General features: G+C 42.6%; 2 protein-coding genes across 5 annotated transcripts; one reads left to right on the forward strand and one right to left on the reverse strand.

Moving 5' to 3' along the window:
* The first annotated feature begins 3,913 nt into the window (after positions 1-3,913).
* IGFBPL1 (insulin like growth factor binding protein like 1) lies at positions 3,914-60,492 on the forward strand. The gene is made up of 5 exons (XM_040361025.1): positions 3,914-4,509; positions 48,082-48,191; positions 52,377-52,493; positions 55,396-55,553; positions 60,344-60,492. Exons 1-4 carry the CDS (start codon positions 4,065-4,067, stop codon positions 55,534-55,536), a joined length of 813 nt encoding a protein of 270 aa, XP_040216959.1. The 5' UTR covers positions 3,914-4,064; the 3' UTR covers positions 55,537-55,553; positions 60,344-60,492.
* Positions 60,493-62,664: 2,172 nt separating this feature from the next.
* On the reverse strand, positions 62,665-72,292 carry ALDH1B1 (aldehyde dehydrogenase 1 family member B1). Of its 4 annotated transcripts, none has more exons than XM_040361031.1 (4): positions 72,190-72,289; positions 66,593-66,793; positions 65,838-65,922; positions 62,665-65,654 (listed from the first exon to the last, which is right to left on the reverse strand). In XM_040361031.1, exon 4 carries the CDS (start codon positions 65,645-65,647, stop codon positions 64,100-64,102), a length of 1,548 nt encoding a protein of 515 aa, XP_040216965.1. In that variant the 5' UTR covers positions 65,648-65,654; positions 65,838-65,922; positions 66,593-66,793; positions 72,190-72,289; the 3' UTR covers positions 62,665-64,099. The 4 variants fall into 4 exon arrangements, 3 of the variants coding, with proteins under 3 accessions (XP_040216965.1, XP_040216961.1, XP_040216963.1); XM_040361027.1 differs by lacking the exon at positions 72,190-72,289 and adding an exon at positions 67,336-67,771; XM_040361029.1 differs by lacking the exon at positions 66,593-66,793 and having other exon boundaries at positions 72,190-72,292.
* Positions 72,293-144,179: the final 71,887 nt, after the last annotated feature.

Below are 144,179 nucleotides of genomic sequence, written 5' to 3' on the forward strand. Positions count from 1 at the left end.
GAGGAAGCAGCCTCCCCTGGTGTCTGTCCTCCTGCTGGCCTTCCCTCCAAGGCAACGGCTATCCTTGTCAGACAGGAAGTTATGTCAGCCGTATTGGCCTGCACAGCCCGGGTATTGGCCTGCACAGCCTGGGTGAGGGTAGTCACCTCCTGGGCCACACCTGTTGTGGCGTTCCTCAGGTCCCACAAACAGGTGATGACCCCCACGGAGTTGGTGGCCACGTCACCCAGTGACTCCCTCATTGCACCCAGGCTGCGCTCCACCTTGCTCATAGTTTTTTGTATTGCAGACAGACTGCGGGTCTGCCGGACATTGTCCCTCAACAGACTGACCGGCAGACGCACCAACCCCCCCCTGTTTTCAGGGGTCGGCATCCTACTTGCCCCTGAGGCTTGTGGCCTTGGAGGAGGAGTTGGAGTGAGCCATGGGTGCTGCTGCATGTTGGAGGAGGGTTGGAAGGGGCGACCCATGATGGTGGCCTGACTTCTGGGCGCCTGTGGGGTTCCCTCAGGGGATGATTCAAAGGTCATATCTTGGCCCATCATTATTTCCTGCCCAATCAGAATATTGTCATCTTCCTCCCCCTCATCCTCCTCCCACTCAACATCCAAATTAGGGGAGTTGTGGGCACTCCCCTCCCATGGCGAATCCTGCCCTTCTTGGGACTCTGCATGAGCCTGTCTTGGGGGTGGTGCAGCAGCCTGCCCTGATGGGCCTGCAACCTCCTGACCTGATGGGCCAGCAACCTCGTGACCTGATGGGGCTGCCACCTCCTGGGCTGATGGGGCTGCCACCTCCTGGGCTGATGGGGCTGCCACCTCCTGGGCTGATGGGGCTGCCACCTCCTGGGCTGATGGGGCTGCCACCTCCTGGCCATCTGGGGAGGACACAAAACAATCACAGGTTGTTGGATCCATACACTTGGCACATCTTCCCTTCCCCCACCCACACATGCTAATCACCAGATAGAAATTCCTAAAAATTACCTGTCCTCATAAGAGGATCATTGTCAAAGCCAGGCAGGCCCACCACCTGCTGTGGGTGGAAACACTGGGCCACTGCCCATTCCTCCTCACTCATCCTGACTGGGCAGGGTCCCCCTCCTCCAGTGCCCCTGGTATGGGCATGCAGCGTTGCCAGCTTGTTCCGGGACACGCTCCTCAAGTCATTTATTTTTTTTTGAACTCCAGCGATGGTCCTGGTCTCCCCCCTCCCCGCCGCATTGATCCGATCGGTGATCTTTTGAAGGATCTCCTTCCTCCTGGCCGGGGTGGTGGTGTGGCTCTCAGGGCCATGGAGAAATCGCCCAAATTTAATGACGCCCTGAGCAAGTATATGCTTCTCTGCCGGAGAAAAATTTAGCTTCCTGCGCTTGGGAGCCATGACAGACAACACCCAGCAACAGGGAACTCAGCCAACAAACAAACAACAATACACACACACACCAAAGAAAATACAAACAAGCCAAAATAAAAAATAGACAGACAGCTACTATTAATTCGAAAACAAACAGGCAAAAAAGGAAAACAAAAAATATAAACAAAACCCAAAAAAAACTATTAGGAAAAACAAACAGGCAAACAATCAAAACAAAAAACAAATTAGCAAAAACAAACACCAACTATACCCTCCAACTCCACAAACACTTTTCTCACAAAACAATCTTACCAACAAACACTGACAAACGTTCAAAGCAGAAGCAACTTGCTTTAGGAAGGGAACACAGGGAAATACTTTTGCAATTGAAGTGTGTTTGACTGGGGCTATTTAGACACAGGGCGATCTTCAAACTAAGTACGCTTGGCCTTTTACCTATCTCACTGATTGCGCTGACCAAAGTTCTGCACATGCGCATTGAGGTCCAGATTCGTGCGCGCATGCGCAGTACGGCCGGCACTTCATTTGCATGGGGTCACGGCTCATTACAATGAAGCACGCCCACTTCATTCCCACTTGCCATAACCACGCCTTAGGCATTGAAACTTAAGTTAAGGATGGCGCAGTTTTGTGCGCAAATGCACTGAGAATACGGTAGTTACGACACCAACTTAGGGCGCCGTAACTTAAATGACATAAGTTAGATAATCCTAAATTTACACATGGTTTTGAGAATTTGGCCCAGCCTTTTGAGAATCGTTTCCAAAGTTAGGCACAGGGATACGCAGGCTGAACAGCAGTTAAGTCTCTCAGGCCCTTAGTTTTTATAACACTTTAGTATCCCTGTTTAATGCAATATCTTAAACATTTTAAAAATCAATCCACTTTTAAATTTACTTTTTATTTTTAGAACTTTTTTTTATTTTAAGATTTTGTTGTTAAGCATTGTGGTTTATAATTAATTTAGTTTTTGCATATTAGAACAAGTCAACCATTAAATATGTATATGATTAAAAGATGAATGTGTAGAATAAAGTGACTTTTTAATAGTTTTTTTTACAACCCTAGATTCATAGGGACAGATTCACTAAAGAAATACGACGTCGTATCTCTGAGATACGATTGTCGTATCTATGCGGCTGATTCATAGAATCAGTTACGCATAGATAGCCCTAAGATCCGTCAGGTGTAATTGACTTACACCGTCGGATCTTAGGCTGCAATTCTAGGCCGGCCGCTAAGTGGCAATTCCATTGCGGTCGGCGTAGAATATGCAAATGACTAGTTGCAGTGATTCACGAACGTACGCTTTACACGTCGCTCTAAATTTACGTAGTTTCCGTCGAGATACGCCGCGTAAAACTAAGGCTGCCCTCTAGGTGGCCTAGCCAATGTTAAGTATGGTCGTCGTTCCCGCGTCAAAATTTGAAAATTCACGTCGTTTGCGTAAGTCGTCCGTGAATGGCGCTGGACGCCATTTACGTTAACGTTGAAACCAATGACGTCCTTGTGACGTCATTTAGCGCAATGCACGTCGGGTAATTTGACGGACGGAGCATGCGCAGTACGTTCGGCGCGAGAACGCGCCTAATTTAAATGGTGCCCGCCCCATTTGAATTAGGCGGACTTGCGCCGAGCGGATTTACGTTACACCGCCGCAAGTTTACAGGTAAGTGCTTTGTGAATCAGGCACTTACGCTGTAAACTTGCGGTGGTGTAACGTAAATGGGATACGTTACGCCGCCGCAGCGTAACATATTTGTCTGTGAATCTGGCCCATAGTTTATAATATAGTATATACAGTAGTTATACTGTGCAGTCTCTTTATGCTATAAATAGTGTTTGAGAAATAATTATAGAGCAGATTAGTTGGGCAACACTGATGATAAGGATTATGATATTTATTAAAATTGACTTTAAAAATATTCACTTTAAAGACCATTTAATTGTTGATTGGGATCTTGGAAGTTTACAGTATATGGTAAGGCTTAAAAAATTTAATTAGAGTGTAAAATATAATATTTATTGGCACCATAATGTCCATCTTTGTTTTATTTTGAAAATATTAATGTCCATCTTTGTTTTATAAATCGTATTTATAAAATATACAATATATATATATATATATATATATATATATATATATATATATATATATATATATATATATATATATATATATATAGTAATTTGTATTGTTTATGTGTACTTTGTATCTAACCGAATAGTGTTGTATAACTATGAATGGAAAGCGGGGTTGTGTTGTGCCTCTGCATCCTTTGTAAGCTCTATTGTTTTGTTTCTGCAGCTACTGAATGAAACCAGTCAGCCTGGAAGGATTCCTTTCTCACGAGACGCTTCTGTGGAAGTAGTATTATAGCCCCTTAGTTACAGGGCAGAGAAGATAACAGAATTCAGGGACAAGCCTTTTAGGCACATCACTTTATCTAATGCCCTTGTATTTAAAGCCATAGCTGATGAGAGCACCAGCTGAATGAATGATGCAAAGAGCTGTCCCTTTTCCAAACTTCTCTGGCACATATGTATGTGGAGGAGTGGCTTGTGGACTGCAGCTGTCCATGGCTTTACTGTCAGAGTGCATTAGCTCTAGCAGTTTGTTTGGGATGAGAGGCAGTCAGTCAGTGGTGATTAACTGAGCACAAAGTCAAAAGTAAGCATAGACAGAGATGCATCCCATTCTGCTTCTGCTGCCCTTGTTTGGATTCCTCCACTTGATACCTGGTGTAGGGGCAAACACTTCTCTATGCGGTCCATGCAACAGAGATGCCTGTAGGTCTATTACCTGTGCAGCACCTGAGCTGCTCACCAAAGATGACTGTGACTGCTGTGACCTCTGTCTCAGTATAGAAGGAGAGAATTGTGGTGGAAGAGATGAGACGAGAGCTCGCTGTGCTCCTGGGATGGTCTGTGTGAGCCATTCCAGTTTGGGAAGAGAGTCATCCTCTTATTCTGAAGGAACAGGATTCTGCCTTTGCGAAGAAGATGGTGCTGTATGTGGCTCTGATGGACGAACCCATTCCAGTGTCTGTGCCCTCCATCTGCAGAGCTGGAAGGCACAAAGCCAAGGCAAGGGTACCATCAACAAAGTCCATGATGGAGAGTGCACATTTGGTAAGTGTTTTATTTGTACAACTAGCTAATATAAAAAGTTTCCATAAACTTAATATCATTACATTTTTTTGAGCACAATATGTTTGGAGTTATCCTTTGTACATGGAAGTTTGTATTGTCTGCCATAATATACAAAAGTACTACATGGGAACTCTACTGTCATGTGTGTAAAATAAATTAAAATGGGGTTTATTTACTAAAACTGCAAAATCTGGTGAAGCTGTGCATGGTAGACAGTCCGCTTCTAACTTCAGCTTGTTCAATTAAACATTAATAAAAAAATAAAAAAAACTGGAAGCTGTGGCTGTGTATTAAAAAAAAGAAATATGTGATAAAAGCATTGCTTTCTTGACTCAGCCTCACATGTCAGGGACGTCTTTTGTACAGAAGTTGTAGACAGAATATATGCCTGACATTTCACCACGTGAGTGCTCATGGTACTGCCTTCATGATAGCCCCTAATTCTTTTATGTAATTGTTGTTTTAGTGCCTTCATGTGCTGTGTCAGCTACTTTGTCAAACAGGAACTTATAAACTTTGCACAGAATAATTATTCTACTGATCGCATGGCATCATTTCATCTTCGTGTTTATCCTTTGTGATTTGATCCCCTGTGCAGGACAAAACCAAGGTGTCATAAGCCTGTATCACAATTATTTTAATTGCACTCTACTATATTGTCTCTTCCAGCCCAGTCACTGTATATTCTAAAATCCAATCCTAAGCTTGATGGAATGTCAGATTGCCTAATGACCCCACTATTACATTTTTTAGGTTATCATTCACACCTTATATATTGAGTAGTCATTGTTTACTGCATATTGTCTGACTTTAATTACAATTCAGAAACGGAATAGTCTATTCTAAAAACAGGGATGCTGGAGTTTCTGTGCAGATTACTGTAGAAACTGAATGCAGTGCATGGCAAGCATTATGCCATATCATGCCAATATTTGGCCAACCAAATATTATCTTTGGTTGGCCAAAAATAATGCATTGTTTTCTAGCTATGCAATCAACTTGATATTCGCTAGAAGTAGTGTTATGCCTTGTACACACGATCGGAATTTCTGATGCAAAATGTCAGACGGAATTTTTTCATCGTATATTCCGACTGTGTGTGTGCCCCATTATGGTTTTTCCATCGGAAATTCCGACGGACTTAGACTTTCCGATGAAAAAAATTGCTATTGGAAATTCCATTAGTCTATATGGAACTCCGACGGAGAAAAAAAACATGCATCCTCAGAATCAAGTCAACGCATTTTCTCGGCTCATTGTAGTGTTGTACGTCACCGCATATTGGACGGTCGGAATTTGGTGTGACAGTGTGTATGCAAGACAGCTTGAATGGAATTCCGTCAGAAAAATCTGTCAGGGTTTATCCCGACGGAAATTTTGATCGTGTGTACGGGGCATAAGGTAATGTTTCTCTAGTATATTTAACTACAGTATGTAGCAATTTCATAAAAGCCAGTGTTTACCATGTTTCTCTTGATGAGGGTCACCTTATCACCATAGGTGTTCCCAGCCTATTGCATTAGGGTGTGCACCCCAAAGCTCAACCACACATGCGTGCAAGCATATGTGTGTATGTATTTATATGTACTTTATATAGATAGATATACTGTATGTATATATATACACACACACACATGTGTTAATAAATGTAAAAAAAGATTTTAAAATGTATTAAAACATGGACGGTGTCAGTAGGGCAGTGGATGGTGTCGGTAGTTTTTTATGTTTATTATTTTATTGTTGTATTCTTTTTTACAAATTAATTTTTTTATTATTTTTTTTAAAAGAAATTTAGGAGCCCCGTTATGGAGCTTTGGTGAAATATCAGCAGGGGGAATCAGTGCTGCATGGGGTGATTAGGGTGTGCCCGGGCACACCTGGCACACCCCCTGCACACACCTATGCTTATCACAAATACTACCTGATATGTGTACATATATTTTAAATTTCCATAGAACTGCATTCAAATACTTTTAAATAACTAAAAATATTCGCTAGTACCTACTTTACTTCTAAATTATTATTTTCCAAAACTCTACTCTGTTAGGATGAATTGCTTTAACCAGTCATGCCAGAATTACTATTTCTGAAGGTGCCAGAAGCACCCACTAGAGTACAATTACCACTGGTTGATAACCTGTGGTATGGAAAATACTATACTGTATGGCTCACAGAGAGCACAGAATTGGCTGCCAAAAATCACTTGATTGATTAATTCGCCTTTTTATACTGTGTGCTTGCCAAATGTCACATTGCATCAGTTTTTAAGATGAATCACATGGTATTTAGTACTGATTTTGAGAACAAGCAACCTGTATTCACTTGTAAGGTCAGCAAGTATATGGTTGGTCTTAGACTGCCTGATATTTACAGGTGACATTGAGCATAATGATAATCCATTGTTTTCACACTACAAGAGGGTTATACAATGTAACTCCAGGAAGCTTGAGATCATTACGTTACACCGCCGCAAGTTTACAACGTAAGTGCTTGATTCACAAAGCACTTTGCCTGTAAACTTGCGGCGGCGTAGCGTAAATCCGCCCGGCGCAAGCCCGCCTAATTCAAATGGGGCGGGGACCATTTAAATTAAGTGCGTTCCCGCACCGAACGTACTGCGCATGCTCCGTCCCTAAAATTACCCAACGTGCATTGCGCTACATGACGTCGCAAGGACGTCTTTGGTTTCGACGTTAACGTAAATGGCGTCCAGCGCCATTCACAGATGACTTACGCAAACGACGTGAAATTTCGAATTTCGACGCGAGAACGACGGCCATACTTAACATTAGCTAGGCCACCTAGAGGGCACCCTTAGTTTTACGCCGCGTATCTCTACGGAAACTACGTAAATTTAGAGCGACGGGCAAAGTGTACGTTCGTGAATCGGCGTAACTAGTCATTTGCATATTCTGCGCCGACCGCAATGGAATCGCCACCTAGCGGCCGGCCTAGAATTGCAGCCTAAGATCCGACAGTGTAAGTCAATTACACCTGTCGGATCTTTGTGAGATCTATGCGTAACCTGATTCTATGAATCAGGCGCATAGTTACGACGGGCGGATCTCAGAGATACGACAGCGTATCAGGAGATACGCCGTCGTATCTCTTTTGTGAATCTGGCCCAATGATCTTAAAGCGGTTATAAACCGCTAGTTGTTTTGTTTTTTAGGACCTGCAAGGTAAAGGCATAATGTGCTTAAATGCATTGCATACTATCACATTATGTGAAACTTACCTGAAAACAAAGCCCTCCAGTGATGCAATGTAATCACTGGAGGCAGCATCCATCTTCTCCCGGCCTTCCGTCCAGGTCCACGGCTCTGGCTCTGTGACAGGCCGGAGTTGTGATGGTGTCACTCCCGTGTATGTGCGGGGTAGCCATCATTCACGGTACGTGTATCTGAAGGAACGGCACGGGTAGCCGTTCCTTCAGAGCCCATGCACCGATGACGTGCTTGTTTTAGAGATACTTACAGTACCCATAGGAAAGCCTTATTATAGGCTTACCTATATGTAAAAATTATGCACAGGAGTTTACTTCCTCTTTAAATGAAAAAAAAAAAAAAAGACTAATCAAAAAAGTGTACTGTGGTGACTTCTGGAGTGTTTTAGCTTTGGCTTGACAGACTATGAAGATACTTTTCATTGAAGGCCAAATTATTAGATCACTGTGAGACAGTAATTCCTACAATAAGCGTATTAATGTGTGTTATCAAACTGCTGACACATTTGCAGTGTGTGGTCAGTGTTAGTTTTCTTGGGCGTCAATGGCAGAATAATTTTCTCATATTTGTTTGACCCGGGGAGAAAGCAGAACAGTTCTGTCACACATTATCAGCTCTTTTGTGCAAGAGACACTGTCCCTTAATTTGTAATACAATAAAATTCAGCTCATAAAGAACACAATACATTCCCCATTGGCATAAAGGAACTGCCTGCCCTACGGCAACAATTACAACACAATCAATCTTCACTACAATAGCAAGATACCTTTTACAATGCATCCATTGATGTTCTCTCATCTGTAAGTGTGTGCTAAGGATATATACTTCATTTTATGTTATCATACCAAATCCTCACTATTCTAAAGTAAGGTAAGTAATACGCTTTTTAAACATATTACTGATAATGAGGAAAAACAAAATTGCAGTTCTGTAGTTGTCAAACCCTGTTATGATCCACCATTTTTCTGTACACAATGAAATTATTTAGCTCTGTTTTTATCATACAGTATCATTTTGGAGAAGCAAACATTTTACAGCATATAGGATGATCTTGATACAAATTACACTGTACACATCGATAGCAACTGATGTCTAATCCTTCATTGTTCCGTGTTTATAAGCAAGCAAGCTTAGGTGGCACAGGATAAAAGAGAATCCTTCTACCATCCTTTTCTAGTGATTTATACATAAATATTCACCAACCTTAAAACTCATATCTCTGGCAAAGAGTAATGTCCTTTATCAAATATATTCAGTAATGTTTCAAAATACAATACAGGCTATTTGTCATTGTGCTGAGAAATAGTAGCATCAATCAAAAGCTAAAAAAGCGTTGATATATGCTAATTTGACGAGTGTACTAATTTTGAAAATATCCTCTGGGACGTGGTCAGAACACAGTGAACACAGGGTTATGTAACTTGCCATCTGCCAACTTATTAGTGCCCACAGACGCATAGGCCGTCTCGCCTGGCACTCCTGTTTGATTTATCTTTTATAAATAATCTTCAACAAGTACATCTTATACAGTTATTTTTTTGTGGCTAATCATAAACCTGAGTATTAATTTAAACGAAAATAAACAAATGGATGAGTGTAACTTATTGATCCTGCTATGGTGGTCTGTATATAATGCTCTTACCAATTGGCCTTTTTAGTGGCTGCAAGAGAAGTATACATCGTGCAATAGTGTTGAGTAAGAAAATACACATGGGTATAGTGTTGTTGAGTGAGGAAGTACTGTACATATTAGTAGAGTGGCACAACTCTTTTTTTCAGGACTTGAAATGCACATTAGAATAATACATTTACATATATACTGTATACCAGTGGCTGCTGGTCCTCCATTTTTTTGGGGGGGGCAAACAATCCATCCGCCACCACCCCCGGTTAGTCGGTCGCATCACCTGCACCCAACCCCCCCCCATAGTGCAGCATGTCCCTATTGCCCCCTGTATCTGATGTTTTGGCACCCTTCTGCTTTAAGGCCCCTACTTCCTTCTCCTTCTGTTTGTCTGCTTCTCGTGGCGTCCGCTGTGGAAGTGCCAGCGGCACCATGTTGGGAGTCCGGGGCCGCTCCCTCTTGGATTGGGTCATTGGCGTTGTATATCTGGGCAGGTGACCTGTTGGTAGATGTAGCGGGCTCCAAGGAGTGTGTAGAACAATCGGGGCACAGGAGAGGTGAGCCAGTGAGCAAGGGAGAGGATCAATGCACAGATCATCCCCAAGAGCTCAGAGAAGTCGGTCTTCTCACATGCCATGCTCAGCTCCGCCCCCTCTCAGCAGCAAGTACGATCGCTTCTCCTCCCGGCCAATCGGGTCTCAGGACTCGCTTCGTAATTGGCCAGGAGGAGAATCAGGAAGACAATAGTGAATATTAATTCGCTATTGTCACACAACTGGATGAACTCAGGCCTCGTACACACGACAGAGTTTCTCGGCAGAATTCACTGAGAAACTCGGTCAAAACCCGGATTCTGCCGAGAATCTCTGTCGTCTGTACAGTTTTGGCTCGATGGAGCCGCCGAGGAACTCGACGAGAAAATAGAGAACATGTTCTCTATTTTCTCGTTGTCCTCGTTCTTCTATGGGAGAAGCCGGCCCGCCGAGCTCCTCGGCGGCTTCATCCCAAAACTCGACGAGGAACTCGACGTGCCAAGCACGTCGAGTTCCTCTGTCGTGTGTACGGGGCCTCAGAGTGCAGTGCTCTGTGCCCCGAGCCCACCCTTTTTTGAAGCCAATTAGAGCCTCAGGCTTGTCGGGGACAGTAGGGAGGATGGAGGTAGTGGGGTGCAGAGGAGAGTAGTGGTTTGGATGAGGGGTAGTTGGTGGACTGAGGGGCAGTGGGGTGCACAGTTGGATTGTGAGGTGGGCTATGGGTAGTTGGGTGCAGAGTGTGTCAGTGGATTGCAGAGGGAGATAGGTGGGTGAACAGGGGGTTGTGGGGTAGACTGGGGAGAAGTGGAGTGCAAAAGGGGTTGTTGTGTGTAGTGGGGATAGTGGGGTGGATTGCCTTTGATTTACACTTGAATTGCCTCCAGGTGAAGTGAGAACTTTAAACTACTCTCCGGGCTGCCCGGCTGCCCTCTCCACACATACACCTCCACTTAGCCCCTCTAATTAATCACTGGCATAAAAGTAAAAACTTGCCCTTTACACTGCTAACTCCATGGTCATGTGACATTTAATTCCCCTCTTCTTGTGTGTGCAGGAGTAGGGTCCTTGTTCCAGCATTCAGGACACAAAGGCCCGGATTCACATACACATTCACATACACATACATCGGCGCATATTTATGCGGGCGTAGTGTAGGCAAGCACTGGATGCACTCGCTCCTAAAGATACGCTGGGTTTCCTCGGCGTAAGCCAGAGTAGGTGGAAGTGGGCATGAGCCATGCTAATGAGGCGTGACCCCATGCAAATGATGGGCCAAGCGCCATATAAGTACTTAAAATGAACGGCGCATGCGCCGTCCCGTGGACGCATCCCAGTGCGCATGCTCAGAATCACGTCGGAACTACTCCCTAAGATACGACGGATCACTGCCTACGACGTGAACGTAACCTACGCCTAGTCATATTCACGTACAACGTAAATGACAAAAGATACGACGGCTTGTGTTCCCTGGTCCATACCTTTGCATGAGTTGCGCCTCCTATATGGGGAATAACTTTACGCCGGACGTACGACCTACGCAAACTGCGTATATTATGCGCCGGGCGCAACTACGTTTGTGAATCGGCGTATCTCCCTCATTTGCATATGTGCATAGAAAATCAATAGGAGCGGCAAATGCGCCCGGCGTAAAAATGCGCCCACGATACGACAGCGTAGGCAAGATACGTCGGTCGTAGGAAGCCTATTTTCCGGCGTATCTCAGATTGTGTGCACTGCGCACAGATACGATGGCGCATAGTTACACTTACGCGGCGTATCTCGAGATACGTCGGCGTAAGTGCTTTGTGAATCCGGGCCAAACTCTCTTTTGCCTGAAGATGTACATATCAATTCCATTGTACTTTCTTTATTTCTCTTTTACAATAATTATAGGATAAAGTATATATTTTATACAGGGAAGCAAATTGCGATAACGGCCCAAATTTTTTACTGGAAAAAACTTTTGAAAATGTAAAAAAAAATTATTACAGTAGAAAAGTAAAGAAGCCCTGTATTACTCTTGGCTATTAGGAATATTTGTTATGTAATGGTGCCTATTGAGAAATTAAGTGCTATAGTGCTACTATGTGAATTGTAGTGGTTTCTCTAGCCTTCTTTACAGTTCTCAGTCTTTCCTACCCTTTTCCATTCCAGACAATATTTTCACCTCATTTATAGTCAGTAGTATAGTCAGAGCAAAATCAAAAAATATTTAGCACATTGCTGTAAAACATGTACCTTTCCCCACATTTTATCCATTTAAAATGCTGTGCAGAAAAATATTCATTGATCCTGACAGAAATTCAGTATGCCCCTAATTTCCTGATATTGTTTGTAAAGTGAAATTTCACTACTTTCACTAAGCTCTGGGGCAAATTCCCTTGCAAAATCTATCACCATGTGTGCAGAGAAAGGGCTTCTGGAAGGTTGCCTATATCAATAGGATTCCCCCAGCAGTATGCCTGCAATAATTTTACAAGCTTGGTGTGGGAGAGTGAGGCTTGGGGATACACTTAAAGCGGAGTTCCACCTAAAAATGGAACTTCCGCTTAACCCACTCCTCGCCCCCTTACATGCCACATTTGGCATGTCATTTTTTTGGGGGGGGGAGTGGGGGCTTCAGGAGAAGGAGACTTCCTGTCCCACTTCCTCCGAGGGTCTGGAAAGGCGATTAGCTTAATCGCCTTTTCACAGCCCCTCCCTGTAGGCGAGCGCCTGTCCAATCGAACGGCGCCGCTCGCGCATGCGCACTGCCGCTCGCACATGCGCAGTGGGTGCCCGGCCGTGAAGCCAGAAAGCTGTCACTGACGGGTGCCCACACTAAGAATGAAGGAGCCCCGGCCGGCGCGTCGCTGGAGCCGTGGAGCAGGTAAGTGTCTGTTTATTAGAAGCCAGCAGCTACACTTTTTGTAGCTGCTGACTTTTAATAAACTTAAAAAAAAGGTGGAAAACCCCTTTAAGTAATGCCTGGACATATCATTTAATAGGAACGCTTCTCTCCAAATTGAAAAAGAAAGCATTTTTTTCCCAAGGAATCTTATGGGCTCTCTGTAATTATTAATTTCATATACAGTACATGCAAATACTGTGAATTATCATCTACCACTAGCCATGCATTAAAAGGGTAACTCCACTTTTGTGGGGGAAAAAATTGCAAATAAAGAAAAAATAATATAGCGTATACATACAATTGCGACACAAACCATATTGCAAATGAATGATATTAAAAATGGCCTTTCCTTTTCAATCTGCAGTGCTATAATTTTTTTGTAAAATGCAATGCAATATGGCTACCTGGAGGTGTTCTGTACACAGAATGTCCCCCACAAAAAAAGAAACATAATTTCCTGCTTGTGTGATTGGCTTATACATTTTCCCAGAAGTCTGCACTAAAATACAAGTCAGATTTCAGGCATCCCAACAACAATAAATCTAAAGGGGAGCAGGCACAGCAGCTTTCCTCATTGGAGCCTTATGCCCAGCTAATTGAGAATTCTGAAATCACTCCCATTAGACTAACTTTCCACATGGACACAGACAAACACACAAGGTTGTCTTCAGAATAACAAAAGGTAGGAATCTGCAACAAAATTTGTTTAAATCCTTGCAATGTACATAGATCACCCAGAGGGGAATGTTTTTTTTTTAACAAAACTGGGGCTATTCTTTAGAGTGGACCTTCAGTAATTTTTTCATCTTTCCATCTATTAAATGTTTTGCCCTTGTTGTTTTAACTTTGAATAGTAAAATTTTTTTTTCCTGCCAGTAAATACCTTATACAGCCCACTTCCTGTTTCTTGTCTGGTAAAAAGCCTAGGCTTATGACATCGGGCACAGCTCTCTCTCTAACTCTCATGAGAGTTTGCCAGGACGGGAGGGCGTGGTGAGTCATAAGAGGGCCAATGAGAGCTGCAGAGCGGGAGGTGTGCCTCTATGTGTCTGTGTAAATCCACAAAGTGAACAGACAGAAGCTTCAGCTGCCCACAGTTAAAATGGATTCAGCCAGACATGGCGGAGGATGATTTCTGCAGCATATTTGGCAAGTACAGAATCACAGTATATATTAAATAATATGCAAAGTGGTTGGAGGGAAGCTTCAGAATGGCAAAGATGTTTTTATTAAACATTATGTGAGCAGACTGCAGTTCCTCTTTAAGTAGCATTTCCATGTGTGTGTTCCTCCTGTGAAGATACTAACAAACGATTAGCTGGAAATGTTTGACATGACTTTTAGAAACTTCCTGAGTCATTGTAAACAGCTGGTTTTAAAACAAAGTGAAATTACAGCTTGTAGTTTCCATTCAGAAGATAAACATATTGCACGTGTTTTTTTTCCCCCCACAGCATGTGTATACATTAATGCACGTATACAGAGATACATATGGTAGTTCTCTGTCAAGAGCTGTTATATTACATAAGAAACCTTGGTAACAGCAATAATGGACTTCACGAATAGAACAGAAGAGCAGTTTTGTAATTCATGCCAAGCTAGTTTAGAGCAATGTTGTGCCAAATTGCTAAAATATTGATTTTCCTTGAATGCTTGCTTCCCAGCTTTATTAGAAGGACTAGAGGTGTATATTTCCAAATTAAAGTGATTGTAAATGATCACCTTGTAAAACAACATATTCAGGTTAAAATAGAAATGGAAAGCAAAACATTTGTGTATAGATATAAAATAAAAACATTATAAATACTGTGATCACATTGTCTCTCTTCCCTCTGTTCTCAGCTGCATAAGAGCTGGGGGAGGAATAGCAGCACCACACTGATATTCCCACTGAAATGCTTTGCAGGGTGAGGGGGGTAATGACAAGTCTGGAGGAAAGCATATGGAGTTCCCAGCACAGCTAGAGAACTGACTACGGTGTTTTCTCCTGCTTAGTATGGTCAGTTTTGAATAGAAAAGCAGAAAGGACTGGAAGGAACAGCAGGAATTTCACACAAGGGAAGCAATACAAAGAGAACAGGATACTTTTTCATACAAGTACATGGTACAGCAGGCACATATCAGGAATATGAAGTGTTGGGGTAACAAATAGATAGATTCACAGTGGATTAACTTTAGGGCGGCCTAGCCTAGCCTGTTTAGGCTACACCGCCGTAAATTAGCTAGGCTAGTAATCTTCAATCTTCTTACCTGCTAATCTATGGCAGCGTAGCCTCAAACGAGCGGGCGTAAGGCCGCCTAATTCAAATGACTTGGAGGGGGGCGTGTTGTATGGAAATGAGGCTTGACCTCACGTTTTTTGACGTTTTTGTACACTGCGCATGCGCCGGGCGCCTACATTTCCCAGTGCGCATTACCTATTGATTTCGACGTGGACGTAAACGACGTAACTCCCGATTCCCGGACGACTTACGCAAACAACGTAAAAAATTCGAACCTCGCGGCGGGAACGGCGGCCATACTTTAACATTGTTATTCCACCTCATAGGTGGAATAAATTTAGGCCGCCTAAGGCCTTACGGAAACGACGTAATTCGACTGCGGCGGGCTGGCGTACGTTCGGGAATCGGCGTAAAAGCTCATTTACATAATCTACGCCGGCCGCAATGGAAGCGCCACCTAGCGGCCATCCGAAAAATTGCAAGCTAAGATAGAACGGCGCAAGTCGGCCTATCTTAGCTTTGTTTAAGCGTATCTCTATTTGAGCATATGCTTAAACATACGGCGGCGTAGATTCGGAGTTAGGTCGGCTTATCTACTGATAAGCCGGCCTAACTCTTTCTGAATCTACCTAAAACACTTTAAGATATTCAAAAATAAGCCTATACCTATGCTCACACATTGTCAAATATAGGTTTATATACATGCTTGAAAATAGATGTGAACTGGAATAATATAGCTAACCGATATTGGCAGCTTCCACTGCATCCACATTACCTCCCTGTGTTACCACAATACACCCAATCTATACATAGATAAGTAACTTACTTATTTTCCTAAAACTTATTTAATTTTTTACTACTTTAGTAAACACTGATTCCACAATAAAAGTTAAAACCAAAGTGCCAGGTGTATGAGAACAATAATATTAATTTAGAGACTTGGATAAGAAGGTGTAGGAAGTTTTGTTCACTAGTATAATATTATGGGAAAGGAGAGATATGGACATGCCTTTCTTGGTTGCTTTTTGTTTTTCGCTGTTTGGAGCGATAATATGTATATGACTATGTACTTCTTTCTTTTTTGTTATGACAATACCTCTTTGTGGCCTTGGATATAAAAAAATAAAAATAAATGATATGAAAAACAAAAAAACAAAGTGCCAGAAGCAGGATTAGTTCCATGTCTCTGGAGCATGTGCTATGTTGTTTAGGTTGGGCAATATTGTTCCATGGCAGATCAGCAGATAAAACGGAGACCTCAGTAAGATTATTCTTTTAACTGGGTCAACGGTTTCATTAGATTGGCTTTTGATCTAGAAAAAGTATATAGATGAGGACTGCTGACTGCATTTGCTACGTGCTTGCTCCAGGCCAGTGATCCAGGTTGTACGAAAGCCAGACAACTACATTTCTTAGAAGAGGGGCGACAATAGCAGCCAATGCATTTAAGTAAAGGTTAGCATACACCTGTTTTTCTTTCTTTTTTTCCAACAAAGGTTTTATTGAAATAAAGGAACAGTACATGGTAAGGACATACCATAAGTACATTGGTCTACATCTACAGTGACAGGTACATATTAGCGCATCATATACACCTTTTGTATGTGGAAACATCTCAAACAATTAGAGGTCTGCATTTTTAAGTGTAGCCATCAGGATGAGATAGAAAGGGTATGGATAAGTAAGTTAACAGCTATGGAAACGACCATAAAGCTTGAGCCTATTTTTTTTGATAAAGAAGAGAGGGAGAGAAATAATGATGCTGGCTAATTGGATGGTCAGGGGAGTATTCCATCTTATAAGTGTCTTCCCTTCATCTGACAAAGATTCTATGTGATACAATCAGGTTTTATGAGATGTTACTAAGGGTAAAGAGGGGGTCGGTGTCTTTCTGGGTATATGTATTGTGGTAAACCCTTAGAAAAGGTAGTGGATTAAAGGATAAAGGGGTAAAGGTCAAGGTAAGGAAAAAGGAAGGGATGGTAGGAGTAAACAGGGTGGGTAGGTAGGGAGGGTAATGAAGCCTCCTCCCTGGTCTCCACGATATACTGGGTTATATGCATACTATGGATAGGCATCTGTAGCAAACGTGGTATGTACTGAGAATAATTTGAGCGGTAGTATTTTTTTCTTTTGACGGAGGGCCTCCCAAACACAGCCCTTGGGTAGGGGTGGGAGGTCCGACGTTCATAAGTATTAGTAAGGGGAAGTTGTGTCATTAGATTTCGAGGTTCAATGAACACATTTAATTTGATGAGCTGTTAGGGTCCAGTTCCAGTAATACCAAATGTTCTTCACAATACAAGAATATGTGAATTCAGTTCAGAAGCTGCTTGAAAAATAGGTAAAGCAGGAACAAAAACATGCTGGTTTGGCAATAAAAAATTAGTAGCTACTAGTAGTTTTTTTCCCGTTCAACCCAAAAAAAACATGACCGCTCAGGAGGAGCCTCTGTACTAACTATCTAATTTTAGTACAGTGATCTCCCTTGCTGTGCTATTGTGTTCTGACGGGGGAGGTCTCCCGCCAGAAAAATAAGATCAGTGCTCTCAGCCATTGGCTGAGAGTGCTGATCGGGAGCCAATCGGCAGACCTTTTTCAGTCATGCCCCATTGACAAAAGCCAGCTGAATGGTCAGTTTCTGTCGAACTAACTGCAGTACACACGGGTCGAATGTCAGACAGTTTCTATTGAACCAGCCAATGCCACCGGACATTTGGCCCGTGTGTACTAGGCTTAGACAGGTATCTGCACCCCCTGAAAGGTGCCAAATGTGACACTGGAGGAGCCAATTAGCCTACTGTAAATACCTCTCTAGTTTTCAAGCTTCAGAAACTAAACCTTGCCATGCACTGTTTAACTACGGCTGGTTCCTGTTGAACTAGACCAAATTCGCTTTGGGGGTGGTCCTGTCAACCCCCTCCAATCTGGCATCCTTTATTATTATGTTTCTTGGCCATTCTCTGCACAGCGGACCCGACTTGTATATTTAATCGACAAGTGTCTCCCAATTTACAGGAAGCTGATCGCGGGTGTAATGCTTTACATGCTCCTAATGAAAAAATTGTAAATGCCCATATTTTTATCTGCAAAAAAGTGTGCATTTATATATAAAAAAATTGCTTTAATAAATCTCCCATTTTTTTTTAAAAAAACTATTTTTTTTCTCAGTTAAGGCCGATACGTATTTTTCGACGTATTTTTGTAAAAAAAAAAAAAAATCGCAATAAGCGACTGGTTTGCGCAAAAGTTATAGTGCCTACAAAATGGGGATAGATTTATGTTTTTTTTTGTTTTATTTTTTTTTACTAGTAATGGCGGCGATTTGCGATTTTTTTGTCAGGGCTGCGATATTGCGACGGACGTATCGGACACTTTTGACACAATTTTGGGACCATTCACATTTATACAGCGATCAGTGCTATAAAAATGCACTAATTACTGTATAAATGTGACTGGCAGTGAAGGGGTTAACACTAGGGGGTGAGGAAGGGGTTAAATATGTTTCCCTACATAGTGTTCTTACTGTGTGGGGGGAGGGGGGTGACTGGGGGAGGTGACCGATGCTGTGTCCCTATGTAAAGGGATACAGATCGGTCTCCTCTCTCCCTCACAGCACGTGGAGCTCTGTGTTTACACACAGAGCTCCACGTCCTGCTGTGTTACCGGCTGTGTTCCCGACGATCGCGAGTGTCTGGCGGACATCGCGGCCGCCAGGCACTCGCATCGGCTCCCGAGCGATGCGCCGGGCACGTTGTTTCCCCGCTGCGCGCCCCCAGCGGCGCGCACAGGGAACAACAACAGCAGGACGTCTATGGACGTCCACCCGGCACTTGAGAGCCGCGCTGTGGACGTCTTTCGACCATAGCGCGGATCTCAAGTGGTTAATAAAATGGTATCTGTCTTTCTGAAGTTAGAAACAAATGGGGGCATTGCCAAAAAGAATACTGTGATCTCCATGAGTGTTAATAAAAAACATGGAAGTGTTACATCAAAAACTTAACATGGAAAAAAAAAATATATCTAATGCCAGGTCAACCTTACACAGTTTGACCAAAAGCTATTTAGAGTCCTTTTTTAAAGCACTATTAAAATAAAAACATTATGGGTTGTCTGCTTCACGAGAAAAACAATTAGCTAACAAATATTTGGATGACTTTCCTCCATAACCACATATTCTCTGTCTGATTTGCCTTTCAGTGCTCTCTTTCAGGATTCAGCATACTAGACTTGATCATCTTATATAAACCTTAACCACTTACCCACTAGGCACTTAAACCCCCTTCCTCCCAGACCAATTTTCAGCTTTCGGTGCTCTCACATTTTGAATGACAATCATGCAACACTGTACCCATATGACGTCTTGGTCTTTTTTTTCTCCACACAAATAGAGCTTTCTTTTGGTGGTATTTAATCACCTTTGTTTTTGTTTTTGTTTTTTTATTCCACTATAAATGAAAAAAGACTAAAAATTCAGTAAAAAAAATGCATTTTTCATTGCTTCTGTTATAACATTTTGCAAATTAGTAATATTTCTTCATACATTTTGGCCAAAATATATACTGCTACATATCTTTGGTAAAAATAACATAATTTTGTGTATATTTTAAATTTTTTGTGAAAGTTATAGAGTCCACAAGCTATGGTGCCAATCATTGAAAATTGATCACACCTTATGTATTGATGGCCTATCTCATTTCTTGAGACCCTAAGACCCGGTTCACACTGGGGTGACACGACAGGCGGCTTAGCCGCCTGACGAGTCGCTTCCCATGGAGTGCAATGGGAGCGTTCTAATCGGAGCGACGCAAGTCGCTCCGACTTAGAAATTTACTCCCTGTACGACTTCGGGGGCGGCTCGGGGCGACTTGCATTGACTTCTACACAGAAGTCGTCTTGCAAATTGCCTCTGGAGTCGTCCTCAGGACGACTTGCAGAGCCGCCCCCGGAGTCGTGCCGCCTTAGTGTGAACCGATTCTTACAAGCCAGGAAAGTACAAATACCCCCCAATTGACCCCTTTTTGGAAAGTAGACATTCCAAAGTATTTAGTAGGAGACATCGTGAGTTTTTTGAAGTTGTAATTTTTTCCCCACAATTTTCCCAAAATCTATTAAGATTTTTTTTTTTTTACAGTTATTTTTCACACCCAGCATATTCATAGCACAAATTACACCCCAAAACACATACCACATGTATGAGACTTTTACACGGCATGGCCACATACAGAGGTCCAACATGCAGGGAGCACCATCAGGTGTTCTCTGGACATAAATTACACATATCATTTCTTGACTATCTCTTGCACTTTTGAAGGCCCTGGAGCACCAGGACAATGGAAATGCCCAAAAAATTACCACATTTTGGATAGCAAAAACCCCAACTTATATTCTATAAGGCATAATGAGTCTTTTGAACATCTATTTTTTTCCACAAGTATTTGGAAAATGTGGAAAGAAAATGAAAACACTTTTTTTTTACACAAAGTTGTCCATTTATACAATATTTCTAACACATAGCATGTACATAGCCAAAATTACATCCCAAAATATATTCTGCTACTCCTCCCGAGTATAACGATACCACGTGTGAGACTTTTACACAGTCTGGCCACATACAGAGGCCCAACATGCAGGGAGCACCATCAGGTGTTCTAGGGGAATACATTTCAAATCTAATTTGACTACCTATTACACTTTTGTAAGGCACTGATGGGCAATGTAGTGGGACTGATGGGCACTGTAGTGGCATGGATGAAGCACAGATGAGAATTGATGTGGCATGGATGAGCTGTGGATGGGGATTGATGAGCCGTGAATGGGGATGGCTGAGCCATGAATGTGGATGGATGAGCCGTGGATGGGGATGGCTGAGCATAGGTGGGGATGGCTGAGCATAGGCGGGGATGGCTGAGCATGGGTGGGGATGGCTGAGCATGGGTGGGGATGGCTGAGCATGGATGGGATTAAGATTATTATCTTTACTTCAAATTCCTAAAGCCCTTTTCAAACAACTGTTGAGTGAAGAAGTTAAATAAGTCCATCACCCCTGATCTGATCTTACAATGTGAACTTGAAGACATGTTATACACAACAGTGAACAATATTGCGGACCCTTTTGAAAATGTTAAGACCTGTCTAATTTGGAGTGATATATTTAGTCTAGGAAGTCTATGTTTAAAAACACAGGGCCAGATCCACAAACGAATTACGCCGGCGTATCTATGGATACGCCGCGTAATTTTTAAAATGCCCCGTCGTATCTCTGTTTTGTATCCACAAAACAAGATACGACTGAATCTGGGCTCGATCCGACAGGCGTACGTCTTAGTACGCCGTCAGATCGTAGGTGCATATTTACGCTGGCCGCTAGGTGGTGTTTCCGTTGAATTCCGCGCAGAGTATGCAAATTAGCTAGATATGGCGATCCACGAACGTACGTCCGGCCGGCGAATTTTTTTACGTCGTTTGCGTTCGGCTTTTTCCGGCGTATAGTTACCCCTGCTATATGAGGCGTATCCTATGTTAAGTATGGCCGTCATTCCCGCATTTTTAAAAAAAAACGTAATTTACGTTGGGTCACGACGTATTAACATAAAACACGCCCCCATCACATACATTTGAATTGCGCGCCCTTACGCCGCCTAAGTTACACTACGCCGCTGTAACTTACGGCGGGAATTCTTTGAGGATACAAAAAAAAGTAAGTTACGGCGACGTAGTGTATCTGAAATACACTATGCCGGAAGGAGAGAAGAGCCGCACTTCGTGGATCTGGCCCACAATGTCTAAAATGTTCACACGGGCACCACAATTGATTGCCATATTGTTTTTAATATAGTTTTGACTTTTAGCTCTATATAGTGGCCATAATGGGTCATTTTCTTCCGTTCAATGTATTTCAGAAAATGACTGCATTATGGCAACTAGATGGAGATGTTCAAGAAAAGGGGAGTTATTGCTCCAGGTGGGTATGCTGAACAATCAGTGGCTTTTCAGGAGGTCAAGGGTTCCAAAAATGCACAAGGCAAATTGTAGAGGCTAAAAAATGGACAGCCGCACTCCAAAAAACCTTTTGGTTGTCTTTATTGTAAAACGGATGGAAAATGCACAACAAAATACAGCAAAAAATAGGGGTTAGCAGCCTTTGCGATTCACACTATAGATCAGTGCTTAGTTATGGCTCAGCCATATATCAACGTTCTCTGTCTCTCTCCTATCTCTTGTCTTCTCTTGTTAGAAGTTTGCTCGAGCACCCAGGAGGCAAAGAGGGACTATCTATCTCCACCATTCAACCTAAATTATTTCTAATACATACAGTAGGGAATTTTCCCCTGAGAGATAGATATCCCCCTTTTCATCCATTGACGTCCGGACGGTCTTTTAAATGTGTTGTTATAATGTGTGTTTAGAATGTGTATGTTCATGTAGTGACCTGACCAAAAGTTCTATTGGTTCAGGTCGTATTATAACTGTATCTAGCCCCCCCTATGCAATATATTTTTCTCATATTATGTGCTATTTAAACTTTCTAATTTTTGATTAACAATTTTTAGTCATTATATCAGCAATAGTCCCTCTTGTTTTCAGTCCTCTATGATTGAAATTTGTTTCCTATATATGCAACTAGGGACTGATTAAATGACTGTTTAGCACATGAAATACATCAATAGCCTCATTTTTCTACTTAAACTGTAAACCTTGTGGACAGCCTTCCCAGAAGAGTTGAAGCTGTTATAGCTGCAAAGGTTCGAACAACTACAACTAAAGCCTCACACACACGATCGTATTTTCTGATGGTAATTGTGTGATGACGGGCTGTTGTCAGGAAATCCAACCGTTTGTATGCTTCATTGGACAATTGTCAGCTTTTCCATGGACATAAATGTTGGATAGCATGCTTTAAAATTTTACGTCAACAATTGTGTGTTGTCGGAAAGTCCGTCGGGCAAAACTCCAAAGTACAAACACGCATGCTCGGAAGCAGTGCTCACCAAAACACAACAGGGTGGTGCTAAAGAGCTGAAAACCACGTAGTTTCGTGTTTGTTGGCTGACAATTATTTGCCGTTTGTATGTAATACAAGTTCACGGCCAACGCCCTTCAAAAAAAAAAGTCCTACTCTTTGTCCGCAGAAAATCCGATCGTGTGTACCAGGCTTTAGACTGGGATGCCATTAAAATTCATGTGCGTGTAAAGGCAGGCGTCCCAATACTTTGTATATATGATATTATATAGTATGAAAAAAATATTCATAATTAAAAAAAATGTAAGGTACGTGTTTCCACCTGGAACATTTGTTGCAGGTACCGACATTTTTCGTGCACAAACATGACAGAATTCTAGGGAGTGTCTATGACAGTTAATGGATTTCCGTGTATGTGTGATGTTAGGCTTTGTTCACTCCATCACTAACACGTGTTAATGCACATTATGCTACACAGTGGTGCGCTAAATAAGCTAGCCCAATTTTCCAAATAAAGGTGCAAGCACTCTTTTATGTGACACAGCACACTACAACACATGGTAGTGCATTAATGTACGGTGTTGTGTGTTACAACAGGCACAAAAGGTAAGGTACATTGGGGCTGCATTTAATTTTCGCCTAATAGTGTGAACAGGCCTTAATGTTTGCAAATATTTTTTGCTTTCTATTATAGCGACAGATTTACTTCAAACAGTCAGTGGGCCTTATTATACGGTTCTTCTAATAGGAGGTCCCTACATATGAACTCCCAGCACATGCTGGGGCAATTACAGAGGTGCCTCAGTAAACTCATTTACATTACAAAGAAAGGAGAAAAAGACTATCCCCATAATTAATGTATCTGTATTCAGAAGAAAGACTACCAAAATACCAATTAGAGGACAGGAAATAATAAGACAATAACTGAGATACAGACAAGAATTATATAGTTAACATTTTTATATAACATTTAAATAAATATAAAACATTGTTCTAGATCACAATCAGTATGGATATTATAAACTATCACAATTTGAATAAAACCATTTGAGCCTATAAAAGTTTTAGGCCAGTAAAGCCCCATGCAGATTTTAGAATTGGGAATGGGATACATAATAAATAAGAACAAAAAAATACACAACAGCATCCTACACAGTACAAGCTTTTTTTTTTTTATTAATTGCATGATACCTTTGTGCTTTCCTTTGTTTTATGAACCAAGCATAGTATGTCAATCAGCACAAATATGATGGAAGATCACAACTCTGTGATGGAAAAAAAATTGAGCTTTTTTATTAGATAGTGCCAGACAGACAGACATTTTCTTAAAGCAATCATGTGTGCATAGTTTTCATATTTTGGCTTTTTAATTCAGTTCTGTAGCTTTGACAGGATGTATGATTTGATTAACCTCTTCACACATGGAATGGGGCCTCTTGTTAAATTATCCTTAGGGAGGGAGAATTCTACTGATCCTCTGTCTTAATAGACAAAGCTAGTGCCATCATATTACATTACCCCTCCTGAATATTTATTTTCTGCCATCCGCACCAAAGGTTTTCATACCCATTTTCTTTCTAAAGCTGACTCAGATCAGGGGGGATTAAGGAAAGCTTTGGTCTGATTTGTGGTCTGTGCTGCACTGAAGTCTATTATTCAGAGACTGATCCACTTTTGAATAGCAAGTGTCTGTGTCTTTGATATGCAATTCAACCTGACGCTGTCGGGCTGCAAATGTTCTAGTTACACTTTGCACCTGGGTCTCTAATGCTTAACCTTTTATCATTGTTTTTATTTTATTTGCTCACTTGTTAATGAGAGTGAAATATACAGACCTATAGTAAAAACCTGAATTGATTTGCAATATAGTCAATGATTTAAAATGTGTCTCTTTTTTGTCATTATATCATTACCACTATATCTATACAATGCACAATAAGTGTATTATTATGATGATTCTTTTTTTTTTTTTTATAATCTCTATTCTAGAGAAATGTTTACCTTTAGGAATACAATGTTTTTTGTTTTGGAGATGTGTTGGTCAACACCTTGACCTTGGAGTCTACCCTTGTAATTTTTTTGGGCCAGCATTATCTTTACTGGCTCCACCAGCTCCAGGATCTCGTTGTGGAAGAGGACTCCAGTGGCAACCTGTGAATCTCTGGTGAACTCCATGCCCAAGAGGGTTAAGGCAGTGCTGGAAAATAATGCCGGCCACACAAAATATTGACACTTTGGGCCCAATTTGGACATTTTTACTTAGGGGTGTACACACTTTTGTTGCCAGTGGTTTAGATATTAATGGCTGTGTGTTGAACTATTTTGAGGGGGACAGCAAATTTCAAATTTAAAAAGAAAACGGCATAGGTTCCCCTCCAGGAGCATACCAGGCCCTTAGGTCTGGTATGAATTTTAAGCGGAACCCCTACGCGGAAAAAACAGCGTGGGGTTCCCCCAAAATCTATTTCAGATAATTATCCGAGCAAGCAGCCAGGCTGGTCAGGAAAGGGGGTGGGGATGAGCGAACGCTCCACCTCCTGAACCGTACCAGGCTGCATGCCCTCAACATGGGTCTTCGTCGCCTTCTTCCCTCTTCTCTTCTTGAGATGTTGACACGACGCTTCCTCCCACCATAATGCCGGTTGCACGGTGCGCAATGATTTGTATAGGCATGGGGTGTGATCATCGTATGACGTCACAGTCCCGGGGAATGATGGGACTGTGACACACCATGCAACCGGCATTACAGCGGGAGGAAGCGCCGTGTCAACATCTCAAGAAGAGAAGAGGGAAGAAGGTGACGAAGACCGGGCCACCGCTAGTAAAAGAGCTGGCAGAAGATAGCAGAGGTACCCGGCAGAAGGCAGAAAGCACCGGAGAGCGGGGGAAGAGGCCGGAAAGTCGGAAGAAGACCTCCGGAGTCAGAAGAAGACCCCCGGAGCTGCCTAATAAATTACTTTAAAAACCTGTGTAGTGTGTTTTTTTATTGACAATTTTTTTTCCACCAGATGTACCCCATACTCATTCACATAGGGTGGGGGGCCGGGATCTGGGGGCCCTCTTATTAAAGGGGGCTCCCGGATTCTGATAAGCCCCCCGCCCGCAGACCCTGACAACCAACAGCCAGAGTTGTCGAGAAGAGGCCCTTGACCTCATCAACATGGGGGCAAGGTGCTTTGGAGTGGGGGGGCGCAGGGCGCTCCCTACCCCAAAGCACCCACCCCCCATGTTGAGGGCATGCAGCCTGGTACGGTTCAGGAGGGGGGAAGCTCATTCGTCCCCACCCCCTTTCCTAACCGGCCGGGCTGCGTGCTCGGATAAGGATTTAGTATAGATTTTGGGGGGAACCACGTGCCGTTTTTTCCCGTGTAGGGGTTCCGCTTAAAATCCATACGAGACCTAAGAGCCTGGTATTCTCCTGGAGGGGAACCCATGCCGGTTTTTTATTAAAAATTTGGTGTGGAGTTCCCCCTCATGATCCCTGTTCAGAATGGAACACTTGTACGAATCAGATAGAAGATAATAGGCCTGAATTCGCAACTGAGCCACACCGCAATGTCTAGAAAATGCACACTTTTTTTGGAAATGCGCAGTGCGAATGTATCACACATATGTGAACCAGCCTCATTAAAATCAATGGCCCGATTCAGAAAGAGATACGACGGCGTATCTCCTGATACGCCGTCGTATCTCCGAGTTCCGACGGTCGTATCTATGTGCCTGATTCATAGAATCAGGTTACGCATAGATATCCCTAAGATCCGACAGGTGTAAGTGTCTTACACCGTCGGATCTTAGGCTGCAATTCCAGGCCGGCCGCTAGGTGGCGCTTCCGTATTATTACGCGACGAATATGCAAATAAGGAGTTACGCCGATTCAGAAACGAACGACCGCCCGGCGATTTTTTTTTACATCGTTTGCGTTCGGCTTTTTCCGGCGTATAGTTACCCCTGGGTCTATGAGGCGCAGCCAATGTTAAGTATGGCCGTTGTTCCCGCGCCGAGTTTTGAAATTTTTCCGTTGTTTGCGTAAGTCGTTCGCGAATACGGATGGACGGAATTCACATTTACGACAAAAGCAATGACGTCCTTGCAACGTCATTTAGAGCAATGCACACTGGGAGATTTTACAGGCGGGCCATGCGCCGTTCAAGTAAAACGTAAAAAATGCAGGGTCAAGGGAAATTTAAATAAAACATGCCCCCTACATCCCCATTTGAATTACGCGGCCTTACGCCGCAACACATACGCTACGCCGCTCTAACTAAGGGCGCAAGTTATTTGTGAATAAAGAACTTGCGCCCAAAGTTAGAGCGGCGTAACGTATCGGAGATACGTTACGCGGGCCGGACAGATACGCCAATGTATCTGAATCCGGCCCAATGTATTTTATAATGTTATGCGAATTAGATGCGGTTTAAGCCACAACCAATTCGCATAGGTGTGAACAGGGCCTGAGAGTTTAAATTTGCATGCAATCAGGCAGGCCCTTGCACTACATGTTTTAGTAAATCTGAAGACAAAAATCTGCAGAAAATCTATTAGTGTGTGTATGTTGATTTTCGGATCGTTAGTACGGTGTTTTCGACAGCCGATTTCATTTTTTCATCAGACAAAAGCTGGATGTACAGGCTATACATTTTTTGTCGGATGTGAACTCATTATCTGATTTTCGGATGGTCAGTACAGAAACCCGTCACACAAAAATCGAAAGTACAAACACGTATGATCGGAATCAAAGAATGACAAGGAAGAGTTCTGTCTTCAGACAGTTCAGTAAACTACTGTTCATAATCTAGAACATTCGTGATGTGGCAATTGATGAAATGTTAAAAGCAGCGCACATTAATATCTTCTTTAATGGGATAATAATGAAGCTACTTTGCTGGTGATATTGATGTAGTTATGCCAAACGTATTTTAAAAGGCATTTATTTTGTAGTGATATAAGTAAAATTAATATTATGGTTGTATGAAGTTAGCACAACACCATTATCCCTGAGTTATTAAGATCAAAGATACAACTATGTTGGTGTCCCTTGTTAATTTGTGTGTTGTTTTGTTGCCTACTCCCAAACTTTCATTTGAAGAAAAACACATAGCCAAGTATTATTCTACACATTTTTTTTTACTGTGCAGAAAAAACCCAACATAAATTAAATTAGAGATGCTATCTGCCATCCAAATAAAAATAAATAATAACAAAAAAGTGCGAATCAACGCTCACCAAACTTCTACTAACATGAAGTTAGCAGAAGGGGCCCAAAAGGTGGTGCTTGAGAAGTTAACTTCCTCTTTATACTCTCATAGTACGTCACTACGTTTGTTAAATGATAATTGGTGGATAGTTAGTATGCTAGACAAAATCCTGCACATGCGCTTTTGACTAAAATCTGCTGCTCGTTCATACAACAATCGAACCGTGTGTACGAGGCTTACAGTAAGTGTGTTATTTGCATTTACAATCTATTGCTGTGAACCAACATCATGTCATCAAAGGAGCTGTCCCTGCAAGTGAAACAGACTATTGTAAGGCTTAAAACATTAAAAAAAATCCATCAGAGATGGCAGCAACACTAGGAGTGGCCAAATCAACAGTTTGGTACATCTTGAGGAAAGAAAAACCTACTGGTGAGCTCAGCAACATAACAAGGCCTGGACCTTCATGGGAGGCAACAGCGGTGGATGATCGCAGGATCCTCTCTATGGTAAAAAAAAAACCATTCACAACATCCAGACAAGTGAAGGACACTCTCCAGGAGGTGGGCATATAATTGTAACAATCTACAATCAAGAGAGGACTTCACAGGAGCATAATACAGAGCATTCAAGGTGCAAACCATTCATAAGGGGGAAAAAAAGGGGGGGGGACTTTATATGAAACGTATGTGAATACGTCTCTATCCCTGAGATACCATTTTTGTTAGGCATCCTGGCTAGATTGCTTTATACAACAATATTTTTTTTTCATATTTTTGTGTTTTTTTCACAGATATTTTATGAATTCGCCCCTGAAGAGTGGATTAAATCCACGAAACATGTAGGCATAATTGGATGCACCTCATCTTCATTGGATGGTTTTATGCTGAGGGGTTATGTGTGACCTCATGTCTGTTTCTAACTGTAGGGGAGTGTGGCTGTAGGTGTGACATCATCGATTGTGTCTCCCTATAAAAGGGAACACACGATCGATCACGTCGCCACAGTGAAGAACGGGGAAGCTGTGTTTACACACCCGTTCTTCAGCTCCGGGGACCGATTGTGGGACTCCGGCGGCGATCGGGTCTGCGGGTCACGGAGCTTCGGATCAGGTCACGGGCGCGCGCCGTGGGCACGCACCCGCGACCCACGGCTGGGCACTTAAAGAGGACGTATCTGTATGTGCTTGTGCCCAGCCGTGCCATTCTGCCGACGTAAATGTGTAGGAGGCGGTCCTTAAGTGGTTAAGAGACATTTTAGTAGATGCTGATTACTTTGCAGGTTTCTTTGTCTGATTGAAACCTTGGACTGAGAAATCTGATTAGGTATGAGTCAGTGGAATACTCTACTATGATAAATGATAAACTTTCACTGGTGTATGTAAATCACATCTGCAGAGTATGTAAACAGGCTCTAAATGAATATCGCTACAGATGTGAAAATTGGCTGAGAGCTCTACCTGATGGCTAAAGCCTGGTACACACTGTGGCCCGGATTCACGTACGAGTTACACCGGCGTATCTCCAGATACGCCGTCGTAACTCTCAGTCCGAGCCGTCATACCTATGCGCCTGATTCTTAGAATCAGTTACGCATAGATTTGTATTAGATTTGACCGGCGTAAGTCTCTTATGCCGTCGTATCTTAACTGCATATTTACGCTGACCGCTAGGGGCGTGTATGCTGATTTACTCCTAGAAATATGTAAATCAGCTAGATACGCAAATTCACGAACGTATGCCCGGCTGACGCAGTAAAGATACGCTGTTTACGTTAGGCTTTTCCTGGCGTAAAGTTACCCCTGCTATATGAGGCGTACATGCGGCGTACCAATGTTAAGTATGGACGTCGTTCCCGCGTCAAATTTTTAAAATTTTACGTCGTTTGCGTAAGCCTTTCGCGAATAGGGCTTTGCGTCATTTACGTTCACGTCGAAAGCATTGGCTTCTTGCGGGTTAATTTGGAGCATGCGCACTGGGATACTTTTACGGACGGCGCATGCGCCGTTCGTAAAAAACTTCATTTACGTGGGGTCACATTAAATTTAAATAACACACGCCCACATCTACCACATTTGAATTAGGTGGGCCTACGCCGACCTATTTACGCTACGCCGCCGCAACTTTGGTTTGAGAATACGGCACTTGCCTGTCAAAGTTGCGGAGGCGTAACGTAAATAGGATACGTTACGCCCGCACAAAGATACGCGCATCTACGTGAATCCGGGCCTATGAGTTGTTTCCGTTCAACCCAGTAAGTTAAACAAAAAACTCATCTCCGATCAGAGCCACTGTACTAACGATTCCATGTTAGTATATCAATCTCCCCCAGCTGAGCTGTTGTATCCTAACAAGGGGACGGCCCCCTCCAGAACACTCCGGTCAGTGCTCTCAGCCTTTAGATGAGAGCGCTGATTGGGAGTCGGTTGGCTGCTGGTTTTCCAGCATACTTGTCTGCTTCTGTCAGGCTGGCTGACATAAACGTGTGCCGAAGGACGACCGGTTTTCATTGAACTGGCCGATGCCCAACATTTGGCTCATGTGTACAAAACATATTTAAGATTTCTTATGTAGCACTACCCCCGAAGGAGCTGCTGCTTTAGATTTGGGTCTGTCGTTACCTTACTGTTCACCATGTTTGTCCTAGGGGTCCTTCTTGAAGAGTTACAAATGTCCACACCAACACTTGGTTTCCTTTTCTTTAAACGTTTTATTAAACAAGATCCTTTAGAGGGACAGAGGGTTAGAGAAGATTCAGGCACCTTGCTTTGCAGATTACAGGTATAATCTTGGATCCAGAGGGCAACTGTCCCACACTGTATTTTCGCGACCACCGGATAGGTCTCTCTCACTGGCCTAGCAGCCGGTGGCAAAGCTCGTTCAACAGTCCCTGCCACAGACTTGATGAATACTGTCGAGTCGTTACACGGTCCTCTGCCACAGGATCATGTAAATACACAAACACTTTGCAAAGTTCCAAAAAAGTTTACACAGCTCACTGTGCTAGGATCTTTCAGCCGAGCCGGCCGCACTGTGAGGTAAATTGGCTGGGACACATCCTCTAATTGAATCCTCAATTTTTTGGCTCCTTCCTGCAGAGAAGACAGCTCAGGACCATCCCTGGACCAGTAGGCCCCCCAGAAACTTCTGGGCCTACTTTCAGCAGCAGTGCCTCAGGCCAGTAAGCCCCGAGACCAGAAGGTTGCTAAAACATCGCTGAGTCCAGGAGGGCCGCCAGGATCGGAAGGCCCCACCAAAACGGCATCTGCCACGCCACTGAGCTGTTTCTGGGCAAGAGGCAACCAATACACCCAGCCCATTGCAATTCCAACCTTGACCCCTGGTGAGAGCAATACCCACAGTCAGGTGGAAGATAAGCAACACAGCCGCGCTGGAACAAAGACCCATAATTTGGCATGAAAATCTGAGCTAAACTACAGCTCAGATAACTAAATTTACAAAATAGCGCCTACTCAACAGGAGCAGGGCGCTACACTTATTTACCTGGCTAAAAATAAAATGACGTTCTTTAATTTTTTTTTTTCCTAACTGCAATAAATTAAGAAAGGAAATATGTACAAACCATTATACATTCATTTAAAAAAAAAAAACAGATCAAAACCTAGTAACTGATGTATTTGTCAATAACATAACTTATAAAGATGCAGGTCCGTGTGATATCTACCAGGAAAAACATAAATGATGGGTTTTATACACATTTTCATACCTGCAGAAGATCACACCAGGAATCCAATGGACAAGTTAGGCCCCGTACACACGACCAGTTTCCTCGGCAGAATTCAGCTTCCGACCGAGTTTCTGGCTGAATTCTGCCGAGAAACCCGGCCGTGTGTACACTTTCGGCCGCGGAAGCCGACGAGGACCTCGGCGAGGAAATAGAGAACATGTTCTCTATTTCCTCGTTGTTCTATGGGAGCTCTCGGCCCGCCGAGGTCCTCGGCGGCTTCAGGGCTGAACTGGCCGAGGAACTCGATGTGTTTGGCACGTCGAGTTCCTCGGCCGTGTGTACGGGGCCTGAGTGGAAATGTTCTGATCACTTTATTCTGCAGGTTTTTTGTTTTTTTTTTAAGTAAAGATTTTTAGTGCTTTTATGGGGGCTTAGAATTCCTAGGGCCAGATTCACGTAGGTGAGCGGCGGCGTAACGTATCATAGATACGTTACACCGCCGCAAGTTTTCATCGCAAGTGCCTGATTCACAAAGAACTTGCAATGAAAACTACGCTGGCAGCCTCCGGCGCAAGGCGGGCCAATTCAAATGGGCGTGTGCCATTTAAATTAGGCGCGCTCCCGCGCCGGACCTACTGCGCATGCTCAGTTTCGCAATTCCCATCGTGCTTTGCGCGCGGTGACGTCATTTTTTCGAACGGCGACGCGCGTAGCGCACTTCCGTATTCCCGGACGTGTTTCGCAAACGTCGTTAAGTTTTACATTTCGACGCGGGAACGACGGCCATACTTTAGACAGCAATACGATTGCTGACTAAAGTTAGGGCACCCAAAACGACGACTAACTTTGCGACGGGAAACTAGACTAGCGGCGACGTAGCGAACGCGAAAATCCGTTGTGGATCACCGTAACTCCTAATTTGCATACCCGACGCTGGTTTACGACGCAAACTCCCCCCAGTGGCTGCCGCGGTACTGCATCCTAAGATCCGACAGTGTAAAACAATTACACCTGTCGGATCTTATGGATATCTATGCGTAACTGGTTCTATGAATCAGTCGCATAGATAGAAACAGAGATACAAAGGCGTATCAGGAGATACGCCGTCGTATCCCTTTTGTGAATCTGGCCCCTAGTTCTCACAATAACTATAGATGAACTGAAGGCAAAGCTACTTTTGGGATCACTGCCATGATGGATAAACTCTGACCTTAAACTGTGAAATATGCAGAAGGGACACAATATTGAATATCACTCTGTCAGCTAAAGGTTATAAAAAGACAGTCATACAGGAGGCATGTTTTTATTAACTTAGGGTCTAAAATACTAACAATACATCTATAAAGAATTCCCCAAAAATGTTTTAACAAATTAATTTTCATAATGTGCATGTAATGGGGACCCAAATATAATTGATAAACGAATGACATTGAAGAATCCTAACATTTGTCACTAGAAACTTTGTCTAGTCTAAAATGGCATTAAATTCTAAATAATAATCATTTTAAATAATAGGCTCCATATGAAAGTTACATACAGTAAATATCACAGTTTGAATGCAAATTACAAAAATGTATGCCAGGTCCAAACTGGGGGGGCAGGCCAGAGTTAAAAAAAATATAATGAAACAAAATAATTTTTTTTTTTTAATATTGCGGGAAAAGGGGAGTGGGGTTGAAAAGAGGAAACTAGAGGTCCACTTTAACGCGGAACTGAAAGGAGGACACTCACCTTCCTAACATTCCCTCATCAGCTGGCATCTTCTCTTGTTTGCTGGGTTTTGGCCGTCTTTATTGGCCTCCGGGGAATAATGATGTGCAGGAGCTAGTCATCCTGGCACACGGGATTGGCCTGGCTGCTGGAAGCTGAGCTGCAAATGCGCAGTCCGGGGATCACTGTGAGAAGGCAGGTAGATATGTTTTATTACAGAAGAGACATTGGGGTTTATTTACAAAAGGTAAATCCACTTTGCACTACAAGTACAAACTACAAGTGCAAAGTGCACTAGAAATTGCACTTGGAAGTGCAGCCACTGTAAATCTGAGGGGTAGATCTGAAATGAGGGGAAGCTCTGCTGATTTTATTATCCAATCATGTGCAAGCTAAAATGCTGTTTTTTTTTCCTTGCATGTCCCCCTCGGATCTACAGCGACTGCACTTCCAAGTGCACTTTCAGTGCAATTTCAAGTGCACTTTGCACTTGTTCAATATGGCTTTGCCTTTAGTAAATAACACCCATTGTATATCTCTTCTGCAATAAAATGTGTGCCTGCTCACAGTGTATCACATCGGAACTTTAAATTTGCTTTAAGGATTTAAACTTTAAGGATCTAAAGCGCTGATGACAATTGGTGTAAGCTGATGACAACATTGTTTTATTTTAGTTTAGTGCAAAGGAAGTTGCAAGGAAACAAAATTTCTGGCAGGATCAGAGCCTATTATTCCTTACTTGTATCTTTTAGGGTCTGGCCTGTATTTGAGGTTCCCATGTCATTTAAAAAAAAGAAAAGTAAACCAGGACAATGACATCAATTGCCAATATACTGTAAATGGCATTTTGAGTTTTTGTTTTCTAAATCTATTAGAAATGCAGTAAATCAGACCGATAAAAAAATGAATTTAAACAGTAATTAGGATGCTAAATTATACATTTGTTACGAGCAATATTCCAGTGAAAAGTATTAAAGCCCAATCAAAATCTCATGCCTTTTCATCTATTTATAGTCCTGTACCCCTGCATGCTATGATATGTGGCTGAATTTTGCGTGGAAATGCCTGAAAATAAAATGTTATCATTGCAAAAAAGCTGTTTCTTGCCATTCTCTCCAGCACTTTATGCTGATAGAGCTAAGTAACAGCCACACCCCCAGCACAATTGTCTATACAATACTTATATTGCAGAGGATAGGATGGGGCATATCGGACCAACCCAGTGCTGATTATGCACACCACTGGGTCTGAGCACCGCATGCAAATCGCACCCAGTTTATGCAAATCTATGTGGGTGTGTATATAAGTTAACAACACCCAAATATCGGTTTGTAAAACACAGTGTGAACACCCATGCGATCTGATTCTGGTGCAAACAAAAAAGGGGTCCTGCATGTTTTTGGTGTGAATTCAGTGCAATTTGAGTCAGAATAATGGCTGAAATTTCACTGCTGAATATCCACAGCGGAGGAAGGACCAATGCAGCAAATGGTCAAAACCAAGAAACATCAGTGCACCTCCACCATGTTTGACTGTAGGGACTGTGGGCCAGATTCAGGTACCTGCGCCGTGGCGTAACGTATCCCGTTTACGTTACACCACCGCAAGTTTTCAGCGTAAGTGCCTGATTCACAAAGCACTTACCTGTAAACTTGCGGCGGTGTATCGTAAAGACGTCCGGCGCAAGCCCGCCTAATTCAAATGGGGTGTGTACCATTTAAATTAGGCGCGCTCCCGCGCCGAACGTTCTGCGCATGCTCCGTTCGCAATTTTCCCGAACTGCTTTGCGCGAAATTACGGCGCCCCGACGTGTTTGTGAATGGCGACGTGTGTAACGTACTTACGCCGAAAAAAAAAAAATATTTAAAATTCGAAGCGGGAACGACAGCCATACTTTAACATGGCTGGTGTAAAGTTAAGCAATGAAAAAGATTGCTTAACTTTGCGACGGGAAAAAACGACGTTACGCACGCGAGTAGGTTCGTGGATCGCCGTAAATGCTCATTTGCATACCCGACGCTGGAAAACGACGCAAACTCCACCCAGCGGCGGCCGAAGTATTGCAGCCTAAGATCCGAAGGCGTACGAAGCCGTAAGCCTGTCAGATCTTAGCCAAAAGCCGTCGTATCTTGTTTGTGAATCACAAATCAAGATACGACGCGGCAAATTTAAAAATACGCCGGAGTATCAGTAGATACTCCGGCGTATTTGTTCTGTGAATCTGGCCCTGTATTCTTTTCTTTAAGGCCTCATTTCTTTTTCTGAAACCGTAGAATGATGGGCTTTATCAAAAAGCTGTAATTTTGTTTTGTATGTCCACAGCACATATTCCCAAAGGGATTTTGGCCTCCTCAGGTAAGTTTTGGCAAACTCCAATCTGTCTTTTTTTGGTTTCTGTGTCAGCAGTGGGGTCCCTCATGGGTCTTCTACCATAGCATCCCTTTTCATTCAGATGGCAACGTATAGTGCGAGCTGACACAGTGCCTGAAGGTCTGTCTGGAAGTTGATCAAGGTTCTTTATCCACCATTCGAACAATCCTTTGTTGTAATCTTTGTTACATTTTTCTCTCTTATCCACATTCAGGGAGATTAGCTAGAGTGCCATGGGCTACAAACGTCTTGACAATGTTGCGCACAGTGGACACAGGAACAATAAGATCTCTGGAGATGGCCTTGTAACCTTGAGATTGTATATTGCTTTTCCACAATTTTTTTTCTCAAATACTCAGACAATAATCTGCTGCTCTTTCTCTTCTCCATGTTCTGTGTGGTACACAGAGACACACAACAGAAAGGTTGAGTCAGTTTTCACCATTTAACCACGTCAGCCCCGGAAGATTTACCCTCTAATGACCAGGCCATTTTTTGTGATACGGCACTGCGTCACTTTTACTGACAATTGTGCGGTCGTGCGACGCTGTACCCAAACAAAATTTACATCCTTTCTTTCCCACAAATAGAGCTTTCTTTTGGTGGTATTTGATCACCTCTACGGTTTTTATTTTTGCACTATAAACAAAAAAAGACCGACAATTTTGAAAAAAACAACATATGTTATAATATAATATAATAATATAATAAATATCCAAACAAAATAATAAATATCCAGGCCAATTTGTATCCTGCTACATATTTTTGGTAAAAAAAATCATAATAAGCGTATATTGTTTTGTTTGCGCAAAATAGCGTCTACAAAATAGGGATTATATTTAGAGCATTTTTATTATAATTTTTTACTAGTAATAGCGGTGATCAGAGATTTTTAGCAAGACTGCGACATTGTGGCGGACAGATCGGACACTTTTGACACTTTTTTGGGACCAGTGACATTTATAAAGCGATCAGGGCTAAAGATATGAACTGAGTACTGTATAAAGGACACTGGCAGGGTAGAGGTTAACACTCGGGGGGCGATCAAGAGGTTAAGTGTTCCCTAGGGAGGTGTTTCTAACTGTGGGGGGAGTGTACTGACAGGGAGTAGAGAGAGATCACTGTTGCTAATCACTAGGAACAGATGATCACCCAGTACTCCCCTGACAGAACGGGGATCTGTTTGTTAACATTGACAGATCCCCGTTCAGGCTCTCTGTGAAAAGATCGCGGGTGGCTAGCAGACATCGCGGCCGCTTGCCCCGCACATCAGCAACCCTGCCGTGCAGCGTGCACGCGCTCCTGCTATAGCTGTTAAAGGGACTGCCATACAGCTACGGAGATTTGCGGGATCGTGCCAACCTGCCGCGGTTTAATGACGGCGGCTGATCGGCAAGCGAGTAACTGGTCGCCGGTGTGATTTCTGTCAGCACCTGTTAATTGATACAGGTGAGTTTAATTACAAATTACAGGAGCATCACAAACTTGGAATGCAAAATTTTGGGAAGGTGCCAATAATTTTGTTCAGTCCATTTTTGGACTTTTGTGTGGAAAATGTCAGATTTGGCTTTCTGTTTCTCCGCTTTTTTTTTGTTGTCATACTAATACAAACAAAATAAACATGAGAATGCCTAAACATTTGTAATTGTAACCATTTTCTAGGCGAAGTGATGCATTATCTAAGAAATGAAGGGGTGCCAATATTTTTGCCCATAACTGTGTGTGTGTTTGTATGTATATATATATATATATATATATATATATATATATATATTGTGACAGGAAGTCAGGTAAATCTGTGGGTGTTGTCACAGACGGGACATACTTCTCCCTTGTTTAGACAATACACCAATTGTTATTAGGCGTCGGCTGCAAAAGTAGCCAGAATAGGTCTAAGGGCGTTGAAAAACTTCAGCTGTTCAGAATGAGGCAATTAAGGCCTCTATAAGTAATCCAGAGGATTACCACCGATTTGCTGCATCCTGAGGCTTTCTGAGTGAAGGAGAGCGGTAACTGAAAGTCTTCTGAGGAGGTGAGGAGGTGATTGATTTTTCTGTGTGATAAAAATCAAAAGACTATTGTTTTTCTGCTGTATGACCAGCAGTGTCTGCCCAGCACTAGGCTGTGCCAGACTCCATAGATAGGTTCCTGTGTGGTGAAGATAGACGCCCCAAGTGGCCAGGGTTTATTTTATGTTTGATTTTGTTTATGCTGTTTGGATGCTTGCACTTGTTTCCAGCAAGATAGAAGAAAAAAACAAAATCTTTGTTTTCAACCGTCTTCGACTGCCTGTCTGTATAAATTCAGTGTGTAGTGAACCCATCCAGGGGGTCACACACCCCGCTACCGAGCTAACCCCTTACAATATATATATATATATATATATATATATATATATATATATATATATATATATATATATATACTGTATGTGTAACCAGGGCACATAGAACACCATCCAATAACATAGTTTAATGCATTTTATCATTGATTATGGGGTAAAGTTAACAATAACGGTTCCCTTATACGTGTTTGTCCTTCAGTAACTTACAACAAGACTCTGCTATTTCATTTTTTTTTTTTAAGAATTACATTTTCTGAATGCCATTATCAAGAATACGTCAATAGCAATTCACTGGTAATAAGTGGAGCTTAGTTTCACTAGACTAATGGCAGAACAATGGGAGAGGGTTTCCTGCCAAGAAAATAAGTGACCCCTGACTGTTTACATGTAATTAAGCCACAGCAATACTGAGGATTAGATGAAAAAGAAATTAGCTTTATAAAATGCTAGTTGAATTCCAATTCCCAAAGTCTTAAGAATAGACAACAGTAATTGGGGATCATTAAAATTAGTCAGTGAATTGAAAAATTCTTTATATTTGCATAAAAACACTGAAAGTAATTGATATACATAGAAGCATACCATCTACAGTAATGACAGCTCCAAGTATTATTGGTAAGTAGGCGCTTGTAGAAAGATATGTCCGCAGATGCATCACCATAGGTGCCCTGTGTAACTAGTGTAGCATCCAGTTGGTGGCCTTGTTATGTACTATAAGCATACAGTTATAGGCTGTATTCACACTATGTGAATTGACCAGCGTTTTACTGCATTGTAAAACGCTGGTCACTGCAGAAAAACAATTGTTTTCTGTGTCTCCCATTAACACTGTAATGCAGCCCGAAACTACGCTACAGCGAGCTGTGATAAAACCCAGACATGCCGCATGAACTGTACAGGATCGCACATCAATGTACAGCAGCCTCAGCGCAAAGCGCTGCTGTACAGTGACATTAATGAAGTGTACTTTTGTACACTTCAAATAAAGTTGAGCAAGGGGGGAAAAAAGGGAGCTGTGTGATGCACTGAATCGCACAACACAACGTACTAGAGCTGCACGATTAATCGCGGAGAGAATTGCGATTTCGATTCTCCCCGCCCGCGATCTCCCCGTAGGATGACCCGCGATTCTTCTGTGTTCACCGCTGGTTTCCATGTAACCAGCGTGGAACGCAAATGCCGCCGACATCGAAACCGACGTCAGCAGCCTGCGCCGCTGGATAGATTCCTTGAGCTTCTCTCACAACAATAGTTTGTATCCATGTGCCACCCAGTGGTTGCCGGCGGTACTGCGGTACTGCTTCTGATGTATTAAACCTTCTCACAGTTCTGTACAACTGTGTGTATCCATGCGCCACCCAATGGTTGCTGACAGTACTGCTTCTGATCTATAAAAAAAGAGACCAGTGATATGTCTATAATGAGACCATATAACTCCTATGAAAAAATCAGAATCAAAGTTTTATTCTGCTTTTTTCATAGGAGTTATATGATCTTTAACATTATAGACATATCACTGGTCTCTTTTTTTATATATTCATATTTTCAGATAAATCACAGTTTTTTTTTATAATTTTTTTTTGGGGGGGGGGGGTTCTGGCTTTACTTTTTTGAGAATCGTGAGAGAATCGTGATCTTTTGTCTAAGCAAAAGAATCGTGATTCTCATTTTGACCAGAATCGTGCAGCCCTACAACGTACCCTAACGCAGCCGGAACAGACAACTGCTGGAGAGAGGTAGGCATGTGCATTTCGTTTCGTTCCGAATCGAAATTCGGACGAATTTTTCATTATTCGGACATTCGGATGCATACGAATTCCCGAATTGCAATATTAATGAATTTACCGAATCCGAACGAACGTTTTCGATTCCGAATCGAAATTCGATCGGAATTCGAATTTTTTTTTTTTTTTTTTTTTTTTCGAATTCCGATCGAATTTCGTCCGCGGGTTTTCGAGTTGGAATTCGAAAAAACATTTTTTTTTTTTTTTTTTTTTTGGAATTCCGATCGAATTTGGTCCGCGGGTTTTCGATTTGGAATTCGAAAAAAAAAAATTATTTTTTTTTTTTGGAATTCCGATCGAATTTCGTCAGCGGGTTTTCGATTTGGAATTCGAAATTTTTTTTTTTTTTTTTTTCGAATTCCGATCGAATTTCGAAATTATATTCGAAGAGAGAATTTTCGAATTCGACCGGATTTTTCGAAATTCGGTCGAAAACGAACGAGTTCCGAAAACGAATTTAACACATGTAACGAACCTAACTTAACGAAATTAATTAAGTAACAAATTAAAACGAAACGAAACGAAATTTTCCCTTTTGCACATGCCTAGAGAGAGGTAACTGCTGTGCAATGGTCTGTTGTGTGTAAATAGAGCCTTATTGAATACATGATATAGGGATAAGTGATACTCCAGCCAAGAAATATCAATTTCTCAGTTCTTATGCCGCGTACACGCGATCATTTTTCGGCATGAAAAAGGAGTAAGCACAATCATCACACTGTAACAGACAGAAAAGCGCGATTTGTCTTTTACTAACACAGAATCAGCTAAAGCAGCCCCAAGGGTGGCGGCTTCCCCTTTATAGTGCCGTCGTACGTGTTGTACGTCACCGCTAGGGATGAGCCGAACACCCCCCCGTTCGGTTCGCACCAGAACCTTCGAACAGACTGACCGTTCGCGCTAACATTTAGAACCCCATTGACGTCTATGGGACTCGAACGTTTGAATTCAAAAGTGCTAATTTTAAAGCCTAATATGCAAGTTATTGTCGTAAAATGTCTTTGAGAACCCGGGTCTTGCCCCAGGGAACATGTATCAATGGAAAAAAAGTTTTAAAAACGGTCGTTTTTTTTTGGAGCAGTGATTTTAACCACTTGCTGCCCGCCTTATGCAAAAAGACGTCGGCAAAGTGGTTTCAATATCCTGAGTGGACGTCACATGACGTCCTCAGGATATTAAGCTGCTACACACCCCCGGGGGCGCGCATCGCGACGATCGTTGTTGCAGGGTGTCAGTCTGACACCCCGCAACACTGATCTAGGTAAAGAGTCTCTGGCGGAGACTCTTTACCATGTGATCAGCCGTGTCCAATCGTGGCTGATCACGATGTAAACAGGAAAAGCCGGTAATCTGTCAGACGCGAGTAGAGGAGAGACGATCGGCTGCTCCTCTTACAGGGGGGATTTGTGCTGATCGATTATCAGCACAGCCCCCCGAGGATGCCCACACTGGACCACCAGGGATGCCACTAGACCACCAGGGATGCAAAACACAGGTATGCCACCCTAGACCACCAGGGATGACAATGACAGAAATAATGGATGCCAATCAGTGCCCGCAATGGATGCCAATCAGTGCCCCCAATGAGCATCACTGATTGGCAGGCATTGTTTGGCACTGATTGGCATCCATTAGTACAACACATACGTTAGTGCCACCTATCAGTGCCCATCTATGCCCATCTGAGCCACCTATCAGTGCCAATCAATGCCACCTATCAGTGCCCATCCATGCCGCCTATCAGTGCCCATCCATGCCGCCTATCCGCGCCACCTATCCATGCCCATCCGTGCCGCCTATCCGTGCCCACCCGTGCCGCCTATTCGTGCCCATCCATGCCACCTATCCGTGCCCATCCATGCCGCCTATTAGTGCCCATCCGTGCCGCCTATCAGTGCCGCATATTAGTGCCCATCATCAGTGCCCATCAATGCCACCACATCAATGCCACCTCATCGGTGCCCATCAGTGCCGCCTTGTCAGTGCAGTACCATCAGTGCCCATCAGTGAAGGAGAAAACGTACTTATTTACAATGTTTTATAACAGAAACAAAAAAAAAACATTTTTTTTCAAAATTTTCGGTAATTTTTTTATTTGTTTTGCAGAAAATAAAAATCCCAGAGGTGATCGAATACCACCAAAAGAAAGCTCTATTTGTGGGTACAAAATTATAAAAATGTAGATTGGGTACAGTGTAGCGTGACCACGCGGGAGGGTGTATAAGTGCCCTGTATGGAAGTGGTTAATGATGCTTAAATAATAAAAAAAATATATATATGAAAAATTCCTTTAAAAATCGTACCTGCTGGGTGTCTATAGTATGCCTGTGAGGTGGCATGTGTTTAGAACTGTCCCTGCACAAAATGAGATTACTATAAGAAAAAAGTAATTTAAAACTGCTTGCAGCTTTAATGTAATGTCTGGTCCCTGCAATATGGATGAAAATCATTGAGAAAAATAGCACAGACACAGACAGTACACACACTTTAGGTGCAAACTGCAGAGGACACGGCAGTACACACTACGTAGCTTTAGATGCAATCTGCAGAGGACACGGGCAGTACACACCAAGTAGCTTTAGGTGCAAACTGCAGAGGACAAAGGCAGTACACACACTACGTAGATTTAGGTGCAAACTGCAGAGGACAAAGGCAGTACACACACTATGTAGCTTTAGGTGCAAACTACAGAGGACACGGGCAGTACACACCAAGTAGCTTTAGGTGCAAACTACAGAGGACAAAGGCAGTACACACACTATGTAGCTTTAGGTGCAAACTGCAGAGGACACGGGCAGTACACACCAAGTAGCTTTAGGTGAAAACTGCAGAGGACAAAGGCAGTACACACACTACGTAGATTTAGGTGCAAACTGCAGAGGACAAAGGCAGTACACACACTATGTAGCTTTAGGTGCAAACTGCAGAGGACACGGGCAGTACACACCAAGTAGCTTTAGGTGCAAACTGCAGAGGACAAAGGCAGTACACACACTACGTAGATTTAGGTGCAAACTGCAGAGGACAAAGGCAGTACACACACTATGTAGCTTTAGGTGCAAACTACAGAGGACACAGGCAGTACACACCACGTAGCTTTAGTTGAAAACTACAGAGGACACGGGCAGTACACACCAAGTAGCTTTAGGTGCAAACTACAGAGGACAAAGGCAGTACACACACTATGTAGCTTTAGGTGCAAACTGCAGAGGACACGGGCAGTACACACCAAGTAGATTTAGGTGCAAGCTACAGAGGACACGGGCAGTACACACCACGTAGCTTTAGGTGCAAACTACAGAGGACAAAGGCAGTACACACACTACGTAGATTTAGGTGAAAACTGCAGAGGACAAAGGCAGTACACACACTATGTAGCTTTAGATGCAAACTGCAGAGGACACGGGCAGTACACACCAAGTAGCTTTAGGTGCAAACTACAGAGGACACGGGCAGTACACACCAAGTAGCTTTAGGTGCAAACTACACAAGACAAAGGCAGTACACACACTACGTAGCTTTAGGTGCAAACTGCAGAGGACACGGGCAGTACACACCAAGTAGCTTTAGGTGCAAACTACAGAGGACACGGGCAGTACACACCAAGTAGCTTTAGGTGCAAACTACACAAGACAAAGGCAGTACACACACTACGTAGCTTTAGGTGCAAACTGCAGAGGACACGGGCAGTACACACCAAGTAGCTTTAGGTGAAAACTACAGAGGACACGGGCAGTACACACACCACGTAGCTTTATGGTGCACACTGCAGAGGACACGGGCAGTACACACACCACGTAGCTTTATGGTGCACACTGCAGAGGACACTAATATATATATATATATATATATTTTTTTTAATAAAGGAATTGTCAAAAACGTGTCCCTTGTTTTTATTGCTCTGTGTACACTTTTTTTTGGTGAATGGGTAGGGGTACTATGTACCCCATACTTCTTCACATAGGGGGAGGTCAGGATCTGGGGGCCCCCTTGTTAAAGATTCCAGATTCCAAAAAGCCCCCCGTCGTAGAGCCCCACAATTACCAACCACGGTTGTGGGGATGAGCTGTACCTAGCTGCAGCTCTTCTCTTCCCTCTTGTCATTGGCTTCTGCTGCTGTCAGTCAAGTCGTGTAAGGAGTGACCGTTGGGTGTGGCTGAGCCACACTGTGTGTGTCTATGGACACACATAGCTCGGCTCAGGAGCGGGCATTCACGTGTGCTTCCTAAGCACATAGCTTGCTATGGGGGCACACGCAAGAAAAAAGGAGTGGACAGTTCCGACAGGGGACCCCAGAAGGGGCCACTTTGTACAATATCATTGCACAGAGCAGGTAAGTATAAACTTTTTTTTATTTTAGCTAAAGACTTCTAAGATGTTCCAGATTAACACACGTTCCTCCACTTCCACATGACTTGACAGCAGTTCTGGTTTTGAGATTTCTCCAAGGCAGGGTACTCAAGCAGCTGCTCATACATCACATTGGCTTACTTCATACAGTACATGCTCTCTTCAAGCTTGGCACACCCAGGCTTTGTTTCCTTTGTACCTCCATGTCCACATCATGGCTTTGTTTCCTACCTTGAACCTCATGAGGATAGATTACCTTTTCGGTGGGAAGCCCTTTCAGGCCCAAATGTCATGTACACGCAAATGCAAATTCCATCAAAATATTTACCAGCTTATAGATACGTAGTTTGGTGAATTGTGAATATAAGCAATAATGCTATGGTTAAACATACTTACAGTGAAATACATTTCTGATTAGAAGAATAGCATCTACCAAATGAGTAAATCTTGAGGTTCTGTGGCACCTGGGTATAAATATGTCTCTGCCTATCATATATTCAGGTTGTGAGGAACAAACAGCAGTCTATGGATTTTGATGTATCAGAGGCATGCAGAAGTCTGATTCCAAAGACCCGAACTGAACCCACACAGTGTCTCTCTTTATCTAACTGTCTTTCTTTGTGTTCATCTATCTACCTGTTTGGGGGTTTGCTACTGTTATTTCACTGTGGCTTTTATTATTAAATCGCCTTTACAAAGCCTCTCAGAGGTCCACTTGCATCCTGGGTAATAAACCATCACACAAAGAACAAGAGGGAACAGGAGGCACTTGGCAGGTATTAATGCTGAGGCTCAAGGGGAATAATTTGGGGATTTTCTGCAAGCTGCATTATCTTCCAGCACTGTCAATTAGGCACTTAGAGATGCAGATATACTTGTTTCAATAGTAAATTTGCAAAGGGCTTGTCTTTTAACAGATGGTTCTCCTTCCTTCTCATCTATTTTGAAGAGATGATGTGACCTCCAGCAGCTGCCAAAGTGTCTGTGGGAGTTCTGGCTCCTATGTGGACTGTTCATTATTCTGTGTGCATTCAGTATACTGACAGAATATTCCATACTGTGCCACTGTCATTCTCTAGTATAATAGGCCAACACCAGGCGGTGTCACCAGTAATGTCTTTTTCTCCCCTACTTATTCTTTCTTACTTTAAATATTTAGAAATGGCCCTTTATCTGGTACATTGATGTCTTTTATAATGTCTTGCAAGGCTGGTTATGTAACCTTGTATTTTGAAACACTAGTTATGTATTATACATTATTCTTACAATTATGATTTTGTTTTTTAATAAAGTGGTTGTAAAGCTTAATTTTTTTTTTTTTTTTAATATAACAATAATAAATATGCCTATACTTAACTGATGTGTGCAATCGTTTTGCACAGAGAAACCCCAATCCTTTTCTTCTGGGGTTTCCGCTGATGCTCCAGGCCCCTCCTTTTCTTTGGGTGCACCCGTGTGTGCTCGCTCCGTAATCTCCTTGCTGCGTCCATTTACAAAGACAGTGGGACTTGGCCCCACTCCCCACTCCTGTGTCACTGTGATTGATAGCAGTGGTAGCCAATCGCCCCTGCTGCTATCAGTCTGTCCAATGAAGAGAGAGACAGCAGCGGGAGCCTCTGTGCTCATATACATCGCTAGATCGGATGGGCTCAGGTAAGGAAAAGGGGGGCGGGTCTGGGGGGGCAGCTGCAGCACAGAAGGTTTTTCACCTTAATGCATAGAATGCATTAAGGTGAAAAACTTTAAGGCTTTAGAACCACTTTAAAGTAATTTTTATTTTTATAATAAACATGTGATATGTACCTGCTCTGTGCAATGGTTTTACACATCTGATTAATTGCTTCTGTGGACAGGTGTGCCCACTGACAAAGAAATGATCAGTCTATCATTTTAATGGTAGGTTTATTTTAATAGTGAGTGGACCCGAACCTCCTCTTCTCAGGTCTCCACTGGCTCTCCTGGGTTCTCCTCTTCTTGGTGGTACCCCATAGGAAGCCACTTCCAATGGTGTACCACCTGAAGGCTTTTTCTTAAACCACACTGCCTGCATCCATTGACACATACAGCGTAGTTGTACCTCGCATCCCGCTCCCTCGTCAAAGGATTTTAGTGACAGCAGCCTTAGCAAAGCCTGTAAGAGTAGGGGGGGTCGTTACAGACTGGCACAGTGCAGGATTGAGTGAGGACTCAGGTAAGTATGTGGAGGTGCCGATGAGGGGGCGATACTGTTACCTAAACATTTTTTACATTAATGCAAGGAATGTATTAAGGTAAAAAATGTTTAGGCTTTAGAACCACTTTAAACTTTGTCTACTTAAACCTAACTTATAGACAAGTAGGACAGTTTTACTGTGTTTTACCATTATATATTTGGGTGCATGGCTAGGTTATTTAACCACATCAACACTGGACACTTTCGCCCCCTTCCTTCCCAGGCCAATTTTCAGCTTTCAACACTCTCACATTTTCAATGACAATTGCGCGGTCATGCTACACTGTACCCAAATTTGTATCATTTTGTTCGCACAAATAGAGCTTTCTTTTGGTGGTATTTTGTACACGACTTCGTTTTTTTTTTTTTTTTTTGCGATATAAGTGAAAAAGAGCAGAACTTTGGAAAAAAAAACAATATTTTCTTTATTCTATTTTAAAATAAATCCAATAAAATCAAATGTTGTCATACATTTAAGCCAAAATGTATTCTCCTACATGTGGTAAAAAAAAATAGTGTATAATAATTGGTTCGTGTGATCACGGACATATGTACACAAATAATCATGTACAGATGTGCGCAGGTGATCACGGACATATGTGTGCAGATGATCATTGGGACATGTGATTTTACTGTTACATATGTGGGGGACATGTGTTCTTACTATGTGGGGACATGTGTTTTGGGGGGACATGTGTTTTGGGGACATTGTGTGGTGAGATGTGTGTTTTACATTGTGTGTTTACATGTGTGTGTTACTAGGCTGGTGATCAGTGTGTAAAAAGCTGGAAAAAACAGCTCATACACAACTAATGTGTGAGGAGAGAAGAGCTGATCGCCTAGCAACTGGCTCTCTGTTTACATCACATGACGGCTGTGATCAGGAGGGCCAATTACAAAGTCCTCCTGCCGATTTGAGATGCGCCGTGTCCGGGTAACACTAATGCATCGGGATTGCGCCGCTGTGCGTGCTTGCATGAGTTCGATCCCTCTCCTTTTGAGGGATGTTCCTGAACATCCACTCAGAAGGAGAGAGCGCCCACCTGGCCGTACATATGCATTGATTCAATGTTGTAGAACCATAAATACATAAAGATTTGGGGAGGAACATGGCAGCACAGTGGCCAAGTAGTTAACACTTCTGTCAGACAGCACTAGGGTTGTTGGTTTGAATCCCAACCACGGCACTACCTGTACAGAGTTTGCATGTTTTCTCTGTTCCTGTATGGGATTTCCTCCCACACTCCAAAGACATGCTGGTAGGTTAGTTGCATAATGTCTATATTGACCCTAGTATGTGTATGTATGAATGTGAGCTTGGGACCTTAGACTGTAAGCTCCCTGAGGACAGAGACTGATGTGAATGTAAAATATAATTATTGTAATAATAACTATGTTGGCTTATCATGTTTTATCCTACTTCATTTCCAACCACAGCTCCTGTGATTACGATAGCACCAGGAAAAATTCACAATGTCACCGGTGCTCAAGTGTACTTATCATGTGAAGTAAAGGCAATTCCAACACCTATCATATCCTGGAGAAAGGTAAGAGAAAGATATTAAGGTTTCAAAATACATATCTGATCACCCACCATTCTGCTGGAGAAACTGCGGCAGTATAGGCTCCATCGCACATACCCTTTGGTTTTGCAAATCCTTTACTTCCTTCTGGAAACAAGTGTTCGCTCTGATGTCCTCCATTACTGGGACATCTTGGTCCCAGACTCCTGCACTAGCCCAGCTACACATTGCCATAGACAAACTTCCACCCCAATCTAGATATGCAGTCCCCCTCTTACTTTATGCTGCCAAATTGAACATTACCAGATTATGGAAAACTACTACAATCCCCTCAATTTCAAGTACTATCGTCTATCGCCGATCTCAAGATCCAGTGTGAAATGCAACAAATTGTAGCTAGGAAAAACTTGCACTTAGAGAAATTTATGGCTATGTGGCTATGTGGTACACCATCCAAAATGTACTGTTCACGTATAACTATACCGATATGAAATGCTCATTACTCATCTTTCTCTCTATCTCAGGTCCGCTGGTGCCCTTATTCCTCCTCTCTCCTTTTGCCCCTACCCCTTAACCCCCCTTCCCACCCCTTCTCCATCTAGAACCTCGTCTTAATCGACTACCTAGGTTCACCCACCCTCTTTAATATCTCATGATAATGCTTGTTAGAAGAGCTTGTTTCTATTTGGAACATCCGTTTATGTTATTAATACTGTTGTGGCTATAACATGTATGTACCTTTTTGAAATTCCAATAAATAACAAGTTACAAATAAAATACATATCTGATACACACCTACTGTATTATGCCCTGGGAAAGTATAAACAAGCCATAGTACAAGTTTATGCAAAAATTCTCCCAGCCACCTTAATACAACCAACTGTGCCCCTTACCACTATGGTTCTTTACTTACATCCTCCAAATCATTGTCCTCTTGCGCTGTCTGTAGTTCCACTGATAAAAATCTAGTGCTCAGCTCACTGCACCTGCCCCCTAAAAATCCATTGGCTTTATTGGGATGTTGTTTCGGCAGTTCAGGTATGGCCCAGCTGATTGTATTGAGGGGGCAATGGAGGCTGAGGGAATCTTAAAGGGGTTGTTAAGTCAGAAGTTTTTTTTATCTATAGGATAAAAAACCTTCAGTGTGCAGCAGCCCCCCTAATACTTACCGTATTTATCGGCGTATATCGCGCACTTTTTCCCCCTTAAAATAAGGGGAAAATCGTTAGTGCGCGATATACGCCGATAGCCGCTTCCCGCGCTCAGTTTGAAATCCTGCGCCGACATATACCGAGTGCAGTACACTCGGGTACATTCGGCTAGGCTCGGCTTCGCTCGTGCTCACGCATAAACGTCACAGAGCGTGAGCGCGAGCGAAGCCGAGCCTTGCCGAATGTACCCGATTGTACCGCACTCGGTATATGTCGGCGGAGGCGTTCGAACTGAGCGCCGGAAGCGGGGACTCGACTTGAGGCACGAGCTGGAGAAGCCGGGAGGACACCACCGAGGCCGCAGACGGACGCCGGACCGGACGATGGACGCTGGGAAGACACCAAAACTGTAAGTAATAAAATCATATAACATTTTTTTTTTACAGGAATTTGGGGGGCAACTTTAGGGGTGCGCGGTATACGCGGGAGCGCGCTATACCGCGATAAATACGGTACTTGAGCCCTATCTATATCCAGTGATGTTGTAGGAGTGGAGTTGTAGGAGTGTCTTCTTGCCGGGGACTCCCCTCCGCATTGGCTAAGACAGCAGCATAGTATTATTGGCTCTTGCTACTGTCAATCAACTTAGTCAGTCAATGAAGAGAGGGGAGGGCAGGGCCATGTCTGAATGGACACACAAAGCTACGGCTTGGCTCGTTTGCTGTGGGGGCACTCAATAGGAGGGAGGGGCCAGAAGAGCCAAAGAGGGACCCGAGAAAAGGAGAATCCGGGCTGCCCTCTGCAAATCCACTGCGCAGAGCAGGTAAGTATAGCATGTTTGTTATTTTGAACTAAAAACAAGAGACTTTAGTATTACCTTAACATAAACTAGAACTTGTACTTTACATTTGTTTAAAGGGGTTGTGAAGGCAGAAGGTTTACATCCTAATGCATTCTATACATTAAGATAAAAAAAAACCTTCTGTGTGCAGCAGCCCCCCTAAAACTTACCTGAGCCTCATCTCAATCCAGCGATGTCCACAAGTCTCTCGGCCATCCAGGATTCTCCCTCCTGATTGGCTGAGACTCAGCAGCGGCGCCATTGGCTCCCGCTGCTGTCAAAGTCAGTTAGCCAATCAGGAAAAAGAGAGGGCATAGCTGAACTGCAGCGCCTTATCTGAATGGACACATGAAGCTTCAGCTTGGCTCGGGTGCCCTCATAGCAAGCTGCTTGCTGTGGGGGCACTTGACAGGATGGAGAGACCAGGAGATCCGAAGAGGCACCCGAAAATAGGAGAATCCGGGCTACACTGTGCAAATCCACTGCACGGAGAAGGTAAGTATAACAGGTTTGTTATTTTTTTTTAAAAGAGACTTTACAATCACTTTAATAACAGCAGCTGTTTATTTTTATTATGTTATACTTTTATGTATAAAAGCACTGTTTCATTAAAGTGCTTGTACACCCTGTACAACCACTTTTACCTACAGGTAAGCCTAGATTAAGGCCGCGTACACCAGATCAGTCCATCGGACTGTTCTCATCGGTTAACCAATGAACCTGACTGATGGTCTGATGTGCCTACACACCATCAGTTAAAAAACGATCGAGTCCAACGCGGTGACGTAAAACACAACGACGTGCTGAGAAAAATAAAGTTCAATGCTTCCAAGCATGCGTCGACTTGATTCTGAGCATGCGCGGGTTTTTAACCGATGCTTTTGCATACTAACCGTCGGTTTTGACCTATCCGTTAGGTGTCCATCAGTTCAATTTTAAAGCAAGTTCTAACATTGGGGCCCACACACCATCGGTTTGGACCGATGAAACGGTCCTTCAGTCCGTGTGTATGCGGACTAAGACTTACCTGTAGGTGCAGGCGCACTTTAGAAATGGCGATCGTGCCGTTTCTAAAGGAAGGTCATGCCATGACTGGTGGCTCCTGCGCACATGCGTGGGAGTGACGTCACGCGACTCACAGAGCCGGAGTTCAGGCCCCCGGAAGAAAGAGGGGTGCAGAATGGATGCTTCCTGTAACAGGGGACAGCAGTGACATTGCAGGCATCGGTTTCAGGTAAGTGACACATAATGGGCTACTATGCGATGCATAGTAGCCCATTATGCTTTACCTTTGCAGGGAAAAAAAGAGGAAGTAGAACCCATCAGGGTTTACTTCTTCTTTAAAGGGTTAGTTTACCTTTTTAGAAAAAATAAAAAGGTGAACTAACGCCTACCTTCTGGTCCCCACTGTACCTACCTCCATGGTTGATGAGCTGGCAGTGTCCATGCAGCCATTACAGTGGTTCAGGGGTTTTAAAACCTTTTCTTTAGAAGCTGAAAACTTTGTTACAGCACATCGCAATGCACAGATGCATTATTGATTGGTTTGCGTGAAAGTTATAGCATCTACAAACTTTGGTATAGATACTGAAATGTTATTTTTTTTTTTGATACTTCAAATGGTGGTGATCAGCGACTTATAGTGGGACCCTGATAGCGCAGTGGATAATCTGACTATAAATGATCCTGGGGGGAACTGACTAAGTGACATTGGCATCACCAGTGCCACTAATACAGTATACAGTGATCAGAGCTAAAAAGATACACGATCACTGTACTAATGACACGTGATGGGAAGTGGTTAACATCTAAGGCAAGGGGTTAAATGTGTGTCTAACAACCTTTCATGTGTTTACTGTGTGGTGTTTTACTAAGCAATGTGATGGATTTTACTCCCTGCTGTGCAGATCACTGCTGTATGAAGAGAGCCCTGTGTTGTTTACCAACACAGGGCTTTCTTCTGTCATTTGCAGAGCCCATCAGCGGGTCCCAGCCATAAATCATTGGCTAGGACGGACCCACTGATCAGATTGTGCTGCAGCAAATGACAACACTATCTTCTGAGTCTGCATGCACATGTGAGAGAGGAGCTAGAGCAAAGTCCCGAAATACAGGTATGTGATTGTGCCTGTAGGAGCCAACCTGACACAATTAATGTAGTGCAGAGGGTTGGCAAGCAGTTAATATCAGGCTTGCCTGTTTCATGTGTTTTTGAAGGTGTCAGAGTCTCCTAAAGGAGTACGAATATTTGAGGACCTACCTGGAGACAGAGTGAATGTTGCTGTCCAAGTACGTGGTGGACCTTCTCGTCATGAAAGTTCCAGCTGGGTAATGGTGAGTTCAAAACATAAACTTTTGGAAGTACTGGATGACTTACTACTTTTCAATACATTTTTATTAAATATTTCAAGAACAGGAAATATAGTGGAATGAAAATGCACAGCAGTAAAAAAATAGTGATTTGAAAAACTGAATCTGTACTGAATGTTGTATTGAATAGCTACATGTCTTTATGGAACCTAGGGCCAGATTCAGAGAAGAGATACGACGGCGTATCTCCTGATACGCCGTTGTATCTCTGAGATACGATTGTCGTATCTATGTGACTGATTCATAGAATCAGTTACGCATAGATAGCCCTAAGATCCGACAGGTGTAACCTGTGTTACACCGTCGGATCTTAGGCTGCAATTCTAGGCCGGCCGCTAGGTGGCGAGGCCATTGCGGTCGGCGTAGTATATGCAAATGACTAGTTACGGCGATTCACGAACGTTCGCGATGCCCGTCGATCTAAATTTACGTAGTTTCCGTAGCGATACGCGTTGTAAAGTTAAGGCTGCCTCCTAGGTGGTCTAAGCAATGTTAAGTATGGCCGTCGTTCCCGCGTCGAAATTTTAACTTTCACGTCGTTTGCGTAAGTCGCCCGTGAATGGCGCTGGACGCCATTTACGTTAACGTCAAACCAATGATGTCCTTGCAACGTCATTTAGCGCAATGCACGTCGGGTAATTTGACGGACGGAGCATGCGCAGTACGCTCGGCGCGGGAACGCGCCTAGTTTAAATGGTGCCCGCCCCATTTGAATTAGGCGGGCTTGCGCCGAGCGGATTTACGCTGCACCGCCGCAAGTTTACAGGTAAGTGCTTTGTGAATCAGGCACTTACGCTGTAAACCTGCGGCGGTGTAACGTAAATGGGATACGTTACGCCGCCGCTGCGCAACGTAATTCTTTCTGAATCTGGCCCCTAGTGTTTACGCTGTGCCACTGACAGGTAGGCAAAATGGTCACTAAGCTTTTTTTTTTACCAAAAATATGTAGAATAATACATATTGGCTTAAACTGATGAAGATTATTATTTTTTTGAATTTTTTTGGGGGGGGGGGGGGGTTATTTATTATAGTAAAAAATATTGTTTATTTTTTTAATTACTTAAGGACTGAGCCTGTTTTTCAGACTCTGTGTTTACAAGTTTTTTTGCTAGAAAATTACTTGGAACCCCCAAACATTATACATTTTTTCCTAACACCCTAGAGAATAAAATGGCAGTCATTGCAGTACTTTTTGTCACACCGTATTTGCGCGACGGTCATACAAGCACATTTTTTTTGGGAAAAAATTCACTTTTTTTAATAAAAATTTCCCTTTAAGACGTATGGGTGGAAGTGATGATTTGGCAGTGATATGGAGACAGGTGGGGGCCATCTTCCCTTAACTCGTCTCCATACACAGGCAGGGACAGAACCGGATCGCCTCCGCCGCTGACGACGGCTCCAATAAGCAGCGGAGTGCACTGGAGAGCGTCCGCCACCGATGAAAGTGATCTTGCGGCGTATTCGCAGCAGAAACCACTTTTGATCAAATACCACCAAAAGAAAGCTCTATTTGTGGGGAAAAAAAGCTATCAATTTTGTTTGGGTACAGCGCCGTGCAATTGTCAGTTAAAGCGATGCAGTGCCGTATCACAAAAATTGGCCTGGTCATTAAGGAGAAAATCCTTTCTGGTCCTTAAGTGGTTAATATACTATATAGTGCTTATTATACCTATTTTATTTATGTAGTATACTGGGCCCTAAAGAATACAAAGTATATTTTCATTTTCATTTTATTTTTTACTTCTGTGCTAAATGTCTTAAGTTCATTTGGCTAGAGTCAGTTTAAGAGAGATGACACAAACGTAAGTTCATTCTGGGCCATCTTATCATAGATCCCTGTATAATAATAATTATTATTATTATTATTATTATTATAATATAGGATTTATAAAGCGCCAACAGTTTGCACAGTGCTTTACAATATGAGGGTAGACAGTACAGTTACAATACAATTTAATACAGGAGTCAGAGGGCCCTACTCGTTAGAGTTTACAATCTAGAAGGGAGGGTCAAGTGATACAAAAGATAATAACTGTGGGGGGGTGATCTGATGGAGAAAATAAAAGTACAGTTGGTAGGTAGAGGCAGAATAGGCTTCTCTGAAGAGGAGTATTTTCAGGGATCATCTAAAAGCAAACAGAGCAGGAGATAGTTGGAGTAAGGAGTTCCATCGGATGGGAGAGGTTCGGTAAAAGTCCTGGGGGCGAGCATGGGAGGAGGTGATGAGGGAGCTAGAGAGGAATGAAGAGAACGATCAAGTTGGTATTTCATACCCTCAGGAGTGGTGTGCGATCACTGTAATAGTTGCTGCTGCTACAGTGATTACTGCAGTCTTCCAGGTTTCCTTTTCTGAGCACCTGCCCTGCTGCATTTTTACCACAGTAAGCCGCTCACATGTTCCCCACAGCTTGCATTCTTTCATTGACTACAAATAATTCTCTGATTAAATGAGGTGTAGCAGAGTTGACATGATCCCCATCTGATGTAATCAAAGAACACTTTACATTCATTGAGAAAAATGCGTGGTGGCCTTGCTGAGCGAGAGGTCCTCTGTGGTTGTCATGCCACCAAGGAACCTGGAAGCAACTACTACAGTCATTCTACGCTTTCACAGAAGTCCCATGGGCATGAAATATGCATACTTACATTGGTCCAAGCTGGACCAATGTAAGTATGCAATACAAACCATATTTAGAATTAATCTCTACATAATAAAATAGTGAGATTAAGGACCGATTACTAAACAATTACTAAACATTAATAACCTTCCAAATAAAATTGAAGCAAAAAAATTGTAGCCATATTTTTTTTACGAACTGACAATACTATATGTAAACTTTGACAAATGAGTGCTTTCCTTCAGATAAAGCCTTTGACAAAAGAGGATGAAGGTACTTACCAATGCCATGCGACCAATATGGTAGGAGATGCATTTGCAGAAGGATCCATCAGAGTTGTTGAACACAATTCCCGCAGAATGAAGAAGAACCATCACCGTATCTGAAGTTACTATGTAATCAGGTAATGGGTCAATATTTCTTGAAAGAATGTTTTTTTTTTTTACTTATTTTTTAACTCATATTGTCGGGTATTAAAGATGGACCTTGCATTATGATTACTCAAAAATATCAATGTCTTGAATTCTTCCTGAAGAATAGAAGGTCTTCCAGGTGTATGACGTTACCTAGGCACTCCTGTGTCTACACTCTCATATACCCTGTATATCTGCAGCGTGAGATCTAAGGCCTCTAATTGCTAACCTGTGAAGAAAGGTAGTGAAATTTGTCAGTCACTCTTTCTGCTCACTGTTCTCTTTAATGGAGGCTCTGATGAGGAAGCAAAGATTCTGTCTCTACTGAAGGCGTGAGCAGGGGGTGTGCAAGGTGTGCCTGGGCATACCCTAATCACTGTGTGTGGTTTACAGTCCCCCCACTGCCCAGGCTTCCTCCTGTATTGGCCCCCTGGCCCACAGTGCTGCTGGCTTCCCTCCTTCTCTTCTCCCCCCGCCTGCTGCAGGGGATGTTTCAGTATGAAGAGCAGGTGAAGGGGCTAGTAAATATGCAATTTACTGGTGCCTTCCTTTTTTTAATGGACACAGTAAAAACACTCACTTATTGTGTTCATTCATAATTGAAGCATAGTAGTCTGCATTTACTTTTTTCATTTGTGAATGAACAGGAAGCCACTCAGCACAGAGAACAACTCATGTATTCCCTGTCCCGTGAAGCTGAGGCTGCAGAGAAAGGCAAGCTTTGGGGTGAACACCCTAATGCAATATGATCTCTACAAATAAGGATGCCCACATACAGACAGTGCAGAACAAGGAAGCTGTCATTACACATGATGAGATCTGAGCTGTATTTGCTCAGAAACAACAAAACAAAATAAATGTTTTACATTTGATTGGCTAAGCTAGCAGCCATTATATAAATATGCTGTTAGCAAGTTATTAATAAGTGTAATGTTCATTTAAAGGGAATGTATAGAGAATTATACACATTTTTTATTTCTTAGGTAAATATGAAATATCGGATATGAATATTTGATGTTTTCATTTCCAGACGACAGGTTTAGCTTCAGGTTTTTTTTTACAGTACATACTGTATCTATTTTTTGTTGCTCTGTTGACAACTCTTACTGTCCCTTAAAAAGCTCAGTAGCTCAAGCTGCAATTTACACAGACAACTGAATGAGTCAGAGAAGTGAGTAATCCCTCCCCTTGCCTGTTTTGGTCAGACTGAGGTGTCTCAGTGGTCACTAAAGAAACTAACAGTGATGTTAAAGTGTTAAAGTATAACTAAAGGCAAAACTGATTTTTTTTTTTTAGTTTTGGACTGAAGATGTAATAGAACACCTGTCAGTTTTTATTGTTGTCTGTACCCCCATTAGGTTGACCCACACTCTCTATTTGTCCTATTGTCCATTGGCATTAAAAGTGGAAGAATTTTTTTTTTCCACATTTTGAGTCCCCAAAAAAGTATATTGAATATTCACAGCAGAAGCCAATCTGCGGGTGCCAGGCACGCAATGTCCTCTGGCACCCACCAATTGTTGGTGATACACACAGAACGGGGATCTGCTTATGTAAACAAGGCAGATCGCCATTCTGACATGAGGGAAGGAATGGATTCTGTGTTCCTGCAAAGCTGGGACTAGAATCCATCTATTCCCCTAGTGAAAGCACCACACTGTTTACACAAAAACACTGGCTATGCACATTATTCATTTAGTCATTAGTACAGTGACAGTGCATATGTTTAACACTGATAACTGTATTAGTGTCACTGGTTCCCGCAAAGTGTTAAAAGTGTCAATGTCTGATTGTGCGCCGCAATATTGCAGTCCCGTTATAAGACGCTGATTGCCGCCATTTCTAGTATAAAATAAATAAAAATTCCATAAATCTATACCATAGTTTGTAGACGCTATAACGTTCGCGTAAACTAATCAATACACGTTTTTGGGGGATTTTTTTCTTTACCAAAAACATGTAGCAGAATACATATTGGCCTAAATTTATAAAGAAATTATAAAAAAAAAAAAAAAAAAAAATATTGAATAACTTTTATAGCATATGTAGCATTACCACCGTAGGGGCTGCTGAAATGTTGGATTGTCTGTCACCCTGCCAAGCCTGGTATTCACCTCTCAGACACTCAGGATATAGAACAGTCCATATGCTTTATATTTTTGGGATTAAACTTGGGGGGTAAGGGAAATATGGGATGCCAAGTATGATTGATACCACTTGCTTGGGACAACTATATACAGTCCAGTATATACACCCAGTTTCTCTTCCTGCACATCACTTCCTCTATAATCTTTAGGTCTTTCTCCTCCAGCACATCTCTGGGCACACTACACTGTGTACAGGTATGTATAAAATTGTGCCTCCAAATACTTTATTTCAGTTAATTTCTGGCCGGTCACATGACCTCCAGCTGCTCATCTCCCCCAATCTATGGGATACAGCAGGAGGGGCCTAGATCCCTCTCTGATGTCAGCCGGGAGGTTACATGACTGCTGCACTGTCTGCTCAGCCGCTCCTGCTATAGCCATTTGATCGGGGGAGGAAAGTGGCTGGAGGTCACGTGACTGGCCAGAAACTAACTGAAATAAGATATTTACAGGCACAATTTTATACAGACATGTATACAGTGTAGTATGGCTTAGTAGAACAGAGGGGCTGGTAGTAATCTTTATTTAGCTTTACTGCCAGATCCTAATAGTGGCAGCAGAGGAGTGGTGGGGAGAGAGCTGCTCACACACACACACACACAGGAGTTGACAGGCAGAAAGGGGGGAGGGAAAAGGGGAGAGGGGGGAAAGAGGAGAGTGTCAGGATGATGGAGGGACGTGACCTGACCATGGTATTATGGATCAGCAGCCATGATTACTATGGTCAGCACACTAAGGGGGACACAGGAAAAAGGCAGGATCAACATGTTTTTTTACATAGAAAGGGACAGATTAGACCAGGGGTGTCCAAACTTTTTTCAAAGAGGGCCAGATTTGATGAAGTGAACATGCATGAGGGCCAACTATTTTGCCTGACAATCTTTGAACCATTACAATTCAGTCTAAGTGTGTTCGTCTGAGCACTAATACACTGCCCAACAAGAATTTTCTTATCTTTGTGGCTGTGTGTGGTGAAGAGATGAGCTGGGGCATGTCGTGTGTGAGAGAGAGATAGAGAGATCTTTTGTGGCCCCCAACGAATCCCAGAGTGCCGCTTAGGACTAAGGATGAGCTCGGGCGTGTTTTTTGGCTATACCGTATCGACATATAACACGCACCTTCACTTTAACTGGGAAGTTTCAGGAAAAAATATGTAAATTTGAAAAAATAATGGTCAATGCCCATCAATGCAGCCTAATCGGTGCCCATCTTCAGCTTTACCATTTCCATCAATGCAGCCGCCTTACCATTGCCATCAATGCAGCCGCCTTACCATTGCCATCAATGCAGCCGCCTTACCATTGCCATCAATGCTGCCGCCTTACCATTGCCATCAATGCTGCCGCCTTACCATTGCCATCAATGCTGCCGCCTTACCATTGCCATCAATGCTGCCGCCTTACCATTGCCATCAATGCTGCCGCCTTACCATTGCCATCAATGCTGCCGACCTACCATTGCCATCAATGCTGCCAACTTACCATTGCCATTAATGCTGCCGACTTACCATTGCCATCAATGCTGCCGCCTTACCATTGCCATAAATGCTGCCGCCTTACCATTGCCATCAATGCTGCCGCCTTACCATTGCCATCAATGCTGCCGCCTTGCCATTGCCATCAATGCTGCCGCCTTGACATTGCCATCAATGATGCCGCCTTACCATTGCCATCAATGCTGCCGCCTTACCATTGCCATCAATGCAGCCAGATTACAAACAGGAGAATCTCCTCTTTACTCTGCGGCCTCTTTATTACAAAGTTCCGCCTCCTATGATAGACAGAAGAGTCGTCCGATGGCAGCCTAGGAGATGGGACTTCCCATTACAGACACCGTTGAATAAACAGGAGATTATCCTGTATGTAATCTGACGGCACTCGTCCTGCCCCCTCTGAGGCAGCACTGATAAATACAATATTTATCTTTTGTGGACCTGGGGGCCACAAAGGATATATATGTCCAAATCACCAGGGGGGGCCACATTAAACCGGAACGTGGGCCGCAATTGGCCCGCGGGCCGGAATTTGGACATGCCTGGTTTAGACAGTCCCTTAGGAGGTTTGATGCCAGAAGGCTGGGCGGGGCTTAAGAGCACATAACCGCCATGATTGACTGTCACGGCAGTCAAGTGATCAGAAAACTTTTGGTTGGGCATGCGTAACTGTGTCGGGAGAGCTTCCGGCACAGCTGTATGGACAGCAATTCATGAAAAAATGCAGCCCCTTGGCGCCAAGGACCAGGCGCCAAGAGGCTGCATATTTGCATGCAGCCAGCACCAAGGGGTTAACCTGCTATAAAGGAACAGGTGTATTATTATTTTTTTGTGTTAAAAACTGTTTAATTTAGCAGCAAATCCTCACAGGGGTTCTGACCTTTCACTATTCTATTCAACATTTTTTTTAAGTTTTGGATATATTGTACATACAATTTAACTTTAAAATAGATTCCCAAGGACTGTCGCATAGCTATGAACCTGACTGTATTATTTGTAATTTATAAGCTCCTGTTTGGAGTGCATGCAGAAAGGTTCATAGGATGTAATAATATATTATAATACATAATACAAATACATTATATTTATTAATATGTGGGAGATTACCTTAATTTTAACTTGTTCCCTTATCTTTTAACAGGACTGAAAACGACTTCCAACCTGCAACATTTTTGGTTTCATAATTATGTACAAAACATGTAGAAATTAGTTTTATATTGTTATTATGACGATTTTTGTACAATATTAAACAGTTACTAGAACAAACTGAATAAAGTTTCATAGCTGCAAGCCTGATAGTTTCTACTTTTAAGTATTTCTAATTTGACACAACTTGACAGCAGTTGTTGAGCAACAACTTAACTCATCAACTTACCTTACTCACTTACCTCATCCACAAACACTGAACAATATTTGGTGAAATTTTTCTCACAGTATTTTACAAATGATGCTATATACAAACAATTTGTTTTTCTATTTATTAAAATAGAAAATGTATGCCCATTTATTAACAAATGAGATTGTGTGAATTATGCAACTTAATGACAAAAGCATACCAAAAAGCATACACGAGAGGCAGGAAATATTAGGGTCAAATATGTAGTCAAATGCAATATGCAGTTTACAGTAATATAAAACTACTTCTAACATCTAACACCTTTATTTTCATTAAAGAGTATGATTCCAAAAATTTTTAAAATTCATATGAAAAAAAAAGATCAATAAAGTAGCTGTTCAAATCTGTCACGGGGAAAAAGAATAATAATATAGCATTTAATTTAATTTAAATATCCTTATTAGCTGCATTCACATACTTTTTTGGGGGGGGATTTGTAAATAATTTAATCTCGATGTTTTAGCAGAAGAGATGCTTTTGCCACCACAAGCCCAAAGCTGTCAGTTCTCAGTGTAGGACTGTATGAAGTTGGCACTGATATTTTGGTTACCAGTATTGTACGTCTGCCTGTTTGGGAGTTCTGGATAGAAGTTGTGTTAATAGTTAGGTTGAGAATTAGGGGATAAAATGTCCTGCATGGCTACAGCTACAGGTTCACTCTACTACCACTCTCCCCACATACACATATTCACCAACCTTTCACTCTGCTTTGCAGCCAGGAGGGAATAGAGGAAGCCCTATGTAAGTTCCAAGTTGTGCGATAGATGTCTGAGCAGCCAATCACCAAGCACCAGTGCCACCACATGGGAGGAAGTACAGTAAGTCACATGCTGTACCCAAAAGTATAGAAAACCTTTCTTTACTCCCAGAGGCTGGATTGAGAGGTGGGGGAGAGGAAGGGATGACTATGTGCAATTGTGGGGAGGGGGGGGGGGAGGCAGCAGTTAGGAGAACTTGTTTCTTTGCCCTACTTAAGCCCTGTACACATGATCGGTTTGTCCGATGAAAACAGACCGATGGACTGTTTTCATCGGACAAACCAATCGTGTGTGGGCCCCATCAGTTTGTTTTCCATCAGTGAAAAAAAATAGAACATGTTTTAAATTTAGATAGATAGAAAAAAACGATCGTCGGTGTGGAAGTACATTGGTCAAAAATCCACGCATGCTCAGAATCAAGTCGACGCATGCTCGGAAGCATTGAACTTTATTTTTTTTAGCACGCCGTAGTGTTTTATGTCACCGCGTTTTGACACGGTCAGATTTTTGACTGATGGTGTGTAGAAAAGACTGATGAAAGTCAGCTTCATCGGATATCCAACGAAAAAAATTAATCGGTTTAGATTCTATCAGATGTCCGATCGTGTGTACAAGGCTTAAGACAAAGCATATGTTTACTTTAAAGTTTAGGTTTAAGTTCTAGTGGATTAAATGTTAAGATAAGGTCAATTTTATTGATCCCAGATAGTAAGGATAGCATGCCACAAATTTGTGGCAGTGTTGAATTGTAAGACTGTTAACTTGTTGTACATTTTCACTGGCAAGTTGTACACTTGTAGAGCACTTTAAACACAAGTTCTAGTTGACACTTTTCCAATTTGTAGCAAATTTGCGTGGCAAGTCTCTAGCAAGAGCAAAGTTGCAGTGGTGAGCCTACAGAAATAGCTCTACAGGCCACAGTGACCCCTGTGATGAGATCACTTATGCACAACATAACAGAACCAGAACAAGCAGCAGACTTGAAGAATGTTTGCAAAGAATGTTGATCTGAAGTCATGCTATGCGTACAACAAACTTGTGAAGCCTGGCAAGTCTAGCAATAGCTAACAAAGTAATTTTTAAACTTGCAGCTCAATTGCTTGCTATCTGGGATTAAGTTAAAACTTGGATCCTAAGTTTATCTTAAATGCTAAGGCTTACATTTCAGGGTTAAGGTAGGCTTACAATAAAGTGTTAGGAGCTGTTAAATAGGAATTTAAAGTGTTACTAAACCCAGGACCCTACATTCACTATATCTGGTTTCCCACAGTACACAGAAAATGGAAATGCAATCGTTTTAGTATATATAAACTGCTAAATACCCTTTCTCATTAGCAGTTAGAGCAGTCTTGTGACTTATACCAGTGTCTGGTTAAAGCTTGAAGGAGGAGTTTTTCATTCTCCCATGATTGTCCTATGAGAATGAGAATCCCCTGACCCTCTTTCTGGACAGTGCTGATTGGCCCTGGGCTGATCACATGCATTTTCCCAAGAAAAACTCTATGGCAATACACACCAAAACTGAGAATGTGCAGCTTGTCCCCTAGCCACTGTATTATCAGGGGATGGATTGGGGACTCTGGAAGAAGCGGAAGATCAGAGGAGACAATATTAAACAGGCTTTTTACACAATGCAGATAATTAACCCCTTGGGTTCCACAATGATTATAACAAGCATGCTTTACTGCCTATAAACACAGATTTTATGGTTGTGGGTTTAGCAACACTTTAACTGTGTAGGATGACAAGCAGAGAGTAAATGATAAGTCACCAGTATTACCTGTGGTCTCCCTGCAGCTTTTCTTTTCTAAAAGAAAATCACATACTATCTCCTTTTCATTGGTGTATGGTGTACTTGTGTACATTTCATTTGTTTGTTACCTCCCCAAAAGACCAGACCTGGATCTCATCTCCAACAATTTTTTTTATAAAAGTCTCCCAAGGTGAAGATGCCAAACTGCACTCCCCAAGCACATTTTGGCACATCTGGAGTGAGGAATGGTAGGTAGAATGGAGGTGGTATAAAGAAGAGAAGGGTTTGAGCTTAGAGGCGCTAAGGTAAGGTTGTGTCTGTGCCACCTTCTGCTGCCTGCAATGATATCACTTCCTGCACAGTGGCTGCTGAAGTATGGTATAGGAGAGGAGTTCTATGTATTTGCAGCAGTTTCTGGAGCCCGTGACACTGTACTGACACAAATGTAGAGCTGTTAGTGAACATCCATCACAAAGCTTGCTAGCAATGGGCAGCAGTCATCGGTAATATTCAACTCCTGTCTGGGACTTCCGCAGCACAATGAAGACAGTAATTTCACTGCACACTGCAAGCAAATTCAAACTTTAGGATAGGGCAGTGGCTTTTCAAGGAACAGGTTCAGCAAAGTCAGATTGGATTTAAGGTGCATTGGACCAGGGCTCACCTTTTGCTAGTGCTTCTAATAAACTACAAATATGTGATGTGGAGAGGGTAGCTTGCTATGCGTTACCCCTCGTCCCACATGAAAAAATGCAACTGTGGAAGCTGCCCTTTCTGTCTCCCCTCTCCTTATCTTAGCACTGTGTAGAGTTCAGAAGACCCTCTATGTTGCTAGAGTCAAAAGCCATGAACAAACAGGACAGCTGCTAGAACTTGTTAATTAAGGTACAAACATGTACTGCAGCCTTGAGCTCCAGTGCTGAATAATATGGTAGTTTCAGAGAGGTCGAGGGAGAGTCTAGGTTGTTTAGTTAAAGGTGGACCTATAGTTTATGAGTTCTTTTGGGAAATTTTTACTGTGACACTTTTTACTTCTGTGTAAGCCTTCAGTCCATCTTCCCCTAACTCTCTTCCATTTCCAGATTCTTTATAGCCCCCAAATGGTGTCTGAGAAGCAACAATATTATAAGTGTTGACCCAGACAGTACCAGCTTGTAAAGCTTGTGTTAAATGCATTGCTCTGTCTAAGTCTTGTGTGAATATACCTGCAGCTAGTCCATACCTTGTACCATTGGCTCTCTCAATGACTTCATCGATTTTCTTAAATTTAATTATTGACTGTACAGGGCCAAATATTTCTTCTCTTGCAATCCTCATGTTGTCATGCACATCAGCAAAAACAGTTGGCTTGATGAAAAATCCTTGATCTCCATATCGGTCTCCACCACTCACAAGTTTAGCACCTTCTTTTTTTCCAATTTGAATATAGTCAAGAATTTTATTGAACTGAACATTATTTATTTGTGGGCCATGCTCTGTATCTGTTTCAAAAGGATTTCCAATCTTTCTTGCTTTTGCCTTCTCCACAGCTTTTTCTAAGAATTCATCATATATTGATTCTTCAACATAGGTTCTAGAACCAGCAGCACAGCACTGACCCATGTTGAAAAACACAGCTTCATGGCATTGTTCTACTGCGTGTTCTAGGTTTGCATCTGCCAGGACAATGCAAGGACTTTTTCCACCGAGTTCCAGTGTAACTCTTTTAAGGTTTGACTCACCGGCTGCTTGCTGAATTAGTCGGCCAACATTTGTAGAACCAGTAAATGCTACTTTATCAACATCCATGTGTCTTGCTATTGCTGCACCTGCAGTAGCTCCATAACCTGTTAATATGTTCACCACACCGGGTGGAAATCCAGCTTCCTTAAACAAAGATGCAATATATAGAGCAGAGAGTGGTGTCTGCTCAGCAACTTTCATGACAACTGTGTTTCCAGCGGCTAGTGCTGGTGCTAGTTTCCAGCACTGCATTATCAATGGGAAATTCCATGGAATAATTTGACCACAAACACCAACAGGTTCAAGTCTGGTGTAGCAAAAATAATTTCCATCAATGGGGATGGTCTTTCCATGACATTTGTCAGCAAATCCTCCAAAATATCGATAAATCTTGATCGTTTCACCAACATCTAAATTATAAGACATTGAAAAAGGTTTACCATTGTCCAGTGATTCAAGAGAGGCCAAGTAGACTCTATCCCTTTCTATTAGGTCTGCAAGGCGATTTAGAAGTTGACCTCTGTGTGAGGCGTCCATAGCACGCCATGGAGATCCCAATCTAAAGGCTTGTTTTGCAGCTTGAACTGCTAGGTCAACATCATTCTTGTCTGCTTCAGCCACATGAGCAATTATTTCTCCGGTAGATGGGTCCACAGTTGGAAATGTCCTCCCACTGACTGCATTATGCCATTCATTGTTTATGAATAGCTTGGTGTATCTCACATCTTCAAAAGGCTTCTGCACTTTTGTTACTGAATATGAAGCTACCATATGACGAAATGTAGAGATATGTTGGTAGGCTCGAATGCGGAACATGGTTTCACTACAAAATAAAACAGTTTTTTTTTATTATATATATATATATATATACTGTATATTATTTTAATGCATTGTATGATTAACATTAAATAAAACTGTTTAATATTTATGTACATAGCTCCGCTAATGATCAGTCATAATATTTATAATGTTTTAAATAGTTTTGGATAGGGTGAAGGATGCTCACCTCAGTTGAAGTTTTATGGCTATCCAGAGCTTTATTAGAAAGATGTCCCCTCTCTTTCTAAATTGGTAAGAAAGTCATGGAAAATCTGGAACAGAAAAAAGGAGTCAATAAAAACCTAGCCTTCCCTTGCAATAAAAATGCTTATTTATCTTTGTCTGTGTTACCATTTTAGATTTTACTATCCAATGTTAAAACAATAAGGGCAGAAGATTTAATAAACCGGACCATCAGTCGTTTTTTTTCCCCCTTCTAAGTGTACAATACCAACATCAAATATCTGTTTACAAGAAATGCAGTCTGTATTTCTACTCTGTTTCTGTATTACTGCTTTCCCCCTCCTTTACACAACAAACCTTGCTTTACCCCTCCAACCCCCTTCCCTAATCACTAGGTTATCGTGTAGAAAAAGAAATTTACCCCACGGGGCTTTGGACAGCAAAGGTATAAAAGTGTAACAAATGTAATATAATAAAACATGGTTTATTTTATGGTTGTCAATAACATACATTTTAAATGCAATAACAATTAAAAGAAAACCCTTTATGGATCTGGTGATACAATACATATTCCACAATATTGGACAAATGTATACAACATTGCTTTATGCTGTGTGATGTGCGTTCCCCGACGCGTTTCGACCTCTAAGTGGTCTCTTCAGGGGGATGGTTGATTCTACAAAAATATACATAACATAAATTTGCGATCAAAAAAGTATAAATATAAATCACATAAATTGACCCAAGAATAAGGTTTACCGTTAACGAATGAAGTGGGTTTTGTAATGACCAGAGGTCTGCAGAGCCGTTAGAAAATCCGAAGGGAGCGCCACCCACAACCCCATGGGGGAGAGAGGGAAACCAAAACAGACCCCAGGGGGGTTGCAAGGAGCCGCACAGTGGACGCCCTCCGAGGATCAGGGGAGCCGGTGCCTGCAGAGTGCCCCCAATGGGTTAGCCCTGTGTAATTGAAGAGAATTAGAAATATTAAATCATAGCATATTGTGCTAAAGTGTAGGATTATCTGTGGGTAAGGCATGTATAAAAAAGAGGGACTGGCAGCAGGTTTGTAATCTTATCTGAGAAAAAAAGAAAAAAAAGAAAAAACACTTTTTCCTTTTTTCCTCTTTATTGAATTAGATCTACTCATTGATGACCCGAAGGGGTAACTAGTCAATGAATAATGGTCAGGAATTGATGTGTATATTAAGGTACTTAATATAAAAATAGTATAAGAGTGCTCCATTGGCAGACAAAAGTGATTAAGAGACTTTATTAGTCTGGTAAAGAGTGCGTGTCCATGGGTGGGGATGTGTGAGACACATTACAATGTGTATGTTATGTGGACCATCAAAGAATATGTGGATACATATGGTGATAGTAAAAATGTTGGAAATATATGAAAATAAATAAATAAATAAATAAACAAGAAAACAAAAAGAAGGGGGGAGTGAAAGTTGAAAAATCAACATAGGAGTGTACTAATAAAAGGGTGCTGTTACCTGATAAGGGATTAAATGGATATGAGTAGGTAAATTGTGGGCTTGTAAGGCTTGTTGTTGAGTATTCAGATCTAGGCTGCAGACAGTGCAGGGAAGACCCAGGCTTCCAATGTTGGAGGAGATAAAAGGAATGAACTGCTGTCCATGCTCAGCTGCCTGGAATCAAGACTTGACTCACAGGCAGACTGTCTTTTATATGCCAGTGGGCGTGGCCATGAATGGGGGCTTAACACTGCTGTCCATGCTCAGCTGCCTGGAATCAAAACTTGACTCACAGGCAGACTATCTTTTTTATGCCAGTGGGCGTGGCCATGAGTGGGGGCTAAACACATGCTGGCTCCAGGCTTCCCCATAGATCACGGAGATGACGTAAGGGCCGCTACACGAGCGGCCCTGGTGCGGCTCCCTCGGCGCTCCGGAAGGTCGGGGGACCCCGACCACTGTCGTCACCCCCGTCGCAAGCTGCATGACATCGTGGCGAGCCGCGCACGCCGGCGCCTCATGCGCGCGCAGCCCGCCACAGCCATACGGGGATGATCGCAGAGCGCCGCCGGCAAGGCAAAGCTCAGTGGGCGGTCGAGACCCCCGGCCGCACCTGAGCAGAAAAAGGGGGGGGGTTGGGAATGTGGAACACTCCACCGCCCCCCACCACCTTGCCGGGAACCCCCATGGGACCGCGGAAACCCCCCCCCGGGGGCACAGAGGGGCCTCCCGGATGACCGGCTACAATAAAAACTGGTTGCAAACATGGCAATAATGCACATGATGGTGTAGAACGGTGTCGTAAAATGCATGTGAGCTATACATCAAAAATATTTACATGAGCTGTGTGCTAATTCCATATCATGAAAACCCATGCGTGTGTGATCCCCAGCAGATACCCCTGTGGGTGTCTGAGCAGAAATGCAATTCAGAAGTACGTGGTAGATGCTTACTGATGCGTGGGGAGAAGAGAGAAGAAAGGAATCATTCACTCTAGTCCCACAAATAATGGGTGTCTTATCTATGGTGAGAAACACCCATAAGTAATCCTTGAATAAATGTCAAGGTGTCACTAGGTTATAGTTCAATGAAATATATATCTAAGAGCCCCAAATTCTTGAATCTGTTGTAATCGAACATGGACTTGATGGGAGAGCACTGGATTCCTCCAATGCAAGAGGCATTATGGAGGGGGTCAAGAGACTCAAGTAAGTAAAACACTGGATAAGCAGTGTTTTTTTTTTAATTGTGCAATGGTGGCAGGGCATTGGCAGATGTGGTGTGTTTTTATTTTGAACTACCTGAATTCTGGGGCTTCCAGGGTGATCTGGAAGTTAAAAATTAATGCCTGTAATGTCATATTGTAAAGTAGGAAACAGTAAAAAATGTATTTATGTGTTGACAAAATAGGAAGATGGTGTAGGGTATGGCCTGTTTTTATCTCCAGATAATGAGCCCAGGCTGGGAAGGCATAGTCATTGATGGAGTGGCCACTGCTGGACCTGTCATTGTTGAAGGGGGGCACACTGAAAGGTAAGCTTTTCAAACACCAGCCGTATGGTAACTTGCAACGATCGCTCCCCTTTCCCTCCCTTTCCACACTGTGTGCTATCCTTCCTCTGTAGCTCCTATGTATACTGTAGCTCTTCAAAAAGTCAGCAAAGGATAAAACATTGAGCTATGTACATTTTTATTATATGTTCAAAATTGTTAAAAGTTTCCTTTTATTGGATAAATGGTACACAAGAGAAGCCATGTCTGTTGTGTTACTCCTACACAGTGCTAAAGTCTTAGAAGCTTACACTTAAATATGCAGTGGGATAATATGATAGGTCATGGAACATGGTTGAGGAAAGGAGAAGTGAACGTTTCAATACACTATGAGGCTGGTGTTTGAAAAGACTATGTACATGGGGAGAATTTAATTCCTTTTCAAAAGTTATTGGCATGTGCTCTGCCATCTCTGTTGAGTTATAGCCAACATGGGAACCTATATGGGAGTTTAGCTTTATGGGATGCAGCTAACTCTGGCGAAGTGGCTCCCAGTAGTTCCCTTGACATAATTTCACTACCACTATATTACTCCATATATGGAGAATTATGTAACTATAAACCTACAACAACTTTATTATTAAGGTGCAGATATGAACTTTCCCTCTTGCAGGGCAGATACGTGCCACATAACCTGCCCACCAATAACCTGGTGACATCCTTTCCTGGGCACTAGAGGTTGGGTCAATCAGCATTGGACCTAATGCTATGTCAAGGGTACCACTATTTAGGCATCTCTTCTCAAAGTATAACCTGCTTATGGTCCGGTATCAGAACGGCAGGGACTGCATGCTTGAAATCCTGGAGTGATGGGAGTTGGGAGAAAAGGGTCTCGCCTTTTTTTTTATATTTATATATATATTTTTTCAAATTAAACTTTAACTGTACCCTTCATAGTGCTTTGCAAAAACAGCAAATGTGATGAGCCCATTTGATGAAATTGTCAGCAAATGCTCAGCCAACAAATATTCTCCTCAATTCACACTCTTCATGTTTTATGACAATATCCTGAGAGTATTTGCAGAATAGCAGCAGCCATTCTTCTTGCACAAAGCACCTTGTTGGAACCGTGAACTACGTACGCTTACAGATTTTTTGATCAGCAGGAGCTTAACCACGTTCTGCACTGCCTCCTACTGACCGCAGTTCACATTTAAAAAAATGTGAAATATACATGACAATATATTAAAAGGCAACATATTTTTAAAGATAAAAAGAAAGTAGTAATGACTGATTTTTTTGTTGTTGTTGTTGACTTGATGTCACATTGGATGTCACAAATGGATGTCACAAATGACTTTGATACCATAACATTCAATATTAAGAACTCCAAAGTCACGTGGGTGAGATTCGAACAGGACTCAATCACACCACTCTATCTACCGGGGCTATTATGGTCATCCAAACCACAAGCTTCGGAACTTGGTTCCAGAAACCAAATAGTAACCGTGGTCCGGATTCAGATAGGAGATACGACGGGGTAACTCCTGATACGCCGTCGTATCTCTGAGTGCGGGCCATCGTATCTATGCGCCTGATTCAGAGAATCAGTTACGCATAGATTTCCCTAAGATCCGACCGGCGTAAGTGTCTTACACCATCGTATCTTGGGCTGCATATTTACGCTGGCCGCTAGGTGGCGCTTCCGTATAGTTACGCAAGGAATATGCTAATTAGGTACTTACGCCGATTCAGAAACATACATCCCGCCGGCGCATTTTTTACGTCGTTTACGTTAGGCTTTTTTCGGCGTATAGTTACCCCTGCTATATGAGGCGTAGCTAATGTTAAGTATGGACGTCGTTCCCGCGCCAAGTTTTGAAAATTTTACGTTGTTTGCGTAAGTCGTTCGCGAATAGGGCTGTACGTCATTTACGTTTACGTCTAATCCAATACGTCCTTACGGCGTACTTTGGAGCAATGCACACTGGGATATTTCACGGACGGCGCATGCGCCGTTCACAAAAAACATCCAAAACGCGGGGTCAACTGAAATTTAAATAAAACACGCCCACAACATCCCCATTTGAATTAGGCGGGCTTACGCCGCCACACATACGTTACGCCACCGTAACTAAGGGCGCAAGTTCTTTCTGCATACGGAACTTGCGCCCAAGGTTACAGCGGCGTAACGTATCTTATATACGTTACGCCCGCCCATAGATAGAGCATTCTATCTGAATCTGGCCCATGAGTCTAAAGCTTTGGTTCCTCTACAAGGATACCATAACATTCTCATGCTGCGTACACACAATCGTTTTTCATGATGAGAAAAATGCTATTTTTTTTAATTGGTTGTTAAAAACGATCGTGTGTAGGCTCTAGAGCATTTTTCTCGACGAGAAAAATGGGCTTTAAGAATTCAGAACCTGCTCTATTTTTTCTTGCTTTTTCTCATCGTGAAAAACGGTCGTGTGTAGGCTTTAACGACGGGGAAAAAAAGTGCATGCTCAGAAGCAAGTTATGAGAAGGGAAATTTGCATAATCAGCCCAAAGTGTGGCGCCATTCGAATGGAACTTCCCCTTTATAGTGCCGTTGTACGTGTTGTACGTCACTGCGCTTTGCTCGAGCATTTTTTATCGCGATCGTGTGTATGCAAGGCAGGCTTAAGAGGAATCACGTCGAGAAAAACTTTGTTTTTTTCCATGACATGAAAAACGGTCGTGTGTACGCAGCATAAGACACATATAACATATTTTATGTTATATAATCTGATAACATTATTTTTATGGCGTAAGTCACCAAAAAGTAAGGTTACTACATTTCTCAGTTTTTATACATTAGCATATTGGTTTGCCTGACACCTAAACATTACCTAAACCTAAATGTTACCTTTCTAAGTAGAGCATCTAAGCTTATGAATCCGTTGTATTAGAATGTTATACTGCATTAGCCTTTGGTGCAAGCAATAGCCTGTTTAAATTCTAACCATAAATCTAAACTTCATTCTAACTCAAAGATAATGTTAACAGCCCTGTAGATAAGTGTTTCCATGGCTGCATGGACACTCACTGATGTGATCTTTAAACTGACAGTCAAAGATGTATTTAGTACAAACGGTTACTTTTATACTTTCTTTGTGATGCTAAAAGAAGCTGGCTGTGTAATAACATGTTAAATTAGGCACTGAACAAGAAAAATGTTGCTGACTTGTAAAGCATTAACGTTCCTTATGCGTATACCAGGAAAACACATCACCACAAAGCAAATTGAGCAGTTTTCTGCAGCTGTCCACTGCTTTGTTGAGATAGTGAACATCATTTTTTTTATGAAATGTACAGATTGACAAGAAAATAAGCATGCTGTAAGGAAACACTCACCAAATAAAAGTCCAGCTGCAGAATAAATGTTTCAGTCAGGCCTCATTTCTGTCTCACAGCTCAGTCGTTTTTTCAGTAATCAGTATAAAAGGGAGGAGAATTTCAGGTTTCATCCTCCTCCCCCATGTTACGTGCATAATCCAGCACAAAAGAACAGTAACGACAATCAGCTCTGCCATTTGTCGCTGTTTATAATGAAATTATTGTTTGGACAGCAATTTGTTACAAGGATGTCTTATTAAATGAAACTGAATAGAGATCTCTGTACCATGTACAGTACCTTTAAAAAAAAATATTCATACCCTTTGAGATTTTCCACATTTTGTCATGTTACAACCAAGAATGTAAATGTGTTTTAGTTGGATTTTATGTGATAGACCAAGACAAAGTGGCGCATAATTGAGGTCTGGCTGACCTGGATGGATGGTCAGTCAGTGCTCCATTCCAGAATCCTATCCAGGCCAAGCACAGGTTTCATCGACCTCCCGGGACCCCTGCTGTGGCGAGGCGCCATCAGGAACGAGCGCCGGCCATTCAAAAATGGCACCAGGTGGTGACATTACATCACTGCTCATGCGCTCGCCCACAGCACCCGGCTGAGCGTGTAGTTGTCCCGACCCCGGTAGACTCCGGAACGGCGCATGCACATTTGCGCTGTCGGCCGGCAGCCATATTTTTACGGGCACCACTGCCCGTAATTAAAGGGGTCTTCCAGATTCTGATAAGCCCCCAACCCACAGACCCCCACAACCAACACCCAGGGTTGTCGGTAAGAGGTCCTTGTCCCCATCAACAAGGGGAAAAGGTGCTTTGGGGTGGGGGGTGCAGAGCATTCACCCCCCCATGTTGCAGATGTGTGGACTGGTCGCCATCCTCCCCTTTCTTGACTTGCCGGGATGCATGCTTTAATAAGGGTCTGGTATGGATTTTGGGGGGGGAGTCATCAGCGCATATCAATGAAGGAGAATAATTACCTGTTTGCAAAGTTTTATAACAAACTATGAAACATGATTTTTTTCCTCAAAATTTTCCATGTTTTTTGTTGCGGTGATTAAATACCATCAAAAGATAGCTCTATTTGTGTGAAAAAAATATGTTAACAATTTCATTTGGGTACAGTGGTGTATGACCGCGCAATTGTCATTCAAAGTGCTTCAGCGCTGAAAGCTGAAAATTGCTCTGGGCAGGAGGGGAGTTTAAGTGCCCAGTAAGGAAGTGGTTAAATGTTTGTTCAAAGGTTAAGCAATTTTGATGACTCATCTGTTGTTAAGGACGCGGCGGCCATCTTCCCTGCCCGCTTCTTAACAACCGCTATTCACTGTGCCCTGATTGGGCAAATCTTTGCCCAATCAGGGCTTAGAATGAACCGTGCAGCGTGAAGTGCATTGTGGGGCGCTTGCACCCCACAAATTTGGGTGTTTACTGAACGGGCGAACAGGCGATGTTCGGCCCAAACATTTGGAATCTGGTGCACTATGAGTGTTGGGGAGCAGTCTTGCAGTTAGCACTCACTACTAGGATTTCTAAAGTTACACTATAAGCTAGAACCCCAGTGTTAGGCCGGGTACACACGGACAAACATGTATGGTGAAAGCGGTCCGTCGGACCGTTTCCACCATACATGTCTGCCAGAGGGCTTCTGTACGATGGTTGTACACACCATCGTACAGAAGTCCGCGCGTAAACAATACGCGGGGCGTGTCCGCGGTGTCGCCGCGTCGATGACGCGGTGTCGCCGCGACAATGACGCGGCGACGTGGGCGGCCCGCCTTTAAAATGCTTCCACGCATGCGTCGAAGTCATTCGACGCATGCGAGGGACGGCGGGCGCCTGGACATGTACGGTAGGTCTGTACTGACGACCGTACATGTCCGAGCGGGCTGAATTCCAGCGGACTGTTTTAAAACAAGTCCAGGAATATTTGTCTGCTGGGAAAAGGCCCGGCGGGCAAATGTTTGCTGGAATTCGGCCCGCTCGCGCCCACACACGACCAAACATGTCTGCTGAAACTGGCCTGCGGGCCAGTTTCAGCAGACATGTTTGCTCGTGAGTATGGGGCCTTACTGTTTCATTTGTCCATGGACATCCCCCAAACCAGTCTCACAACAAATTGTAGCTTGCTACCACCTAGCAGTTTGTCTGCTAAATGGTCTGCTAGGCAACCGCACACACATAGATCTCTGTCTGTCAGATCTGCTAGTTGACCCTGGTCAATTGATAGAGAGATTGTTGTCTTTCCAAAAGTATGCAGGAAATCCCTGGATAGATAGTCATTTCAGGGTTTTGTTTTTCCTCACTTTGGTAAGGATCTCCTTAGGTGTGGCAGTGATTCCTGCAAAAAAAGATTAAACGACGCATTGAAAGATGCAGGTTCAGCAGCCCATGGATGCGGTGTACATGATCAATAGAGTTTCCATAGTCAGTCTTCCCAGGAGTGTATTAACGATACCCACAGAAGTTTGAGAGTGTCAGAGCCTTTGGCTTTGGGTAGGCTGTATATGTGGAGATTGTTCCTTTAATATATATCTTCCGATCATCTGATTCGAGCCAGAGAGCTTGCATGTGTGCATGCTGAGCACTAATCAGGTCTTGAAAACAATTCACAGTAGAGACCAAAGAGAAGAATTCAATATCTTCTAAAAGATGGTAAAGAGTTTCCAGGCCTCTACACAGCTCCACCATGTCTTCCTTATGGATGTTCTCTTGGTGGGAAAACATGACTACTATAGAGAAGGAGAAAGGTATTTTTTTAAAATACTGCAGCAAATAACAGGTCACAACCGTCTTGTTTCTGATCAGATGAGATTTTGTTAGCAGTCAAGGCATCCTTATCAACCAATTCAATGAATAGCGCCTCAATTATAGACTATAATTTATCAATACATTTCCTTTGGGATTATTAAAGTATTCTAAATCTGAATCAAACCCTTTTAGAGGTCACCTTGCATGAACACTTAAAGGCATTTGATCCATGAGAATACATGGGCTTGAGCTACGAGTCCTCTTAACTCTATCATGACCAATGGTATGTAAAAAGAGTAAGGTAACAGAAGAATCCCAGTTTTAGATTTTATGTTTGGTGCAAAAGCTTTTACAGCATGCATTAGCACCCCATCCAATAACAAGCCATGCCCCCCTCATTTCTATTCATTTTTATTCACGATTAATTCAAACCTTTATACTTGGTTTAGGTGTGGTTCCACCCACTGGCCGCTACATTGCCAGTGCGCCCACGGTAATCACAGACTGCAGTGGGTAGGACACCTGTGCATTCAGTGGTGGATGCTCAACATTCCAGGGGTTGTTATAGCTCTACAATAGAACAAAACTGGATTCACCATTGATGGAGCTGGTAACGATTGGTACTCTTCTTTATCAGGATGCCTATTTGTAACGGAATGGCCCGTGATACCCAGAGACTTTTGAAGGATGCGGGGTACTCCTGTGCCAGCTTCACTAATGACTCTTGGGTCTAGGGTCATCCTATGTCCAATAGGGGCATAGAATGACTGAGATATTATATCATGAATTACATGAGATGGGACAGTAATGATAATTCATGTATTGCAGGATATCTTGAAATATTATAAGTGGGTTAATTCTGACCACAACAGGTCAAAAGGAGAGTGTCTCCTTTAATGTGGAAAATAGACTGTTGAGATGTTAATTGATGTTAATTGCCTCCAGCTACCTGGCTGTAGTGAGGAAAGCTTGCTGTGATTGCATTCTATTGTCTATTGTGTTAATTAAGCCTGGCTCCTAAGATATTTCATGGTGCTATGCTAACTAACCCTGTATTGTGTGAATGTTCTATTGATGCTAAATATGTGTTGTGAGTTAACACAATCTAAAAGTCATGATGTCTGCCATGTCAGCTATAGTAATTGACTCATGTAGATTTGCGCCAGAAAGTCTGACTTACATCTAAAGGAATGTGTATTGAAGCTCATTGTGTCATGTTGTGGGTGAAGTTGAGTCATTGTCCATATTTGGTTGCTAACTTTATAAGAAGGGCTGATTTTACCATTAAAGTATTAATTTGTTTGGAACCAGAGAACAGAGCTTGTGTCTCGTTATTCTGGGGAATTCTTATGGATCGTGTCTGCTGGATTGTGGAGTGTCGGATAAGCTGTCTTGGGTTGGTGGAATGGAATATCGTAAACGGTGTTAACCCATGACCGTTACACTATTTTTTATTTATTTTTATAGTGACAGAATCACTATGACCCAATCCTATCTAAATAAAAACATTAACTTTTAATATTTGTATTGAGTGATAATTCAAGTATGTTGTCACAGAAAATATTCTGTAATTTTACTTTGAGCAGGTTTTTAAGAACACCAGAACTGCATCATTTTCTTTGGTCATATGTAATGCTAAATTCCGTATGGCGCTGCCCCTGGTCTCTAGCGGCGAGCTTCATCCACGTATATTTCTTAAGGTGACAGGTTGGCTTCTCATTTGAGACAAGTTGAACTGTCATATACATGTTGCTCTACTAAAACTGACAGACTGGCTCATTTATGTTGATACTAAACAGATGGCATGATGTTTGTTATGTTCTTGTACTGCCATGTATAGACTGGGACCATACCTTCTTTTGTTGTGTTTTATGTTTTTATTTTTTTTACTTACAAAATCAATAAACATAAGGCATGTCCTGCTAGGTAGTCTCAAGCATGTGTGAAGACCCACGCCACAGTTCAAGGACAATCCCATGTCACCCATAAATCAAACATGGGGGGGGAGGGGGGCACGTGGTCTACTACATTATGCACATTTCTTTTTAAACTATGCACATGTATTTGCTTAAAATACCTTATCAGGTTAGAGTAGGGTTAAATCCACATTGCCCATACATTGTGTAATGTTGATTCTGTATCAAGATACATGTTCTGTTTATAGAAGAAATGATCACCTAATAATGAACTCCAATATAGCTTTTACCACTTACGCCTACAAGGTTTCCCAGACAGATGTTCTGGTGATTTAAATATACCTATATTTTAAAATGTTTATGTATATAAAAAAATAAAATAATATATAATGGTAAAAAGGAAAATTAGAGAGTATGAATCTCCATAACTGGGACAGAGGCAGCAAAAAAAACTGCCAGGCGTTCTATTCCTTCTGTATGCTATTCAAAGCCAAATAATACGTTTTCCTTTAGTTATCCTTGAAAAGTTCAGTTCCCAGCTCTCATGCAATAAAAATCATTGACTTCACTGGGTTTAGAGTGGCTTGCTTTACTGGTTAAATGTTTAACTGGCAAAATGCCTACACAAAATGGACCAGACAATTTTTATTTAAAGCGGATGTGTCACTAAAAAAAAATATTAAAAGCCAGCAGCTACAAATACTGCAGCTGCTGACTTTTAATATTAGGACACTTACCTGTCCTGGAGTCCAGCGCTGTCCGCAGCAGAGGACGAGCGATCGCTCGTCTCTCTGCTGCTCCCCCCGCCATCCTCAGTGAGGGAACCAGGAATTGAAGCGCTCCAGCTTCACTACCCGGTTCCCTACGGCGCATGCGCGAGTTGCGCTGCGCCGCTGATTGGCTCCCGCTGTGCTCTGGGAGCCGAGTGTTCCCAGAGCACAACGGGAGGTGACATCATGCCTGGAGAAAACCCGAAGCTCTGTGGCCGGAAGTGGGTGCAAATACCTGTCTTTAGACAGGTATCTGCACCCCCCTCCCCCTGAAAGGTGTCACATGTGACACCGGAGGGGGGAGGGTTCCGATCAGCGTGAGTTCCACTTTAGGGTGGAGCTCCGCTTTAAGGTGAAATATGGTGAAAATTAATGAAGAAATTGTGCATAGCAGGTTTACTAAAATAGATTAACATTTCCAGTGAAAAGAAATGTATTTTCATTTTGAGTCAATCATTTCACTGGAAAAAATTAAGGGGCATATCCACAAAAAGCCTGCGCAACTTAAAAAATCCCATTTAAGTTACACTGTCTTAAAATTTCTACCTAAGTGCCCGATCCACAAAGCACTTACCTAGAAATTTCAGGCTGTGTAACTGAAATCCGGCCGGCGTAAGGCGTTCCTCTTCATCAGGGGGCGATTCCCATTTAAATGAGGCGCGCTCCCGCGCCGGCCATACTGCGCATGCGCGAAGTTACGTTACGCCGAGTTTTGTGGATCGCGCCGGGTAAAAAAAAGTTGCGTCGAAAAAAAAACAAAAAAAAATTGACAGCGTCACTCGGCATGCATTCCTGAGGGAGAACTCCATGCCAATTTTCAAAGAAAAAACCGGCATGGGTTCCCCCCCCAGGAGCATACCAGGCCCTTAGGTCTGGTATGGGTTGTAAGGAGACCCCCCCTCCGCCGAAAAATCGACGTAGGGGGTCCCCCTACAATCCATACCAGACCCGTATCCAAAGCACGCTACCCGGCCGGCCAGGAATGGGAGTGGGGACGAGCGAGCGCCCCCCCCCCCCTCCTGAGCCGTACCAGGCCGCATGCCCTCAACATGGGGGGGTTGGGTGCTCTGGGGCAGGGGGGCGCACTGCGGGCCCCCCCACCCCAGAGCACCCTGTCCCCATGTTGATGAGGACAGGACCTCTTCCCGACAACCCTGGCCGTTGGGGTCTGCGGGTGGGGGCTTATCGGAATCTGGGAATCTGGGAATCTACGTGGGTACCTACCGGAGCATGATGGGACGGTGAGGCCTATATAAATCGGATGCAAGGCGCGCTTCCATCATTGCAGCGAGAAGAGGCGTCGGGTCAACATCGGAAGAAGGGAGAAGAAGAGAAGAGAAGAAGATGACGTCACAGAAGACCATGCTGGCTGCCTGCTAGTAATTGAGCTAACACACGAAGATAGCAGGCAGCCAGCGCTGAAGGAGAAGGCACCGGACAGCTGGAGAAGAACCGGGGTGCGCCGAGTCAACAGCGGAGAGCGGCGAAGATAGAAGAAGACCCCGGAGAGCGGAGAAGACCCCCCCGGAGAGCGGAAGAAGAAGCCCCCCCCGGAGAGCGGGGAAGACCCCCGGAGAGCGGAAGAAGAAGCCCCCCTGGTATTAGAGCTAAAGAAGACAGGGGGGGCCTCCGGAGCAGACTAATAAATGATTTTAAAAACCCTTGTGTCGTGTGTTTAATAACTATCACTTTGCCTCCAGGTGAATGGGTAGGGGTACGATGTACCCCATATCCATTTACTTAGGGTGGGGGGCCGGTATCTGGGGGCCCCCTTATTTGAGGGGACTCCCAGATTCCGATAAGCCCCCACCCGCAGACCCCGACAACCAACGGCCAGGGTTGTCGGGAAGAGGTCCTGTCCTCATCAACATGGGGACAGGGTGCTCTGGGGTGGGGGGCCCCGCAGTGCGCCCCCCTGCCCCAGAGCACCCAACCCCCCCATGTTGAGGGCATGCGGCCTGGTACGGCTCAGGAGGGGGGGCGCTCGCTCGTCCCCACTCCCATTCCTGGCCGGCCGGGTAGCGTGCTTTGGATACGGGTCTGGTATGGATTGTAGGGGGACCCCCTACGTCGATTTTTCGGCGGAGGGGGGGTCTCCTTACAACCCATACCAGACCTAAGGGCCTGGTATGCTCCTGGGGGGGAACCCATGCCGGTTTTGATTTTACAAATTGCCGTGGAGTTCTCCCTCAGGAATGCATACCAAATGCCGACGCTAGAATTGGCGGGAATCCAAGTCGGATCCCCGTCACCTCTATGACGCGCTCGCTTGAATGTGCTTTTACATGGTGTTACTAACTTTACACTTTGTAAAAGCAGCCCTAATTTTACACTTGCAAACTAAAACTTACGGCGAAAAAACGAAGCTGAAAAGCTTTGTGGATCGCCGTAAGTGCTAATTTTCATACCCGAAGCGGCATTTCGACTCGAAATGCCCCCAGCGGCGGATGCAGTACTGCATCCTAAGATCTGACAGTGTAAGTCCCTTACACATGTCGGATCTTCTGCCTAACTTTGGAAAACTGATTCTGTGGATCAGTTCCAAAGTTAGAACCAGGGATACGACGGCGTACGCCGGCGTATCCCTTTTGAGGATATGGCCCTAAGTTCTTTGCCAGGCTGCTAGATTTAAGTAATATACACATTAAACATTAAATGGTTAGGCTGAAAGCATACCTTTCTGTTTTTAATGCGTTTCCTGCAATAACATCATCATCATCCAAAGTAGATGCCAGTGTCCTTCAGCTCACTAAATACTGTGCTGTGTGGCATGCTATGTGTACTGCTATTAGCCCTTCTCCCACTTCACTGCCTACTAGTGGCCATTAGGGGCGAAGGAGCACCGCCCCCATAATCCATGCACCCAGCCCCTAATCTACATGCAGGGCACCGAATGCATGGATTTCAATAGGGTTTTTTGTTGTTGAAGCACATGATTAGAACCTGAGGCTCTAATTGGCTTCAGAAAAGGGTGGGCTCAGGGCGCAGAGCACTGCACCCTGAGCCCACCCAGTTATGTAACAATAACTAATTAATATTCGCTATTGTCTTCCTGATTCTCTTCCTGGCCAATCAGGAAGCGGGTCCTGAGACCTGATTGGCCAGGGAGTCTTAGGACTCCCAGCCATTCGGGTCTCAGGAGTCAGGACCCACTTCCTAAATGATAAATGATAAGTTACAATGCGCTACTGTGAGTAAACAGAATGTGAAAAAATAGTGTATATATTATACCTGGGGCAGCTATATCTAAAGTGTTCACGTGACACAAAAAGGAAAAACAAGTAAAAAAGAGAGTGATAAGCGCTCCAGGTATGTGATGAATCACAAACAAGGTGTAAAATATATGAATGAATCACAATCAAAGAAAGGAATAGTGACCAAACTCAAAATGTGCAGTGCGTGCTAAATAACAATAGTCTGGAAGTGGGTGTTATGATACTGTGAAACCACTAGGGCATATCCAGTCCCCTAAGAGTCTAACAAATAACACTTGTGCACAATGTAGAAATATATAATATATATAAAAATAATAATAAAAGTGGAGCTAAAAATAGTGATGATCAAACAGTCTATAGATGGAGATGGTAAGGTGTTCTCATAAATGGATAACTGTATGAAAGCAGCAGTATTAAAATCCTCATTAGTGTTGTAGTACCCTTACCATGAAGGTGCTATATGTGCGCATATAGTGATATCCCTCTGGATTTCCGATCACCTTTCTCCTGGGGTCGTTTCAATGGCGGTTGTTCCAGCTGCTGTATACCATAAGATTTATTGGAGGCGTGTGTGTAGTGACAGCCCTCTGAATCTCCGGTCTCCTTTCTCCTGAAGTCACTCGGTTCAGGTGAGATCTGGCTGCTGTATACCTCCAAAGCAGTCCAAGTAATGTTGGTCCAATAGGAGCAATGGGGCGGGGAGAAAAGAAAATTGCCTCCAATAGTGTAGTACGTTTGGAAAATCCAAGGATGTTTTATTGTAATAAAAATTATCAGGTTGAAAAAGCAAGTGGCGCTACAAGCGCTTAACAGTAAAGGACAGCGTATGTATGACAGTGCAGACGTGGCGTTTTAAAATTACCGCCTTGCGTCCTATGGCCTCCGGCTTGTACGGGTGTATTCCTCGGTCTCGACTTTCCCTACGGCGTTACGTCACGTACCTCGTGACTTCATCAGGGGATTGCTATTGGCTGTCGGGCCGCCGGCTAAATACGCCCAAAACGGAAGTAAACAGACTTCCATTTTTTTGAAGTCCATGTAAGTGGACATGGTGTGTTTCAAATAGGGCTGCTGTTAGGACATGACTGGAGTAGAAATAGATGCCTAAACATGTAATCAGCATCCCGTTTTCTGCATAGACTAAGTGTAACATTACTAAACTTAGCGTAAATGTTTAAAGAGGAAACCTCATATAAAACAATTGCAGTCTCCACGTCATTATTGGGAGACAATGAACAGATCGGTGATAAAAATAATAATAATAATAGATGGTTGATTACTCAATGCAAACAAACATATAGTTGTTTAGTTTAAAATGGTAAGGGGTAAAAACTCCATATAGTTACCAATAATATTGGAGTTAGAGAGTTATACAAAAATATAACAAGTTAGAAGTAAAGGTATATAAAGAATTAAAAATTAAAATATTAATTAAAAGCCATATAAGGCAATGGGTGACGCAGGATAAAGTGCATCAATACCAAAAAAGCTGTCTCAAACCCGATGGGCTAATGGACGAAGTTGCCCTAAGGGGTAAAGAGAGTGCCTAATAATACTTCTGTATATAATAAAATATTATAAAAGTGGACCAAAATAAAGATGAAAGTATATGTGGCGTAGGAGTCATGGGTGATGTATTACAACCTAGCTACTAATACACGTATGAACGCAAAGGGACAAAAAAGTCTCGTCGTGTACACAACTAGACATGAAGCTTTGAATAAAAAGCGTGGTTGGGAGATCAAATATCTTTCCAACTAAGTGAGGTAGGTATAGGGGCTAATGGCGAATAAGGCCCCTCACTGCAAAAAACATCTATGGAGTCTAGATGTCTATGCAGTACCCATGGGTGTCATTCTATATGAAAGTGACTAGACCGATACTCCCACAAGCCTAAGTCCATCAGGACCCTTTGGGTAACATAATGAAATAAATATACAGTAAACATATGACAATGAATATTGTAAAAAGGATAAAATGTAGAATGGATACTATGAAGAACAGAATGCATTATTCGTTAATAATGATTCAGAAATACTAATTAAAAATTATTCATTAATTAAAAGTTATTCAAAAAACAATTCAAGTCAAAGTCCACATTCATACCTCCTGGAGTGAGTGTGTTTAATGTGTGTATCCAGCGTGATTCTTTCTGACTGATGACACGTATTTTATGGCTACCTCTCCAGGATGCTTTATATTTTTCTATGCCCCAAAATTGCAACATAGTGGGATCTTGATTGTGTACTTTCGCAAAGTGGCGTGATACACTATGTTTGGGGTAGCCATTGGCTATATTACGTACATGCTCTTCAATTCTAAATTTTAATTTCCTTTTTGTCCTACCCACATATTGCAGGTTACAACTACATTGGAGCACATAGATAACGCCCTCCGTGTGACATCCAATGAAGTCTCTTATTAGATGAGTTTGTCCTGTCTTTGTGCCACTAAAGTCTAGTCGTTTACCTTGAAAAGGTTTTGCATGTCTGCAGGCAAAGCAATTCCTACACGGATAAAATCCTTTTCCTGTGAAAAAGGAAAACATTGGTTTGGGGGGCGAGGCTATTACCGATTTAACTAGTATGTCTCTTAGAGTGGGAGCCCGTTTGTAAATGATTTTGGGTTTATTGGAGAGAATTGTCTGAAGATCTTTATCACCCAGTAGCACATGCCAGTGCCGTTGGATGAGTTTGTTTATTTCTTTGTGCTGAACATTGTAGTCTAATATCAGACTTGGCGCCATATTGTTAGGTAGTTCTTTGTTGGCTATCTTGTTCTCCAACATGAGCTTTCTGTCCAGTTTTTGTACATTCCTTACTTGTTCTTTTAGCCAGGAGATATCGTACCCTTTATCTTCAAATCTTTTCCCAATAAATTGGGCCTGCTCACTGAAGTCCTCTTCCTTGGTGCAGTTTCTCTTTAGCCTGACTAATTGGCCTTTCGGGATATTGTACAGCCAAGGTTTGTGATGGCAACTTTCAACGGACAGATAACTGTTGGTGTCAACCGTTTTGAAGTAGGTTTTTGTAATAATTTTGTTACCTTCCAGTGTTATACTCAAATCCAAAAAGTCAACCACTTTAGTGTCTATTTTCCAGACAAATTTGATGTTCTTCTCGTTGTTATTCAAGCTTTCCATAAATTTCTCCAAACTTGCTTTATTGCCGTTCCATAGAATGATGACGTCGTCTATATACCTTTTGTACAATATAAGCTCTGCCGGCATATGTTCGTATATGGCCGATTCTTCCCATTGGGCCATAAAGGCGTTGGCTATGCTGGGGGCGAACTTAGCGCCCATCGCTATGCCTATGGCCTGTTTGTAGTAGGTCTGGTTGTGCCAGAAATAGTTAAATTTAAGGCAAAACTCCAAGCATTTGATCAAATACTTGCGTTGTTTGCACATCATGTTGCTGTGTTTACGTAATAACCACTTGGTGGCGTGGCATGCATCATGATGGCCTACTATGGTATATAGCGACGTAACGTCGGCAGTGGCGAGTATGGTGGTTCCCTCTGTCACAGAGACAGTGTCTAAAAGTTGGAGAATGTGCTTGGTGTCTTTAAGATAGGCACGTGTGTTTTGTACTGGTGGTTGAATAAAAAAGTCAATATATTGGCCCATCCTAGATGTAAGAGATTCTATGCCATTGACTATGGGTCTTCCAGGTGGGTTATCTTTGGATTTGTGTATTTTTGGTAATGTATATATTACTGGAATTCTACAACATTCGGGTACAAGGTATTTGGCCTCTTTTTTGTTCAGAATATTTCTTTTTACACCTAGGTTCACCACTAATTTCAATTCCTTTTTGTATGTATTAGTCGGATTACCTGGTAGTTTAATGTACGTATCTTCATCTGACAGTTGACGATCTATTTCCCCCAAATACTGTGCTTTAGTTTGAATAACTATTGCTCCTCCTTTATCCGCCGGGCGGATAACCACATCTTTCCTTTCCCTCAATGATTTAATACCCTTTTTAATATGCGCCGGATCATATTTCTTTTTGACTTCAAGTAATTCTAGGTCTGCAAGGACCAGTTTTTTGAAGACCTCTATATGATGGTTGTCTGACACTTGTGGGTTAAAGGTGGAGTTGTTGCGTAGCGTGCTATGCATTAGATCGTTACTTAGTGGCTGTTGTACAGAATGTAGAAATTTATCATTAAGGAAATATTTCTTCATATTAAGCTTTCTTATGTACTTACGGATTCCAATATACGTGTCAAATTTATTAAGATTTTTGACCGGTGCATGTTTAAGCCCCCTATCCAAAACTGCTAGTTCTTCAGGTGTTAGTTCGGTGGGGGTTAAATTTACCACGTTCTCTCCTCGTCTTTTCTTTTTCTTTTGTTGTCCCTTTCCTGCTCTGTTTCCCCTCTTGTTCCTGGACTTGGTCTTGTTGTGTTCTCCTGTGTCCGTCTCCTGGGAGAGCAGTGGGGGTCTTGCGTGGGTCTTCGTGGAGAGTGGTCTCTCCTTTCCCTGTCTAAAAAAGAGGACCGAGGTGCTGTATGTGGATAATGTTCATGACTTGATCGTGAATCTTCATAGTGCTGGTCTTGTTGTCCTCTAAGAGGCTCAAATCTGTTATGTACCATAATAGGGGTTCTGTTATACCCTCCATAGTATTCAGATACCTGTGGGGGTCCCCTAATGGGATTGCCATAATAATCATACATTTGTGGTGGAGGGGGTCCTCTATAGTATCCTCCATATGGTTCCTGTAACTGGGGGGGAGGGCCTCTATTATCTCTTGGATTTCTTTCATTATGTTGTCCATTATTATACGGTTTCTTGTTATTCGGCTTCTTAAAGGGTTTTTTCCATTGCTTTTTAGGTGTATGATAGGTATATTGTCCACTATTATGCTGTTCATATTGTGGTCTAATGTTGTCCCTAGGTGGGAGGAACAAACAGGATATAGGGACAACATTAGACCACAATATGAACAGCATAATAGTGGACAATATACCTATCATACACCTAAAAAGCAATGGAAAAAACCCTTTAAGAAGCCGAATAACAAGAAACCGTATAATAATGGACAACATAATGAAAGAAATCCAAGAGATAATAGAGGCCCTCCCCCCCAGTTACAGGAACCATATGGAGGATACTATAGAGGACCCCCTCCACCACAAATGTATGATTATTATGGCAATCCCATTAGGGGACCCCCACAGGTATCTGAATACTATGGAGGGTATAACAGAACCCCTATTATGGTACATAACAGATTTGAGCCTCTTAGAGGACAACAAGACCAGCACTATGAAGATTCACGATCAAGTCATGAACATTATCCACATACAGCACCTCGGTCCTCTTTTTTAGACAGGGAAAGGAGAGACCACTCTCCACGAAGACCCACGCAAGACCCCCACTGCTCTCCCAGGAGACGGACACAGGAGAACACAACAAGACCAAGTCCAGGAACAAGAGGGGAAACAGAGCAGGAAAGGGACAACAAAAGAAAAAGAAAAGACGAGGAGAGAACGTGGTAAATTTAACCCCCACCGAACTAACACCTGAAGAACTAGCAGTTTTGGATAGGGGGCTTAAACATGCACCGGTCAAAAATCTTAATAAATTTGACACGTATATTGGAATCCGTAAGTACATAAGAAAGCTTAATATGAAGAAATATTTCCTTAATGATAAATTTCTACATTCTGTACAACAGCCACTAAGTAACGATCTAATGCATAGCACGCTACGCAACAACTCCACCTTTAACCCACAAGTGTCAGACAACCATCATATAGAGGTCTTCAAAAAACTGGTCCTTGCAGACCTAGAATTACTTGAAGTCAAAAAGAAATATGATCCGGCGCATATTAAAAAGGGTATTAAATCATTGAGGGAAAGGAAAGATGTGGTTATCCGCCCGGCGGATAAAGGAGGAGCAATAGTTATTCAAACTAAAGCACAGTATTTGGGGGAAATAGATCGTCAACTGTCAGATGAAGATACGTACATTAAACTACCAGGTAATCCGACTAATACATACAAAAAGGAATTGAAATTAGTGGTGAACCTAGGTGTAAAAAGAAATATTCTGAACAAAAAAGAGGCCAAATACCTTGTACCCGAATGTTGTAGAATTCCAGTAATATATACATTACCAAAAATACACAAATCCAAAGATAACCCACCTGGAAGACCCATAGTCAATGGCATAGAATCTCTTACATCTAGGATGGGCCAATATATTGACTTTTTTATTCAACCACCAGTACAAAACACACGTGCCTATCTTAAAGACACCAAGCACATTCTCCAACTTTTAGACACTGTCTCTGTGACAGAGGGAACCACCATACTCGCCACTGCCGACGTTACGTCGCTATATACCATAGTAGGCCATCATGATGCATGCCACGCCACCAAGTGGTTATTACGTAAACACAGCAACATGATGTGCAAACAACGCAAGTATTTGATCAAATGCTTGGAGTTTTGCCTTAAATTTAACTATTTCTGGCACAACCAGACCTACTACAAACAGGCCATAGGCATAGCGATGGGCGCTAAGTTCGCCCCCAGCATAGCCAACGCCTTTATGGCCCAATGGGAAGAATCGGCCATATACGAACATATGCCGGCAGAGCTTATATTGTACAAAAGGTATATAGACGACGTCATCATTCTATGGAACGGCAATAAAGCAAGTTTGGAGAAATTTATGGAAAGCTTGAATAACAACGAGAAGAACATCAAATTTGTCTGGAAAATAGACACTAAAGTGGTTGACTTTTTGGATTTGAGTATAACACTGGAAGGTAACAAAATTATTACAAAAACCTACTTCAAAACGGTTGACACCAACAGTTATCTGTCCGTTGAAAGTTGCCATCACAAACCTTGGCTGTACAATATCCCGAAAGGCCAATTAGTCAGGCTAAAGAGAAACTGCACCAAGGAAGAGGACTTCAGTGAGCAGGCCCAATTTATTGGGAAAAGATTTGAAGATAAAGGGTACGATATCTCCTGGCTAAAAGAACAAGTAAGGAATGTACAAAAACTGGACAGAAAGCTCATGTTGGAGAACAAGATAGCCAACAAAGAACTACCTAACAATATGGCGCCAAGTCTGATATTAGACTACAATGTTCAGCACAAAGAAATAAACAAACTCATCCAACGGCACTGGCATGTGCTACTGGGTGATAAAGATCTTCAGACAATTCTCTCCAATAAACCCAAAATCATTTACAAACGGGCTCCCACTCTAAGAGACATACTAGTTAAATCGGTAATAGCCTCGCCCCCCAAACCAATGTTTTCCTTTTTCACAGGAAAAGGATTTTATCCGTGTAGGAATTGCTTTGCCTGCAGACATGCAAAACCTTTTCAAGGTAAACGACTAGACTTTAGTGGCACAAAGACAGGACAAACTCATCTAATAAGAGACTTCATTGGATGTCACACGGAGGGCGTTATCTATGTGCTCCAATGTAGTTGTAACCTGCAATATGTGGGTAGGACAAAAAGGAAATTAAAATTTAGAATTGAAGAGCATGTACGTAATATAGCCAATGGCTACCCCAAACATAGTGTATCACGCCACTTTGCGAAAGTACACAATCAAGATCCCACTATGTTGCAATTTTGGGGCATAGAAAAATATAAAGCATCCTGGAGAGGTAGCCATAAAATACGTGTCATCAGTCAGAAAGAATCACGCTGGATACACACATTAAACACACTCACTCCAGGAGGTATGAATGTGGACTTTGACTTGAATTGTTTTTTGAATAACTTTTAATTAATGAATAATTTTTAATTAGTATTTCTGAATCATTATTAACGAATAATGCATTCTGTTCTTCATAGTATCCATTCTACATTTTATCCTTTTTACAATATTCATTGTCATATGTTTACTGTATATTTATTTCATTATGTTACCCAAAGGGTCCTGATGGACTTAGGCTTGTGGGAGTATCGGTCTAGTCACTTTCATATAGAATGACACCCATGGGTACTGCATAGACATCTAGACTCCATAGATGTTTTTTGCAGTGAGGGGCCTTATTCGCCATTAGCCCCTATACCTACCTCACTTAGTTGGAAAGATATTTGATCTCCCAACCACGCTTTTTATTCAAAGCTTCATGTCTAGTTGTGTACACGACGAGACTTTTTTGTCCCTTTGCGTTCATACGTGTATTAGTAGCTAGGTTGTAATACATCACCCATGACTCCTACGCCACATATACTTTCATCTTTATTTTGGTCCACTTTTATAATATTTTATTATATACAGAAGTATTATTAGGCACTCTCTTTACCCCTTAGGGCAACTTCGTCCATTAGCCCATCGGGTTTGAGACAGCTTTTTTGGTATTGATGCACTTTATCCTGCGTCACCCATTGCCTTATATGGCTTTTAATTAATATTTTAATTTTTAATTCTTTATATACCTTTACTTCTAACTTGTTATATTTTTGTATAACTCTCTAACTCCAATATTATTGGTAACTATATGGAGTTTTTACCCCTTACCATTTTAAACTAAACAACTATATGTTTGTTTGCATTGAGTAATCAACCATCTATTATTATTATTATTTTTATCACCGATCTGTTCATTGTCTCCCAATAATGACGTGGAGACTGCAATTGTTTTATATGAGGTTTCCTCTTTAAACATTTACGCTAAGTTTAGTAATGTTACACTTAGTCTATGCAGAAAACGGGATGCTGATTACATGTTTAGGCATCTATTTCTACTCCAGTCATGTCCTAACAGCAGCCCTATTTGAAACACACCATGTCCACTTACATGGACTTCAAAAAAATGGAAGTCTGTTTACTTCCGTTTTGGGCGTATTTAGCCGGCGGCCCGACAGCCAATAGCAATCCCCTGATGAAGTCACGAGGTACGTGACGTAACGCCGTAGGGAAAGTCGAGACCGAGGAATACACCCGTACAAGCCGGAGGCCATAGGACGCAAGGCGGTAATTTTAAAACGCCACGTCTGCACTGTCATACATACGCTGTCCTTTACTGTTAAGCGCTTGTAGCGCCACTTGCTTTTTCAACCTGATAATTTTTATTACAATAAAACATCCTTGGATTTTCCAAACGTACTACACTATTGGAGGCAATTTTCTTTTCTCCCCGCCCCATTGCTCCTATTGGACCAACATTACTTGGACTGCTTTGGAGGTATACAGCAGCCAGATCTCACCTGAACCGAGTGACTTCAGGAGAAAGGAGACCGGAGATTCAGAGGGCTGTCACTACACACACGCCTCCAATAAATCTTATGGTATACAGCAGCTGGAACAACCGCCATTGAAACGACCCCAGGAGAAAGGTGATCGGAAATCCAGAGGGATATCACTATATGCGCACATATAGCACCTTCATGGTAAGGGTACTACAACACTAATGAGGATTTTAATACTGCTGCTTTCATACAGTTATCCATTTATGAGAACACCTTACCATCTCCATCTATAGACTGTTTGATCATCACTATTTTTAGCTCCACTTTTATTATTATTTTTATATATATTATATATTTCTACATTGTGCACAAGTGTTATTTGTTAGACTCTTAGGGGACTGGATATGCCCTAGTGGTTTCACAGTATCATAACACCCACTTCCAGACTATTGTTATTTAGCACGCACTGCACATTTTGAGTTTGGTCACTATTCCTTTCTTTGATTGTGATTCATTCATATATTTTACACCTTGTTTGTGATTCATCACATACCTGGAGCGCTTATCACTCTCTTTTTCACTTCCTAAATGGCTGGGAGGAGAACAATGGCCCTGGCTCTTCCCTGGAGGGGGAGCAGCATCAACCTTCTAAGGTAAGGCCACTGATCACCACCATTCATTCATAAGCCTAGGCTTTTTACCTGAGAAAAAAAAGGAAGTGGGCTGTATTAGGTATTTACTGGCAGAAGTTAAAATCACAAGGCCATAAGGAAAGTTAGAACGTTTGGAAAGGATGGGAAGTTGAAAAAATGACTGAAGGTCCACTTTAAGTAAGGTGACCAGATTTTTTAAATTAAATCCAGGGACATATTTTTTTTTACTAGTAATGGCATCAATCAGCCACTCTCTGCCCGTCGCCGCTGCCACCCGCCTCACAGCCTGTCAAGTCTTACTCTCCAGGCTTCGGCTACTACTGGATGGGGAGCAGAGGAAGATCACTCCGCCAGGGAAGGCAAGGAGATAGGCAGGCGGCTGGCCGGAACTTGAGCCAAGGCAGAAGAACATGCGAGCAGAAGCGGAACGGGCATGCACCCGAAACTGAAGAACTATTCCCTCTGATCCAGCCAGCACATGATAATCAGAAAGGGGCACAGATAATGAAAAAAATACACCCCCAAGCTAGTAGAAGCGGCAGAGCGGGGTGTGTAATTCAGATTTTTTTTTTTTATTCTACACTGACTGTCTTTGAAATTGCCCTAGCCCCTGTTCAAATCCAATCCGGGGACAAAACCAGGGACATGCTTGGTGCGGGGACAGTGTCCTCAATCAGGGGACTGTCCCTGGAAACCGGGGATGTCTGGTCATCCTAACTTTAATGCCGCGTACACACCATCACTTTATGTGATGAAAAAAAATGACGTTTTTAAAAACGTCACTTTAATTGACTGTGTGTGGGGGAAAACGTTGTTTTATGTCTTGTAAAAAACGACCAAAAAAAATTGAAGCATGCTTCAATTTTATGTGTCGTTTTTCAAAAGTGCACTTTTTACTTCACAGAAATTGACCGTGTGTAGCAAAAAACGTCGTTATGTAAGACGTTTTTTCATCCACGCATGCCCAGAAGCTACTTCAATGGTAAAACGTGGTGGAACGTAACCTCACTTTGCAAGAACATTGTGAGAAAAACGATGGTGTGTAGGCAACTTCGTCTTTGAAAATTGAAGTTTCAAAAACGTCATTTTTTACTTCACAGAAAGTGTCGTTTTTTTTCATCACATAAAGTGATGGTGTGTATGCGGCATAAGCCCTGTACACACGATCAGAATTTTCGTTGGGATAAACTCAGATGGATTTTCCTGATGGAATTCTGTTCAAGCTGTCTTGCATACACACTGTCACACCAAATTCCGACCGTCCAAAACGCGGTGACGTAAAACACTACAACGAGCCGAGAAAAATTCAATGCTTCCGAGCATGCGTCGACTTGATTCTGAGCATGCATGTTTTTTTCTCCGTCGGAGTTCCATACAGACGAACGGAATTTCCGATATAAATATTTTTCATCGGAAAAAAAGAGAACATGTTCTTTTTCTAAGTCCGCCTGAATTTCTGATGGAAAAACTCAGATGGGGCACACACAAGGTCGGAATATCCAATTAAAAAATTCAGTCTGACTTTTTCCATCGGAAATTCCGATCGTGTGTACAAGGCATTAAGGTCACTAAAGACATAAGATCCTGTAAAAAAAGAAATCTGTTAAAAATCAAATTTCTTCTTCTATCTGGAGTCTAATATACATTTCCAGTTTACGCCTGGTATTATGCTTATTCTTAAATAAACTCAGAAGCTACATACAAGCTGTCACAAAACAAACAAAGTGTTTAATGAAATAGAACTGGCAGGTCAAGTACGCCATCATAAAGAAAAAACAGAAACTAAAAGAGGGCAAAATTGTCAAACTAACTACATTTCTATTATAACTCACTAATCTTAATACAAGCAGTCGCTAAGTATCAGCCAAATGCAAGACTGTGCAAAGCTTGTGGCAAGTTCACCTTTTCATCTGCACACATTCCAAGTGAACTATGCTGCAGAGATAAAACAGTGACTACAGTGTTTTCTTAATTTGACGTGCGTGGGAATCCTAATTATGCATTCAAAAAGGCCTAGAGTGACAGAGGCTGCCAAGAAAATGTTTAGAGAAAGCTGTTCTTTAAAAACCGAAGTGAATCATTGAGGAGCCCTCCAGGACAAATTGAGTAAGCACTGCCATAAAGAGATAGAATACGTTTGTATATTTGCTTAGGATAAAAGAAACAACTTTCTTTATGGGGCACTTTGAAAGAGTATTATCCAGTGGTTTCACAATTAGTTTTGCCAGCATAGTTGTTTTACTGAAGTATGTGCTGTTTTAAAAATTTCAACTGTCTTCTGCTAGTACAACCTGGACACCGCCAAAATAACTAAATGCATAAATTATTGATCCCATAAGTATTAATGAAAGCGTAAGACCTCTTTGAATAAATAATAAATGTAATTAATGAGCATTACATTTCACTGAAAATCAGAAAAAACTGTTGTGGAAATATATTTCATATATACACTATATTGTCAAAATGATTGGGTCGCCTGCATTTACACGCACATGAACTTTACTGGCATCCCAGTCTAGGGTTCAATATTGAGTTGGCCCACCCTTTGCAGCTATAAGAGTTTCAACTCTTCTGGGAAGGCTGTCCACAAGGTTTAGGAGTATGTCTATGGGAATGTTTGACCATTCTTCCAGAAGTGCATTTGTGAGGTCAGGCACGGATGTTGGGTGAGAACATCCGTTGTTTTTTTTCCTCTAAAAACAACAAACATGTTATACTTACCTGCTCTGTGCAGTGGTTTTGCACAGGATAGCCCAGATCCTCCTTTTCTCAGGTCCCTTTTTGGCTCTCCTAGCCCCTCCCTCCTGTTGAGTGCCCCCAGAGCAGGCAGCTTTCTATGGGGGCACCCGAGCCGAGTCACAGCTCCCTGTGTACATTCTGGCATGGAGCTCCAATTCGGCCCCACCCCTCTCTCTCCTGATTGGCTAACTGATTTTGATTGACAGCAGCGGGAGCCAATAATGGCTCTGCTGTGTCTCAGCCAATCAGGAGGAGAGTCTCTGGACAACCAAGGCACTCGTGGACATCGCTGGAGAGAGATGGGGCTCAAGTAAGCGATAAGGCCCGTACGCACGATACGAAAATTAGAGATGGGAAAATTCGTACGATGAGCTGTGACTATTTTCGGATCGTTAGTATGGTGCTTTCGAAAGCCGATTTCACTTTTTCATCAGACAAAAGCTGGATGTGCAGACTATAAAAATTTGTCCGGATGTAAACTCAACGTCCAATTTTCATTTCATTAGTATGGGTTTCGTATGAAAAAATAAGAGCATATGCTCATAAACAAAAGAATCCACACAAAAGAATCCAAGTTGCATGAGGTCCAGTGTAAAGTTTCCACATAAATGGAAGCAAAAAGGTATGGACAGCCGCACTCCGATAAATGTAAAAAACAATAAAAGCCTTTAATTCAGTAAAAAAACACTGCACAAACAAAGAAACAGCAAATGGTGGGATAATATAGCTGACGCGTTTCACATTGTTATACGAGGCTTAGTCATAGCTATGACTAAGCATTGTATAACAATGTGAAACGCGTCAGTTATCTGTTTGTGCAGTGTTTTTTTTACTGTATTAAAGGCTTTTATTGTTTTTTACATTTATCGGAGTGCGGCTGTCCATACCTTTTTGCTTCCATTTATGCTTCGTGCATTGCCTGCACCCATTGGATCTCTCTGAGTTCAGACTCACCACCGAAGTGCACTCATCTGGATCGGCGGTTTCTTTCCCGTAAATTTTCCACAGTCAGCGATGATTTGGGGGAGCCATGTCATATGCTGGTGTTGGTCCACTGTATTTTATCAAGTCCAAAGTCCAGCACAGCCCGCTACCTGGAAATTCTAGAGCACTTCATGCTTCCCTCTGCTGACTAGCTTTATAGAGATACTGAGTTCATTTTCCAGTAGGACTGGTTTAATGATCATGGTATCACTGTGCTTGATTGGCCAGCAAACTCGCCTGGCCTAAACCCTATAGAGAATCTGTGGGGTATTGTCAAGAGGAAGATGAGAGGCATCAGACCCAACAATGAAGATGAGCTGAAGGCTGCTGTCAAAGAAACCCAGGATTCCATTACACGTCAGCATTGCCACTGGCTGATCGCCTCCATGCGACACTGCATACCAATGTAATCCATGCAAAAGGAGCCCCGACCAACTAATGAGCGCATACTATACTATACTATACATGGACATACTTTTCAGTAAGCCAACATTTTCGTATTAAAAATCTTTATTTTTTATTGGTCTTATGTAATAATCTATTTTTCTAAGATACTGACTTTGGGGTTTTCACTAGCTAGAAGCCATAATCATAAAAATTCAAATAAAGAAATGCTTGAAATATATCACTCTGTATGTAACACATCTATATAAAATATATGAGTCTCACTTTTTGAATTGAATTACTGAAATAAATAAACTTTTTGATGATATTCTAATTTTATGAGATGCACCTGTATATAGATTGTATATGCTCTTGTTGCTCCTTTGATTCTGCTCTGGTAAATTTGATCAATTTGGGAAACCATTATTGTTTCTGGTAATTTCTATTTTTTTCCTTTTTGGCATTTCTTTATTTTGGGCTGACAGATACTTGGCTTTGTTTATATATTTACGACTCCTTATTTTTAAACAAATTAATATGTTGGGGACAGTCTCAGCCCTATTCTTCCACTAGTACCCTTCATCTTCATAGTGGAGTAAGATTCCCAATATTGTTATACATGTTTAATATAAGTATGTATTTATTAATAAATTGCTAACTATATATATATATATATATATATATATATATATATATATTAGTGCTGTCAGTTAAACGCGTTATTAACGGCTTTAACACAAACCCATGTTAACGCCGTAAATTTTTTTATTGCGTGATTAACGAGGCGGCGTTCGGGGGTTATACCGGGATGATGCCTGCAGCCGCAGGCATCATCCCGGTACCGTTGTTTAGAGCGGGCGATCGGCTATCCAAACATAACAACCGATGCGGCTAAAAGCCGCTCGGTTGTTATGCCGGAGGAGCGGGAGGGGACATCCCCCCCCTCCCGCCGCCTTTCGCCGCTCTGACCGGGCCTCCCGTCCCACCGGGAGACCCGATCCTCCATCCGCCGCGTTCTGTGTCCAGGCGGAGACTGACACTAAGCCGTAAACGGCTTTGATTCAGTCTCCGCATTGAAACCACGGAAGCGGCGTCATGACGTCACTTCCGGGTTTCTCGGCTGCCAATGGCGCCGGATTTAAAAAAGTACACAGTATTCAGAATCGCCGTTTTCGGCGATCTGAATACTTTGAAGTGCAAAGGAGGGCTCGGAGGTCTTTTAGACCCCGATCCCTCCATAAAGAGTACCTGTCACCACCTATTGCTGTCACAAGGGATGTTTACATTCCTTGTGACAGCAATAAAAGTGATCAAAATGTAAAAAAATTAAAAAACACAATTTAATATTATAAAAAAAAAAAAAAAAATAAGAAAACAAAACAAAAAAATGTTTTAAAGGGTGAACCTCCTTAATCGCGCGATTAATCGTGAGCAGTGGCGGAACTACCGCCATAGCGACCCACGCGGACGCTATGGGGCCCGCAGCCGAGTAGGGCCCGGTAGGACCGCTGATAGGTTACAGTGCAGAATTTAAAAAAAAAAAGTTTATTCTAAATCCCCCCCCCCCGCTCAGCCACTCCCGCTAGCTTGGGGGGGGGGTGTATTGTTCCTATTTCTCAGGCCCCTCCTCTCTGATTATGTGGTGTTGGGACTCGGGAGTAGAGGGACTTTTTTTCCAGTTTCGGGCGCATGTGCAGTGCATCCCGCGCCCGCTCTGCTGCTTACAGTCCCGGCCACCAGCCTGCAGCTGCCCATTTCCTTCCCTGGCGGAGTGATCTTGCTCCCCTTAGCTTAGATTGCGAGTGAGAGGCTGTGAGGTGCGCGGAGGTGGCAGACAGCTGACAAATTCCTGAAGCAGAGGGGAAGCTGGAATTCGTGGCTGCTTCAGCACAGGAGTGCTTGGAGGTGGGTTAGTGGCGACACAGAAGGGGGAGCATGTTTGTCTGCACCCCATTCAGGCTTATTCCTTATTCAGCACTGAAGTATAGGGTGACACTGACAACTGTTTCTCAATTGTGCTCCTTCTGACACATAAGTCACAGACATCAGTACGTCAGTACAAATGACATACAGGCATAGGCGTGCGCACGGGGTGTGCCTGGGCACACCCTAATGCCCAGGCACATCCATCACACCCCAGGACATTTTTCTGCCAGCAGAATCTCTATTTCGGCACCTCTGATTAATAACAATGGCTGAGCTGCTACTCTGCAATTGGGACCATCGTTTCATTGGCTGTGTAACTCTTGTGAATGCAGCCACTGATCGCGGAGTGAGCAAGCAGGTGGCCGCATTTTCCGATGCTACTTCTATAGTTCCGGCTACAGCATCTCTGATAGCTGAATATCACTCCGCTGCCTGCTGTCAGGGATGTTGTAGCTGAAACTGTAGAAGTAGCATCAGTGCTGGATTAAGCCCCTGATTTTGTCATCTGATCTGAATCTGATCTTTCTAATCTAAAGCAGTCTTGCCAGCTCTTACCATGGGGCTTCCGCAGCCCAGCACTGTCCTTTGGAGCCGAGAAAACCATTCCAGGATCGTCCCAGGCAGAGGCAGGGGATGTAACTTTTTCCTCCCTGCTCTGCCTCCGAGTGCCCCGCCTCCCAGCTTCCTCCCTGCAGTGAGTTTCGAGTCTGCCAACAATGAAGGAGACCTGCCAGGACATGGGACTTAGGAGATGTCACTGGTAAGGAGAGAGGGGGAACAGACTCTGGCAGTGTGTGTGCGGATGGCACTACAGCGGGCAGGGAGGGAGAGAGGATGTCCTCTCTTGCAGTGCAAGTCACACTGTGTGTGTGTGTGTGGGACCAGGAAAACTGCTGAGAAATGGGAGTCCAGCCTACTATGCTGGGATTTGTAGTTCCATTGAGGGGAGGGCAATATACACACATAGAAAGTGTATCATGGACTAATGGGACTTGCAGCAAACTTTTAAAGTTTATTGTCTCTATATCTGTGGCACGCATCTTGCACCATTATGTGTATTTGTCCAGCGTTGTGTTATGAAAGTGAATGAATTTTCGCTTTCCTAACACTGAACCGCCTCTCAGTCAATCAGGTGCTCAGGTCTGTTACCTGTCGCCTGATTGGCTGAAACGACAGGCGCTGTGATTGGATGCCTATCAGGCATCCAATCATAGCAGAGGACAGGAGAAGACATCGAGGAGCGTGGAGGAAACCTCTGCCCCACGAGACAAGGTAAGTGCTGGGTGGGGGGTGCAGACTGGCAGCATTTGATGGGCACGGTAGTGGCAATTGATGGGTACAGTGGCTGTGTTTGATGGGCACAGTGGCGGCAATTGATGGCACAGTGGCTGCGTTTGATGGGCACAGAGGCTGCGCTTGATGGGCACAGTGGCGGCAATTGATGGGCACAGTAGCTGTGTTTGATGGGCACAGTGGCTGCATTTGATGGCACCGTGATGACAATTGATGGGCACAGTAGCTGCGTTTGGCACAGTGGCTGCGCTTGATGGCACCGTGACGGCAATTGATGGGCACAGTGGCTGCATTTGATGGCACCGTGATGACAATTGATGGGCACAGTAGCTGCGTTTGATGGGCACAGTGGCTTCAATTTGATGGGTTTTCTTTTCAGTTTGTTCGCGACTTCGCGACCCCCAAAATTTTTGAGCACCAGCCGTCACTGCCCCCTTCTAGAAATACTTATTGTCTGGTTTAAAGGGGAACTCTGCAGACTCTGGGGTAAAAGGGGTAAAAGGGAACTCTGATGTAAGTGGGATCTCAGTGGACTCTGTGGTAACCAGAGACCCCCTCACATCAGAGCCCCCCCCCTTTACATCACAGTCTGAAGAGCTCCCTTTTGTGTCAGAGCCCCCCCTTACAGTGTATATAAAGGGGGACTTTGATGAAAGTGGGAAATCCTGATATAAGAGGAAATGCTGGGGACTCTAGTGACCTAAGACCCCCTTATATGACAGTTCCCCTTTACACCACAGTCCACAGCATTCTTTACATCAGGTTTCCCAGTCTAAAGGGGAACTCTGGGGACTCTGATGTAAAAGGGGAAACTGTGAGATAAGATGTAACACTATTGATTCTGGTGTAAGGAGGAATGCTGTGGACTCTGATGTAATGGAGGTCTCAGATTTGAGGGGGGAACTGTGACATATGTAGCGATACGCAAACAAATCGCTCTTCATAGAGCATTTTAGAGGTGGCAAGGAGGTGTTGTATCGCCTCCACACCACCTGCTTTAACCCCCTGAACTCCACACTGCACACAGTTGCGGGGAGCTTGCAAAGTGCCGGCATTCACTTGACTGGGTCAAAGTCAACGGGTGCTACACCTGCTAAAAGCAAAAAGGGGTATAATTGCAGCTGCTGCATTTGCCTCTACAGCTAAAAGGTGGTAGCGGTTGAGGGGTGGTAAAAGAATGGCTCAGCATATACATACATATATGTGTGTATATATATATATATATATATATACATATATACATACACATTATATATATATATATATATATATATATATATATATACACACACACACGTGTGTTTGAGCTTTGGGGTGCACACCCTAATGCAATAGGCTGCGCACACCTATGCATACAGGTGACGCTGGAGTGAGTGTATGTAGACAGAAATGTGACTGAATAAGCATGGAGGAGATCAGAAGCACCAAGATTTAACAAAGGATGAAAATGGAAAATATATAGCAATTGTTAATGCAAACTAAATGCTATCCAATGATAAAAAATAATCAAAGACAAGAAATGATGGAAGCACCAACCCACTGCCAAATTGCTGGTTTATATGAGAAATAGACACTTTCTGTCACTAATAGCATTTAAAGCAGAGGTTCACCCTATAAAAAAATTCTAACACTACATCCAGCCCAGTTCTGCAAATAAAATTACACTGACCTTTTTTTTTTCGTAGTGTTAGACATTTTTTATACGGTGAACCCCCACTTTAAGCAATTCCGACTTTACAACTGCCACTTCTCAGCGCTGATGAAGAGAGACTACTGCAGTCTCCGAAATGCGTTTGCTTTCCTTCATTGACTGCTGAGTCTAATAAAGACCGTTCTGGACACTTACTAGAAGGGCTGGCACGTCTGTCATTTCTAATCGTTGAAGATTTATAAAAGGACCACCTGTAGGGCCACTGTATGGATGCAGAGCTGCCTGCTAAACCCTCAAACTAAACCTACGAACAAATACTAAGATCCATCTCCACTAACGCTGCTTCTACACCTAATAAAACGTCATTCAGCTGTAAAAGTATAGAAATTGTTTCATTTCCCCAATTCTTGCCTAACAAGCTTGTCTTAAGCTGGCCATACATTATACAACTTTCTTGATCAATTTCCTTTTAGATTTACCTTCAACTATGTAGTGCAAGGGTCTATTTGGTTGCATACAAATTGAGAGTCTTTGATAAGATTATTATATAGTTTTGGTAAATCTTAAGGAATATTGTACAAGGAAATTGTATAATGTATGGCCAGCCTTAACCTATAAAGTGATACTGTTTTATACTGTGGCAGGTTAGCTCCCCTGAACGAATCACCATAGCTTTACGTCGGGCCGCTTTAAGTGCTGTAGCGGGCACGGGGCGCGCGCCCCGTGGCACAACCGCTGGAGCCAATGCTCGTGGCTGCCACCTGCGATGCTCGCTGGCCACCCGTGACTGCTCCTGACAGAGACAGAATGGAGATCTGTCAATATAAATAGAGAGATCTCCATTCTGTCAGGGGAGAAGATACAGATCTCCTGTTTTTACTGTTGAGGAACTCCTCCTTCAGGCAGTCCCAGCCCCCCACAGTTAGAAACAATCCCTAGGCAAAACAGTTAACCCCTTGATTGCCCCCTAGTGTTGACCTCTTCCTTGCCTGTGACATTTATACAGTAATCAGTGGTTCCAAAAAAGTGTCCAATCTGTCTGACGCAATGTCGCATTCCCGCTAAAAATCACAGATCACCGAATTACTAGTAAGAAAAAAAAATTATGAAAAAAATGCCATAAATCTATTCCCTATGCTAAAACCTTTGCGCAAACCAATCAATATACGCTTATTGCAATTGAGGAAGAAATTCAATTTTTTGTGAGGATATTTATTATAGCAAAAATTAAAAAATATTGCTTGTTTTTTCAAAATTTACGCTTTTTTTAGGTTTACTGCGCAAAAAATAAAAACCGCAGAGGTGATCAAATACCACCAAAAGAAATCTCTATTTGTGGGAAAAAAAGGACATTTTGTTTGGGTACAATGTCATCACGACGCAATTCTCAGTGCCGTATCGCAAAAAAATGGCCTGGTCATGAAGGGGGCAAATAACCAATATGGTTATTAAAATTTTTGTTTTGCTGTTCAAAATTAATATAAGCTGTTGCTTGGGTACTGTGCCACATGAGTGTAGTAATGTGTTGTTCAATGGCATTAGTTCATTTTTTTTTTGGAGGGGGGGCCCCATACAACATTTTGCTATGGGGCCCTGTGATTTCTAGTTACGCCCCTGATCGTGAGTTAACTATGACATTAATGCGATTAATCGCGATTAGAAATTTTAATCGCTTGACAGCACTAATATATATATATATATATATATATATATATATATATTTGTATATGAAGAAGGAATTCCTGGCACTCCATGTCCTCCCTCATTTTGTTCACTATATGGGTCATCTATAAAAATTTTGTGCTGAGTCTACTCAAAAAAATTGAGGCAACTATTTGCATCAGCTTTTTAAGTACTGTCAACTAAACTTATTATTGTCTGACTCATTAGACTTTTCATGTTTTTAACTTTGTTGTTTTATTTTTTTCAGTTTATAGACCATAGTGTTTTAAGTTTGGAATATATGCATTAATTTGTCTGGAACAGTTTATAGACCATAGATTCAAGTAAAGCCAACACAATGGGCCAGATTCACATAGAAATGCCCAGGCGCAGCGTATCAGAGGTACGCTACGCCGCCGTATCTTACCTGGCTCTAAGTCGAATCCAGGAAGATTTTGTGCCGTAAGTTACGGCGGCGTAGTGTATTTCTGGCGGCGGATTTCAAATTGGGCGGGTAGGGGGCGTGATTCATTTAAATGAAGCGCGTCCCCGCGCCGATTGAACTGCGCATGCTCCGTTTTGAAATTTCCCGCCGTGCTTAGCGCGAAATGACGTTGCAACAACGTCATTCTTTGAACTTAGATGTGAGTTACGTCCATCCCTATTCACGGACGACTTACGCAAAAAATACAAAAATTCAAAATTTGACGCGGGAACGACGGCCATACTTTAACATGGCAAGTCAATCTATACGCCACAAAATAGCAGCTTTAACTATACGCCGGAAAAAGCCGACTAGAGACGACGTAAGAGAATGCGACGACCGCGCGTACGTTCGTGGATCGTCGGAAAAAGCTAATTTGCATACCCAACGCTGAAAACGACGCAAACTCCACCCAGCGGGCGCCGCAGTATTGCATCTAAGATCCGAAGGCGTACGCCTGTCGGATCTTACCCAAATGCCGTCGTATCTTGGTTTGAGGATTCAAACTAAAGATACAACGCGGGAAATTTGAAAGTACGCCGGCGTATCAGTAGATACGCCGGCGTACTTGCTCTGTGAATCTGCCCCAATGTTTCCAGTTTATAGACCATAGGTTCGAGTAAAGCCAACTACATTTTTCCAGTTTATAGACCATAGGTTCAAGTAAAGCCAACCCAGTGTTTCCAGTTTATAGACCATAGGTTTAAGTTAGGAATATTAGGAATTATTTCAGGTAGTTATATAGCACCGTCAATTTACATATACATTGTACATTCACATCAGTCCCTGCCCTCAATGAGCTTACAATCTAAGATCCCTAACTCACATTCATACATACACATACTAGGGCCAATTTAGACATGAGCTAATTACTCTACCAGCATGTCTTTGGAGTGTGCGAGGAAACCCAAGTACCTGGAGGAATCCCATGCAGGCACAGGGAGGACATGCAAACTCCATGTAGTGTCATGGTCAGGCTTTGAACCAGCAACCCTTTTGCAGCTAGGCAAAAGTCCTAACAATTACCTGTACACCACTGTGCTAACCACCACACCATTGTGCTGCCCTATTACTTGTCGAGAACCATAGTTTTAAATGATATTAGTTTACTTTTCTTGTAACTTACTCAATTTTTTTAAGTTGGTAAAACTTATTTTCCAAATGTATTTGATATATGTTTGAAGGTTTTTATTTATTAATAATACAATAATATGATTTAAAAAAAGTAATAGTCTCATGAAACAGGCTTTCAAAACAAATTACAATTTATTAAAGGGGTTGTAAAGCTTTGTGTTTTTTCACCTTAATGCATCCTAGTGCAAAGTAAATTATTTTAACATTTATTTATTTGTTGAAAATTATGAAAGCTTTATGGTAAAAATACAAGCCAACAGTATCATTTTTATCAGTGTATGGACATTGTAGTTTCTATTTTGGGCTGATCATTTGCATTTTCTCAGTTGGCATTGTAAGTCATGGTTATTTGTACATTCAATGTATAGTACTTGTTTGATATATCTGTGAATGTCTTTTTGATTTATGTAGTTGTATTGTAGACTTACCGCCTATCGTTCCCTGATGAAGATTCTTTAGAAATTTAAATGCATCAGCTTGCTTGTAACAATCTGTCAAAATTTGATTGATTGTAAAGAAGGTATAAATATATTTACATGATGTGTGTGTGTGTGTGTGTGTGTGTGTGTGTATTGGCAGTTATTGTCCAACTTTTCAATCAGCCTTTATTAATTTTTTATTTTTTTCTATACAAAAAATACTTTTCACAACTTACATCTGCTCTCTCCGGAGCTTCCATAAAATTCCACTTAACATCCATTTCATCTAACACAAATATCATTTATACAACATTTATACATGAATTTCTCCCCCTTTATTCTATGGTGTAGTTTATCCTCTCTTCATACCCTACTTATCCTGAAGCCGTCATGGCATTCTCTATCCAACTTTCTCCACATAACCTCTGTTACAATATGTCTCCCTATACAATGACAAGTTGCTGTTCACTAGATTTTTCCAATGTACCACCGACAGAGCTTCCACTTTCTTCCAACTTAGCACTATCGTCTTTCATGCATAAAATAATAATAGGCCAACCTGTGTTCTCTTTCCTTTAGAGGTAATCTTCTTCCCTACTAATCCTAATAGATAGATCTCTGCCTATTGTTCCAAAGATATTGATGTTACTGTAGCAATTATTCTCAGGACCTCCCTCCAAAATACCACTATCTTCGAGCAAGACCAAAATATATGAATGAAATTTCCTGGAATACCTGTGCATCTCCAACAGTTTTGGGGATTTGATGGGGAGATTTTATATAACCTATATGGTAAATAGAAAGCTCCTATGTATTTTTTTAAAATTGTATTAGTTTATCTCAGAGTGATACTGATATCTGAAATGGGAACCTCCATATCTCCCCTAGTTCGCTTTTGTTAAATTTGGGACATCTCTTAGCCAACATTCACATAATTTGCTTATATCTGACAGTGTAATCCTTGATAGATAAGTATACAGGGTTCAAATTGACTTCTTTTCACTTATTTTCCTTACCATTTGCTCCAAACCCAGTTCCATTAGTTGTGGGGTCCTCTCAGGGAACTGAGCCAATAAAGCATGAGCAAGCTGCATATATCTGAAAGTCATGTACCTGAAACTCTCAGGTATATTCCAACACTGCCTCATTTCTGCAAATGAGGAAACATTTATCCCATGTATTACAAATTTTGTCCATGCCCCTGGATCGTGAATAGAGTCTAAATGTGGCAACTTCGGGTTTCTCCATAATGGAGTATTTGGGGATAGATCCGTTTTCGATTTGATCTGTTTAAAAAAATATATAAAAAAATATATAAGAGTTGACTAAACACTTTCATTTATTTTGTTAGCCTTTTTCTAATTACATCATTCTGTAACCATTTTTATGTATTTAAAATTGAAACATATGTAAAATAAAATAAAAATACAGGATTAATAGGACACTGGTAAAGGAGCATATACTGTTAAGAGTATATGCCATGGTCTAGGGGTTGGCATTGAGGGTTTGGCAACATGGAGTTGTGAGATCAATTATGGGTGGTGGTGTGCAGTTAGGGCATGTGGTTATTGAGTGATGGTTTGTCTGACCCGTGAAATCGATGATGGTTTGTCTGAGTTTGTGAGTCCAATGGTTTTATATACTGTTAATATGCTGCATCCATCTCATAGAAGTGGCTGTATTTTTACAGGCTTCTCTGCCTACCTAATGATGACTTACCCTAGAGCTGCACCAAACAGGCTCCAGTTGATCTAGGTTTTAAAAGTTTATTTGCTCAACACCACTGGATACCCCTCATAAAACAGCAAAATGTATCCAAGGTATTTATATACCCTGCAAACTGACTGTGACCCTTTAGGAGCAGACTTCTATTTACAATATAGTTGATGGTGGCTCTAATATTTCAGTAGCTGCCTCCCAACAATGGATTGGCTCTTTGACTTATATATCAGCATATCTAGCAAACCCCATAGAACAGTGATGACCAACCTTGGCACCCCAGATGTTTTGGAACTACATTTCCCATGATGCTCATGCACTCTGCAGTGTAACTGAGCATCATGAGAAATGTAGTTTCAAAACATCTGGGGTGCCAAGGTTCACCATCACTGCCATAGAAGATGCTCCCTCTGGGTAGTCACCTTCCTGTTTCTTAGGCCTATATCACAGATCAGCTTTGGATTCTTTAGATCTTTTAGGCCTCTGCCACAGGTCAGCTTTGGAATTCTTAGGCCCAGGTTCAAGTTCTCATTAGAACAAATCCCTCCTTTTTTAGGCTAGTCTTTTTTGCTTTGCATCCAGCAAGTGTATGCAATGTGCATAGTTCCGGGGTCAGATGTACACTAGGCAAAATTATAAACACAACACTTTTGTGTTTGCCCCTATTTATCATGAGCTGATTGGGCCCCTTTTGCAGCAATTAGTGCCTCAATGCGGCGTGGCATGGACGCGATCAGCCTGTGGCACTGCTGAGGTGTTATGGAAGACCAGGATGATTCAATAGTGGCCTTCTGCTCTTCTGCATTGTTCGGTTTCATGTCTCTCATCTTTTTCTTGCCAATGCCCCATAGATTCTCTATGGGGTTCAGGTCAGGCAAGTTTGCTGGCCAATCAAGGACAGTAATCCCACGGTCATTGAACCAGGTTTTGGAGCTTTTGGCAGTGTGGGCAGGTGCCAAGTCATGCTGGAAAATGAAGTCAGCATCCCCATAGAGCTCATCTGTGGAATTAAGCATGAAGTGCTCCAAAATCTCCTGATAGACAGCTGTGTTGACCCCGGACTTAATGAAGCACAGTGGACCAACACCAGCAGATGACATGGCTTCCCAAATCAACACAGACTGTGGAAACTTCACACTGGACTTCATGCATCTTGCAGTGTGTGCCTCTCCATTCTTCCTCCATACTCCAGCTCCTTGGTTTCCAAATGAGATGCAAAATTTGCTCTCATCAGAAAAGAGGACTTTGGACCACTGAGCAGCAGACCAGGTCTGTTTTTCTATTTATAAAAAAAAATGTATTCAGCCAATTATATAACAATCTATGATTAATTTAAAGCTGCTCCTCTGAAAATAAAGTGTTAACCTAATTACAATATTGAAGATATATAAAGAGGGCGCTCAACTACAGTGTAGTACCTAGTGAATACCAATCTACAATAGTTAAATATATTAAATAGAAATAATATTAAATATACATTAAGGTGTTTATGCCAAGTCCATTGTCATACTGAATCACCACTCATAAAGCTGTATGAAAAATAATATACACAAAAAATATAAAGTCCCAATAGAAATGTTGCAATAAATGCAACAACAGATTCTCTTGACAACTGTGAGGTAAATCTTGCTTAAGGTGATACTCCTTCACCAAACATTAATAGCTGCCGTCACCCAAAGTGCACAGATAATGAATGCGCTTACCAGAACTACCTGACCTCTTTGATGAGAAAGAGAGTCAGACAGGGCTGGACTGGGACAAAAATTCGGCCCTGGACTTCATCCAGACCGGCCCACTTTAATTCAATAAAATGCTGCCCTCACCCCCCCGAAAAATCACGCCCACCAAAAGGCCCCTACATCCATTATTGTATATCATGAGAGGGTGAGAGAGAGGGAGGGTTGAGGGAAAGGGGGTGAGAGAGGGGGGTGAGTGTAAGAAAAAGAGAGTGAGTGTAAAAGAGAGGGGGTGAGTGTAGGACCCCTTTTTACACTGAGGCCGTTTTTAGGCGCTTTTGGGCGCCTGTAAAGCGACTGAAAAACGCTTCCGCTGCAGTCCCAGAGTGAAAGCCTGAGTGCTTTCACACTGGGGCACTGCCAGGGCGTTAAAAAAAGTCCTCCAAGCAGCATCTCTGTTTTAAAAAACGGCCCACTGAGCCATCGGCCCACCGGGAAACTCCCTGTAGTCCCTATGGCCAGTCCATCCCTGGAGTCAGATAAAACTTTTGCAGGATTGTGCCTGCACGCATGCCGATATGACAGGAAATTTGATCGATTGCCTCTCTCTCTGAGTATCAGGTTAGATATGTGAAAAGGAATATGTTTTTCTTTAGCCCAGGTACGACGCTTCTGACGTTGTTTGTTGTTCAGGAGTGGCTTGACAAGAGGAATACAACATTTGAAGCCCATGTCCAGGATCCGTCTGTGTGTGGTCGGCTCTTGATGCACTGACTCCAGCCTCAGTCCACTCCTTGTAAAAGTCCCCAACACCTTTGAATGGCCTTTTCCTGACATTCCTCTTCAGGCTGCGGTCATCCCTGCTGCTTGTGAACCTTTTTTCCCCACACTTTTCCCTTCCACATAACTTTCTATTAATGTGCTTTGATACAGCACTTTGGGAACATCCAACTTCTTTTGCAATTACCTTTTCAGGCTTTTCCTCCTTATGGAGGGTGTCAATGATGGTTTTCTGCACAACTGTCAGGTCAGCAGTCTTTCCCATGATTGTGATTCATACTGAACCAGACTGAGAGACCATTTAAAGGCTCAGGAACCCTTTGCAGGTGTTATGGCGTAATTAGCTAATTAGAGGAAAAGCGCCTAGAGGCGATTCAGTTCGCATGTGTAGTGCGATACAAGTCACTCATTCATTCATTCAGAGTGGGACACTTTGGGGCAGATCCACAGAGATCTGTACCCGTGCAGCGCATCAGAGATACGCTACGCCGCCGTACCTTACCTGGCTTTAGTTCGAATCCAGGAAGATTTTGCGCCGTAAGTTACGGCGGCGTAGTCTATCTCTGGCGGCGGAATTCAAATTGGCGATTAGGGGGCGTGTTTCATTTAAATGAAGCGCGTCCCCGCGCCGAATGAACTGCGCATGCGCCGTCCCGAAATTTCCTGCCATGCATTGCGCTAAATGACATCGCTAGGACGTCATTTTTTTAACTTAGACGTTAATTACGTCCATCCCGATTCACGGACGACTTACGCAAAAAAATAAAAAAAATTCAAATTAAACGTGGGAACGACGGCCATTCTTAACATGGCAAGTCTAACTATACGCCGCAAAACACCAGCTTTAACTATACGCCGGAAAAAGCTGACTAGAGACGGCGTAAGAGAATGCAACGGCCGCGCGTACGTTCTTGGATCGTCGGAAATAGCTAATTTGCATACCCGACGCGGAAAACGACGAGAACTCCACCCAGCAGACGCCAAAGTATTGCATCTAAGATCCGAAGGTGTACGAAGCCGTACGCCTGTCGGATCTAACCCAGATGCCGTCGTATCTTGGTTTGAGGATTCAAACTAAAGATACGACGCGGGAAATTTGAAAGTACGCCGGCGTATCAGTAGATACGCCGGCGTACTCTCTCTGTGGATCTGCCCCTTTGAGCCTAGAATATTGCACCTTTTCACAATATTCTAATTTTCTGAGATTGTGGATTTGGGGTTTTCATGAGTTGTAAGCCATAATCATCACAATTATGACCAATCACGGCTTGAACTATCTTGCTTTTCATGTAATGAGTCTATCTCATATATTAGTTTCACCTTTTAAGTTGCATTAGTGAAATAAATGAACTTTTGCATGATATTCTAATTGTTAGAGTTTCACCTGTACCTTCCAAAGCCTGACTGGATTACTCCCAGAACATTTCTAAGTGAGGCCCGGTTGTTACTGCTCACCTTCACCATCACAAAAGTGAGTTTTTTCTCTGATTCAGACCCCCTCACATGCTCTTTTATCTTCCATGACGCAGCATTTGAGAGCTCACTCCTGTTATGGTGGAGGTGAGCAGTAACCACTAGGCCTGACTTAGCAATGTCCTAAGAATGTCCTGGGAATATTCCAGCCAGGCTTCAAGAGGTACATAAATGGCCCACACTTAGAGCAAGGGCATTATTCAACTTTAGTCAGAGCTGATCAGTTTGTTTTTATCTATAGACAGTTTTTTGTTAAAGGTAAACTTTTTTATGGGCATACCCTCTAAAACAGGGGTCTCAAACTGGCGGCCCTCCAGATGTTGCAAAACTACAAGTCCCATGAGGCATTGCAAGGCTGACAGTTACAAGCATGTCTCCCACAGGCAGAGGCATGATGGGACTTGTAGTTTCGCAACAGCTGGAGGGCTGCCAGTTTGAGACCCTTGCTCTAAAAGGTAACCTCTGTCCATGTAACATGTTGGAAAAGTAGCATACTCATGATCATGCTGTAATGGCTCATATAATATGTCCATTTCCATCACTGTTATACTCTTATGCCGCGTACACACGATCGGTTTGTCTGATGAAAACGGTCTGATGGACCGTTTTCATCAGACTAAACCGATTGTGTGTGGGCCCCATCGGTTATTTATCCATCGGTTAAAAAATTAGGAACTTGTTTTAAAATTATCTGATGGATAAAAAACCTATAGAAAAAAATTATCGTCTGTAGGCACGTCCATCGGTAAAAAATCCATGCATGCTCAGAATCAAGTCGATGTATGCTTGAAAGCATTGAATTTCATTTTTTTCAGCACGTCGTCGTGTTTTACGTCACCGCGTTCTGACACTGACGGTGTCAGTCAGCTTCATCGGATAACTAATGGAAAAATCCATCAGACCATTTTCTTTGGATGGACCGATCGTGTGTACAGGGCATCAGATTTAAATGATCAGAGAGTTTTTAATGGTTTTCAGTATCTTATATGTTACTTTAAAAGTGTTATGGCTCCTTTATACTGTATGTATTTGCATAAAATAAAACAAAAAATAAATAAACAGACATAGCTATATCCATTTTTATGTGGACATGAAAACATAATGTTGAAATTAAGTATATTTTTGTTTGTACCTTCCAAAATACAAATCCACCTAAAATGCAGCAATAATGCTTTCAAGAATTCCTTGCTGAAACATTTACACACACTAGATGGCACTGTTGTACTCTAAAAATGATATAATCATTTATAAAGTGGGTTGCCATGAATTACGTTGTTAATGTTCCAAAAATTCCATTTGTACAGTAGATGTGGATGAGATTTATGTTTAATCTAGAAGCTGAGCTATCTCAGCAGGATGTGATAGCCAATGTTGTATAAGTGAAATTAATATATACCGGGATGCTAGGCTGGAAAATTATTTAACATTAATGGAGTGCAGGAAGAGGCCACAAATATTCTGAGTACTGTACAGATGGCTCAAGCAGAAGCACAGTAGGAACCATAAAATAAAAGGTTATTCTAAATGTTCTAGATGTAATTTACACAAATGTAATTACATTACTGAAACATTGCAGCTCAATATAGTTTTGTATTCTGCCAACAAAGAAATATTTTTAATAGCTCTTTCGCATGTTGAGTCCAGTAAATAATTACTATTCTTTAATCACTATTAACCACTTAAGCCCTGAACCATTTTGTTGCTAAATGACCGGGCCACTTTTTGCGATTTGGCGACGTGGCTCCCAAACAAAATTGACGTCCTTTTTTTCTCACAAATAGAGCTTTCTTTTGGTGGTATTTGCTCACCTCTGTGGTTTTTATTTTTTGCGCTATAAACAAAAATTGAGTGACAATTTTGAAAAAAAATCTATATTTTTTACTTGTTGCTATAATAAATATCTCCAAAAAATATATTAAAAAAATATTTTTTTCTCAGTTTAGGCCAATACGTATTCTTCTACATATTTTTGGAAAAAAAAAAATGCGCACACATATCAATAAACCCTTATTGCGAATATGTTATAGCGTCTACAAAATAGGGGATAGTTTTACATAATTTTTATAAATTCTTTATTTATTTTTTACTAGTAATGGTGGCGATCAGCGATTTTTATTGTGACTGCGACATTATGGCGGACACATCGGACACTTTTTGACACATTTTTATTGTGACTGCAAAATTATGGCGGACACATCGGACACTTTTGACACATTTTTGGGACCATTGTCATTTTTACAACGATCGGTGCTATAAAAATGCACTGATTACTGTGAAAATGACACTGGCAGTGAAGGGGTTAACCACTAGGCGGCGCTGTAGGGGTTAAGTGTGCCCTAGTGAGTGTTTCTTACTGTAGGGGGGATGGGCTGTGTGTGACAAGACAGTTATCACCGCTTCCGATTATAGGAAGCGGTGATCACTGTCATTATCACTAGGCAGAGCGGGGAGATGCTTGTTTACATTAGCATCTCCCCGCTCTATCTTTCTGTGAGACGATCGCGGGTATCCCCACGGCGATCGAGTCGAGGGACCCGCGGTCGGTTCACGGAGCTTGTGGCGGGCATGCGTGTGCAAAATGGCACTTCCTTAAAGGGGACGTATATATACGTCCTTCTGCCCAGAAGTGCCATTGTGTCGACGTATATATGTGTGCGGCGGTCAGGAATCGGTTAACTGATTTGAATTAATAGCACTAAAACTACAAAATAAATATTTTAATATTTCAAGTTCAGCGACATCTTCCAAGGACGACATAATACAACATCAGCATTTTGGAAAACAAATTAAATAAATACCATATTTTAATGCTGCCAATACAGGATATATTGGCTTACGTAAATTATATATATTATATAAATACACACACACACATATATACAGTGCATCCAGAAAGTATTCATAGCGCTTTACTTTTTCCACATTCCACACAAACTCAAGTCTTTTTAAGTATGATGCTAAAAGCTTGCCACACCTATTTTTGGGCAGTTTGGGGTGTGTCGGTGCACAGCCATATTCAGATCTCTCCAGAGATGTTCATTCGGGTTCAAGTCTGGGCTTTGGCTGGGCCACTCAAGGACATTCACAGAGCTGTCCCATAGCCACTGCTTTGTTATCTTGGCTGTATGCTTAGGGTCATTGTCCTGTTGGAAGATGAACCTTCGCCCCAGTCTGAGGTCCAGAGCACTCTGGAACAGGTTTTCATCAAGGATGTCTCTGTACATTGCACATTGCTGCATTCATCTTTCCCTCGATCCGACTAGTCTCCAAGTACCTTCCAGTGAAAAACATCCCCACAGCATGATACTGCCACCACCATGCTTCACTGTAGGGATGGTACTGGCCAGGTAAGGAGCGGTGCCTGCTTTCCTCCAGACATGACATTTGCCATTGAGGCCAAGGAGTTCAATCCTTTTTTTTTTTACTCATACCAGAGAATTTTTTTCTTATGGTCTGAAAGTCTTTCAGGTGCCTTTTGGCAAACTCCAGACGGGCTGTCATGTGCCTTTTACTGAGGAGTTGCTTCCGCCTGGCCACTCTACCATACAGGCCTGACTGGTGGAGTGCTGCAGAGATGGTTCTTCTGGAAGGTTCTCCTCTCTTCACAGAGAAATCCTGGAGCTCTGTCAGAGTGACCATTGGGTTCTTGGTCACCTCCCTGGCTAAGGCCCTTCTCCCCTGATCACTCCGTTTGGCTGGGCGGCCTGCTCTAGGAAGAGTCCTGGTGGTTCTAAACGTCTTCGATTTATGGATAATGGAGGCCACTATGCTCATTGGGACCTTCAATGCTGCGGAAATCTTTCTGTGCCCTTCCCCAGATCTGTGCCTCAATACAATCCTGTCTTGGAGGTCTACATAAAATTCCTTGGATTTCATGGCTTGGTCGATGCTCTGACATGCACTGTTAACTGTGGGACCTTATATAGACTGGTGTGTGTCTTTCTAAATCATGTCCAATCAACTGAATTTACCACAGGTGGACTCCATTCAAGTAGAAGAAACATCTCAAGGATGATTAGTGGATACACAGTATCTCACAAAAGTGAGTACACTCCTCACATTTTTGTAAATATTTTATTATATCTTTTCATGTGACAACACTGAAGAAATTACACTTTGCTACAATGTAAAGTAGTGAGTGTACAGCTTGTATAACAGTGTCAATTTGATGTCCCCGCTGGCAACAAAAATGAGTACACCCCTAAGTGAAAATTTCCAAATTGGACCCAATTAGCCATTTTTCCTTCCTGGTGTCACATGACTCGTTAGTGCTACAAGGTCTCAGGTGTGTATGGTAAGCAGGCGTGTTGAATTTGGTGTTATCACTCTCACTCTCTCATACTGGTCACTGGAAGTTCAATATGGCACCTCATGGCAAAGAACTCTCTGAGGATCTGAAAAAAAGAATTGTTGCTCTACATCTTCATAAAGATGTCGTAGGCTAGAAGAGGTTTGCCAAGACCCTAAAACTGAGCTGCAGCAAGGTGGTCAAGACCATACAGCATTTTAACAGGACAGGCTCCACTCAGAACAGGCCTCACCATGGTCGACCAAGAAGTTGAGTGCACGCGCTCAGCGTCATATCCAGAGGTTGTCTTTGGGAAATAGATGTATGAGTGCTGCCAGCATTGCTGCAGAGGTTTAAGGGGTGGGGGGTCAGACTGTTAGTGCTCAGACCATACGCTGCACACTGCATCAAATCGGTCTGAATGGCTGTCATCCCGGAAGGAAGCCTCTTCTATAGATGATGCACAAGAAAGCCTGCAGTTTGCTGAAGACAAGCAGAATAATGACATGGATTACTGAAACCATGTCCTGTGGTTAGATGAGACCAAGATTAAGCTTATTTGGTTCAGATGGTGTCAAGCGCGTGTACCGGCAACCAGCTGAGGAGTACAAAGAAAAGTGTGTCATCATGGAGGAGTGTAAGAGGACTCCAATGGCAACCTATGAAGTTCTGGTGAACTCCATGCCCAAGAGGGTTAGGGCAGTGCTGGAAAATAATGTTGGTCACACAAAATATTGACACTTTGGGCCCAATTTGGGCATTTTCGCTTAGGGGTGCACTCACTTTTGTTGCCAGTGGTTTAGACATTAATGGCTGTGTGTTGAGTTATTTTGAGGGGACAGCAAATTTACACTGTTATACAAGCTGTACACTCACTTACTACATTGTAGCAAAGTGTAATTTCTTTGGTGTTGTCACATGAAAAGATACAATAAAATATTTACAAAAATGTGAGGGGTTTACTTTTTTGAGATACTGTGTATATATATATATATATATATATATATATATATATATATATATATATATACACACACACATACTGCAATGTGAAATTACTTATTGCAGCAAGTTTACCAGATAATTAGTATTTCAACTGATAAATATTAATTTGTTCCATATCAAGAAGGTAACCCATGGATGACATACAGGTGGATAAAAACGAAGCAAAAGCAGAGTATTCAAAACCTTGGTAACTTTGCATATGAATGACATGCAAGGGTGAGACTGCAGGATTGCACTAAACATATCAAACATAATAGTTATATGGCAATTGCAGGGAATGACATAAAAAAACAAAAAACAATTAAATGAATTGTCGGTCATCCTGTATTAGAAAGTCAACCCAAGTGTGCAGTTAAGCCTTAATGCCAGAAAAGCTATTGAGTATAAAAAATCTTGACCACAGCCTTATTACGTGATAGCATGGTTCAATGAAGTCAACAAGTATATAGAAGCCAGAGCTTCATCCAGCATATTTAGACTCTTATTTCGCGTACACTCGATCGGACATTCTGACAACAAAACCGTGGATTTTTTACCAACGGAATGTTGCCTCAAAATTGTCTTGCATGCACACGGTCACACAAATGTTGTCGGAAATTCCAATCGCCAAGAACGCGGTCACGTACAACACTACGATGAGCCAGGAAAAATGAAGTTCAATGATTCCGAGCATGCGTAGGATTTTTGTGCGTTGGAATTGCATACAGACGATCGGAATTTCCGACAAGAACTTTTGTTGTCAGAAAAATCCCCTAATTGGAAATTCTGGGTCAGTGGTCCCACTCTATAGGAAAACACATAGTCAAATAAAGGTACCAATCCAGGTAAGTGCAATATGCATCCCAAAGATGTGGCTGGAAACCACCACTATTACTGCAACGTGTTTGGTTGCTATCAGTGGCAACTTTCCCAAGTGCAAACCTGCAGACATTGAATTGATATACAAATTGCCATGGACTCAATCTACAGTATTTAACAAAAAGGCTGCTGATAGGCTTTACTGTCACCCAAGAACAGAGAAAATGTTTAGAGGCCACAGTTTGGTATTAGTAGTGGTGCTATGTCCATGATACCATGAGGGAAAAGTTACATCCTCTGTGCTGTGTTTCAAATCGATGTGTTCACCTTACCGATGCACATCTCTATTGATGAAGCCAAGAAGAAGAAAAAAACACAAGTTCCCAATGGTACATTAGAGAGTCATGCAGTTTGTTAATAACACAAGTTTTATGAAATGTCAAAATACATGTTTATTGCGTTTTACAACAACATATTTAAAACATACAATTTTAAAACTCTGTCAAGTCTGAGAAAAGGGATACAACTGAGAGGAATAGTAAAACCAGTTCACCCTGAAGCAATCATACTAGCATGCTTGACAGAGTTTTAAAATGGTATCTTTTAAATATTTTGTTGTAAAACGCAAAAAAAAATATTGTGTGTATCCCAAGTATTATGGTACCATTAAACCACACAACTTTCACCTACAGGTAAGCCTCGATTAAGGCTTACCTGTAGGTGCAAGAAATATCTCCTTAACCTACACGGTTAAGGAGATTTTTTTACAAAAACGGGCAACGATGTCTACGGTGCAGGCACACTGAGCGTGCCGTTTTTGTGAATGGGATAATGTGGGGTTAATGCCGTGTTTTCGCGCCGGTCCCGTGCGCATGCACGGGAGTGACACCATCGCCTCTCCGGCCAATCACAGCGCCGGAGCGGCGAAAACAGGAAGAAGCACAGAGGGTACATGGCGGTGACGGCGGAGGGGAACGAGCAGCACTTCGGGGGCTTTGATTTTAGGTGCCACATAATGAGCTAGTATGCTATGCATACAAGCTCATCATGCCTTTCTCTTGCAGGTGTTTATTTATTTATTTAAGAGGGTTTACTTCCTCTTTAAAGTCCACTTTAGCCTTACAACTATTTTCTTCTCTATTGATATAGGACGAAGGTACCCCCTTTTCTTACTATTTAATATTTGGCACTCCATTTAACTTCTATGAAATGTCCATATAAATAAGTTAGAATTAGCTTTTATTAGTCAAAAAATGTTGATTACTATTTTATTAGTTTTGTTTTTCGGCAATTCATAAGGTGGAGCTTAAATACATTGTCCTCCTGCCTGAATCAGAATGAAATAGCACACTGATGAGGAACTTGCCAATGGACCTCTTTGTTAGAGGATTAGATATATTAGTCCCATATCCCCACTGTAAATATAAATGTTAGGCACATACCAGTTAGGTCTATTATCCATGAATCTATAAAATAAAAATCCCTTTCTGCTGGCCACTTTTAAACTGCTGTGATATGATAATATGTTCTGCCCTAATTTGTGCAGTAAAACACCTGCTTACACGCTTGTCTTTAATGCATTTGAGGGCTCTTAATTCTTAATGAGAGTTTGATATAAATTGGCCAGAAACAGTACAGTTTTGCATTAGCAAGAACATGGACAGTCTCAGAAAACCAATGAGCATTTTCTATCTGCTGGTTAAAGCAGACCTAGTACCACGTATGTTGCTGCTAAAACCTGAAACATTTTTTACTGCAATTAATCATATTGGAGAAGCTGAAACTGGGTGGTACTCCTGCGCTGTGATGGATGGATATGGGGACAACGAAGTGGCCAGGGAAGGGGGTGTAAAGTTAGGGGTGGGCACTGCAGCAAACAAATAAGGAGGCCTTTCCAATGAAGGACAAAGAGGGAATGCAAGAGTGGTGAGTGTCTGCGCTGTGATTAAACTAATGGAGGATGAACGGGCAACAGTGGTGGTGGGGGGAAGGGAGGGGGTGTTGGAATTGGGAAAATAAAGCGTGTTAAAATACACCAGAGAATATCCTAACAAATGGATAACCTAAAAATTGGATCAATCTGGTCCGAACTGGACTGAGTGATAAGACACAAAATCAAGCAATAAATGTGTAGATTGTGCGATATATCTGATATACTCCAAACAGCTTTGGAATAGACCGTGGTGAGTGGAAGCTCAATACAGTGAAAAAAGTGCAAACGCGATAAAGTGCAAAAGTGACTGAAAAGGACGATGGGTAGGATACCAAAGTCCAATAGTTGGGAGAGTGCAACCCAATACAATCCACGGGTCATGCAACCCACACCATTAGGTGAAATAAGGGCTTACCTCCTCGTTATCACTCACATATAAAATGGCTTGCTAGTACTTCAGTCTCTTGTTGGTTAAATATCCTCTTGTCAGATCACAGTATTTTCACCATACATGTAGAGGAAAGAAATGTATATATATTGTAGCAAGGGCTTCCTGCCACTCAAGGAGGAGGGGGGAAGGATTTCTCAAAGATGCAATGGGTAAGTATACACTTACACAACTCACACTATGTGTAAAGATAAGGTGCCTGTCTCCACGAGCGCCAAGCTCGTATCCTGATCTTCTCACTGTCAGCACTCAGCTCCTCGGATGTCCATGTAAGCGGCCGCTCATATCCGAGTAAGGGAGCAGAGAGGGGAGAGGAGAAGGAAGAAAGGAGGGGCGTATCGCGTGGACAGTGCAGTAAGAAACTTTTAATGAACCAGTAAAAGAAAAATAAAAAACTCACATTGAGCGGTATCCCCTGATGAAGTCACGTGATGTGACGAACACGCGTCGGGACACTAGAGCATTGTTTGGGAGCAACACCTAACGGACGGCAGACGAGCGCGGTGCTCGTAGGAGATGCGACCGTTTTGATACCGCTCAATGTGAGTTTTTTCTTTTTCTTTTACTGGTTCATTAAAAGTTTCTTACTGCACTGTCCACGCGATACGCCCCTCCTTTCTTCCTTCTCCTCTCCCCTCTCTGCTCCCTTACTCGGATATGAGCGGCCGCTTACATGGACATCCGAGGAGCTGAGTGCTGACAGTGAGAAGATCAGGATACGAGCTCGGCGCTCGTGGAGACAGGCACCTTATCTTTACACATAGTGTGAGTTGTGTAAGTGTATACTTACCCATTGCATCTTTGAGAAATCCTTCCCCCCTCCTCCTTGAGTGGCAGGAAGCCCTTGCTACAATATATATACATTTCTTTCCTCTACATGTATGGTGAAAATACTGTGATCTGACAAGAGGATATTTAACCAACAAGAGACTGAAGTACTAGCAAGCCATTTTATATGTGAGTGATAACGAGGAGGTAAGCCCTTATTTCACCTAATGGTGTGGGTTGCATGACCCGTGGATTGTATTGGGTTGCACTCTCCCAACTATTGGACTTTGGTATCCTACCCATCATCCTTTTCAGTCACTTTTGCACTTTATCGCGTTTGCACTTTTTTCACTGTATTGAGCTTCCACTCACCACGGTCTATTCCAAAGCTGTTTGGAGTATATCAGATATATCGCACAATCTACACATTTATTGCTTGATTTTGTGTCTTATCACTCAGTCCAGTTCGGACCAGATTGATCCAATTTTTAGGTTATCCATTTGTTAGGTTATTCTCTGTTGTATTTTAACACGCTTCATTTTCCCAATTCCAACACCCCCTCCCTTCCCCCCACCACCACTGTTGCCCGTTCATCCTCCATTAGTTTAATCACAGCGCAGACACTCACCACTCTTGCATATTGGAGAAGCTGCTTGCTATGTAAGCCAAGATAATTGTAAAAGAAAAAGTCTTGCCAAATATGCCCTGGCAGACTAAACTGTTACTGAGACTGTTAAACTGATAAAAAAATTGTACTGTTCCATAACACCATATACTGTTTTAAGGCATGACCCAAGCATGTTATTTTTTTTTTCCCAATGTCAATGTCAATGTTTTTGAAGCATCATGGAAAATACTCTCTCCCCACTGTAGTATTGTTTAAATGTTTTTGCATTGGTACACGTTCAAGTGGCAGTGCTCCATGCCATTCTTTGACAATAGCTTGCCCCTTAGCCCTAAAAATCACTAGACTTCTCAAACAAGTCATACCCTGTAGACTTCAAAATAACTTGCAGCTAGGTTAAGGTTCACTTAACTTTAAGCAACCAAATCAAACTCATTTCTATTTGTCAGTTTAACCACTTTACTACAGGGCTCTTTCACGCTCTTCATGCCCAAGATTTTTTCAGCTTTCAGCACTGTCACACTTTGAATGACAATTGCGCATTCATGTAACACTGTACCCAAATTTTTATCCTTTTTTTCCCCACAAATAGAGCTTTCTTTTGGTGGTATTTGATCACATCTGCGGTTTTTATTTCTTGCGCTTTTAACAAAAGAAGAGGGACAAGTTTGAAAAAAACACAATATTTTTTACTTTTTGCTATAATAAATATCTTTTTTTTTTAAACAAATTTTTCCTTAGTTTAGGCTGATGTGTATTCTTCTACATATTTTTGGCCAAAAAAAATCGCAATAAGCGTATATTGATTGGTTTGCGCAAAAGTTACAGCAGCTACAAAATAGGGGATAGATTTATAGCATTTTTATTATTATTATTTTTTTACTAGTAATGGCAGCGATCTTCGATTTTTATCATGACTATGATATTGCGGCGGACACATCGGACACTTTTGACACATTTTTGGGACCATTCACATTTATACAGCGATCCCTGCTATAAAAATGCATTGATTACTGTATAAATATGACTGTCAGGGAAGGGGTTAACACTAGAGGGCGATCAAGGGGTTAATGTGTTCCCTAGGGAGTGATTCTTACTGTGGGGGGAGGGGACTGACTGGGGAAGGTGACCGATGGTTGTCCCTATGTACAGGGGACACACCATCGGTCTCCTCTCCCTGACAGGACGTGGATCTGTGTGCTTACACAGATCCACGGTCCTGCTCAGTTACTGGGCAATTGCGGGTGCCCGGCACGTGCATTGGGTCCCCAGTGACATGGCGGGCGCGCGCCCCCTAGTGGCTTGTGAAGGCGCAATGTCATATGACATCCGCCCAGAACAACAGGGTCTTCCTACTGCCGTCATTTGACGGTGGGCGGTGGACAATCACATTCTTGTGTATTTTCTACAAGGTACAGTATGTGGAGAGTTCACATAGGTTGATAAAGCTGTTAAAAGAAAATATAAATGTCTTCTTTTTTTGGTGGCTTGGATGGCAGTAAAAGACGGTTTAGGATTGAACCCTGTCCCCAACTTGGGATTTTACCTAATGTGTAGTCTTGCAATGATCACATGGACAGAGAGACCTGATTCACACCTAATCCATTTTTTAGTGCATTTTTAGTTTGGCAGACACACACCATTTAACATGGTTTTCTGTGGATGTAGTTCACATCTTTACTTTTTTTACTTTTTTTTTTTTAAAGGACCAGGGACTTTTTTATGGTGTTTGGTCCCATAGACTTCAATAGATGAAAAGCGTTTAATGAAAAATGAAAAATGCACCTGGAATATGCAAACTGCAACCTATATAGGTGTGAATCAGGCCAGAGTGTAAATCGTGCAATAAAAAAAGAAAAAATCTGACTGGGGTTCTAGCCCCTCAGCACTTCACCCAAAAGTTAAAAACCATGCTATTAATATACTTCAGTACCTAGTTAAAATGTTGTTTTATTGTGAAAACAACCATTTCTATCTTGTTGGTTTCAGCTACATTTGGAATTCAATTGGTTTTAATGCCTGCTTGTTATAGGGATCCAGAGCATTGCTGGTTGTCAAGCTCTTTGAAAGCGTACTGTGTAAGACTTCCATAACAATTCACTAGGAATGTGCATTAATGATCCTCTGTCAAAATCTCTACTGCAGTTTCTGCTTAGACAGCTAGCTTTTCCAAGTGGAATGAGATGTAACCACACAGAAACATGACTGATGTAAGCATTCCAGCATGTTATTAAACACGGAAACAGAATGTATGTCTTGTGTCACATATCTATGAGATTAAACAGTAGGAAAAATTTCCAGCTTTAAAATATAACAAGCTTTAGTTGGATGGTATGCAGGGCTACAAGGTGAAGACTTGCCATAAAATTTCACAATCTCAGAAAAATATTCAGTACCTAGAAATATAAGGTCACAAACTGACAAAATGCAGTTGGCTTTTTTGGAAACTGAATATTTAAAAAAAAAAAAGTTTGGCAGAGTGCAAGATACTAAGCTGGCAAGGCACGAGACACAGTTGGTTCTTAACAGTATTCAGCAATAGCAAATGGAGTGAGAAATAATGACTAAAGCACCGGTTCAAAAAGGTTTTAGATACAGCTTGCCAGGAAGCCTAACAGAGCAGTGATGTAAAAATTGCAGCTTCAGAAATGTGGCCACATAAGGTTGCTAGTTACAGGAGCCACGTTGTATGAAGGGCTTCAGTCTGCATGAGTACACTACAAAAAAAGTGTAGGTGCTTCAATAAATTGTTAACTGAATCTGCACAAACATCTCGAGAGCTAGTTGTCTGACTGCTGTTCCAGCTAGCACAGCTTATAGTGCCACGCTTGTAAGAGCACCTTCTATGCTTTTATGGGAATAAATATTCATAGAGAGTACCAGATTTTGTCTTCTTTTTTTGCATACTTTTCCTATTTGGAAAGAAGATCAGGGTTCTTTAGAGCCCAAAGAAGAAGGTGTGTGAGATGAAGGGTGATAGTGTCGATACCATACCATTAATCTTCATTATCCCCAGAGGGGAACACTGCTGATTTTCACTCATATGTGAGGTGAGCAGCCTGTGATACTGGTGGAGGCAAGCACTCTTCTGAATCTTTGCACTATTGGTGAATTAATCAGTCACGTGATAATTTTTGATGAACTTTGATTCACATTTTTTTGGACTTATCAGTATTTATTTATCTTTGTTTGCATATATGATTTATTGAATTATATCGGTTTACACTTTTATCTATTTAGTAGCACAACGCTATTTTTGTTATTTTATACCAATTTAAGTGCAGGGAAAGCACTTTTAAGTGGTAACAGCTACTTTTATTAACAATATTTATAATTTGTATTTTTTTTACATAATTGTTTGATTGCGCTGATTGATATTTGCATATTATAACATTTTATCCCCAAGAAAGGGGCCTTACACCATTTTCTGAAGCATAGCAATGCTACATAATATAAGAACATTTAACTTTTATAAGTTGAAAAACAGCTGGGGTCTCAATCAATTGAATTTTTCAAATTACCGTATTTTCCGGCGTATAAGACGACTGGGCGTATAAGACGACCCCCTATTTTTCAAGTGAAAACATAGCTTTTGGGCTATACTCGCCCTATAAGACTACCCCCTTCCAAGGCAACACCATGTAAAAAAAACATGGATTCCACCGCATATTCACCACCGATCATTTCAACCTCTGCTCACCTGTAGCAACATTGCAGCCTCTGCTCACCTGTGCCAACATTGCAGCCTCTGCTCACCTGTGCCAGCATTGCAGCCTCTGCTCACCTGTGCCAACATTGCAGCCCCTGCTCACCTGTGCCAACATTGCAGCCCCTGCTCACCTGTGTCAACATTGCAGCCCCTGCTCACCTGTGTCAACATTGCAGCCCTTGCTCACCTGTGCCAACATTGCAGCCCCTGCTCAGAGAAAAGCCGCGGGATTACAGAGGGGATAGTCGGCTGTTACAGCAAAGTTTACTTTATGTCTCCGCTCCGCTCGTGATTACACACAGCCCCACCTCCTGACCTCATGCCAGTAAGATGGACAGAATGCCAGTCCAATGCTGGGACGTGTTCTGTCCACCTTACAGGCGTGGGGTCAGCAGGCGGGCCTGTGTGTAATCATGAGCGGCAAACTTTGCTGTAACAGCGGGCTATCCGCTCTGTAATCCGGTGTCTTTCCTCTTCCTCCATGCTCTATGCACGGCTCCCGATCAACCCCATATGCCGGCGGTAACCGCACTCTCCCCCCCCCCCCCCCGCTCCTGCACATCCGGGCTGAAATCATATGTTTTGCGGTTTTAAACCCGGTGTATAAGACGACCCCTGATATTTGGGCGTTTTTTTAAAATGTAAAACGTTGTCTTATACGCCGGAAAATACGGTACCAAGGGCCAAAAAAGAGCAAGATGGTTACATACAGCTCAAAAAACAGTCTGAAATGCTTTTTAGAGGAACTCTCCCATATTATGCTGTCCAAGGTACTGGAGCAGGTGTCATATGATAACTATAGACTTACATACAATTTAAGGTACAAAAGTGGGTAGTTTCTGTTGTATAGAAAACAGTGAGAGACTTTGTAGAAGAGGTGGGACAGATAGTGTAGTATCCCGGAGATAGTATTACCGCCATAGTCAGTCATTTTGGGCAATATTACCACTGTATGACTTTGAAAACTAAAATATGGGACACTATTACCCCTGGAGCCAAGATATGATTTGGCACAAACACTGGATCTAGTGAATAACAGAATATAAGGATACTGGTCACTATTGTCAATAAACAAAAGATTATGGTAATATCCAGAAGAACTAGGGATAATGGGCACAGTTTTCACCACTATTTTCAGGGACCCTTATGCTGTTATTACCACTTGGGCAGTAGAACTACTGTATAGGCAAAACTTTTTTTTTTTTTTTATGGCAAATTAAGGACATCCATTGGGGGGTTCCCAGGTCACAAGATCTGGTGTTTCCATCAGAAGAATGCCCCTCTAGTACTATTGTGCGGATAACCCAAAATCCTGAATTAGTTTTTCTTTCTCTTTCGATGGTAAACAGGACAAATAGAGGGGATGAATCTTCTTAATGGGGCAGATATAGCAATAAAAACCTGACAGGTGTTCTAATCCCTCTCCAATCTATCCAAAAACAAAAAACAAAACTTTGCCTTTAGTTAGGCGTTAAGCACTGTTATTAACCTACAAAAGTGCAGCACTAAAAACTAACAGAAATCCTTGACAGGAGATTCAATAGAAAGAGTCCAATAGGTGTGGGGTCCAAAATAGAAAATCTTGTGAGAGATCCTCCACCAACAAATATACACACACGGACTCTTACCATCCGGAGTGGACCACTACATAAAGTGGCCGAATGCTGTCAGGAAAGGTTCCTTCCGCTGGTGACACTGCCTGATATTTGGTGTGCAGTACTGTGGTCCACCAGCAGGTGTCTCCTGGCAGTCTGGAACTGCCAGGGGAGCTCTCCCCTGGTGGTGTTATTATGTGATCTTTGGGCCGCAGTACTGGCGTCCACCAGCGGGGGGTTCCTGGCAGTGTGGGGCCGACATCTCCTGCAATTAGGCATCACCTGATACTGATTGCAGGAGATGTGTACAAATTCCCGGCAAGTGCACTCACACACTGCCCTGGTATTGTCCTTGTGCCCTGATACTGTTGTATCTGTTCCTGGATCCTTTCCCTGCAGCCTGATTTCTTCCTTCTTGTCCCTGTCTGTCTATTCCTGGTTCCCCATCTGCTGATCTCCTGTTAATGATCCCTGGCCTGGCTTGACTATGACTCTGGTTCTCACATTTATATTTATTTACCTTAAATAAACATACTCACTTTCACCTATTTCTGTTTGCAGTTTCCTCTGTTGCAGTCCACACAGTTCTGGTCACTTCTGATACATGACAAATGCACTTGTTACATAATCCAATCAATTGAACAGCAGCACTCTTCCACCCTTAAGCAGAATCAACTTCACATAGCCCTCAATGAATATACTGTTACAAAATAGAAAGAAAGACACTTAACTTACCGAAAAGTAAGATAAAATCTTGCGTGTGCATCAATAATCCACATGGGAATTTTTCCAGAACTCAAGATGACAGACCTGCGTGCTTGGCAACGTCACGTGATCCAACTCTACCCAACCAGTTTGTCATACAGATGTCATCAGGGGCGTACAATGATATAGGTTGGGTAGAGTTGGATCACGTGACATTGCCAAGCACGGAGGTCTGCCACTTCCCAAGTGGACACTCGTGTGTGCTTGTTTCCAAGCCGGCTCTGTGTATCCATATAACACAGAGAGTGTGGTTCAGCCCTGCCCCCTGCTCCTGCACCTGCCTCACTATCTGTGAGCCAATGACTACCACTGCTGCATCTAAGTCAATGATGAGGCAGAAACCCTGGAAAACCTTGGCTCTCGTGCACATCGCTGGATCGAGATCGAACTTGGGTAAGTATTAGGGGGGCTGAGGGGGGAGCTTCACACTGGAGGTTTTTACCTTCTTGCATAGAATGCATGAAGGTAAATAACCTTTACAACAATTTTATAGTAGACCAAACAAACTAAAAAAAAACATATGAAACTACAGCAATTGACAACAAAATAATTTCTTTTAACATTTTCAATAATGTTCAATAATATGTGTTTTTTTTATAAAGGATAATAATTTCTCATATTTTAATATAAAGTGTAATAAACATTTTGGATGTTAAAGAGGGATCTTAGTATAGTGGTACTAAACTCCCATTGATACACATAAAGTATTAAGACAGAGAGGGAAATCCATGCACTTCCTGTCAGTTTGACAGGTTTCAGGCAGAACAGGTAGTGAGGGGAGTAAACAGTTGCTCTACCACTTCACATGTTGGAAAAGGCATAAAGTTTTGTTTGTCCCCAAAGTTTACACATAACTTACATTTTTTCCTTGCGTATCTTTTCTTTTTTACTTAACTTTTTGGGGCTAATGATCAACAGGCCAATACTTATGATTCATTGAGGTAATGTGAAAGATGGTTTGTACTCACACACACAGTTTTTCCATGCTATTATCAATCGATTGTTACTATACAAATGGAATATTTTAGTGTTTTGAATGTAGCATAATGTACAGTCTGTTGCCTCCTCTCCAGAGTGTTCCCACACAACACACCTAATTGTAGGTTCTAGTGAAGGATTTACTGAAAAGTTTCTGCTGGTACAATAAAAAATGAACAGCCACTCTACACTACATGTACTTTGTAGTAATTTGTATATTGGTGAAAATAATTGAAGACATAAAGCATTTATGGTTTTCGTTGATGTATATGCATTCATTTTCTCAGATTTCGTTTCTATTCTTAACCCGTACTTAAGAATTCAATTACAAAATAGATTTCTCACTGCAGAAAAATGGTTCTGCTGTCATTTAATTATAATTCATGAAAAGCTGCTCTTGAAAATTAATAGTGGTCTCCTTTGCTCACTTTGTGCGATAGCGTAATTATATTTTTTTATAATAAGCTAAGGGTAATCCATCATATGTACCTCTAGTTCCGTAATAGACACTTTTTTTTTTACTTTTAAACTAAATTTTCTAAATGCAGTTAGTATGGTTAAGAATTTCTATTAAGAAACATTTTTAGCATAAAACTATTGAAAAAAGTATTATACTTAAAGTGGCAAGGTGTAATATGACTACTAATACTATTACTAGTGCCACTAATTTAAATTTTCAAATTTTAATTTTCATTATCATCAATTTTTAAATATGTACTTTTTCCACTACAGTTTTTTTAAAAAAAACAATGCTCTATGAGGGTTATATTGATTAGTACAATTCACAAAAGAAATGCAGATACTGCCACTGCTGAACTTCTGAAAATGCTAGCTACCTGGTTAACCTCTGAATTAAATATTGCCTAAGTTGCTGACCTAGTACCGTATTTATCGACGTATAACAAACACCCTAACTTTAAGAGGGAAGTTTCAGGAAAAAAACTTTCAACGCAGGCACAGTTTACCATCTATTTTCAGGGTAAAAAAGTGAGTGTTATACGCCAATAAATACAGTATTTCATCTCGCCTGTGTCTCAGAAAGGGTTACTGTTAGAGAGCCAGATCAATAATTTAAAGTATATCACTCATGTGCCACATCTGTAAAATCCATTGAAAAGAAAAATAAACCCTTGGTCGGACTTTGGAGGCAGATTGGAACAATATATTGTCTTTAAAAATTAAAGTTTATTAAATATACATACCTTATGACAACCTTTTATACTTAAAAATATGCCTCAAAGATCGGGGGTCATCTTATATGCCGGTATGCAGAGTCAGTCAGACTGCGGGCGTCCATTGTTCAAAAGCCACTCCTCCTCCTCCTTGTGCTGTCCGTCCGAGGCCGAGGACGAGAGGACGTCCGTGATAGGCGGAACACTGAATACAGGCTCTGCTGGGAAACTGAGTGTTCCAACCATCACGGAACGGGACGAGGAGTAGGCGCGGCTTTTGAACAATGGACGCCCACAGTCTGACTGACTCTGTATGTCAGGGATAAGGTATGGAGATCGTCAAAGTGAGGCATGCAATGGCACAGTGAGATTTGAAAAAAGCTGAATAAAGCCTGTTCCTGTCAGCGGTTGTTCTGGCTACCGCTTAGCTTCCAGACAGACTAGTCAGAAGGGGGTCATCTTATACGACGAGTATATCCCAAAACTAACATTTTAGCTGGAAAATTAGGGGGTCGTCTTATACGCCCAGTTGCCTTATACGCCAGCAAATACGGTACATAGACATAAGCAATATAAGAGAGCCAGTTAAATAGCAGTTTGGAAGCAGGTCTGCAGCTACATCCTCCATATTACTTTTAAAATAACCATACATAGTTGTTTTTAATTATTTTTATTATTCAATTAGAGTTCTGAACAAAATGGAAAAAATAACAGATTCAACAGCAACATTTAAGCCCCATACACACTATCAGTTTTCCTGCAGGTTTTTCTTTTCAGGTTTACCAAAGCCATCTAATATGAGGTCAAACCTTAAGAGTTTCAATTTGTATGCAATCAGGCAGGCCCTTGCACTACATGGTTTTGGTAAACCTGAAGAGAAAAACCTGCAGGAAAACTGATAGTGTGTATGGGGCTAAACACAAACAAGGTGGAAGGAGGACACTGTATTTTGACAATGGGAGCCACTACTGTCAAAATACACTGATTAGATGCTGACAGAGAAAAGTTTTCCAGCATGACCCTTAAACCTTTAAACGATAGACTTCTGTTGCGTGGAGATGGCCAAATTTCGTTCAGTTTGTGGTTTGTTAGGCGACAGGCTTACTTTAAATTTTAATGTTCTGGGGTTGATTTAAATAGGCTAATCGCTTTCCAAGGGAAGTTGCACTTTGCAAGCGTAGTGAATGTGGCAAAATATCATCCAAACTACCCAAACATGTTCAAGGGAAAAAAATATGTTTTTTCTTCCACATGATTGGATGATAGAAGTCAGCAGAGCGTCTCCTCATTCACTAAGCTCTGGGGAAAATGTCCTAGCAAAGCATAAGTCTATTTACCTTTAGTAAAACAACACCCCTGTGCCCCCTTTGCAATGCTACAGGTTCCAAGTACCCATTTTGATGGGTAATTAGCAAATAGTTTGGTACTTAGGTGCTAAAAACCTTCTCTAGTAGCTACATCTTACCAAGAGATGACTGAAAGAGGCCTGAAATATGCACTCTAATGCCCCGTACACACGATCGGAATTTCCAATGGAAAAGGTCCGACAGACTTTTTCCATCAGAAATTCCGACCGTGTGTTTGCCTCATCTGACTTTTTTCATCGGAAATTCTGAGGAATTCCATCGGAGTTTAGATAGAGAACATGTTCTCTTTTACTCTGATGGAATTCCGTCGGAATTCTGGTGTGATTTTGGCTGTGTGTACCGGTATAAAGGCCAGGTTTGGCCATACATTATGCCATTTTCTTTCCTGCAGCCATGGGGTAAGGAAAGAAAATTGCTAAATTCCACCACTAATACTTTATGCTGTGCTATTGTATTCTAAAAGTGGGGAACTTCCTCACTGTCAGAATACAATGATCACTGCTGACAGCTATAGCAGTGATCCTATGAAAAAAAGACAATTAGCTACTAATTAACAAACAATGTGAATATACATACAATTCAATGTATGAATGCAGTGCAATGGTCACTATCCAGTTTGTATCCACTGGATCAAAATCCAATATCATGGCTAAAGGTTATCCTGCACTAAGGGCTTTAAACAAAGTTTTTACAAAAATAGCTCTTTTATTCAAACATTGCAAAATTAGAACCGTAAAACTGCAATATTTCACATATACTGCATAATTCAAGCAAAACACTGGTCTTGTTCAAACATGAAAAATATCTAGACGGCACTAGGCTCTGCCACTGTAGAAAAATAGCTAAAAGGTATAGAGGAGTCTCACGTATTTAGAGTGAGGGGGCTTAAGAAATAATTTTTAAGATCACCCCAAGCACTAAAGTAAAAAGCCTCTGAGTTATCTTTGACATGTCTATGGACGCACAAATAGGATCGGTGGTCAGCGGATCTCACCATCTTCTACGCTTGCTACGTAGACTCATCCCCTTCATCCCGAAAGAAGACACAGCAGTAGTAGTTGGAACACTAATCAATTCAAGACTCGACTACGCAAATTCCCTCTACCTAGGACTACCGAAATACCAGATTGCTCGTCTACAAGTCGTCCAGAACACTGCAGCCAGACTGGTAACGTGTAAAAAAACGTGGGAACCAATCTCCCCGGTCATGAGGACCCTCCACTGGCTACCCGTAAAGGATCAGGTGACATTCAAGACCCTCTGCCTCACCCACAAATGCACGCAAGGAAACGCGCCGCAATACTTATGCTATAAAATAAAACACTACACCTCAAATCGGGCCCTCCGATCAACTAATCAGAACCTCCTCCACATCCTCAAATCTTGCTACAAATCAAAAGGAGAACGAAGATTCACAGTCCAAGGACCACGGTTATGGAACGCTCTACCTACAGACATTCGGATGGAGGAAAACCATCGGGCCTTCAGAAAAAAACTTAAGACCAGTCTATTCTGAAGCATGGCTGGACAACGACATTGGATACAGCGCCTTGAGGTGATTTAGTTTGCATTTGTATCGCTATACAAGTTACTCACTCACTCACTCACTCACTCAGAGAAAACTAAGGCCGGCTATACACAGAGCTAATTTCTTTCCTGCAACCATGGGTTGCAGGAAAGAAATTCACTTAATTCCCCCATTAACACAGACAATGTCGATGCTTGAAACTCCCCACCGGGAGAAGTCAGTGATTATTGTTAGCGGCTATAGCAGGCGATAGCGATAATCACAGGTAAAACCCAGAATGCTGATTGTACCCAAGTTGACTGATCGATCAACTTAGTATATTCAGCCTGTCTGTTCAAATCTCGACTGGTTCAGCAGGAACAAAACCGTGTATTGCCTGCCTAAGCTTTTGGTTTTCTCTGTGTTTTGAAATTCTCAGATCAAGGTCTGGAGCTTGAAGGCTTTGTAAACTTTGGAGTGGGAAGAAGCCTCCAATCCTCTACCCAGGTCTTGCAGGAGACCAACAGGCTGAGTGTGCAGCTGTGCACAACTCTTAGAGCCCATTCACACCTAGGTGTTTTGTCGCCTGTAGTGTGACGCCCGCTGCCGCCCCGACATGCCAGAGGGATAATTTAACATTGCCCTCTATGGAGATGGTTCACATCTCCACGCCTGCCGCCTGCCGCCTGAAAAAAAGTCCCGGACCTTTTTTTCAGGCGGCTTTCGGCGTTCGGCATAGGAGATGGGAACCATCTCCATAGGGGGACAATCTAGGGGCACATCTAGGCGGACAATCGCAGCGTTTTGTCGCCGCAAATCGCGGTACAAAACTCCGCTATTTGTCGCCGCAATTCGCGGGACAAAACGCCGCGATTTTGTCCGCCTAGATGTGAATGCAGCCTTATAATGAAATACCTGACAATAGTTTAAGGCTCTACCCTTCTGAGCAGTCTGTGAGGCTGCAAGGGGGCAGCCAGGGCTGTGCATGTTGTCGCAGCCCAGGTGCAGTCTGTGAGGGAACTGATGAAGGCCCATAGCATGAGGGCCTGAGAATACAGTAAATGCACAGAGAGAGCTGTGAGAGTACACAGATTGCATGTAAGCACAGGGGTGCTGTTAGTCGGTTTGGAGGACAAAGGCAAAAGGCCTGATTAGAGACTGGGATAAGAACCCAGGAGGCTTGATAATGGTTTCTTTCATTATTAAAGTGATGGTGGAAACCCCCGGTTGTTTTTTTTGGAATATTATTTTTTCTGCAAATAAAAGTAGGCAAAATAAAATTGCGCAAAATAAAAGTGGGCAAAAAAACCCTGAACAGTATTTCTGCCATGGTCTGAGCTCACTGGAAAATGCACTACACTTGAGGCAATACCCCATCATATAACAATGCATGTAAACAAATATACCCAAACATTGATTGGCTAACCTTATGAGAAACTACAATTGACAAAAGACCATAACACTGGATGAATGAAATAGGATAAACCCATCAGTGATTAACATACATATACAGTTGCAATAAAAAGTATGCAAACCCTTTTGGAATGATATGGATTTCTGCACCAATTGCTCATAAAATGTGATCTAAGTCACAACAATAGACAATCACAGTCTGCTTAAACTAATAACACACAAAAAATGTTACCATGTTTTTATTGAACACACCATGTAAACATTCACAGTGCAGGTGGAAAAAGTATATGAACCCCTAGACTAATGACATCTCCAAGAGCTATTTGGACTCCTGTTGGCTGACACCTCACTCCAATCAATGAGTTGAGATGGGAGGTGTTGGTTACAGCTGCTCTGCCCTATAAAAAACACACACCAGTTCTGAGTTTGCTTTTCACAAGAAGCATTGCCTAATGTGAATGATGCCTCGCACAAAAGAGCTCTCAGAAGACCTACGATTAAGAATGGTTGACTTGCATAAAGCTGGAAAGAGTTATAAAAGTATCTCCAAAAGCCTTGCTGTTTATCAGTCCACGGTAAGACAAAATGTCTATAAATGGAGAAAGGTCAGCACTGCTGCTACTCTTCCTGGGAGTGGCCGTCCTGTAGAGATGACTGCAAGAAAACAGTTTAGATTGCTCAATGAGGTGAAGAATAATCCTAGAGTGTCAGCTAAAGACTTACACAAGTCTCTGGCATATGCCAACATCCCTGTTAGCAAATCTACGATACGTAAAACACTAAACAAGAATGGATTTCACGGGAGGATACCACAGAGGAAGCCACTGCTGTCCAAAAAAAAAAACATTTCTGCACGTTTACAGTTTGCACAAGAGCACCTGGATGTTCCAGAGCAGTACTGGCAAAATATTCTGTGAACAGATGAAACCAAAGGTGTGTTGTTTGGAAGAAACACACAACACTATGTGTGGAGAAAAAGAGGCACAGTACACCAACATCAAAACCTCATCCCTTCTGTGAAGTATGGGGGTGGGGGCATCATGGTTTGGGGCTGCGTCAGGGCCTGGATGGATTGCTATCATCGAAGGAAAAATGAATTCCCAAGTTTATGAAGACATTATGCAGGAGAACTTTTATTCCATCTGTCCACCAGCGAAAGCTCAACAGGACAACGACCTAAAGCATAGAAGTAAATGAACAACAGAATGGCTTAAATAGAAGAAAATACGCCTTCTGGAGTGTCCCAGTCAGAGTCCTGACCTCAACCTGATTGAGATGCTGTAGCATGACCTCAAGAAAGCGATTCACACCAGACATCCCAAGAATATTGCTGAACTGAAACAGTTCTGTAAAGAGGATTGGTCAAGAATTACTCCTGTGCACATCTAATCTGCAACTACAGGAAATGTTTGGTGGAAGTTACTGCTGCCAAAGGAGGTTCAAACAGTTAATAAATCCAAGGGTTCACATACTTTTTACACATGCACTGTGAATGTTTACATGGTGTGTTCAATAAAAACATGGTAACATTTAATTCTTTGTGTGTTATTAGTTTAAGCAGACCGTGATTGTCTATTGTTGTGGCTTAGATGAAGATCAGATCACATTTTATGAGCAATTTGTGCAGAAATCCATATCATTCCAAAAGGGTTCACATACTTAATTGCAACTGTACATATGTCCCCTTCTTAGATAACCCTATATCATGAAAATATAGCTGCATGATGACTTAGCTCCACCCCTCAAATGAGCAGACCTAACCTACCATGACTACAAACAGTGGCGTAGCTAGCACATCTGGCACCTGAGGCTGGACTTTGTTTGCCTCCCCCCACAAGAAAAATTGTATGCGGCAATAGAGCAGCACCATGCCATTTAGTCAGATTGCATCAACAGTGGGAGGGGCTTAAATGGCCATATGCTTTAATGACTATGCCACAAGCGAGTATGTAACAGACAGTACAAGCCTCAGTATACTAATTTTAATAAAATGTAACTATTCTGTTGCATATCCTTTACTACAGTGGTTCTCAACCCTGTCCTCAAGTACCCCCAACAGGCCGCAGTGCCGGAAGCTGAAATTTTGCCAGGGCAGGAGGGGGGATATGTGCCCAGTAAGCAAGTGGTTAAGCTAAAATAGCTGTCCAAAATACCAAACCATTGACTCTGATTTGAAGCACCTTTGCAAGATAAAAGAAAAGCTGCAAACATGGCCTGTTGGGGGTACTTGGGCACAGGGTTGAGAACCACTGCTTTACTACACACAGCTAATCTTAAAGTGATATTAAAGTCTTTTTTTTTTTCTAAATAATAAACATGTTATACTTACCTGCTCTGTGTGGTTTTACAGATCCTCCTCTTCTTGGGTCCCTCACCGTCACTCCTGGCCCCTCCCTTTATCCTGGCGCCCCAACAGCAAGCAGCCTGACCTCCTACTCTGTGCGTCCATTCACACTGAGCCATGGCTTGACTCCACTCCATCCATCTTCTGATTGGCTCACTGGCTGTGATTGACAACAGTGTGAGCCATTGCTCCTGCTGCTGCCAAAAGCCAATAAGGACTGCGAGTCCCCAGACAGCCATGGTTCTCATTGACATCGCTGGATCGAGAGGTGAATTAGGGGGGCTGGGGGGCTGCTGCACACAGAATTTTTTTTACCTTCATACATAGAATGCCTTTACAACCACTTTAACAAAGAATGTGCTGTATTTAGAATGCAGTAGTCAGGAGTAAGAAATGTAAAACACAGTTAGCGCCCTTTCACATGGGCAGACCATTTAGATCCGCCTGTCAGTTTTTCAGGTGGACCTGAACAGACGCTTCATACATCTCTATGGAGCGATGGATGTCAGCGGTGACATGCCCACTGACATCCGATCTGGCCCACTCCGCTAAATCCAGACCCATGGAAACCCTACTTTTTATCCATCTGGCGGATCAGATTGGATGAAAACGGACAGACAGTCTGTTTTCATCCGATCCCCCCATAGAGGAAAGCAGAGATTTGACAGGTCCATTTTGCACAGTGTGCAGAGACAGACTAGTCATCCGCCGGCTCAGCAGGGATCAACGGAGCGATTCCTGTTGAGCAAGCGGATGTCTAAAAACGGATCTTCCCGTGTGAAAGGGCCCTTAGGGGAATTTATCAAAACTTGTGCAGTCAGAATTTGGAACAGCTGTGCATGGCAACCAATCAGCGTCAATCTTCAGCTTGTTTAGCTTTAAAAACAGGGGTGTACCTCCCTTTACATTACACAGCCCCCTGCACATCTGGACATTATACAGCCCCCACAGCTTCTGACCCCCTGCATGTTACACAGACCCCCTTCAGTTTAGACCCCTCCCTTCAGTGTAAAGCCCCTCCCTTCAGTGTAGCCCCCCTTCAGTGCAGACCCCACCCTTCAGTGCAGACCCCCTTCAATGTAGCCCCCTCTCCAGTGCAGACCCCCTTCAGTGCAGCACACTCTTCAGTGTAGACCCCCTCTTCAGTGTAGCCCCATCTTCAGTGTAGCCCCCCTTCAGTGCAGACCCCCTTTAGTGTACCCCCCTCTTCAGTGCAGACCCCCTTCAGTGTAGCCCCCTCCTCAGTGCTGACCCCCCCATTCAGTACCTCAGATCAGCACAGCAGTGGACATGCACAGCAGGTCCCCTCCCTCTGTGTACACATAAATAGAGAGGAGGGGGAGGCGGCTTCACTCTGTTCGGCTGTGCCTGCCTGTGTGCCTTTCCGGAACCACTCAGACAGACAGCCTGCGAGAGGAGGGGATGGTTGGTGCAGCAGTGTCACCCTGCACCCCCTCACCTTGCCGCACCATGCAACTATAGCTCGCCTCGCCCCTCCCTGCTCTTACCTGCCTGTGTGCTGTCACTGCTTCAGTCGCGGGGGGGGGGGGGGGACCAGCCTGACACTCCCAGTGTGTGCTACCCGAGGTGGCGCCTAATTGTCATGTGGGTCAGATAGCAAAAAAGAGGAGATGTTGGGGAATTTTATTTATGAATCATACTTACCTAGGTAGATGCTGCATCTGTTCCCCGCTGGCTCTAAGGCTGAGAACCGAGTAATCAAGCAGCCGATCACTCAGTGCTCCCTGAGCAGAGAGCTGGTGACTCTCTGCTCTGCCCCCCCCCCCAGTGCTCACTGAAACACTGGGCTATGGAGGTGGTGGAAGTGGCCGGCTTACGCCCGCTATCAGCTGAAAATTAGTAACAGGAGTGCAAAACAATCTGCACTGATGTTATCAACAGGAGACGTACAACCAAACAGGCTTTGGCTGTATTTCTCCTTTATTGAATCTATCATGCGACCCCTTCTCTCTGTTCCTGTTTGGCATTACTTGTGACAATTGATAAATGTCCCCATTTATGTTGTGAAATCATGCTCTGGGGCCCAGGCAGGCTCTTCCTCAGTTCAAGCTTTTAGTCCAGGTACTTTCTCCCTGAAGCTGGAAGATCAATCAGGCACCCTCTTTCCTAATCCAGAGTTCCTCCACACTCCCCCTCTCATAGTCCAGGGCCTCCAGACACTTGCTGCCCTAGTCCAGGGCCTCCAGACACCCCTTTTCCTAATCTGGGGCCTACAGGCACACCCTCACCTAGTCCAGTATCTCCCTTGTACCCCCCTTGTCTACAAACACAATTCCCACACCTCGTGAAAAGTAGAAAAAAACTGAGCCAGACAGAGACTGTCACAGGCTGATTGTGCAGCCATGGCCAGGAGAGTGTCTGCCCACTGCCCAGGATTCAGACACTGTGACTGGCTGTAGTGCAGCCTGGGAAAGTAAAAGACTGGTGAAAGTTGCTTGGAATTATGGAGGATGTAGTCCGCATGAGACATCCTCTCTTAAGCTAAGTACCATATGAGAGAACAAGTCCATAGAGAAAGGGAAAAGGGAAGCAGAAGCCTTTCTGGGGCAGCATCACGTGGAGAGTGAGACGTGACAGTTGGAATGTGCTTCTTAATTGGAGATGCTGCTTGTTACCAGAGTTTAGCATGGGGTTGAATTGGGACTGTGCTGCCACATTTGCTCAGTCGCTGTCGTTGGAGAGATCCAGTAAGCTGGAGAAAAGGGCCATCATTGACAAGAGATTCTCGCTAGAAGGTTCAGAGATGCTACCACAGGTTCCTTTGAATGTCCAGGGTTCTGGAAACCAGGGAATGGGAGGAGGCCGTGAGAAGTCACTGGACCCAACCTCTTTATCCTCCACTTAAAGCAGTGTTTCTCAATTCCAGTCCTCAGGCCCCCCCAACAGGTCAGGTTTTCAGGATTTCCCTCAGATGAAAAGGCTGTGGTGATTACTAAGGCAGTGAAACTGATCAAATCACCTGTGCAAAATAATGGAAATCCTGAAAACCTGACCTGTTGGGGGGGCCTGAGGACTGGAATTGAGAAACACTGACTTAAAGGGACAGCATCACCCTAACTTGGGACTTAACTTGGGGACTTAACCTCTTTACTGTGGAATCGCAACTTTTACTTGAGCGCTACAATGCAGGACATTAGAGCCTTAAGGCCGGATTCACAGACAACTTACGCCAACGTATCTGTTGATACGCCGTGTAAGTTGTAGTATTCGCCGTCGTATCTATGCGCTGTATTCAGGAAACCAGATACGCCTGAATTTCTGCTTGATCCGTCTCCTTACGCCGTCGTATCTTGGGTGCATATTTACGCTGGCCGATAAGGGCGCTTCCATTGATTTACACGTCAAATATGTAAATGAGCTAGATACGCCGATTCACGAACGTACTTGCGCCCGTCGTTTACATAAGGCGTACGTCCGGCGTAAAGATAAACCACCAAATAGCTGGTCTAAGTCGTGTAGGGTATGGACGTCGGAACTGCCGTCGGATTTTACATCGTTTGCGTAAGTCGTACGTGAATGGGGCTGGGCGTAGGTTACGTTCACGTCGTACGCATTGAGCCGTCTTTTCTTAGGGAGTATATGCGACATGATTCTGAGCATGCGCCGTTCGTACGGCCATGCATTTACATGGGGTTACAACTCATTTTAATACAAAACGCCCACTACCTTCCTAATTTGAATTAGGCGGGCTTACGCCGACCCATTTACGATACGCCAGCGTAACTTAGGGAGCAAGTGCTTTGTGAATACTGGCCTTGCCTCTCTATTTTACATTGGCGTAGCGCATATGAGCTGCACTACGCCCGCTTAAACATACGCCGCTCTACCTGAATCTGGCTATTAATGTTTAGTACCACTCTGGGCAGTGGGTGGGGTTTTGGAGAGACTCTTCTGCCTCTGCGAGTATCGCCTTTAGCTAGGAGCCCCCTAGACTTTGGATTCAAATACCTGGAGGGTATTGGGTCTGTAAATACTTGGTCCTTCTATTGTGTTGGTTGTATTGTACAAATTTGTTTTACTTTGTGGCTGTTTATTGCTGTTGCCATTTGTTTGTTGTTTTTTTGTTGTTGCCCCATTGGGTGTGTAGCCCGAATAAATCCTTTTTCTTCAGCCTTGGTATTTAAGAGGGTGTGTCATCTGAAATTAGGGGATCCATACATCAGCAGCTGCTCCAAGTGTACACACTACATGTGTGTTAACAGATTTTGGACCTGATGTGCTATCACTTTAGCACTTCCTTTATTTTCTGACTTGAAAACTAAGGCCCAGATTCTCGTACAATCGCGCAAAACTGTGCGGGCGTAACGTATCTCATTTACAGGTTTTTACAGGCAAGTGCTTTATTCACAAAACACTTGCGTGTAAAGTTGCGGCGGCGTAGCATAAATCACCCGGCGCAAGCCCGCCAAATTCAAATTAGGCGGGTAGGGGGCGTGTAGTATTTAAATTAAGCGCGTTCCCGCTCCGAACGTACTGCGCATGCGCCGTCCGTAAAATATCCCAGGGTGCATTGCTCCAAATGACGTCGCAAGGACATCATTGGTTTCGACGTGAACGTAAATGGTGTCTAGCCCCATTCACGGACGACTTACGCAAACGACGTACATTTTTAAATTTCGACGCGGGAACGATGGCCATACTTAACATTGGTTGCCCCTCATATAGCAGGGGCAACTTTACGCCCGGCAAACGTAACGTAAACGTCATAACTTCACTGTGTCGCCCGCGCGTACGTTCGGGAATTCGCGTATCTAGCTCATTTGCATACTAGACGGGGGAAAACGACGGAGGCGACACCTAGCGGACAAAAAAAAATTGCATTTAAGATCCGACAGCGTAAGAGCCTTACGCCTGTCGGATCTAATGGATATCTATGCGTAACTGATTCTAAGAATCAGTCAAATAGATACGTCGGCCCAGATTAGGACTTACCGTCGTAAGCCCTTTGAGAATCTGGGCCAATATGTTCATCCTTCATCAGGACATCAACCAGTCTCCCCAGCCAGCTTGTTGACATTCAGCATCTGGCTAGGGAACTCTTATTTGCATCAGAATTGCGACTAGAGAGTATTGTTGTGGAGTGGGTCATAATGTCAGCAGGTTTTCAGGCATTGTTAATTATGATTGAAATTGGATCTGCTTTACTGCATGATGTGATTTGAATTTGCATTGTGAGACAACTGCAAAAAAAGGAGTTTTACTACGGTGTGTTTTTGTAAACAAGTAACACCTAGTAGTTATCTTCGAAGCCCTTTGTTCTAAAGAGGGCTTCCAGATTCCAATAAGTTCCCCCCACATCCAGCAATGTAGATTCAATGTCAATCACGATGACTAACCTGCCAACATGACAACTCACCACTATTCCTGTCACAAGTGACAGCTCCCTGCAGCTAAATGTCATCAAACCAGCCAGGGATCCTAGGTGACCCCGTTTACTTAATATGGTCATGACCATACACTGATCAGCCATAGCTTTATGACCACTGATGGGTTAAATGAATAACATTAATTATCTTGTTACAATGGCCTATGAAAGTCAGTAGGATATATTAAGCATCAAGTAAACATATTCTCCCTGAAGTTGATGTGTTAAAAACAAAAAAATGGACATCACAGTTTGCTTTGTATGGGGCTTTGTAGATGCAGATGGTCAGTGTGCCCATGCTGACCCATGTCCACTGCCAAAAGCAATGGGCACATGAGCATTGGAACTAGGCCATGGAGCCAATAGAAGAAGATGGCGTAATCTGATTAATCATGTTTTCTTCTTCATCATTTGGATGATGTCGCTTGCCTGGGGAAAAGATGGCACCAGAATGCAGTATGAAAAGAAGGCAAGCCAGCAGAGGCAGTGTGAGGCCCCATACACACGAGAGGATTTATCCGCAGATACGGTCCGCGGATAAATCCTCTCAAGGATTTCAGAAGATTTCTATGCGATGGCGTGTACACACCATCGCATTGAAATCCCCGCTGAAATCCTCTGCCGATGACGTGTCGCGCCGTCGCCGCTATTATGACGCGGCGACGGGCGCGACGCTGTCATATAAGGAATTCCACGCATGCGTCAAATCATTACGACGCGTGCGGGGAATCCCTTTGGACGGATGGATCCGGTAAGTCTGTACAGACGAGCGGATCCATCCGTTGGAATGGATTCCAGCAGATGGATTTGTTGAGCATGTCAGCAAATATCCATCTGCTGGAAATCCATCCCAGGGGAGATTTATCTGCGGATAGATATCCGACGGAGTGTACACACCATAGAATCTATCCGCAGAAACCCATTTGATGGGATTTATCTGCGGATAAATTCTATGGTGTGTATGGGGCCTGATGCTTAGGGCATTGTTCTGCTGGAAAACATTGGATCCTGCCATGCATGTGGATGTTACTTGACACGTACCACTTACCTAAACATTTTTGTCAACCAGTTACACCCCTTCATGGAAACAGTATTCCCTGAAGGCAGTGGCCTCATTAAGCATGATAATGTACCCTGCCACACTGCAACGATGGTTCAAGAATGGTTTGAGTCACACTATAACAGATCTCATTCCAATCGAGCATTTGCGGGATATACTGGTAAAAAAAAGTCTGATCCATGGAAGCCCCACTTTACAGCTTACAGGACTTAAAAGATCTGCTGCTGATGGCTTGGTCTCAAATGCCACAGCATACCATCAGAAGCCTAGTGTGTCAACAAAAGGGTCTGTTTTGGTGGCAAAAAGGGGACCTACTCAATATTAGGTGGGTAATCAAAGTTATGGCTGATTGGTGTATTTGGTCAAGGATTAGCTAGCTGCCCTGGTGGATGATAAGCTCTCATGCAAACCTCTACATCCACCAGGTCAGAGATGTAACCCTTGTCCCCCAACATGGGGGCAAGGTGACTGGTAGGGAGGGTGCTTAGGACCTGTGGCCTTGCATGGTTCAGAGGGGTGGAGAGTGCATGTTTACTGCCTGCCCCTTCGCTGCATGCCTGAATGAGGGTCTAGTGTGGATTTTGAGGGAAACCCATTCCTTTTTTTTTTTTCTGGTATCCGCCTCCAAATTAATACCAAAACCTTATCAAGGCATGTAGTTTGGCTCGCTACGAAATGGTGTACATATCTTCAAAAGACAGTACCCATTTTTTGTAAACAATGTATACTGTCACTTTTAGAAAAAAACACAGTGTGGGCTCCCTCTCAAGATCCATATTGCACGCCCATAATGGTCTGGTATGAATTTTGAGTGGAACCCCACACTCTCTTTTACACTTAGAAGGAAGCTATACAGGAATTGTCATTTTGTGACAATATTGGTTTTCTAAGGCTAGGTTCACTGTAGCTGGCCAGCTACTTACATGCATATACAGCTAGAACTGCTAATAACCTTAATACAATTCATATGCTCATATGTGAGAGATAAAAGCAGAGTTATTTACTGTGACTTTATATGTAGCACTACCCCCAGAGGAGCTGCTGGATTGTTTTGGGTGGCATGTTACCTCTATTTCCTCGCCGTCTAGGGTATCAGATGAGAGTTGAGAAAAAGTTCAATGTCTTTGAAGTTCTTTTTCTTTGATTTATTTGCTGAACTTGGTAAAAGAATAAAATAAGTAGTTAAAGAGGTGGAAGGGTAACCGGTAATAGGTTCAGGTGCACAACTTCTGTCCGGAAACACTCCTGCTTCCAGCAACACAGCTTTCGTCGCCACTCTAGCCAATGGGTATTGCGCACCCGTATAGGCCTCTCTCACTAGCCTAGCAGCCGAGATGGCGCACGGAAATTGCTAAAGTCTCTGCCACAGACCTTCCCACAGATGGAGGTATGTTCGGTCCAAAATCCTCTCAACACAGGATTAAGCACCCGGATCTCTCCCAATTAACTTCTTACTAACTTAGAACTGACAGGCGACCACCATTCAGCCTTTCAGTAATAGTGCGTTTTTGATGAAGTTCAAGTCCTCTCCTGAGATACCAGCCTTGTGCACCGAGCACAAGGCTCTCCAAGATAGGTTCTTCATCGAGTGCCTTTCTCCATCCAGGACGGACAACACAGGAACACTCTGCAAACGTAGACCCAGTCTGACTACCGGGCCTACTTAGTAGATCACAACCCTGGACCAACGTGGTCCTGAAGCCAGGAACACTTGAACACGCACCCCTGGCCAGGAGGGCCACTCATGGGGGGTGGTGGGACAACAGACTCAGGATCGACGACCCCGGTCCAACGGCGTGTGTCCCTTAAGTACTCCTCCCCAGCATGCACAGTGGGATAATCAACTCCCACTGATTGGCTGCCGAAGAGGAACACCCAAAACACCTTGACCTGACTGCTGCCACCCTTTGCCTGGGGTGGTAACGGCACCCCAGGCAACAATAGTGGTCACTCACAGTACAGCCATGGCTGGAACAGAGGCCCGAATTTAGGAAAATCATACAGTCTGAGTCAACTAACTCTCAGACTACCCTCTAAATTTAAAGCAGCGCCGGCTAAAAAGTAGCAGGCCGCTACATATATATATGGATGTCATATAACAGTTGTATACAGTATTGTGATCACAGAAGCAAAAGAGAGAATATGCCTTTTAAGATGTGTTGTGTAACTGTAAGGTAAGATCAATGACACAGCAGAATTGAAACCAGAAAGCATGGAGTTAAGCTTTTGTGACTCATCAGGAGTTTTGACCAATCACAGCCAATTTCACACTGAGCAGGAGTCTTGGCCAATCACAGCCAGCCTTACACTCATTCTGTCTGAAAAATTCCCAGCACACTGCTAGAATTTCATTACACCACAGAGAGAGAGAGGAACCGAACAGACACACACCAGTCAGAGTTCTGTTTTCTGAAAGCAAATGGTCAAACAAGCAAACGTGCTATCAAACATCACAGGAAATGTACAAACTGCAAACAGCAATATAGAGTGAGTAAAACTATTGATTAAGCCTCAGAGAGATCATAAAGTGTTTAAATAACTTAAAGTGAGAGTACAGTTACTGAAGAAAGAAATATATCTACCATTTTATGTAGAATGACAAGATTGAACAGTTGAACCGCCATTTGTTATTTGTTATTCAACCCATGTTTGTACATGGACTGCCTGCTGCGAAATTGTCAGTGTTATATATGAAGAAAAGCTGAAGTTAATAAAGAAGTTATCTCAAGTGTTTGGTGTGCTTTTTAAACCTACCGCTTCCATAGAACGGCGCTAGAGGAATTATAGAGTAACAGATAGTCTTGTTTGAACTAAAAGATCAGAGAAATCAAAATTCTTCTAATGCCACAGAGCATAAAGCCACTTCATAGTGCTTCGCCTGCCACATTCACACTTGTGCGATCACAGACATTGACAATATAAAAAAGCCGCGCCCAAAATTAAAGAAAATTAATATGTAACATTAGATAGTCCATAAACAATAAGAGTAGTGGTGAATTCCAAGCAACATCAAGCGAATAATACAAGTGAAAGGATCAGAGGCTGATTTGCATGTAGAAACAGTAGCTGATCAGATTTTCAATGCACCTGGTGACATGCATACAATCTGTGTTATCCCACCACCAGAGACATATAGCAGCTTACCAGATGGCAAGCCTTTGAAGCAATTGGCTATAGCCCAGCCACGGCCTTTTAATCCCCTGGACTGGGATACTCCGAGGTTTACCAGCCGGATAGCAGCCTCAAATAGAAAGTGATGAGTGTTTGCGGTTTGGGACGCAAACACAGCCCGTCAGCAAAGCAGCAGTGGTAAAGCGATCCAATTTGCATGTAGCGGGAAACAGAGAGGGACGCAATAGCGTGATACCGTAGGTATAACAAATTTATTTAAAACAGTAGTGTACTTACACTTAAGAAGTTTAAAAACAGCGTGTAACAGGTAAAAGCCGGCCGGCTTGAGGAGCCCTCCTCCTAGGCGTGGTGACGTCACTGACGCTGCCTCCAGACGCGTTTCGTCCTATTGGACGTTATCAATGACCCCCATTGATAACGTCCAATAGGACGAAACGCGTCTGGAGGCAGCGTCAGTGACGTCACCACGCCTAGGAGGAGGGCTCCTCAAGCCGGCCGGCTTTTACCTGTTACACGCTGTTTTTAAACTTCTTAAGTGTAAGTACACTACTGTTTTAAATAAATTTGTTATACCTACGGTATCATGCTATTGCGTCCCTCTCTGTTTCCCGCTACATGCAAATTGGATCGCTTTACCACTGCTGCTTTGCTGACGGGCTGTGTTTGCGTCCCAAATCACAAACACTCATCACTTTCTATTTGAGGCTGCTATCCGGCTGGTAAACCTCGGAGTATCCCAGTCCAGGGGATTAAAAGGCCGTGGCTGGGCTATAGCCAATTGCTTCAAAGGCTTGCCATCTGGTAAGCTGCTATATGTCTCTGGTGGTGGGATAACACAGATTGTATGCATGTCACCAGGTGCATTGAAAATCTGATCAGCTACTGTTTC

The sequence above is a fragment of the Rana temporaria genome, chromosome 1 (assembly GCF_905171775.1).
Source record: "Rana temporaria chromosome 1, aRanTem1.1, whole genome shotgun sequence".
Taxonomy (NCBI): Eukaryota; Metazoa; Chordata; class Amphibia; order Anura; family Ranidae; genus Rana; species Rana temporaria.

Bases quoted from the DNA above. Each gene is read 5' to 3' on its own strand.
- IGFBPL1 (XM_040361025.1), top strand. From the start codon at position 4,065: ATGCATCCCATTCTGCTTCTGCTGCCCTTGTTTGGATTCCTCCACTTG. The intron at 4,510-48,081 runs GTAAGTGTTTTA...TTCCAACCACAG, and splicing joins TGATGGAGAGTGCACATTTG to CTCCTGTGATTACGATAGCA. The intron at 48,192-52,376 runs GTAAGAGAAAGA...GTGTTTTTGAAG, and splicing joins CTATCATATCCTGGAGAAAG to GTGTCAGAGTCTCCTAAAGG.
- ALDH1B1 (XM_040361029.1), bottom strand. From the start codon at position 65,647: ATGTTCCGCATTCGAGCCTACCAACATATCTCTACATTTCGTCATATG.